Consider the following 144,179-nt stretch of genomic DNA (forward strand, 5'->3'; position numbering starts at 1 on the left):
GGGCTGGAGCCTATCCCAGCTGTCATAGGTGTCGTACATCCTAGACAGGTCAAAACAAGCACTTAATGATCTTTAAGCTAAAGATGGCTCATATTACAAGCATCTTCTTCTTTTGGCTACTTCTTTTAGGGGTCGGTACAGTAGATCATCTGACTACTTTTCGTCCTCTTCTGTCACACCGACACTCTGCATGTGGTCTTAAACTGCATCCACAAATTTTATCTGAGGTGTTCCTCTTTTTGTCCTGCCTAGCAGGAGTTTAGAGATCTACAAACCATTAACTTGAATTGTACCTCTGATGTATTGATTTCTAATCGTGTCCATTCTGGTCTTTCCTAATGAAAACCTTAACAACTTCAAATCTGCCACCTCCAGCTTGGCCTCCTGTCTTTCTGTTAGTTACATCGTGTTTAAACCCTGCATCACACAGGTCTCACTTAGGGGACCTTTCCTTTATTTCTTGTGCATTGGATGGTTGACCCCAGGTATTTAACTCATCTACCTTCATTATCTCTGCTCCTTGCATTTTCACCTTTCTGCCCATCTCTCTCTCTTTCATTCACACACATGTATTCTATCTTGTATCTTTCATTCCTCTTCTTTCCAGACTCTCTTAAACCTGGTCCTAAAAAGGGGCTGAGACCAGAACTCTGATATCACTCCTACCACAAACCTCACAACTCTGTCTCCGTCCTCATACATGTCTTTACACTTATTTCATCTCATTTCAAATTCCTCTTTCTCTTTTAATTGACATCCAATGTGTGGTGTATACGCACATTTATATTCCATGTCACACCTTCGATTTCCACCTTCAAACTTGTGATCTTGTCTGATGCTTTTCCCCTCCACAATGCTTAAACTCGTCTTCTTCTTCATTTCTCTTCCTATTTAAACCATAGCAGAACGTGAATCCCCTTTGATTGCTCTTGCCCTTACTTCCCTTCCTAACACACACAATATATCTACCTTACTTGTCTCCATCATATCAGGCAGCTCTCTCCCTTTACCAGTCATAGTCTACGTTTGAAGTCCCTCTCACCTTGCCGCTCCTGCTTTTTCTTCTCTCTTGCTGCTTCCAAGCATAACTCTCCCCTTTCCTCTTCATTTGTCTTCAGCCAAAAGTAGCAAACTTTCCACTGGCACCCTGTTTCCCAATAGCACCAGAACCAGTCATTGTTTATCTGGAAACCAATTCCAGCATGGAGATCTCATTCTTCATGATCCATGGATTTGATTTGGCCAACATTGTATGCTGGATACCCTTCCAGATGCAACCCTCTGGAAGCAATTTATCCAGGCTTGGGACAGACACTAGGAGTACACTGGCTTGGAGTTCCAACACCCCACCCCATGGCTTGGTTGGCTTATATAATAAGCGCTGATGACAATCTTCTGTGTTTGCGGACTGAATTCTCACATGTCAACACAAACTTGCAAAGAGGATAACACCTTCCAAACAGCTGAGTAAACAGCCCTGGATTAGGTGTGGAAGTGCTTCAGTGAGGACAGATACAATATGTGACTGCTCTTCATCTCATAAACAGGCACAGGAACAACTGTCACAGATTAGATAGAATAATTCCAAAAATAGTGAATAACCTCAGTTATTCTCAAACTCTATGTCACTGCAAATGCAGAGATGTATTTCCATAGTTCCTGAATAGGAACAAAATTTACATGGAAAGTAAAATATACATTTTTGCTTGTTTTCTCAGGTTCCCATGAATTGAATCCCAGCTTTACTTTTGTTGTACTGGCACAATCCTACTGCTGTACCTCACCAGGCTCTTTGTCTTTCTCCTCAGGTGTAAAGTCTGCTGTCACCATGTCTGACACTGAGGAAGTGTAAGTGCCCACCAATAATGACTCATGCAGTGGCCTCATGCTTTTTTCCTTTTTTTGAAACTCTCTCTATATCATAAAAGAGATTTCGTTTGATATTTGAAAGATGTGTTTTTTATATTTCAGGGACAATATTGAGGGTAAGTAACAACCACACAGTTTGGTTCATTCTCATCTAGCTAATAAATCATGGAGTCTCTGTATGTATGCCGGTATGTTTGTCTGTTTTTCACTTACTTTACTTAAGTGATCATCTGATCTACTTCAAACCTAGCAGGTGTGCTACCAGTGTAAGTGCACTGTTTTGTTTGAAGTCTTTCGGATGAGGTGAAATCTCATTTTAGGGCCTCGATGCTTGATTTGTGTACATTCCTCTGTTATATCCATTGGTATACTGTACACACTGAATAAATACATTTTATAGAAAACAGCAAAATATTTGAGTTACAAGATTAATAAAATATTCTACTTTTAGTTTTCACCTGTCACATAGATACTGAACTTGAAAGTGAAAATAGATTTCACAGAGACACTTGCTTTCCTTTTGTCCCAAGCTACATTGGGAATAATGTCATAAACCTTTATTATATTGCATTTTGCCATTTAAAATACAAATTAAACATTTCTCCTATGACTGATTCTTGATTAAATTCAAATTTAAATGTGATTATGAAATGACACAATGTTGTTTGTTTCTGATGTCCCATATTTTTTTTCAATAACTGAAGAAGAGGAAGGTAAAGACAACTGAATCGGCCAGACATCACGACCTTTATCCACTGTACTAATTTTTGCGCTGTTTGTTTCACCCTTAATTTGAAGTGTTTGATGTTGACACCAGCTGTGAAATTACTATATACTAACATCTGCATAGATGAAATTAGGATTCCAACAGGATTTAGGATCTGCAAAATTAACCTTCCACTTTTTATTCTAGTTATATTAGAAATATTTGGGGTGACAGTGCTACTTCATCTGAACCTTCTCTCATGTATGTACAGTGTAGAAGAAAAAAAACCTTATAATCTGGAAGTATTTGGAATATAAATACAGCATATCATTAATTTATTCATTTATTCATTCATTCATTAATCCATTTTTATTTATCTTTATTTTGTTGCTGCAGCATAACTAACATCTAACTCTCAATCAAATACTTCCAAGTTAAGGGTGACTTCTCTGGCAGAATGAAGTTTTTACTCACATGGAAGAAAAAAATGTTTTTTAGCATCAGGCTGTCTACATTTTTCTCGACATGTGACTTGTTTACATGGTCATCTGTTAATGTCAGTACCTTCGTCATTGACCTAGTTCACACAACAGCTATTTTTTGAACAGCTGATGTAGCAAACTGCTTGGATGAACATCATAATGCTTAATTATTAATCCAAATATCACAAGCAAATTGGTTGGAGCTCAAAGGGATATTTAATAATAGGATGTTATGATATCGGTTAAAAGCTTTTGGACGGGTTAGTTTTTAGCTAACTAACAAGATAGAGCTAAAAACTAGTTTAGCAATGTTATCTTAACTTAATAAACATTTCATTAAGTTAGGCTAACATTATTTTCATTGATCATAGTTTCCCTACAATACATTTGTGAAACATTTTGTAGGCAGTAAACATGTTTGTAGGGTTTATCATGCTCAGGTATATTAGCATGTGTAGACTAGCTTAAATTGTTCCTTAATAAAACTAAAGGGGTGTTATCATTAACATTGATAATGTCATAATAATCTACAATATTGGAACTATAATGTAAAACTAGTGTAAAACACCAGTTTTTCTTGTTTTTGAAAATGCCATGACAGTGTCTTTAAAAATATTTCACAAATGTCAGAATAGAAAAAATTCATTAATATCTTACATTTTGTCAATATTAGATTGCAAAACATGGTGTTCTAAACGTGAGCTCAGTTATCATCTGATAGCTTATAGGTTTTTACATTGATAACCTAAAATGATCTTTGTGAGCCAGAATGTTTGTTCTTCAGGTAGATTTATACATCAACAGTTCGATATGGCTTCTGTGTGAAAGGTCAACTGACTATTTTTCATCATCATCTGTTTCTCTCCCTCTCTTTGTTCTCCAGCAGCACTGTTCCTTGTTCGCTCAACTATCCTCTGTGTAACTAAAGTACTCTCTCACTTTTGGTTTCTAATGGCTCTGTCATGTCTATGGTCTTCATTAACGGCCTTTTCCGACATCCTCCCTCTCCCCGGTGGTTTGGTGCATGCTGTGTGCCCGTAGCCCAGGAGGAGGTAGTAGAAGTAGAAGTAGCCCCTGAGGCGGAGGCCCAGGTAGAAGCAGAAGCAGAGGTAGAGCCTGAACCAGAACCAGAGCCAGAGGTGGTGCAGCAGGTGGTTCATGAGGAGGAAGGTATGTGGCATGGGCAGTCCCTTCACCTTTTTTCTGCAGGACATCCAGCACTTTAAACCATAGGACAGTCAGTCCTGTAACCATCCACACACTGCAAATAATATCCTGCCTGACAGTCAAAAGGACAAACACTATAACTAAAGTTTTTGATTTTATATTTGGAAATATTCAGTTCAATTTTATTGATTCAACAATACAGAGCAAACCCCACCAATCAAACAACCCCTTTAAGCAACCACTTGGTGACTGTGGGAAAGAAAAACTCCCTTTTAATAAGAAGAAACCTCAAACACAGGGAGGAGGAGCGGCCATCTGCCATGACCAGATGTGGGTGATGGGAGGAAGACAGGATGAAACACATAACACATAACTAAAACGTCAAAAAAATTATTTCTGCAATACCTTTGGAATATTGTTATCTTTATAACATATCATTTCTTTCATACGGAAAAACAACTTTTGTTACCATCTTGAACAGAGTTTACTGCACACCGTTGGTTCAAAGATTTGTTTGGGCGTGCATGACTGTAGATACAATACCGACATGATCTGACAGTTTAACTCATAGAACATTTTAATGGAGTTAATTGTTCTGCTCGATTCAGGTCCAGTGGACTATTTGCACTTGTGGATTATTATGCACCAGCTAGAATTTGTGGTATGAATTCTGAAAGCTCTGTAAGTTGTTCTTAACTCATTATTTGCAAAGTAAATATGCAGTTTATTTTTACACTGTAAAGCAGAAACACCAATCATCCTAAAGGTTTTTTTTGTTTTTTTGTTTTTTGTTTTCATGCAGACATTTCAAATTCCTTCAGAACAAACTGATAATATCTCATCTCCAGATTACATATGTGCTTTTTACATACTCTGGAGCATTGATCTGTCATGATCCTGGGCCATGTTGGCCCAGCATTCTTAGTTTTTGTGTTTTGGGTTTTGTTCTTTATTTATGCCTGGGTTTCTAGGTTGCCCTGTTAAGATGTCCCTTATTTTGGTTACCCCCTGTGTGCTCCTCTGTGTATCTGTGAGCCCTCGTTTCCCCTCCTTGTGTTTCATTCCATGTCTCCCCAGCCCGCTATGCCTGTGCTTTCCCCGTGCTCTCCTGTCTCTCTCTCCTCCTGTCTGCACCTCTGTACTTCCTGTTTTACTTTGACAGTCTCCCGTCAGTGTCGCGTTTCTCTTGCCATGTCTTGTTACGATTATCTGTGTCAGCTGTGTTCCCCGTGTGTCCCCACTTCCCTCGTTAACCCTCTGTGTATTTATGTGCATGTCTCTCTCAGTTCAGTGTCGCTTCGTCAATGTCTCCTCCCCGAACCTGTGTGTCTCTCTGTGTTCCCTCGGTCTTCTGTTAGCATTCCCAGTTTAGTTCTGTTTCGTTGTAAGGCCTGCAATAAAGCAGTGATTTTGAGTTCAGTTCCTGTCTCCGTGAGTTTTGCGTTTGGGTCCTCATCTGCCTCCACACAGCGAGTTCATGACATGATCTCAGTTAAGTCAAGACAAGACTAACAAACCACACTTCACCTTTAATCAGATGATTAAAGACTCAGGTGCCTTGTTGGGTTCGATATTTTTGCAGTTGACTAATCTAGTTCCACTTTAGCTTCCATTTAGCCCTTTCCACTGGTGTTGCCTTCTCTTCATAACTGCCCTATTTGAAAATAAGTGGGTCTGAAGATACCTAGATCAAATTAATGGATGTTTTTAATGCAGAACAGGTTTTAAATCTTTAGAAAACCAGAATTAGCTTACCCAAGTTTACCCACTGTCTAGTTACTCATTGTCAAATTAGCCACAACATAGCTAGTAACAGTAGATCCTCCAAATGTGAGATGTGTTTGACTCTTTTGTTTTCTTAAATATAAACATGTGTATACATTTAAACATGTTGAATTTAACATAAAGGTTTATGCAGAGGTCATAAAGTGCAGTTTCAGTATCTTATAGTAGTTGTATTAGTTAAAATAGCTAGTAGGCTTTCATATGAAAGCCAGGAGGTTTTATACCTATGTTATACCCACACTTAAATTATTTTCACAATTATTTTATTGGTTGCCACGCTGGATCCCTTTCAATTTTTGGACCAATAGCCACACTGCCTTCACAGGAACACTGACACAGTTTTTGATACATTTGATTGGTATACAGACTTGCCTAAACTTTGCAGGGTTTAGACTGAGGTGAAAACACAAAGGGTCAGAATATGTTTTAGTTCTTGGCAGGTTCCCAGACAGTATCAGCAATTCAAGTTTAGGTGTAGTTTATTGGTGCTTTTCTGGTGCTATCCTTAGATTATAAGATTTCTTATAATCTAGGTAACATATCACTATGAGATACTGGTCACAGTCATGTACTTTACAAAATGTTATCATTCAAAAACAGAACAACAAAAGTTGCATTGGCAAACTGAAAAATCTTGAGTTAATGAATACTGTCATTTACAGTATCCATACATTTTCCACTTTAGTCTTGTTCGAGTGACATATGCTAAAGGGCCTTTTGTTGTAGATACTGCTTTTGGGAATGCACTGCAGCAAACATGTAGATTTTGCTCTCTAAAATTTCCAGTTATCATTGCATCATCATCAGTGTAAGAAGAGACAAAGTAAAACCATTTTTTTTGTCCTGGTTAAGCAATATTGCTGTGTGTTTGGAATATGAGCTGTGCATATAAATCTTGAAAGAGAGGACAAGAACATTTGCTGCTTTTACATGAATTGGTTGCCCTTTGTCATCCATGGTCTTCTGTCCACTTAGTGTCTCATTTTGTTTTTATAACCATCTCCAGTGTTTTGCATTTTGGCAAACTCGTGTCACTCTGTAGGACTAAGTCATAAAGGATGATGGGTAATTTCAGCCATGTAAAAGCAATTTGCAATTTCTTTACCTTTCTTCAATCCGTGTTTAGCTTTCTTTTTTTCTGTGTGTATATGAAGCGTGAGACCAGCAAATTGCTCTGTAGCATTTACATTGGGGTGTTATGGTGCAAAAAAATATTGTCAAGTCCTCGAATCCATTTAGAATCTTTCATTACAGAGTCACTGCAGAAGTCCCTTGCTTCGGTGTACTATTGTTGAGCTAATGAACTCTTGCTGTACTGCTTCAATTAAATAATTTTTGGTTCAGCTTCATGGCCCAGGCACAGTTGAGTAAAAATAATATGGCAACTTTCAAATTAACCATTTTCAAGCAGTTGTATCAACCTTCTGGTATTCCATAGACTGAATATGCAACTTTCTCAGTGTCTGCATAACCAAATGCAATCATTCTCAGACAGATTTACAAAGGTTTCCAAATAATAACTATTTATTTCTTTAGTGTTGAAAGCTTTTCTTAAAAATCAGTTAACATAAACATTCCATATCCAACATTTTATATGCAGTCAGAAAAATGCAGCTCCCTATCAAAATAAAACTTAAAACAACAGCTGCTTGCGACGTTAATCCAGAATGAATGCATGGCATGAAATGGGACTTATACAGTGGCTGCTGCTGCCTACAGTATGAATATAAACACCCCAATATTGTAAATGTGCTTTATAAGCTGTGCATCATAAAGAGGACAGGAACAGGCTGCCCAGTCACTAATGGTTTCTGTTCTGCTCTTGCTTTGGACGCTTGCTGCATGCAGAGGCCTATGAAGAAGAAGGTATGTAGAATTGAATTCTTCTCTGTTCTTCTCATTGAACCTGTTCTCTGTTCTCCTGTTGGCTAGGGACTTGTTTTTACACCTTTCACACATGTATAATTGTTTTTCTGATCTCTCTTGAAGAGAAAGGCAGAATTAATCAATTCGGTTTAGTCTGTGCATCAGGTGACCAATGTGACCTGGAGGAACGGGTTGAAGGATTCATTAATACTGAGTCATGGTTACGGGCTGCACCACTCATCTGTGCTTCTTCTCTTTTTTGCATGATTGTGTCCTGCCAGGGGAGGAGGGAGATCAAGATGGTAGTTTGCATTTCCTGCTGAGTCCATGTTGCTTTGCCTGATTTTTCCCTCCCCATGTTGTCCATCTCTATTTTATTTTTTTATAATAGGTTCCTGCAAGAAAATAAAATGCTAATCACACACTTCCCAATCCCAGTTATGTCTTTACCACAAAAAAAAGATTAACAGTAACAGTTACAAACACAAAGTCCCTCATTGTGACAAGTGTGTACTGATGTACTGTATGTTCAGAAAATTTAACTATAAAAGGTTTCTACGTGTTGATTTATGACACCCCATACTGATCCTGATTTGCGTTTTTCAAATCATATTGTTTTGATTTACACACTAATACACAAAAAATAACAGAAAATTAAGGTAACACACTACAGTGGCCTCGTTCCTGTGCACTGATAGGCTTACCAGCAAATGCTACATCAAATCAACATTCTTGTTTCTTTGTTTAGGCCTGTGGGATATAATATAAGCTGTGACACTCTGTGATGCTTTTAAAAATAAATATTGATGTCACATAAGCAATACAGATTTGATCATACTGTAGATAACTGCATAACTGCCATTCATTTTTTATTAGCTAAGAAAAATGTAGCTTGGCTTTATGTTAAAATAGTAATCTATGGAGCCCACAATATAATCTGTATAGGATCAGGACCACTGAGAAAAAGAAAAAAATAATTCTATATTCTGAAAAACAAAAGTCAGAATTCGTACTTTTTGGGGGGTTATAAAAACCTCAGAAATATAAGGGGACTGTAAAATATTTTACTACTAATCCTAATTCTTTCTTACATAATCTTACATAATGCATAAATGGCAAAATTGTAATTTATTTGTTATCGAATATCTCTTCATCCACAGTTTCTAGCCTTTACTCTTAGCAGCTACATATGGACTCACTGTGTAAATTTCCCACAATTTAGGCTACTTAAATCAGAAGCTAATGCACAGTAATTGGGTCACTGTTAATTGAAAGTACTGGACAATTAAAACTCACTCTTATACAAAGATCTACTGGAGGTGTGAAACAACCTGCAGCCTCAGAAATAACTCAGCTTGTCCACTTGGATCTTCTTCCCTAATTAACCAGCAGCACTTTACACACTACACTCTATCTACATTTATGTTTCTAATATTTCAATCTCTCTCCTGTCCCTGTTGTGTTTTTGTTTTTCTTTCTGTGCCAAAAACCCAGAAGAGAAGCCAAAGTTTAAGTAAGTATGCACTGTTGTTTGCATAGCTAGCATCTGTACATTTATATACTATAAACTAGAAAGGGAAAATTTCAGAAGAAATTTTATGTGTGCCTATGCCGCTGGTAATCAGTGTAGTTTGCCATTCATACAGCTACAGAGAGCAAAACTCAGCAGAGCAGCCATTCTCCACCATGAACTATGGTAAAAACAAACACCGCTCACGCTTCACAGATAACAGCTTACAGTTTTGTGTAAAGATGAAGTTACTTCGTATAGCGCCGATTTGCAGACGCTGTGCACACAGGTTCATGAGCAGAAGTCCCATTGTACCACGGCAGATCCGACAATGTTTGCATGAACACGCTTTGAAGCATTACGTTATGGACCACTTTTCACACATGGTTGGTGTACCCAAACAGCCGGCTGTAGCTTTTCAACTCACAGCCCGACACACACCCAAAAAACAGCCGAGAGAGCACAGACTACGCCCGAGAGGCGTGATTGCAGGTGCCGCTCAGGTGGGTCCACCTCCCCTGCAGCGGCACTGCAGACCACGCCCTGCCACACACATCAAACACATAAAATAAATATTTATGCACTTTTGCATTCACTTTTTGTTTTTTGTTATTTTTACACAGTGTTCTGAATTATGAACAATGGTCTACAGCCAATCTTGTGTATTATTATACAAACTTTGGTTGTGAGATTCAGATAACTATTTAATAAAAGCTAAATATTTTATATGAGAGTAAGAAAGAAAAGTATATCTTTGTGTCCACCTTTCTCTGTTAATGCCCTAGCTGCCCCCCCCCCCCCCCCCCCCCCCCCCCAGTAAAAGCTTTGCTAGATCCGCCCCTGCACTGTTACCAGCTGTCAGCTACACAAAAAAGGAGCTTGGTCTTTGTCTCTCAGAAACAACTCATAACTTCCCTTCAACTCATTCATGTCACCTAAAGTGTAAACCTGTTTCTCCATCACCAGTTTAGCTCTGATGATTCAGTAAGGACATCTCCTGATTTCATCTTCATGCTCCAGCAAACATCAGCTGATACTAGAAATTAAAAGCAAATGAATTCTAACAACAGCTGATCAAGCTTAAACGTGCTGCTGTTGTTTAGCGCAATAAATAAGAGCGAACAGCCGATCATTGATCAGTTTCATGATTGACGTTTCAACACGCGAGAGAATGACAGGGGAGGCTTCGTAACGACAGAATAAATCATAATGTTTTCTCTGAATGTGGGACGATTCCGTTTGTACAGCATGGCAACTCTATGAACTAACCCTAATGAATAAAATAAAGTCCAACGTCAGTAACTTAGTGCGCACACAGCTGTATATAAACTCCCGTGGCAGTACGATTGTAAAAGGTCAACGAAAATAAATTACACCTAAACTCGGTTTATATCTGACCCAAATAGAGTGCAGTTCATAACTTCTTACCTGAAATTCAGTTCACCTCACGCTCCTGCCTTCGGTTTCCAGCATCATCGGCCCATATAAACGAAAAATAAGTCCAGCTAAAACACATACTGTCGGCGAGCAACCGGGTGCTGACACGAGTTTCACCCGCCTCAATATAAGCCAAGCCTGGGTGCTTTTTCACGAAGGGTCGCTAGCGGCGCTAGCTAACTATGCTAGCGGCGCTAGCTAGCTAGCTGGCTATCAGCAACACATAAGAGAACTGCTGCTAAATAAACTACACCTAAACTCGGTTTATATCTGACCCAAATAGAGTGCAGGTCATAACTTCTTACCTGAAATTCAGTTCACCTCACGCTCCTGCCTTCGCTTTCCCTGATCCACGATTGACCTCCGCGTTAGCAAACACCAGTCGATCGGTGGTCGCGGCATGTCCTTTCTGTCATACACTGGTGGATAGCTGCCCACTGTTGTAGCTCCGCATTATAACACCACCAAACAACTCAGTTATTTTTTCCACATCCAGCTGTAACTCCAATTCTGTGCGAGCATTTGCGAGAGACCGGGGAGGTGAAAGGAGAGAGAGAGTCCCCTCGCTGTCCATTTGCAGCCAAGTGCGGCAGCTAGCTAGGTAGCCGGCTAGCTGTCAGGCAGGACTGAGGTCGTCAGAGCACTGTCGCTAATATGGGATGTCTTGATAAAACAAGCAGATATTTGAAGTTTACACACCTACATTCTCGCCTGAAAATATCTTAAAAGTTTATTTTGTGACCTAGAAACACTAATAAAAGACATATAAAACGAAGTGGTGGCCGCCATTGTTTAACTCGGCAGACGTGTGCTATGAATTGTGGGATATGGAGTTTTCCACCAAGCATAGAAGCCATTGTGTTTACCGTAACTATTCAATGGTTCGCGCAACCTTAAAACCTCCAATGGTTCCTGAAAGCAGCGAGGCTGTGCGCGCCATTGATATTGTCATCATTACGGTATCCAAATAAGGGTAGACAGGCTGTACCACTCCCGGCATACCACTAGAGAGAGCCAACACACCACAAATGAAGTTTGAAATTTGTTTCAATGGGACCAAAAGATGGCGCCAACACACCACAAATGAAGTCTGTTTATTTGGCGCCAAAAGATGAATTGGCCTAAATTTGCACTAAAATATTAATATTTAAAAAACTATAAAAGTCATAAACACCAAAAGTCATGACATAATAGTCCAGCTCCAGCCGCACAAAATGATCTAACATATGTAACCCTAATGTCAAAACTGTTCGGCAGAGGAGCGCGGGAAAATTTTCACTAAAATATTAATATTTAAAAAACTATAAAATTCATAAACACCAAAAGTCATAGCACACCATTCCAGATCCGGCCGCACAAAATGAGGTAACATATATGAAGCTTGTCTCAAAACTGCGGGGCGAGATTCGCTGCAAAATTTCAGGCGGAAACTGGAGAATAATAATAATAAATCCGAGGAATAGTAATATATGTGCCTCTTGGCATAGGCACACATAATAATAATAAATCCGAGGAATAGTAATATGTGTGCCTCTTGGCATAGGCACACATAATAATAAATCCGAGGAATAGTAATATGTGTGCCTCTTGGCATAGGCACACATAATAAATCCGAGGAATAGTAATATGTGTGCCTCTTGGCATAGGCACACATAATAACTAGAAAAATTTGCATTTCCTGCGAAAATGCTGTGTGGATGCCTTAACGCTGAAGCTGTCTGCTGAAAAGCTGAAAAAGATGAAAAGTTGCACGGTGGTGAAAAAGAAAATGTCACTCTGACCAGGATTCGAACCTGGCCCTCCTGGACTCAAGGCATCTACTCATCTCACTGAGCCAAACTCATTCTCACAAAGAAAAGGTGGACAGACTCACAATTATGCTGAAATTAGCAGAACCTGCTGAGAATTGTGCTGATAAGAGGTGAAAAGGCTGAAAATTTTGCAGTAGAGGTGAAACAGCAGATTTGTGCTGATAAGAGGTGAAAACGCTAAACTTTCTACTGAAAAGAGGCAGAACAACCTGGATCTGCTCAATTTCAGTCCACCAATCAGAGGTATTGCCTCTGTCTGCTTCATCAGGGTGGGTACTTTTGTGTAAAAAAAAAAAAAAAAGAAAATGTTGCTATGAGCAGGATTTGAACCTGGCCCTCCTAGTCTCAAAGAAGCTAGTCATCTCACTGAGCCAAAGTCACTCTCAAAAAGAAGAGGTGGAGAGACGGACAATTCTGCTAAAATGAGCAGAAGCTGCTGAGAATTTTGCTGATAAGAGGAGAAAAGGCTGAAAATTTTGCAGAAAAGAGGTGAATCAGCAGAATTTCGGCTGAAAAGAAGGAAAGAAAGATGCACTGAAAAGAGGTGAATCAGCAGAATTTCTGCTGAAAAGAGCTTTCTACTGAAAACACCTGAAAAAGATGGGATTTGTGCTGAAAAGGGGTGAAAAAACTCACAATTCTGCTGAAAAGGGGTGAAGAACGAGCAGTATTTCTGCAGAAAAGACAGAAAGAAGCAGAACATTGTGCTGAAAAGAGGTGAATGAGCAGAATTTCTGCTGAAAAGAGGATTTTTGCTCTGAAAACAGCAGAAAAAACTGAAAATTTTGCTGAAAGGGGGTGAAGATGCTCAAATTTGTGTTGAAAACAGTTAAAAAAAAGTTTAACTGTGAACTGAATAAATTGTTGCCATAAGTGGGATTTGAACCTGGGCCTCCCAGTCTTAGAACGGCTGCTCATCTCACCGAGCTAAAACACAGCTCAGCCCGGCGAGCAGAAATAAGTGACCACATTGATAATGTGTTCCATTCATTTCAATGGGCAAAAATATTGCAAAAAATATTCAATATCTCAAAAAGTATAGAAGTTATGAGCACCAAAAGTCATAGCAGTCGTTAGCAGGAAGAGCAGAATTTTTTAGAGTTTGAACGGTGAAAATCGGCTGAATACTGAGGGAGTAGTTAATCGGCAAAGAACGGAGCAACTAGAAGAATAACTAGAAAAATTTGCATTTCCTGCGAAAATGCTGTGTGGATGCCTTAAGCTGTCTGCTGAAAAAGATGAAAAGTTGCAAAAAATTGTGTGGAGGTGAAGAACTGAAAATTCTGCTGAAAACAGGTGAAGAAGCACAAATCTTTGCTGAATAGTGGTGAAAAGCCAAAAATTCTACTGAAAAGGGGTAAAGACGGAGAAATTTTTGCTGAAAAGTGGTGAAAAGAAATTTTGCCGTAAGCAGGATTTGAACCTGGCCCTCTTAGTCTACAGGTGGCTACTCATCTCACTGAGCTAAACTCGTTCTCGCAAAGAAGAGGTGGAGAGACTGACAATTTTGCTGAAATGAGCAGAAGCTGCTGAGAATTGTGCTGATAAGAGGTGAAAAGGCTAAAAATTCTGCAAAACAGAGGTAAATCAGCAGAATTTCTGCTCAAAAGAGGTGAATCAGCAGAATTTCTGCTGAAAAGAGGTAAAGATGCAAAAAGTTGCGCTGAAAAGAGATGAATCAGCAGAATTTCTGCTCAAAAGAGGTTTTTTCTGAAAACAGCTGAGATTTGTGCTAATAAGAGGTGAAAAGGCTGAAAATTTTGCAGAAAAGGTGAATAAGCAGAATTCTGCTGAAAAGAGGTTTTTGGTGAAAACAGCTGAAAAAGCTGGGATTTGTGCTGAAAAGTGGTAAAAAGGCTCAGAAAAGAGGCAAATCAGCAGAATTTCTGCTGAAAAGAGTCAGAACAAAATTTGAACATGGCCCGTCTTGTCTCCAGGTAGTTGCTCATCTCACTGAACCAAACTCATTCTCACAAAAACAAGAGATTGAGAAACTGACAATTTTGCTAAATGAGCAGAAGCTGCTGAGAATTGTGCTGAGAAGAAGTGAAAAGGCTGAAAATTTTGCAGAAAAGAGGTGAATCAGCAGAATTTCTGCAGAAAAGAGGCAAAGAAGCAGAATGTTGCGCTGATAAGAGGTGAATCAGCAGAATTTCTGCTGAAAAGAGGCAGAACAACCTGGTTCTGCTCTAATTCACCAATCAGAGGTACTGCTTCTGTCTGCTTCATCAGGCTGCTAAAAAGTTTGCAGAAATGTAATAAACGATGAATATGAATTAGTGGTCTGTGATAGTGTATGGAATTTGTAGTGAACAAAAAGATGTTGAACAAGGTGGGATTGAACCCACAACCTTTGAGCTGCAGAGCCGTGTCATTACTGATTGCGCCACCTGGAAAGGTCTCTGAAAAATAGAGACATGAACAGTCAGGAAATAGATCGCAGTGAGAGGCGAAAAACGCCGTTTTTTGGAGTTACAAAACATTCTGATTTTACACAAATACTATAATATGGCAGAAATACTATGTTTTAGCACAAATACTATGATTTGCTAGAAATACTATGATTTGGCACATATACTGTATTCAGCAGAGATACTATAACAAAATAGAGAGTCTACGACTTAGTAGTAATACTATAACATAATAGATATACTATGATTTTTCAGACAGTCTATGTTTTTGCACAACTAGCACAATGTGGCAGAAATACTATGATTTGGCACAAGTACTATGATTTAGTACAAATACTCTTATTGGCACAAATACCATGTTTCAGTACAAATACTATGATTTGGCAATAATACTGCGTTTCAGCACAACTACTGAGATTTGATTGAAATACTATGATTTAGAAGAAATACTATGATTTTGTACAAATACTATTATGTTTTGGTTCGAATAGTATGATTTGCAAAAAATACTATGATTTGGCACAAGTACCATGATTTAGTACAAATACTACGAATTGGCAGAAATATTGTGACTTAGTAGTAATACTTTAACATAACAGATATACTGTTATTTTGCAGACATAGTATGTTTTTGCACATATACTACGATTTTGCTCAAATACTATGAAATTGCAGTAATACTATGATTTTGAAGGAATACCATGATTAGGCAGAAATACTATGCCTTAGTAGTAATACTATGACATAACAGATATACTGTGATTTAACAGACATATGTTTTTGCACCAATTCTACAATTTCGCTCAAATACTACAAAATTAGAGTAATACTATGATTTTGAAGGAATACTATGATTAGGTAGAAATACTATGCCTTAGTAGTAATACTATAACATAGCAGTTATAATGTGATTTTGCAGACATAGTATGTTTTTGCACAAATACTACGATTTTGCTCAAATACTATGAAACTGCAGTAATACTATGATTTTGAAGGAATACTATGATTTGGTAGAAATACTACGCCTTAGTACTAATACTATAACATAGCAGTTATAATGTGATTTTGCAGACATAGTATGTTTTTGCACAAATACTACGATCTCGCTCAAATACTATGAAATTGCAGTAATACTATGATTTTGAAGGAATACTATGATTTCGTAGAAATACTATGCCTTAGTAGTAATACTATAACACAACAGATATACTATGATTTTGCAGACATGCTATGTTTTTGCACAAATACTAAAAATTGGCAGAAATACTATATTTGGGCACAAATATTATGATTTGCTATAAATACTATGATTTGGCACATATACTATAATCAGCAGATATACTATAACATAACAAAAATTCTACGACTTAGTAGTAATACTATAACATAAGAGAAATTTTAATTGGACAAAAATAACATGATTTGGCACAAATATCATGATTTGGGCAAAAAAATACCATGATTTGGCACAAATACGATGATATGGCAGAAATACTATGATTTGGGATAAATACTATGATTTGGCAGATATACTATATTCAGCAAATATACTATAACATAACACACATTCCTCCACTTAGTAGTAATACTATAACATAAAATAAATATTATGGTTTTGCCCCAAAACCATGATTTGGCACAAACACCATGATTTGGCAAAAATACTATGATTTAGCAGAAATACTATGATTGAGCAGAAGTACTAAGATGTAGTAGAAGTACTTTGATTTAGCACAAATACTATTATGGAGGAGTAATACTTTAACATGGGAGAAATATTGATACTCACACACACACACACAGAGAGCAAAGTGTACAGGGGCTGTTAAGAGTCTGGGCTTGGTATATCTAGGTCAGCTAAATTGGCTGCACCTGCTGTAATCAGCACTTACACACACAGACACAGAGAGAGGTATGGGTTTTCTTCAGTGTATTTCGCACATTAAGGATTCCCCTCGAACAAATGGCCATAATTTCCTAACCGTAGGGGCTAGAACGGTCATTCTGACACCGTTTTGTTCAGAAGAGATGGGGGAATCTGCAGATCTTCATAATTCAGAGATAAAATATAAATTATTGAAGATATATGACTTGTAACACACTGTAACTGAGTAGAGGCAAAGCAAAACTGCCTTGACTTGCCCTCAAACAACGTTTTGTAACTCTAAATCTATATGGAGCATCAAAATCATTTTTTCACCGTAAGAAACAGCAGGCTTTGGTGAACAGTCATGGGAATTTTCAGGTCTCTGTGGAAATCCATCAAAACGATATGACGAGAGAAAAAAGTGCCTAATTTCCAGAGTTTGAAATCTGAAGAGATCGGAGCAAGGCACCAATTTCCTACCCTCAAACAAATGTAATTGATGGCCAAACGGTAATAGGTGAGAAAAAAATTCTTGAATTGTGAGCATCAGGGGTGTCTGAAGATATATTGGCACAAGCGTCATGTCTCAACTTTGTTTCGTTAAAGAGATATGACGATTCGAAAATGCCTCTCATTAGAGAATTCCAGCGCTGATTTTAAACAAACTCTCCATTGACTCTCTATGGAGAGTTTTGAGACTTTGTGTTGCTCTGAGGAGATTTGCCAAAATTCTGTAACGCCCACAAGAATGATAGTGACATTTTCTGAAAGCCAGCAAAAATACCTACGTTTTGATGTATAATTTGTGGGGATTGAGTGGAAATTGAGCAAGTTGCAAGAAGTTGTTCAGACATGAAGAGAAAATTCAGAACAGACCAGCCCTCACTCTGAGTTAATTGCATAGCAACCATAACAACGCATGTATTTTCTGAAAAATCACAATTTTGCAACTGAAAACTTAAAGAGGTATAAAATTAAAACGGTAGAAGATCTGAAAAAGCTGAATCACTCAGGAATAGCCCAATAATCTGAGAACATTTTAAAGTTTGAATGGAGTTTCTAGGTGAAAGTATGACAAAGTAGTTAAGTTTCAAAAACAAGCAAGTTTTAGCAGAATTGTGGAAGTTTCCCATTCATTTCAATGGGACAAATTAAAGGAAAAAAGTGTAATATTTTAAAAAGTATAATAGTAATAAACACCAAAAGTCATAGCAGTCATTAGCAGAAAGAGCAGAACAGTTTAGAGTTTGAACGTAGAAAATCGGCTGAAAACTGACAGAGTAGTTAAACGGCGAAGAACGGAGCAACTAGAAGAATAATAAAGTATAAAGATAAAGAATAAAGAGAAACAGGAACTCAATAGTGTGGAAGCCCTTTGAGGGCATCCACACAATAAAGATAAAGAATAAAGAGAAACAGGAAAACAATAGTGTGGATGCCTTGAGGCATCCACACAATAAATCCGAGGAATAGTAATATGTGTGCCTCTTGGCATAGGCACACATAATAATAATAATAAATCCGACGAATAGTAATATGTGTGCCTCTTGGCATAGGCACACATAATTACCTTATTTGTTTATATTTCTCATACTTTATTTTACAGGCCCACTGCTCCGAAGATCCCAGATGGCGAGAAAGTGGATTTTGATGTAAGCTGACTTGTTAAAATGGTCAAATGAAGCCAGAAAAGGATTATACATAAAGCTGCAGTTGTAGCTCTCCCTCCAGACGCCCACAGCTTAAAGTTTATGACATGCAGTCTAAAGAAAATATTATTATTACTACTACTAAGGCACCACACACTAGTAGCTACTAAGACCATATAAAGAACTAAAGTCCTATAAGAGCTTGTCTCACTTCAAAACTAAAAACCAGACCTAAACGCATTTGATCATTGTACAAAAAGAAAAATCCATTTTAAAGACCCAGGTTTGTTTTTTCTAAAGTAAAAGTCAGCTTAATAGCACAAGTAGAGTTTTATTTTTTAATATAAACAAAAATTATAATTACTCAGCTTTGAGTCCATATTTTTTCCCATGGGCCATGCTCCACCTGCAGTGACTCTATGTCTGACCAATGGGCCATCCCCCACAATTTGAGAACTAGTGATAAAGGCTAAATGGACTGGTTCTTATATTGCGCTTTTCTACTCTATTTAACTGGTCAAAGCGCTTTATACAACATGTCTCATTCACTTATTCACACCCATTCACTCACTGTTTTTCTTTTTTTTTCTATCTAACGTCAGCGTCATGCTCATTATCTGATGAATGCATCAGATGCAGACTGGAGCAGCCAGCAATCGGCCAACAACCTTCCAATTATTACACAGTGTAATCTGTCTTGTATATAATTTGCACTTATAAGGGTCTGTTGCTACTAACTTACGGTCCTCTAATAGTGTTGGGCTAGCAATCAGCTGTGTCATGTATGATCACAGCTAGTACATGTTTATGAAGGCAGCCTCATGCTGTTCTTGTCTTACAGGATATCCAAAAGAAACGTCAAAACAAAGATCTAGTAGAGCTGCAGTCACTGATCGATGCTCACTTTGAGTGCAGGCAGAAGGAAGAAGAGGAACTCATTGCTCTCAAGGAGAGAATTGTGAGACTGCATCCCAACTATTTATTACAGAATGAACCCAGAATATGTAATGGTATTTTCTCTGTCCGTCCGGAATAAGCCTTGCAGGACCGTCAAGTATGTTGAATTGTGTTTTCAGGAGAAGCGTCGTGCTGAGCGAGCTGAGCAGCAGAGGATTCGCGCTGAGCAAGATAAAGAGCGGCAGGCCAGGCGCGAGGTACGCATTACAAACTGTCTCTTTTTGATCTGGTGTGAATCAGAACAAAATACAAATCTCTTTTAACAGTTCAGTCACTCTTTCAAGTAATTAATGATTCCAGTAGTTTGGTTCATTTTCAGCAGCAGGCAAGGATGCAAATGAAAAAAAGTTGGATGGATTAGAAAAATCAGTCTTAGAGCAGTGACACACTGATTGCTACTTATTTAGATTTTCAAATATGCTGCATATTTCACTGCAGCAGGAATTTCATTCAGGAATTTCAAAAATCATTTGGACAAACTCAGTATAAACAGAAAAGCTGGTTTTTCCCCTTTTGCTCTGAAATAATCAAATTTTAAAATTCATTCTGCAGGCTGAGCGGATGAGAAAGGAGGAGGCCGACGCTCAGAGAAAGGCTGATGATGATGCCAAGAAGAAGATAGCACTGACAAACATGGGATCGGGCTTAAGCAGCCACTTGCAGAGGGTACCGTGTGTTTCACTTATTAAGTTTCAGATCTTTGCTTCAGCTTCACACAAAGCAGGCAGGTAAATAATTGTGCAGACTTACAGTTTTAACTGTGTGTGATGTTTCTCTAGATTGAACAGAGGAGAGGCAAGAAGCAGACTGAAAGAGAAAAGAAGAAGAAGGTTCTTGCAGAGAGATGCAAACCCCTGAAAATCGATAATCTCAGCGATGACAAGCTGAGGTAACCCACAGGGGAACAAATGAAGGAAACCCACAGATGATATTTGGTTTGGTTTTCACTGTTCTTTTAAAATGTATGAACAACAGATAGATTAGAACAGCAGCTGACTCAGCATCATGAAGAATGATTACCATGAAATATTTCACAGATTACAACTAACTGAGCTCTTTATATACGATATAACAAGTGCACATTTTGAGTAAAGATTTATATTTAAAAATTAAGGCAAATTTCTCACAATTCTCATGTTTTCTTGACTTTCAGAGAAGCTTCATAAAATATAGTATCGTATCTTTACAATCATACATACAATGCAATCAGGCACTGTTAAAAGCAATAACTTGGCAAAAAAAAAAATCTTAGAATTCTCCCAGAAACTATAAAAACTCAACCCAAAACATCTGTAAATGGTCAATGAACATGGTTCTAAAAATAATCACTGCCTTGCTGTGACACACACAAAGTCAAGCTCAGCCAAAACTCCATCAGATTACCTGATCACAGTGCCCACCCACAGCAGCTGATAGCCTTCTGGACATCCAAATCTCATACAGGCAGGGCTCTAGACTAACTTTTTGCCACGGTTGCACTGGTGCGCCTAACTTTTTTTCTTAGGCGTACCAGCACAAAAGTTAGGCGCACCCAAATTTTTCAACCGCATCACTTAACACTGCAGTTTTACATGTGCACGTTTTTGGGCGGAAAATTGCTGTCCATACAGACAATATTGATTTGTAAATGATTAACTAACATTCTTGTCAACAAAAAGTTCTTTTTTTGGAGCACAGCTCTACAAGAAAGATAAGTTACTGAAAAAGTGCTTGTGCTTAAAGTGCTTTGGCACTCTTTGGCAATATTGTAAACAATGTTAAACTTAATCATCATCTCAGCCTTCTCTGACAACCTGTTTGCTGCTGCCTGCTGCTGAAAGGCAGTGGGGAGAGGGGACACTTGGGCAGTGCATTTATCGCGGCACATAATGTGTTTTCTGGATACATTGTGCTTTTTCAGCATTTAAAGATTCATGGGTCCGTGTCAGAGCACTGGCTATGAATTTCAGACGGATCAGGCCTTAACTTAACAAAAAAGTTATTAATAGTTCTTTTCGTCTTTTCTTATTACCCACACCTTCTGTCGGGCCTAGGCTACTCACTAGGGCTGGGTATCGTCACTGATTTCTATAATCCATTCAATTCCGATTCACAAGGTCCCGATTTGATTCGATTCAATTTTGCCTCAGATAGTCAGAAATATTATAATTCTGATCATTTATCAGTACTGATACATGTGAGACTTCATCACAATTGTGAGCATCACAGCAGATGCCTTTGTGTCAAAGTAACTAAGAATAAAACACAGAAAAACATGAAGGCGATTTTCCTGGTTTGGCTTTTTATAGCAGATAACTTTAAAAATATTCAACAATATTCAGCAATTTTGCATAATTTAAGTTTAAATTTCTTCAGTATTGAACAGCAGAAATTAGGCTTTCTTGTCCAAGATAATTTGAGTTAAAAAAAAAAAAAAAAGACAGCAGCCGAGATAATTTGAGTTGTAAACAACGGTAGACTGGTAGAGCTGTGCATGAAGTGTGATTTTATCGTGGTGGAAGCAAAACAGCAAAAGTCAGAGGGAATTAATGACAACATTTATGAAATGTGAAGCTTAGTTTGGATCTTCTTTTGCTGCTGGTTCAGTGAATTTTGGTTGGAGAGAGACAAAACGTGCAGCTCAGAGTCTAGCACAAAAAAGACGTAAACACAAAGCACGGACCCGCCGACGCTTCAGAATCAGTGAGCTGTCGGCTTTCAGCCCCAAAATACATTTATATTTAAAAGTCGATTCAGGATTTAATGAATCGATATCGCTTTACTCAAGCTACTCACCTCTCTCTATCTGCCTGCACTTTCAAACGTACACACGAAGGACTACAGGAATATCTGGACCACGGCCTATCAGAGAGGTCCCACCCCTGACTATCTCTGATTGGTTTATACCACGATAGGGGCATAATGTGTGTCTGTTGTTGACCACAGAGAGACTTTCAGAGTTGCGGAGACTTTTTTTTTACTCGAACAGTTGGTCGCACGGTGCGACCTAAGATTTTTTTTAGTCACACCATTGAAAAATTTAGTAGCATTTGCAACCAAATTGCTCGCACTCTAGAGCCCTGCATACAGGGCAGACTAGGCTTCTCTGGTCTGCCCACAGTTGTTCAGCACTGCAAGCAACTTTGCAACCCACCTCCATCCCACTTCCCCGTTTCCTGATGTGTCTTTTCATGTCATCGATCCCTGCTCTGTTCAGTTGAGTCTTCCTGCTGTTCTCGCAGCCTCTTACTGAGGATGGAGTATTATATAAAATGCTGCATCCTCTCAAACTTATTCTGTTTGAATGTTTAAAATGCTTGAAAAAAACAAACCAAAGAAGATGGATTCAAATTTTTTTTAAATTCAGAATAGTTTTGTTTTTTTTACCATTATGTCAAAAATAGAGCAGCTCGTGGTGAATTTTCACGTGACACTTCTTTAGTATTGACAACAAAGCTAAGTGAAAAATTCTTACTCTGTTTGGTAAAGATAAAAATTGCTTGTTTTATTGCTTTAGCCATAAGACTGAATCCTTGGTTTGTGTTTGGTAGGGAAAAGGCCAAAGAGCTGTGGGAATGGCTGCACAACCTTGAGGCAATAAAATACGACCACTGTGAGAAGCTTAAGAGGCAGAGATATGAGGTTGGTAAAGAAATATATGTACTGGTTGCCAGATGTCCTGGTTTGTCTTTTTCACCTGAAGGTAGGGTCAGATATTTTCACATCAGATTAATACCTCTTTTGAGATCATTCTCATCATTTCCTGTCTGGTGTCACTTGTGTTACCACAACAACAACAACAAGTAGCACTTCAGTGTTCAAACATACACGTTTTCTAAGGATCTAATGATGATGTCTTTCAGGTTGTTTCTCTCAGGAACCGTATTGATGAATTGCAGAAACAGTAAGTTATGAACATAAACAAACCACAACAGGCAGCAAAACTAAATACTACTAAATTCCCTCATCTTAGGAGAGTGACTGATTCATACAAGGACAGAAATCTGTTTTTGTAGTAATGTTGCACTGATTTGACCTTTTTCTGACTCAATCTACAGGGAGTGCAGAATTATTAGGCAAGTTGTATTTTTGAGGAATAATTTTATTATTGAACAACAACCATGTTCTCAATGAACCCAAAAGACACATTAATATCAAAGCTGAATGTTTTTGGAAGTAGTTTTTAGTTTGTTTTTAGTTTTAGCTATTTTAGGGGGATATCTGTGTGTGCAGGTGACTATTACTGTGCATAATTATTGGGCAACTTAACAAAAAACAAATATATACCCATGTCAATTATTTATTTTTACCAGTGAAACCAATATAACATCTCCACATTCACAAATATACATTTCTGACATTCAAAAACAAAACAAAAATAAATCAGCGACCAATATAGCCACCTTTCTTTGCAAGGACACTCAAAAGCCTGCCATCCATGGATTCTGTCAGTGTTTTGATCTGTTCACCATCAACATTGCGTGCAGCAGCAACCACAGCCTCCCAGACACTGTTCAGAGAGGTGTACTGTTTTCCCTCCTTGTAAATCTCACATTTGATGATGGACCACAGGTTCTCAATGGGGTTCAGATCAGGTGAACAAGGAGGCCATGTCATTAGTTTTTCTTCTTTTATACCCTTTCTTGCCAGCCACGCTGTGGAGTACTTGGACGCGTGTGATGGAGCATTGTCCTGCATGAAAATCATGTTTTTCTTGAAGGATGCAGACTTCTTCCTGTACCACTGCTTGAAGAAGGTGTCTTCCAGAAACTGGCAGTAGGACTGGGAGTTGAGCTTGACTCCATCCTCAACCCGAAAAGGCCCCACAAGCTCATCTTTGATGATACCAGCCCAAACCAGTACTCCACCTTCACCTTGCTGGCGTCTGAGTCGGACTGGAGCTCTCTGCCCTTTACCAATCCAGCCACGGGCCCATCCATCTGGCCCATAAAGACTCACTCTCAATTCATCAGTCCATAAAACCTTAGAAAAATCAGTCTTGAGATATTTCTTGGCCCAGTCTTGACGTTTCAGCTTGTGTGTCTTGTTCAGTGGTGGTCGTCTTTCAGCCTTTCTTACCTTGGCCATGTCTCTGAGTATTGCACACCTTGTGCTTTTGGGCACTCCAGTGATGTTGCAGCTCTAAAAATATGGCCAAACTGGTGGCAAGTGGCATCTTGGCAGCTGCACGCTTGACTTTTCTCAGTTCAAGGGCAGTTATTTTGCACCTTGATTTTTCCACACGCTTCTTGCGACCCTGTTGACTATTTTGAATGAAATGCTTGATTGTTCGATGATCACGCTTCAGAAGCTTTGCAATTTTAAGACTGCTGCATCCCTCTGCAAGATATCTCACTATTTTTGACTTTTCTGAGCCTGTCAAGTCCTTCTTTTGACCCATTTTGCCAAAGGAAAGGAAGTTGCCTAATAATTATGCACACCTGAAATAGGGTGTTGATGTCATTAGACCACACCCCTTCTCATTACAGAGATGCACATCACCTAATATGCTTAATTGGTAGTGGGCTTTCGAGCCTATACAGCTTGGAGTAAGACAACATGCATGAAGAGGATGATGTGGACAAAATACTCATTTGCCTAATAATTCTGCACTCCCTGTATTAAAAACACAAAGTAGTTAATTTCATTTTATGCTAAAGAAAGCAAGTAAATTATTTTGCCCTCTCATACACTCATGGAGCTTTTTTGATAGACAAAAGAATAAGTTTATGCCTGTGCACCATGTGTTTGCAGATTTAACTAGTATAGCAAGCCAGCCCTTTTCTCTATATTTTGCTTTATTATGCTTTGTCCTTCTTCCTTTTGCAGCATCATTTGGTTGTGTCTGTAGATTTAAAGTCTCCAGCATCTGTAAGGGCATTTATAGCATTTATACTTCATCCCATAGACTTCTGGTTACTTTTTGAACGTAGTCATAAAACATGTTTTAGCAACAGAGGGCGCTGTTGACTTAAAAGCTCTTCAGTCCTGTTAAGCATGTTTAATTCATGGGCAGAAACAGCACACCAAAGACTCCACTCTGGAACATGAAGTTGTAGATCCCGTCAAACTGTTTGAATTACAAAGAAATGACATTTTTTTGTCTTTTTTTCTAACCCTCTGCATATTATAAATTCAATTTAATGCAAGACGACTGTTGTTCATGGTGTGTTCTTGAACTTGAAATTTCAATTCAATTAAGTTTCACAAAATTTTTCAGTCACAAAAAGAGTCACCTCAAGGCAATTTATTTATAAGGTAAAGACAATAATACCTTTTATTTTTAGAATATACTCTTACCTCTTCACACTAAAAGAAAGGGGAAAAACATGGAGTACATTTAAAGGTTATCATGAAATGGTTTTACTTGTCTGAAACATTTAAGAGCAAATGGGGCTGTGTGTAGCCCTTGAACAAACCTCTGTTTATAAAATAGTCTTTGTTTAGGTATTCATACAGTAACTTCACATTAGCCTGATGTGTGTGATATTCATAAAGGCCTACTGAGCAGATCTGATTCTTGGGGATTTTTTTGTACTTTGCACCTTGCAGCAGCAAGAAGGGAGCCGCCTCACGCCGCAGGAAGTGAGCAGCCCTTCGGTGCCAGTCAGCCTGAGCAGGAGGCATCTTCAGTCAGCCACAGCAGTAGCTCCAGTCACCCGCCCGATGACATCCACAGCAACAACAAGAAAGCTAGTGCCTGTGTTTACTTAAGTGAGATAGTTTCACAAGGATTTTAGCTCAAGTAATGAAATAAACTATAAAAAATATGCTTTGTTTGTATAAAGAACATGTGGCACTTTAAACAATCATCTGTGTGAATGCATTCATTTCTCCCCTCAGTTTGTTTGTTAGAATAGAGAAAAGAAAGAAAAGAATAGATTCACCTTGTGCAAGTTCAGCATGAAAAAAATAATAATAAGAGAACCAGGATAGATCATCACTTCACTTAACCTTTTAAAAAACCTTTTATAATTTTCATATCATATTACTGTTTTTTAGCTTTAGCAAAACTGTTGTTTTTACAAGCAGACTTTAAAGGAAGCTTCAGAGACACTGCAGTTATCAACATTTTTGTGCTATCAACAGATGAAATGAGTGATGACTGTGTGTAAAATAAGGAGAGTCACTCATAGAAACACAAAAATAGAATTCAGCTCTACAGAAGATTGTCTTTGACCTTTTGGTTTACCTAACAGTGATGTTTTTAAAACATGAAGATGATTTTAGAGTGAAAGCAAAAGTATCCACACAAGTTACACCACCTGCTCAGCACAAGTGGAGACCAAAACTAGAGGTAAAAGAGAGCTTTAGGCTCTTTTTGTCAGTTGGACTCCGAATGAATAATACTCATGCTCTTTGACTGTTGCATTGACTTAAAAGGTGACCGTATATCAATGGTGTGTCCCCAAAAATCCAGATGTTGGCAGCTGTCTCTTATTGAAAATGAAGAGTAAAATATAAGGGAAGGTGAAAGCTATGGGGTGATCATATTTAAGAAAAGGAATCAGAATATAAATATGTCTTTATTTACATTTCAGTAATACATACGGTATTATATGAACAGTCAACTGCAGGTGCACCAAATGGTCCTCAGTTATCATCAGCATGTATAAATATCCAACTGTCGCCTCTTTTATAGCCGTGCTCTGATTTATCAGCCACTCTGCAGTTTTCAGTTCATCCAGGAGGCTAAAAACTGATGAAGCTAGACTCAAACTTAATTTGTCATCCACCAGAAAAGTCTTCAACCACAGGAATAAATACTTTATCTATTTTAGTGAGACGCTACCTTACGAAAAAAAAACATGTCTTCTATAAGTCCCTAATCTGAAGACTTAAAAAAAAAAACAGGAATATTATAGTGTTGTTTGTTTTTTTCTTCATGCCACCTGTGCTCTCCTCCTCCTCCTGGAGGTAGATGTTTTTTGATGAAAATGAGTCCCTACACCGTCAGCTTTAGACAGGTTCTCAAATGTTGCTGGACTCGGCAGACAGATTGGAGATAGCAGTGCCGGTGTGAGGTGATCCAGGGCCTTGGGGGACCACGCTATCCCCAGGGGGGGCTGCAGTCTGATCTGTGCTGATCCTCTCTACAATGCTGGACAAACAGTCCAAACTGGAAATGACTGATGTTTTACTGCTGCTGCTGCTGCAATCTTTAGAGAAGAAACAGGAGAAATCAGTTTTGGTTTAGTTGCTTACTTAATATTTTTGTTTCATAACCATGTAGCCCAGCTAGAAAAAAACAGAGCAGTAGAAAGTAATTTTTCGGTGTATGATGTAAACAATTTAGTCATTTCTTTCTTTCTTTTTTTGTTTAAAGGAAGATGTGAACAAATGAGATTATCTGTTGTCGTATAACTTGGCCAATCAGCAATGAGCTCCCAGCGACCCATGCTGTTGACCTTGATCACATGACTTTCTGTAGTTGCCATTTCATTCCTGTTCATACAATGCCATGTGCCCGAGAAACTAACGTTACCAAAGTCGAATTGCTAGGAGTTGCAAGCGAGTCTGCTGCTGCAGCACCCTGTCATTGGTGAGTAAGAAAAGTGGGGAAAACCTAATTTGTTAAGGAGAAAAGGGCAGACGTGTCGGGACGGAAAGTCCGCTAGCCGCTAAGCTAACAGCTAGAGCTCACGCTAGCAGAATTGAATGTGTTTATGTGCGTGAAATGGCTAGCGACTGCGACCGTATTACGTTTAAGAAAAAAGGGAAAGAAACAACAACAAAAAAGAAACGGTCCTAACCAATTTTATTTGTAACAATTTATTTCAGTTGTAAGCAGATTCTTATATTTTCAGTTGTGTTCTTTGAGTTGTTTATAATATGCAAGTCTGGTGAGCTACTGTGAGTTGCCGACTGCAGCTACAGTGTTAACTCTAGAAGCTGTGTTTTTGTGAACATTGTCAACCCTTCAGGTTGATAAAATTATAGCTCACCTAAGAGGATATGATGCTTCAGTGATATATTTTGTTGCACAACAGAGCTAGTTGAATTAAGATAAAAAGTTACACTGATACTTATTGTTCATTCTGAATGTTCTAAGTAAGTGTGGCTGTTTTACAATGTGTATGTAACTATATGGACCTGTGACCTGTTTATAGGTCAGGTTTTTTTGTTATCTGGTAAAAGGATGACTCGACAGATGGAACCAGTCTGAAGCAAGCCTCCTTCAAGGAGCAGCGATTCCACAGTTCCAGTTAACTGGATGGTGAGCCAACCCAAAAGTGAATAGGATTTGCTGAGGTTTTATTGAAGCCAAAGCTTCCTTCCCATTGAAGCTTCAGATACCTGCAGGACTAGGAACTTTCTTCTTCATCGGAGTGTGGTAGGACAAACGTTAAACAAACTGAACGGGCCCCAACGATCCATCAGTTACCAGACAGCTTTCTCTGAGTCAAATGTATCAGTGAATAATGTATGCGTGCACTTTTATTTAGTTTGTTATTTTGGGGGGAAATATTTTGTATTTTATTTTATTGCTTTCCTTACATTTGTTTGCAGCTGCTGTGTGTCAAATATAACAAATTTGTGAACAGTCTACTCTGGTGTGGTCCCTCTTTATTGATGTTTATACCTTGGGCTCCTGCCGATCCTAGATTTTCTGATACTGGCTAGTGGGAATTTGGTCATTCTTGATAATAAATCGTAAGTTGGGTTACAACCAGCTTAAAAAAACCTAGGCACTATAAGAGTTACTGCTGCTGATAGTAGCCGGCACTAAGAGAAGTACTGATTGTATCAAAAGAGTAAATGGTCAAACATTAAGGAATGTAAAGCAACTCCTGCATAATTCTCCTTTGAACAACATGATGGTGCAGCAAATCAGTATAGGGTCCAAAATACCCTGTGTTCATTTTTCATGCTACTGTTCAAGCTTAATAATTATTCATAATTCACATTTTTATCATACTACCATAAATGTTTTAGCAGCTGACACAGCACACTATACATTAAAAGAAAAAAAAATTTAAAAAAGGAGAGTATTGGTTTTGTCATCTGTCAAGATAGCAAGAACTTGCTATAGAACAATGTGATGTTGGCTGCCATCAATAACTACACCAAAACTCAGGTAAAATGTCAGCTTTTGGTGAACGTTTTCATAAAGTTTTAAAGAGAGTTTATAAAACTACACTTGTGATGTCATTACACAGGAGATTTAGTAGAAAAGAGTGAAGACTGACTGATGGGTTAGCTCACTGGATTGAACTGGACTCAGTATATCAAAATGGTAATGGGTTTAAATCTGCCCTAAAACCATTTACTGTGTGTCTCCTTCCAGTTTTCCTGTCTTCTCTCCATTGTCCTTTCTTTTTAAAGGCCAACAAACCCCCATAAAAATGTATTTAAAAAGAGTAAAAGATGATTTTACTTTAAAACAGAGAAGAAAAAAAGAGAGGCCATTTTAAACAATGAATATGTTTTATTAAATATTCAAATGTTATTACTCTCGAAGACTGTAAAGGATTTGTCAAATTAAAAAGAGAGCAAACACACAGTTGGAAAATAGCAAACTGATAGCAGTTTTATAAGAAGACAATACTGACAAACTCACCCTCTGCTGTCTGGCTGCAGTACGAAGCGTCACTGTTTTCACTTCTGGCTGAACTCGGAGAGATAAAATCCACCTGAAAACAAGGATCAGACCATGTCAGAATCAACCACAAACTTTTACAAAACTGATGGTTTTCTTGATATTTCAGCCTGACTAATTAATGCTGTCTCTGATTGTTTTATTTTATTACAGTAATCAAATCTGAGTCCTGTTTATAGCTAAATTTAGGCACTAAACTGAATTTTGAAACGGCTCATATACAGTAAACATGTAAGATATAGTACAAGAAATGCATTTGAAACAGCCGTCAAATGCGTATTTAAAACTGTGACAAATTAATAACTGCAAAACATTTCAGATGCATTTGAGTCCATTTTGCAGATTCCATTAAAAAAATTCTTCACTGTCGCCAACAATAAATATCCTCAACAGATTCTTTACATTTCACTAGGCAGCACATAAAGTGCTCAGCTGTTCACAGACTCACCAAGCCATCAGAGCAGTTGGAGTGGGGGCTGGAGGTTCCTGAGTCACTCCCATAGTGTTCGAGCTGCGGGTAGAAGCTATCATCCTGGCCGTTCCTGAGCAGCGCCTGTAGTGACTCAATGTAGCTGATTGCATTGCGGAGGATCTCCACCTTGGGCAGTCTCTGGTTTGGATTGGATGCTGTGCAGCGTTTCAGTGTCTCGAATGCATCGTTGACTTTACTGAGTCGTCGCCTCTCACGCATGGTCGCCGCTTTCCTCCGGTCTGCATGGGTTGTCTTCCTCTTGCAGGCCTTGCAGGCCCACAGCAGGCAGTGACCTGCCTGGTGGAGGCCCCCAGGGGCCCTCACATGTTGGTCCTCCTCTTCTGTGACGGGGACGTGGTGCTGAAGATGGTCCTCTGACTTCAAAAAACTGGCATGCATCAACCGGGTGTCAAGGTCATCAAAAAAGTTCAGGTCACTGGTGCTGAAGCAGGGGTCGTAGAGGTCATCTGCTGAAGAGAGAACGAAGGGAAAGTCTGACAGATCCATCGGACTCCCTCCGAAAAATCAAAGGTGAGGCGGATGAAAAGGTTTCTTAAAAACTCCTTGTGATAACTGGAAAAAAACAATAAAAGTCTCCTTAATTAAAAGGCCTTAACATAAAAAAGAAGCTGCTCCCTGTCAGTCAGCTGGCGTTTCAAAAGCAAATTAAAATTGACTCTGTGGAGCTGAGAGTGTGTTTAAAGGGATAGTCTGTGGAACATCACCTCCCTTGGCTTAGTTTGTTTTTATAAATGAGGCAGTGTGGAGGCGCGGCATGTTGTGTAAGGGACCAATGGTGTGAGTGGTGTGTCTGTTTGAGAGTGTGTCTGAATGAGTGTGTAATGTGAGGTCACTGAGGTGAAACTCAGCAACAATAAGGAAGCAATAAAAAAAGCAATCGTGTCCATCTTTACAAATCATTCAGTCTGTTCTGAATACATGTTATGGTCCTAGTTAAGTGATTAAACACACGTGTGAATGGCCATTCAATAGCATCATTACACCTCTTCCTAAGATCCTTAGTTTGTTTCTGATACTGTCTTAAATCAAAGGTCCAGATCATCAAATGAGACAGGTCACTCTGAAGGAGAAATCAGTTCAATTGCTGCTCTAACGGTAATGACACTCTTTGAGAATGAATGTTATGCAGTGCAGTTTAAAGATAAGCCAGTTATATTAATAAAAGTTAGATGTGAAGTATTGTTAACTCCAAATGTTGTTGTTTTTTTTTGCTATATCATACTGTGTATGATATATTTTTATTATATATTTTTTGTATCACATTTGATACATTGGATGTTTTCTGGCAACTTTTTGTTAACAACAATGTTAATTTTAGACAAAAAAAGAGTTTTGCCCATAACATTTTGAAATTATGGCAAGTTTTGATCATGTTGATGAGATAGAGGTCTCAGAAACTCATGTATCAAATACGATACAAAGGGCATTATATGGTTAAAATTACCAATGCGAAATATATCCAAAGGAAAGCTTAATTATTATTAATTTGCAACTTTGCAGTTATCTGACAATTTATGAAAGCTTGACACCGACCCTACTTCTGCTTTAAGATCCCAATGATTTTCCAATCACACCTGTGTAAAGGTGTGATAATATGCTCTTTTTCATTCTCAAACACATTTGTTTAAAGGTGAAGATCCATGCCACGGTAAATCAGAGAGAATTCCTTTCAGAAACAGTGCCATAACATTCAGCTTAATGTTAAAAAACAATAACCTACACAGGACATTTCAAAAGATTTTCTGCAATAAACAAGCACAATAGAAGAGATAGAATAGAGTTGTAATGAAGTTACACTAGACAAGCACAGTGATTTACTGTGGTGTCCTAACGGTCCTGCTAAGCAGGTCAACGTGTCACACAGCCGTCAGGGCCAGATCTAAGAAAGAAACGGCTCCTTCTCCTCCCTCTGTGTGTGTGTGTGTGTGTGTGTGTGTGTGTGTGTGTGTGTGTGTGTGTGTATGTATGTGTGTGTGTGTGTGTGTGTGTGTGTGTGTGTGTGAGACTGGGAGATTTTATTAAAGGCAAAAACAATAAGGACATTTTAATTAGTGATTATTTTTAAAAGTAGACCTAATCATACCATTTTTCTTGCCTTCAGGGATCCAGACCTCACTTCACAGACTCCTTGCAGCTTAGTGGGAGAGCGTTAATTTTAGCAGCTCATGAAATCGAAGACAAGTGCCCTTCTAGCTGAGGTGAGCGCTGGTATCATTTTGGAATATACCCTCTTGCTCTCATATCCCCCCAGTTCAAGCGTAACCTTATGGCAATGCAAATGTCACTCTTGAAAGTGACAATGTTCATGTCATTGCAACTGGCAAAAAAAATATAAGAGGAAGGAGGAATTATGTAAATATACATTTGCATTGAGTACAAATGGAGTTTTGGAGGGGTTTTTTTTTTTTTACACAGAACGTGAGAGGTGCTAAGTTAACGGGTGACATTGCCCGTAGACATGAATGTTAATAGTAATTGTCAGTCTCTATTTATTGGCCCAGTAATGGACTTGTGAGCTGTCCTGAGTGTACCCTGCCTCAGAGTACACCTAGTATACCTAGTATTTAAGAAAATAAAGAGGGGCACACAGAAGCTGAATGTTCACAAAATCATGTCCAAACAACACAAGGTCAATATTCATATGTTATACGGACAGGAATACTGAGCCACCAAGAGGAATTGGTTGGCTGTGAAATCTCATGTCATTGAGCTTGGTGCTTGGTTACACTGATCTTAATGCCTGAGGAGGTTTGGAACTCTCAGCAGAGCGTTGGCAACTAGATAGATAGATAGATAGATAGATAGATAGATAGACAGACAGATATTTTCATCGTGATGAAGGAACATTGTGTCTCACAGTGTGGCTCAGTAATGTATTTTCATGGCTGTTACAATATATGAGACTCTGGATTACGATGACTTAAGTAGGCTCAGTGTTGCTTGATACTCATCTAATCTCATCATGACATGTTTTTACTATAACATAACAAAATATCACCAGACATTTCCTTTTATTTAACTCAGCCCTCTGGCTTTACTTTTAAACGGGGTATCTAGTTCTGTCTCCTCCATCAGCACAGGCTCAATTTGATGCTGCAGTGTGCTATTAAGCAATACAAACTGCTGCCACTGCTACAATTCTGCCTTATAGTCTGATATTAAAGCTTATGACTAAGGCTGCAATCTGATGCTATGCAGCTGGAACTGTGCCTGAAAGATGCAACATCTAAGCAAGCCGCTAAAAAGATGCCTGGTCAGAGCCAACCAGAAACCAGATAGTACCGAGCTTTGAAGATGGGAGAGTCTGAATATTTGGCAGCTGTGTGACCATGTAAAGCCATGGACTAAAAAATAAACAAACAAAAATTTACATTGCTAGATAACTTCTCACAGACTCATTATACTCATTATACTCATTATACAGACTCATTATACTTAGACTGGCTATTCGTGCACAAATACATGCAAGTATACAAACAGTTAAGGCGATTCACTCACTTTGCATTGAATTTCTGTTTGTATCATCGGATAATAGAAATTTTTATTGAACAAGCCCTTTGTGTAGTCAGATAGAAACAAAGTGACTCATCTTTGACTATGTGATACTCATCTGATATTTTGGTGTTTCTGTGTTTCTGTGCTGATTTGCGGTGAATGTATCTGCTTTTTTGCAGAACTCCTCCCAAATTTCTCAAAATCCCCATCACGCATATATGAGTTTGATGCCTGGGAAAAATACTCCTCATTACTTCGTCCAGTCTTACACCATCAGCTATACACTTCTTCTAATACTGGATGTGTGGGAGGCATGCCGATGTGAACATGTAATATTACATGAAATATAATTAACTAACTACACCACCACTACCAACTCTACGGTGTTAATTATTCATTTGATGCAGAAGAGCCTGGTATCAAAATGTAGACCTTCCTTATGCTTGTTTTGATCAGCGAGTTAATGATCGTGATGCTCCGGGTTGGCGTTAAAAAAAATCATGCTGAACAAAAATGTGAATTTTGGCTTTAGATTGTGATGCTTGAGTGGAAATTGATTTGAATGCAGGTTTTATCTTTATTATGAAGATTTCAAAATGTTGGGGGGGAAAAGTGATTTTCTTTTTTTTCATGTAACATTTACAAACACATAGTTGTGTTCAGTGAAATACTGCTGTTGGAGTTGATTTCCAGTTTTTTAATTTATTTTGTGTTACAAAATGTGTTGACTAAATGCATACTTATAAAACTACAAAACAAAACTAGGAAAACTAAACTATGTTTTCTTTACTTCTGTAAAGTGTGACATTGTCAGCAGTGCATGTAGTTGTTTAGTCCAGTAGCCATGAAAATTTAAAAAAAAGAAAGAAAAGGAAAAACACTGCGTAAATCAGCACACCGTCCTAACATTTTTGTTTGTTGTTGCTGTTGTTTTTCCTTCCGAATGAAAAACAAACAAATGTTAAATCTTCACTTGTCGTCAGCGTCGCCATCAAAGCGCAAACGAGGAAACCATGAGACCTCAATCTGATGGGACAAGTTGGGACACGCACAACGGCCTGCCAAACCCGGATGTGGATTCCAGATGGAGCTCTGAGGGAAACCCACAGATACACACAGCAGTTTTACAACTCCTGTTAACAGTTACAGCAAAGTGATTGTCGTCTGGCTTATGAGAGGTTTCCCTCTTTCTGTCTTTATTTTCAGTGGAGGGGAGACGCAACAGCTTGAGATTCCTGAAGGTCACGTAGACCTTCAAAGAAAGCAGTTGTCACCAAACAGATGATGAAATCATCCGTACATCAGCATAGTTAGGGGAAACTGAGTCACGTCAAGCATATGGCAGGCAAAGCTGAAGAGCTATCACACTTTCACTTTTATGCACTTGCACAAACAAGTTTTAACACACTTTTTGCCAATAAAGCAAAATGTGACAAATGGCTATGTAAGTGAACATAGTGAATCAAAGACTTGCTTCTACCAGATTATCAATCTGTGCTGCTAAAATATATTTTCATGTTCACATGTGGTTCACAGAGAATCCTTAGAGCCAGAAGGGCCTGGTTTGTATTCAGTTAGGGGCCTAATTGTGTGGAGTTTAAGTGTTCTCCCCCTGTTTGTATTAGTTTTCTCCGGGTACTTCAGCTTCCTGCACCTTTCAAAGACATGCATGGGGGTAGGTTAATTAGTGGTTCTAAACTGACTGTAATGGGAGTGTGGATGGTTTTCTGTCTATCTGTGTTAGTTTTGTGACAGACCTGTCCTGGGTGTATCCTGCTTCTTGCCCTGAGACAGCTGATAAAGGCATCAGCCCCTGTGTGAACTAAGCAGCAGAAAATGGATGGACTGACATCACATTGCACCCTTTTCCTGTTCTCTGATGCAAACAGAGTTGGACGATACTGGATGGAAATATACATTACTTTGCAAAAAACTCAAACATTTGTGGTACATTTGTACAGAAACTCGACTTTATGACAGCAGGCTTTTTATCCTGCCCTAACCTTCATTTTTTTTAATTTGGTCTTATAAATTTCTATTTAACTGACTGGAGTCCGGCATTTACAATTGGTAATGCTCATTTCTATGATCCCACACTGTCACGGCTGGGGCGGCAGTCGTGTGGAGGTGAGAAAGGAGGATCCAAATGCAGACAGCGGCGGAGGCGGACGTGGGTTTTATTTAAGTGCACAATAACCAAGGTGTGGGCAGAACTGAACATAAACTTAAACTGGGAAAACTAATACAAAAGAAGGACATGGAGCGAGGAGCAGAGAGACACGGAGAAACACGGAATAACATTAAATACACGGAAGATTCACAGGGAAACACAGACAACACGACGAGGAGCACAGGCAGACACACAGTATAAATACACACATCAGGTAATCAGGAAATGGCACACAGGAGGGGACACAGCTGGAATTAATGGACATAATGAGACACAGACCTACAAAGTAAAGCAGGAAACACACGGACTATTTACAACACAAATGCGGGGACCCGAACAGAGCACAGAGGGAAGACACAGGTAGGGATAATAAACACGACGACCAAACCCAAAGAACTAATACAAAATCAGGATAAACTAGAAAATGATAATAATAAACTTAAAGCGCTGACCCAGGACCATGACACACAACCTTCAGCAGTCAAAGGAGATATCAGTGCGAGTTCAGGTTATCATTTCTGGAAGTTGCAAAAATCAATCAAAAAGAGAGTATCAACAATTAACAGACTAGGACATATTTGGAAAAGAAAACAAAATTCTTTCATAATTAAATTCAGCTCAATTCAATTTTCTTTATGTCACATCAATTTACAACAACAGTCGCCTTTATATTGTAAGGTAAAGACCCTACAACAATACAGAGAAACCCCACCAGTCTGACAATCCCCTATGAGCAAGCACTTGGCAACAGTGCAAAGGAAAAAACTCCCTTTTCTCCTGTTTGGGGTGAGGGGAGAAAGACAAAGACAAGACAAAAGACACACTGCGGGAGAAAGGATTGATTAGTAATGATTAAATGTGACAGTTATAAAACTGTATAACTGTATAAATACACTATCTGTGTATAAATACACAGATAGTGAAAAGAGTGAAGAAGAAATTCTCAGTGCATCATGGGAAGCCTCCAGCAGCCTTGGCCTATTGCAGCATGACCCAGGAATGATTCAGGGTTACCTGATCCAGCCCTAACTATAAGCTTCATCAAAAAGGAAAGTTTTAAATCTAATCTTAAAGTTGAGAGGGTGTGTGTCTGAATCCAGACTGGGAGCTGGTTCCATAATAGAGATTTCTGATAGATGAAGATCTCTCTACTATGCATTCCATTCTACTGCGTAAGCCTGCAGAGAGTAGAGTGCTCTGTTAGGATAATAAGGTTCTTTAAGATATGATGGGGCCGGATTATTTAAGATTTTGTATGTGAGAAAAAGCCTTTCAAATTCAATTCTACAGGGAGCCAATGAAGGGAAGATAATATGGGAGAAATATGCTCTTTCTTTCTAGTCCCTGTCAGTACTCTCACTGCAGCATTCTCGATCAACTGAAGGCTTTTCATGAATTTTTTAGAGCGACCTCATAATATTGATTTAGCCTAGACGTAATAAATGCATGAACTAGTTTGGATGCTCACATGATTCTTTCCATGATTAAATAAACCCTTCACAACATCAGCCATGTGGAGAACCCTCTCCAAGAGGTAGATACTGTAAGCCATCAAGCTACAGAAAGGCTCAGCGCATTTTTTCAGTTCCTTGAATTAAAGGTCAGTCTGTGGTTCAGTTTTGTTTTTTCCTCTACATGTTCTGTTGTGGCTTACATAGCTAAAATTGTGAAAAATCTATTACTTTGCAAACACATTTTTAATATATTTGTAAATATTTTAGTTGTACAGGTTTACACACTTTTGACAAAATATATCTGTTCAGAAGTCTTCATGATTCATAGCTCTGATAACGATTATCCAATGTGCCTCAAGCACATTGGATAATCGTTTTCTTGAAGAAGCCATAAAAGTCTCTAGAAGGAAGCTGCTGATTGCTACACTGATGTGACGGAGGAGCGGAGGTGGAGTTTGACAGGTGCATGGCTTCACTCTCGGGACAAGCTGAGTGAAGGTACTACTGTGATTATGAATTACTATTTCCTGTTGAGTGCTGAGGTGGCCTACCTCTGAGACTGGCGTGACTAAATGCTCTAATACGCTGTGAGTAACACACTGAGAAGCACCGCAGATTAGTTAAACATGTTCACTCTATGTCTTAAGGATGTCTTCACCTAAAGGCATCCTTAAGACAGCCTCATGGTGGTGTTAGGAGAATCCTAGAAATACATTTAGCGGGATACAAAGAAGGTTTAAAATCATAACCAGTAATGTCATGTGCAAATTTCTATTGCACTATTGCAAAACAGTTACACTCAGGGGACGGACTTGTCTGTGTGCCGTTGTGAGCACATCACTATATAAAATAGAGTCTGGCGTGTCACAGTCTTGTAAACTCAGTTCTCAGAAATGTTCTATTTGCTCATAAATACCATATCAATGCGTTACTCTTCTTGTAAACATAGGCCCTCCCACAGGCACCATAAATACTGTAGATGTTGTGTCATAATTGCTATAAGCATTCTGAGTGGGGTGCATACAGTAAGTGACCATTGCAGGGACAGTGGGTGACACTGGCTGAAGGTTAACATGCAGCAGCAGCTACAGCTTCCTCTTGTCTGATCTTCAGCTCCACTTATTCATGTTCGACTTCTCACTGAATCTGTGAGGAAACAGAATGATGTTTTTAAACATTTAACGCACAACAAAGTTTTTGAACAAGTTTTTTAAGCACGTAATTTTTCCAGAAAGTCTGCATGGTATTCCCCTGCGTTGTGAAACACACTGAGTTATGATTCACCACTATTAAGAGGAAATGAGAGAAATGTGCATGTTTAACCAGTTGTTGGGAAGATTTTAGCAAGTCGAGGCTGACTTTTAATAGCAAGACAACTCAGGTTATCTGTGCAGGTATTTTATCTTTGGTAATAAATAGTAAAGTTATAGTTAAACTTTAGTTAATTGTTGTTTTACAGAACTATGTCACTGTTCAGGAGCAATGAAATGATAATGAATTGTGCTTACTTTCATAGTTGGATTGTAAATCAACCCATTAATATTATTTAGATAATGAACATGTTGCAAAATGTGGTCAAGTTTCCTAATTACTGCTTAGTTTTATTTTCACTATCACTAGCTGGTTAGGAAAGGACTGTGGTTTGGGTTAAGGCGCTAACGCTGAGTAGTGAGTGATGAGGGTTGCACTGTTGCTGTAACATGTGCATTACTGACACTAAAGGACGCTTTGTGCATATCTATGGAAGACCTGTAGCTTTAACAACACAGCAATATTTCATGCTATGGAATTGATAAAGTTTAAAGTTTAAATGCTCAGCAATTAAACTTTTGTGACAATATCATAGTAACATTTAGTAATCATTTACAAATACATAACAGGCCCTGTGGTGGACATAATGTTATGTGTGCAGATGTCAACGGTGTAGTGTTATTGTCCCTTATAAGCTGACATAAAACATAAGGCACCAACAGATTTGTAAAATAGTGATATCTTACTGAAAAGAAGAAATCATTCACACAATCTGTAACTCATCCACTCGTCATGTGCTTTAGTCACGAGAACACATCAGCTCTTCCTCTTCTGTCTTCGTTTATCTCAGAGGTTAAAGGTCAAAGCAGTTCAACCTGCTCTCCCTATCTGTTGTTCCCATTGTGACAAAGCCTTCCAGCCACTTCCTGAAGAGGGGACAAATGTCCAGCCACCACCAGCCCCCCCACCCCCTCTCGGGCCCCAAACATCACTGGTATCTGGCCTTGTGATCAGCAGCTCTGTCGTGGGGATGTTGGAGGTAAGCAACCCCACGGCTGGATGTAAACCACAGCAAAGCTGCTGCTCTGTGCAAAGGCACAGATTTAAAAGAAGCACTAAATGTTGATAGCCCTGATGTATTTCATGAGCTTTTGGCCTCAAACAGCATCTCAAAGTCGAAATCTGTTCTTTTATTTACAGTTTAAAAGAAAAGAAAGAAATAAAAGAAAATCAACACCCTTTCATTATACACAAAGAGTCAGCTGTCATACACTACCTTCCAGATCTTTTTTGTTTGTTTGATGTTTTTTTTTTTTTTTTTTGTCCAACTACTTCTCAAAATCCCTGAAATATTTACTAATTTTTACAAATCAGCACATTTAATAAATGTGCTAATATGTACTATATGACACAAAATGGTAAGTCAAATTTTTTAACAACATAATTTGTTAGATGCTTGCACTTTGTACTTCATCAAAACCATTATAGTTATTATTATGCAACATGGAAAAAAAGGGTTATAAGTTTGTTTCATGTTATGTGCAATTTGCCCCTCCTGATATTATTTGGTGAAGAATTTATGTTACCAAGAACTTAACGCAGCTCTGTCAGAGCTGATGCTCCATGTGTCACAATCTTTTGAGCATGGATACAGAAACACTTGCAGAACACAAGGAATTCTCAGTGAGATTCCCTTTAGTCACTGTATACGATAAAGCGCATCAGATTACTGTAATGCCCAGTACGTGCTCGTGTTCAGGATTCAGCGTGTGCACTGGAAAACAGCACAACAGAGAAACATGAGGAAAGTCCAGCAGAGCGTTAGTGCAAACATGAGAACATAATGAGGGAGTTGCCTAAAACAATTTAGAAGAAAATACAGGAGTTTTAAAAAGTTTTTCAATGTGTTCCGATTCCAACTAGACTTGAAGGGACCACAAGTCTTACATGGGGTTTTTATGTTTTTGAAAGTAGCAGCACGTGTTACACATAAGTATTTCATCTGAAGCGGCTACAGCTTACATTTTAGTTAGTAAATTACATATATATATATATATGCCCTTCTGTCTGATCAGCTGAATATCCCAAATTAATCAGTAGAACATAGAAAAATCTCAGTGATAATAGAAGCAAGCGGAATGGATTAGAAACTGCAGTTAATAGGATGCACACTGTACATGTACTACACCATGCCTGATGTTATTCTCACTAACCTGTTTTTGCTGCTGTTAGTGATGGACACTATGATTTTGTGTACACACACACACACACACACACACACACACACACACACACACACTCTCGTTGGGTATTCATATGGACATCTAATTGATATAATGTTTACTATAACCCTAACCATCAAAAATGAATGCCTAACCTTTACCCTTACCCAAAACCTAACCATAACCTAATTATAGCCCTGACACTAAAACCACATTTTGAGTCTCAAAAATGCCTTCAAAGTTGTGGGGACCAGGATTTTGGTCTGTTGGTCCCCACAAGTATAGTAAACTTCCAATTTATGGTCCCCACAAAGGTATGAATACACGCCCACATACACACATTTGGAGAGAGAGATCACATTTCTATCAATGGGGACTCTTCTCCTCACTGTAACCTAAAACCAAGTCTCCACCCAAAAATGTTTTACATTACGGGGACTTTCTATTAGTGCACATGAAACAAGAGGCAAATCACGAGATCACCGTACTTTAAGTAAAATAAGTATACACAGCCGCAGACACACACTAATGCTATGTATGTTTCTGCAGCTGCTTTGAGCTTGTCAAGCTGACAGCCACTGTACGCCTGATCGCACATTTTTCACTGACTGGGGCTCTGCTGAGCACCTCGGTGCAGAGCTGGGAACAGGTTTAGGAATATGATGAGCGCTCATAGGTATCTCTGTGGCCATGTGGATGACACATAATCTACTGTGTTCGTGTTTACTATTTTCTGTATGCTCTTCGTACATAATTACTATTTTTTAAAATAGTTCAATCTTTTTGTAGCTGAGAAAACTCAACATTTAAAGGCAGTAAATAACAGTAAATGATGAATTTGGCAATTTAACAATTTAGAGTAAGCTGTAAATATACTTTTTGCTTTTGTTCATTTACTTCAAGGTTTCTTGTGCTAACAGACGTTAAAGTAATGCACATATAGGCTAAGCACTGCATCCAAAGGAAACTCTTAGCAAACAAACAGTGATTCTCTTTTTTTCCTCCTTATTCGTGAACAATTGGGATACGACTCACTGTTAACCCTAGAGGATTTAAAGTTTAAAGGAAACACAACTGCACAGTAAGAAATAAAGATATTGTTAAGAAAGTGATAGCAGCCACTCAGTGAGTATTTGTTATAATTTATTTGTTATAAGCTGAAGGCCAGACAAGTGCTTTTCTTTATCATCTCTACAGATGAACTGCTGGCTGGTGTGTTGCTGAGAATAAAAACAGAACGGGACTTCATCCAGAAATCTGGCAATAGCAAGCTGAACACTACCTCTGAAACCAAGTTAAGTTCAGATACTTTCCAGAAAGCATACTCAGTCAGCTCTATTTAGTGCTGCAGATACCAGCTCGGCACTGCTTATCAGTTACATGTTTGGTGATGTCAGTGAGTATTTTCAGCTGCCATCCAGCCAGCTGGACGTCAGCAGTCGTCAGCAGCTGCGTCACTGCAGGCCTCATCAGATGATCACTATGTGCCCTTCTCAGACCCTTACACGAAGTGTGGCTCGCTAAAATCAGGTCAGTTATGACTGTGGACCGATTCATTTGGTGATGTCTCATTATCCTCTGTTATCCCAAATCATATTTTCTCTCGCGCACAGCATTCATTCACAGATCACCATCTCTCTTAATAGAGCCACCCTGGACCTGTTGAAGTTACATTTGTTGGCCTTGGGCCACTACAGGGCAGGACAAGAATAAAATCAGCTCATCTGGTTAGAAAATAATCAGAGCAACGTTTTTTTAAAGGACATCTTTAATGAAAATGAAAATGTACATTTGTATGATACAAATCCTCTTTAACTTGAACATCCAGGTGAGTCTGCGGGAAACACGTTAAAAATTTAGTCCACAAAACACATCTCCTAACATTTTCACCACTTTCACTATGTAATCGGAGTAAAATCAAACGAAAGTCTGGGATTCAGTTAAGTAGGTTTCTTCTTCAAATGGGCCGAAAGCATCTCTTACTGTTTTTTGTCCATTTCACTGGAACAGCTGCGCCCTATCAAACTCCAATAAATAAATAAAGTGCTCCACGTACAGCTGGATTTAGATCAGTTAATACACCTCACTAATGTTGATTGAATACATTTCACATCACTGAATATACATTTTATTGTTGTCTTTCTAAAAGTCAAATATCTAAACAGTTCATATTGCAAATTATTATGACGCTAGCGATTTAAATTATTTACAAAAAAGAAGGCACAGCATGAGAAATTATGGGTAAAATATGAATCTGATAATGGTGATAGATTGCACTGAACTGAGGACATGTTCTTATTTCCCGATTATCCACATTCCCACTTCTTTAAACGCCACTACTTCCAGTTATCACAAGCACGCTCAGACAGGACAAGCTCAGAAAAGACCTTTCCCCTCACTGAACACGTTCTTCTCTCTAGGCTGGTGGGGAGGTGGCAGTACAGACACAAAAGCAGAAAGTTTCACCCTGCACAGCATAATTTTAAAGGTACTAGTTTCTCGTTACATTAGCACATTTGTGTATCTGTGAAATAACCAAACACTTACATTAAAAGGACATAAGTGTTTTGGTTTTAAGAACTGACTCCTGGGCAGGCCTGGGAGCAACTGCCAGTACTGCTGCATTAAACAATCCTGTAAAAATAGAAAAAAAAGAACCTTTCTGATGTACTTCTACTACAAGTGATGGCCAAGTTTGAATGCCATAGAAAATACGATTCGATATTTAAAATATTAAAAACTGTAATGCAAACCATATAATAAGTCACACAATTATCAGCATCCTCACATAGTTAATACAGGAAACTATGTGTCTTGGTGAGGAAATGTGGGCTCTTACTTTCAGTAGTGATCTGTTGCACAACTTTTAGAAACGTTGGGGGAAAAAGTCTAGAAATGATTAGGAAATCATCACAATAGTGTAAGTGAAAAATCCTCTGGCAAATGAGAGAAACATTATTTAAATGAGTCACAAGGCAAATATTTACTGGTTTTAGTTTCTCAGTGGATCATTTGCTAAGATTTCTTGTTAGGTATTAGAATTGCTGGACAATCAAAAGTGATGACAATACCTTGAGCTCTAAGGTTGTGACAGTTTTTTTTTGTTTTGTTTTGTTTTTTAAATAATATTCTCATATTGCATAGACTGAGTATATAATTAATGATGGAAATCCTCACATTTAAAAACATTAGCCCTAGAAATAATTGACTTGGGCACTGATAAACAGCAGAAAATGAATGGATGAATGAATCGATGGAATAGGCTTTTAAATTTCTAAATGCCTTAGTCCACATATGACATGCACTTATCTGAAATTACACACAAAAGCATCATTTTAACTAAAGCTACTACCAACCACAGGCTAGGAAAAAGATTATATCCTTGATTTACTTTTTAATAGGTAGTATTTATTGGCCAGCAGAGCTCAATTCACTGCAACAAAAGAAAGAAGCAAATCAAGAAAACATCTTCGTCAGTCTCATAACGCATGCAATGGAAACAACACAACACAACTAAACACAGCAAAAAACCTATTTTTTATTCAGAAAAAGGCTGTCCTCCTTCACTTACACCGAAAGCAGATTAGAAAGTGATTTTTAACGGAAAGTTTAAACAAGATGAATGATTATAGTAATATGAGTCAATGCTCATAACATTTCTTTTAATTCAACTTGATAATTTAACGAATAGTGAAAAAGAAAAAAATGTTTTGAGATTGAAGGTGCTTCCTTCCTTCCGCTTTGCAGCTACCGGCTAAGGAAGGAGACCTGCTTGTCTGTCCTGCAGTTACCACCTCCCTGCCAGCAGAGGGAGCAAAACGACTTCTGTGATCATTTATTACACAATCTCCATAAATCATGCTAAACCTGCTAATCATAGCTCAATATCCATCTTGGCCAACATCCTAAAATAGCACAGCTGACATTTCTTCTTCTGTATCTTGTGAGTTTAAATCATGTAGCTCTGAACACACAGTGTATGTGTTTGTATTTGCATGTGAGTGTGGGGATGCACTATGTTTAGGACCACTGGCATGAGCAGTCAGTGGGCTCCTGGATAGTGTAGCTGACCCAGGTTGAGTTGCTGCTGCAGTAAAGCTGCACAGAGCGCCTCTGCAGCCCAGTCTCTCTGCAGCACTTGCAGAAGCGAGCGTACGTATTGATGTTGTAGTTGTAGATGCTGGCGGAAGGACACTTTCCATCACACGACACGATGTTCACCTGAAAATAGAAAGGCAGATGTCTTTCATGTAGAAGGAGCAGACAGAAGGCCATCAAATAAATGCACAAGTAAACTTTGGGAAGGAGAGGCAGCCATGTTAAGCTTAAACATGAGCAATATCAAAAACTATAAACACCAAATACTGAAAATTGAAATAACTCCTGTTGATGGCTTCAAAAAATTTAGTGTTAACTGTTCAGATGGTGCACATCAAATAATCTCCTGGAGAAATCATGACCACCACAGCTTCCAGAATACTTTCAGCTAGCCAATGACATTGCTGCACTTGCATGAACAAAAACTCTACACACACTGCAAGAAATGGAAGGTTAAAATAGGATGCTAATAACAAGCTGCAACCACTGAAAGTCAGATGTAAGGGTTTACCGGTCTGTTGCTGCGGCAGTCATTCTTCCTGATGGTCATCCTCACTGTCACCTTCTGACATGACTTTCCGTCTTCTTTGCCTGTTCACACAACAAGCCAGAAGGAATTCATTGGAATGAAGGTAAAAAATACTCATAAGATAATAAGGATCTAAACAAACAAACAGGAACAGGGAGGATGAGGACAGAGGAAGGAAGGCGATCAAGAGCCCTGAGAAGCTCAGAAGCTGTTGATCATGCAGAAGTAGTTTAGCCATACATAACATGAAAGGAATAAAACCGAGGATGTGTGTATAAGAACTTTGCAGCTAAAAGCATAAATGAGAAAACTTTCCAGTCAGGGAGAAATGATCAATGAGACTCAGCATAAACATTCAAAACTGCTGGAAGGATAAAATCTGTCATGCATTTATTCTCAACATAAATTAGCTTCGACTACAAACAAAATAAGCTGATGTTTAAATAAATATAACAAAGACAGAAACACAAACAAAACATGAAATCTGCCATCAACACACATAGCATTAAATTAAGATGTTATGGGTGCCATTTAGTTTTCTCATAATGAATCTCAGGACACTTTCTCTGCCGCTTTGACTGTCGCCTGTGTTATTAAGCTGCTGTGTCATTGATCTGGACTAAATGTATGTTAGTTTGTTTGAAGCTACTCTCTGTAGACTTACATCGTTAACTCAATTAAACTCATTTTATTGTTTATTTTAAGATTTTATTGTAAAACCAAATATTTTGTACCCCTAATCCTTCCACCCTAAAATGAATTACTGCTTCCTTGTTTGCACGGATGATACTACTAAAAGGATGAAATGCCACACACAGAAGATTCAGTTTCCCACACAGCTCCCTTGGAGGGCTGCAGCTATAGTGCAGCATCATGCAAATCTTCTACAGCAGTTCAATGAAAAAAGACCCCCAGCACTCCCAGCACCATCCCACTTCACTATCTAGTGACACATGCAGATGTCTAAGCCCGACTACTGGGCCACTACCAACAGTACATTGTTGGCAATCAACAATGCACTGCCCAAACAGTGCTAAATGGGGAAAAAGTTTATTTGTTGTGTACATGTACACATGGGATCAAGGGAAAAGGAGGAGGGGGGTGTTCTGTCCTCTCAAGTGTGATGTCCTTTTTCATGTAAACCAATTAGACTATATAATTATATTTCTAAAGCCAAGTGAGGTAGAAAGCAAGGAGGAAGCTACATCAATGATGTTTTTTTTCCACATGGACCTGGAGTGAGACAACAGTTGAGATGACTTTTCTGCAGAGGGGAGTAGGTGTCAGTCAGACTTTGGGGTTTCCTGTGTGTGTTCTGTTTTTTGTTTTTTTTTAGAGGGAGTACATTGTTGAATATCAACAATGGCACTGGCAAGCCTTGTTGTTTGGTACCTCTTTCACAGTTTGTGTTAACTGTGGGACTCAGGGGGCTAACAGGGAAAGGGAAGAGAGGGTATCCAGTACCTGGTGGGATTGGTACACGATGGTGAGCTGCAGCACATAAACCATAAACCCACTTGCATGTCTTCAGTTGCTTTTCAGTGACAAGAGCTTTAGTCATTTGGCATTTTAGAGGAAGTCTGTCATTACTTGTACTGATGACACAGAGTCCACTGAAAAGCACACTGACAGTTTTCTGATGTAAATAAAGAGAAGACAAATGTAACGGAAAACAGCAGCTGGGATCCACACGTGAGCCAATTCAGACAATGTGACTGAGGATTTTAGACTGAAACGAGCAAACTGAAGGGCAAACATGTTGAAAACATGTTGAGCGGCAGATGAAGGCACTCTTCAGTGTCAGCTGCAGCCTACAGCTCTACGCTAACTACACAACTGCTGCTGTAATGCTCTCATTAGATACTCACACGTCTTGCAGCATCCATCCATGTAGCTTACAACAGTTCCACCGATCTGAGTGAAGACGAGAGTCACAACGTTAACACAAACACAGAAAATTAATTTTATCTCCACAGTTTATCAAAGTTCAGAATCTGTGCTTGACATTCTTAAGCTAAACTTTTGTGTAACTACTGAACATGCCGTTGATTCATTAATCAAACTTTTTAAGTCAGCTACCATTATTCTGTAGAAATATGACATCTTGCAGTAGTTTTAATTACTTTGAGGCTGCTTAAACTTAAATTTAATATGGATCAGCCTGGCTGTCTGTTTGAGAATCACTTTTTTGCATCATTATCACACAACAAAATGTTTTTGATGAAAAAAAAGATCTCTACAGAACATGTGTGTATTAAGACTGCAAGATTTCCCTTCCAAAGGATACGTTAACACATTATAACCTGTGTGTGTGTGTGTGTGTTGCATGCTGCATGCTGACCTTCATACACTCTGTTTCATTGAAGGGAGGGCAGCTGAAGGAGTAGGAGATGAGTGTGGGCCCAGCCACAGTGTCTGTGCAGTCAAACTTCATGCAGTTTGATACCCAGGATCTTCCCGGCTGAAAAACACTGACGACATCAGCAACCGAACTACAATGACCAACTTAATTTGACTTACAGCAACATGGGAAAGAGATTGGTGACGTATGATCAGCCTTCTTACTTTGTGTGAGTCCGCCTGAGATCATTTTTAAATCAAAGCTGGATAAAGTTAGGACTAAGACCAAGTCAATGTGCTGTTAAGTCGGACTATAATTGTCAAATCACCATCGACTAATTAAACTAACAGTAATCAATTTCAAAGATAAGAAAAAATATACAGTAATAAGTATTGTGTTGCTGAGGTTAAACAAAAAACTACATAATATGCTAGCTAGCTAATATGCCAGCTTGCTAACTTCGTCTCAGTTCCCACCAGCAGACCAAAGTGTTACACAAGTACACATCAAGACTGAAGAATAATGTAAAGGACTGTTTATATAATATTGTGGCATGTTGGGAGCGGCTAGTTATCTCCCATCATGCCTCGGGTTGTGTTTCCAATTTAAGACGATTAAACTGTGTATTTGCATTTGTTATGGCTACGTAACTCGTATGACTGTTCCTGTTCACTGATAGATGTTTTGATAGAAAGACATGTTACACCATCAGTGAGTTCATGTGCGAGCACAGTGTAGCATGGGGAACTGTTCAATAAAGAGCTCCCCTTTCCTGTTTGGGGTGGAATAACAGACTCAACCTCTGTGTGGGTCCTTTGTTGTTAAGATTCCTCAGTTCGCCACAATATAGTGTGTATGTTAAAATAGTTTGTTATTTGGATGCAAAATGTTGCTGAACATCTTTTCCTACCTTATAGAGACCTGTTGTTCCATTATCATGCTCATAGATGCAGGAAATATTCTTACAGACTCCGCAGCACGTCGACTGGTCTTTGGGAGGCACGTAGATTTGATTCTGAAAAACAAACATGATTACTTTCTTTTTCATTTAAAATACTGTGACAGTGAGTTTTAATGAGTTAACAATCATAACCACTTATCCAAAGATTAACTGTGACAGTTCAAACAAAATTAAAAGCTTCTAGATTCGTGCTCCGCTCTCAGGGGAGAAACATGCAAGTCATTTATGCATTCTGCTGTGGTATCTGTGACAATGCACCGATCTGCTGAGTTTAATGTTGCTCTGTGTTTAGTACGTCACACACCAGCGAGAAAGCATTCATAACATAAATGACGCTAACAGGTTTTTGTTTTGTTTTTTTAAATAGTTTTTTTCTCCTGCTTCAGCAACAAGTTCTGTTTGTGTGCAGCAGTTTATTAGTTGAACTTTGGTCAAGTGAGATGACACAGCTGAAATGTGTAGGTTGCCAGTCCAACATAGGGCCAATACAGTGAGGCAGACAACCAAACATACCTGAGTAAAGATACCAAGAGAGGAAGACCCCCACTCAAGCAGGAACCTTCCCCCTGCTTGTCTGGGGGCAACAGTGTTAATCAATGTGCTTTTAAGTCAAAACTACTAAAAAATCACAACTTTAGAGTGGGCTCAGATGTCTACTTTTGTTCACTCCTTTAAGAGAACCATCAAATACTTATCTAGATCACAGTCCATCACTATTTACAGGTTATTTTAATGTGTGAAGTACAGACAGAAAGTGATACGTTTCCTTGTCATAGGCAAGTACACAGACTAATGAGAATTAAAATCCAAATGCAATCTTGACTCTGAGCTGAATTTTGGTGAAGACCCATTAGGCAATAATTGTATGTTCGATTAAAACTTTCTGATAGAGAACACTCCCGCTAAAAATCCCATCAAAATATTTTCAACAATTTGACAGGTTATGCAACCAATTCATATGGAATAACAGACATCCTAGAATAAAGCTTAAAAAGCTACAGCAACCAGTGGAGTCGGGTGGCCTGGGGGTCCCAAATTTACTGTTTTACCATTATGCTTTTAGTCTGAGACACATGGTTCATTGGGCTCTCTCTCCAGAACGAGCCCCCCCATGGTTTAGTCTTGAGAGTACCTTTTGCTCACCACTCCCTCCGATGCACATTTTAACCACCAAGCTCTCACCAGATATACAAACCCACCCCATTCTTTCGTTCCTGCAGACGGTCTGGAAGAAGGTGGCCTTGCCATTAAATTTTTACTCCCACCTTCATACTGAGGCTTCCATATGGCTCAATCCCAAACCCTGCATTAATAAGTCTCCATTTTTTTGGAGACTGTGGGTCCAGAGAGGAATACTTGTTCTTGGAGACCTGTATCAGGGGAGAATTCTCAAGTCCTTCAATGACCTTAAAGCAGTTTCAGTTGCCACAGAGTCAGTTTATGAGGTATTTGCAGCATTTATTGCTCAAAACCTTTGGTTCTTCCTCTACACCTCCTCCAACTATTGACTATCTCAGCTACATCAAAAAAACCTTTGAGGGAGGTCGGGAAGTCTCTAAATATTACTCAATGCTTGTTAAGGGCACGAGTAAAGGGCTACCCGCCCTACGGTTAGCTTGGGAAGCTAACCGTAGGGCGGTTTAGGTCAAGAATGGATCAAGAATGGACTACAATTTTGCAGAATAGTAAAAAGATGTCCAGGGAACTTAGAACTAGACTAATCCAATTCAAATTATTATACCAAATTTACTGGTCACCACACAGACTTTACAGGGCGAACCTCATACAGTCCCCCAAATGCTGGAGATGTCAGACTGGGGTGGGCACATTGACCCATATGATTTGGAGCTATCCTATCAAATCAACTATATGATGGAATATTCCTTTTTAGCCAAGACTATTCGTTTTGGGGGACTCATCACTCCTTAAACATGCTCTGCCAAAGGCTGCTGAGCGGGTACAGACTGCATTAATGATGGGGCGTAAACTCATTATCTCCCAGTGGAAGGCCCCTTCCACCCCACCTGTCTCTGTATGGCATATTCAACTGAGTAGACTCGCTGCACTAGAACAACTCTCATACAGGCATCTAAATAAAGTGGAGAGCTTCCACCTGAAGTGGGGTCCATATCTGTTCAGAATAAAAGGATCAGACTAGAACTTAGTCTAGTTCTAGTCTAACAGACATTGGGATTCTGACGAAGCACTCTCAGAGATGACAGAGTGTGGCATGCAGCATGACCCACGTAGTCAAAGGCTTTTGTGGCTTTTTTTTGTTTTGGGGTTTTTTGTTTGTTTGTTTGTTGTTTATCTCTTGTTTTGTTTGTCCCCCCCTCATTTTGGTTTTGTATTCTCTACTGTTCTGCTGTTATGCTGATGTTATTTTTATGTGATGTGATCTGTATCTACAGTGGACTGTAGTGTTCTAAAAATTCAATAAAATATTAATCACAAAAAAAAAACAACTTTCTGGTAGAATTGTAAACTCGTTTTTCTTTTGAACAATCTCAAAACTAGCTCTTCTCATATTTAACACATTTTTAATGAGAAAATAAAGAGAAGCAGGATCAACAATGAGTATGGAACCTTAACCTAAAGTCAGTGAGATCAAGATCTTCAATAATCCTCGGGATTAATAAAGTATTCTGATTCTGATTCTGATTAAAAGGTCAGTGCTGGTGTGTCGCAGTCTTACTGGTTGGCATTGGTTAGAGCAGTTGACGCTGAAAGTGCGGAGCACGTGGAAGCCGCTTGCTGGGTCGAGGTTGCGGCTGCACTGCCGGCTGTGACACAAACCGTCGTCTCCACGCTCCACCAGAGTCTGACCGGGCCTCAACACTCCTCGCTCTCCAAACACACACACAGCCTCACGCACTAAACACACAGAGATCAGAGGTCAGAGGGTCCAAAGTTGCAGGCTGCACTTACTAAAGTCAAGTGGTAAAAACATCTATTTTAAACTGATCAAACATTAGACAAACAGAATAAAAACAACATGTCCTAATGTGCACTCTGGCTCAGTTCAGAGCAGGTTTGGTAAGATTAAACTTAAAATGAATTCCTTGTCAGAACATACCACACTTGTATCTTTTGCAGGCACACTGGTTCTGTGGATCAGCTAGAAAGGCCCGGTCCAGCTGGGCAGCCTCCCCCTGCAGAACACACACAGAGAACCAGGGTTACAGATTTGTATTAATGCACACAGAATATACAAAGAGTACATTGCACAAGGAACCCAAGACACAAACATTTGCAAAAAATATTAAAACACACAGAGCCAGCAGACAGACACAAGGATATATGACCCATAAAGTCAGGTTTTATGAGCAATAATCTGGAGGTACAGTGTATTCAACAGGTTATTTATTAGCTACTACAAAGTCAGGACTTACCAGGCCACATTTTGGGGAGGCGATCTTTTCACAGGAACACTCTGAAGACAGAAAATACAAATAACTATTATTAAGTTGTTTAGCTGAGATGACACCACACAACACCAGAAACTCTGCTTTGTCATAAAACAAATTTAATGTCATTTTAAATTGTGGTTCTAAAAAGATGTGACAAGCCTAGCACTGATCTGAAATAGAGGCCTTGGAGTAATTTTATTGTTCCTATCATGGAATGGTTTTTCCCTCATACCGCATGTTTGGTTGGGACAGCAGTGACCAGGATTGGACACAGAAACCACTGACATCCCGACAGGACAAGTGAGCTGAGGACACCTGTAGGGCTCACACACTGTGCAAACACATACACAGAAAGAAAAACATGCATGTCATTTATGCATTCTAGCTGTCTAATAGTTGGATAATTTTAACATGAAGTGGATCAGCGCATTTTTATTCTTGGACTCCACTGCAGTGACTTTACATGAGTCATGGTTCAGAACAACACATGGCCTACTACACATGGCCTCGCTACCAGAGATGGGCAGTAATTTGTTAAAGCAACGCGTTACTGTAATCCAATTACTTTTTTCAAGTAACGAGTAAAGTAACGGTTTACTATTGCAAAAAGAAGTACTTGGATTGCTGTTACTTTCCTGTAAACACGCTGTGTTACTGTGTTACTAAACCGTGATTTCATTTGTGAGAGTGTCTCATGACAATGACGTACGAGTGTGCAACGTCTGTGGCAGCAACAGACGTGTGTAGATCAACAATGAATAATATATGGAGTGCGAGAGAGAGTATGACCATTAAAGCTTGGAAGCACTGACATTGCTTTGAATTTGATTCCGTAAAAAGTGACAAAAAACATTAGCGTCCGCTCTACACCCTGTGTTTGAAGAAAACGTCTTTCTACAGCGAAAAATTAAACTTTAAATCTAAGCAAACACCGAGCACGCTGCCACAGGAATGTGAAATTTACAGAGAAACCCCTGGATCCCCCCACCGACATGACTGTTGAGGCACCGGGCAAACCTCCACCGATGGAATATGCTGAAAAAATAGAATTGGGCTGAATAATATTGCTTCATTAAGTATTCATGTTTTTTAAAAGTAACTAATTACTTTTGAAACTAAGTAATCAGTAAAGTAATGGGATTACTTTCTTAGAGAAGTAATCAGTAATTAGTGACTAATTACTATTTTCAAGTAACGACCAACACTGCTCGCTACACACCAGCTTTTTTCTGAGTGGCCCCTCCTAAACAGAACGTTTGAACAGGAACATGGGCTTGCATATCAGAGATATTCACTCTCACTGACATCATACAGAACCAAGGGTAGAAAAAAACTGTCCAAAACCCAGAGTCTGCAGCCTGAGCTTTTGGCTCTCAGGGATTACTTATGCACACACTGGCCTTATTATTTGAATCTCTAAGCAAGTCTAATGTGTACAGCCACCTTTGTAACAGTAGACGTATGAGAGAAAATTAGGAAAGTATAATAATTCCCTTCTAAGTAACAAAGAATTTAATTTTACAATTTTAAAATGATCCAACTATCAAAAAGCTTAAGTTTAAGAACCAAGAGTAAAAGCTGAGAACCCAGATCTTTGTCACAGTTATATGTCACAGATATTTACAAAAAACACAAGTGACGCATTAAATCAGCCGACCTTAGACCTTTTCACTTTTTTACTTCAACTATTAGCTAAAGCTACAGATGTGAGTGTGTGAGTGAAAGCGCTTGTGCTCTGACCACAGTGGTAGGTGGGGCAGCAGCGATCCGTGGTGTTGCTGTCGACAGTCAGAATCTCACCATCCTGGCAGAGGGGAGGCGTCTCCACACAGGGAGCACACACTGCATGAAAACATACTTTTGTAACCGCACCGACAACTTTAAATAATTCTCTAATGTTGTGCCACAGAACAGAGAAGTTAATGTGATCAGTTTTTTTGAACTGACTGCAGATGTCGGCGAGACAGCAGCTGCCTTCAGCTCTGCTGGCGATCAGAATCTGGTCGTCTCTGCAGGTGGGAATGTCTGACTCACAGAGCACTGGATCACATTCTGCAACACAACAAAGATTTGCTTTCTCTTTTTTTTATACTTTTGATAGTTTAACTTGTCAAGATTACAAGAAATAAGACAAATGTCCGCCTCTGTGTGCCTACAGGTTGCAAGATTGGTGATAATCTTGCATGTGCTCTAGAGGGGCAACAATGACACAGCCCCGAAACAGGAATGGTTTTACAGGTGAAGGACACTGACCTTTTTCCCTCATCATCTTTTCTGATAGTTTTTTCACTAGTTTTGCATTTGGCTTGGGTCAGTGTCACTGCAGGTAGCATGAGATGAGGTGATACCTAGACCCTACAGATCACATCATCATTTTAATTTTCAGGTGTTTTTGAATTCAGGTCTCTGCAGGCTGATCACACTACCCAGTCCATATGCATATAGATATCCCACATATTTTTTCCGTTGAGATCTTACATGTTTTTAAAGTGTTTCTTTAATTTTCTTGAGCAATGTAGATATGCTTTATACAAGAGGTAACCTAACCTAATTATGATACAAGCATGAAATTGTCTAATCTAAGGCTCTGTAAGAAAGCTGTGGGTTTTTGTTTGTTTTTTTTATTCGTCTTTGAAAACTGCTCTGCAGTTTTGAATGTGCAATGTTGCCTCTGTAAACTATGACTTTAAGGCATTACAGTAAATATATTATATAAAATAATTGCTCGTGTGCAGTACTTACACAGCACTTAAACTACAGTGTGATAGTTTTAAAAATGTGTCATCATCTGTCAATGATCACAGTGTACATAATAAGTGGTCAACTGGAAACTCACCACAAACATAGTCTGGACAGCAGGAGTCCTGTCTGTAGTATGACACCAGCTTCTCCCCATATTTGCACTCAGGAGGGAGCTGGTCACACAGGCTCTGGTTACATACTGCAAAGTTAGAAATCCCATTGTCTCATTAGATAGCTCATTCTTTTTTCTGTTTATTATGTCATAAATCAAAACAGTCTCAGATCTGAAGAGTAACACTTATTGATTTGGAGGCTATCTTGCATGTTTCAGACAAAAGCACTTAAACTCACCACAGACTTTTTGTGGGCAACAGCTGGTGTCATCGGCCAGGCTGATGATCACCTCCCCTGCTCGACGGCACACAGGCGCCACCATGCTGGAGCAGTTGTATTCCACAGGAATGATGGTATCATTGTCGCAGTGATACATGCAGCAGGCATCCTTCGAGGCTTTCCAAACCTCGCCATGTGAACGAGGAACACCACCGCTGTCGGTGCAGGCTGCAGACAAACATACACTCTATTTTAGCTACACATGACTACAATGAATCTTTTAAAGCTTAAACAGAATGTGGTTCAGCTGACTGATGCTGATTTAAATTGGAAACTCGGAAACTTTCCCAAACTAAGAAATAACTGTATAAGAATGACCTTTCACACAGATTTCAATGTAGGGCTATATTTATAGAGTATTTATAAAGTGGTGCTTTTGTTATAACTTGCCAATCATTAGTTTCTAAAGATAATGAAATGGGTCTGAGAATAGATGACAAGACAAAAGACAAAATTTCAAGTTATGTAAGTTTCAAAGTGCATAGAGTTTTGCTTTGTGCTCTGTTGGTAAACTGGGCTCTTACCGCATTTGTCAGGTGGGATGCAGAGTGCCGAGTATGGCCGGTGAAGGAGCGTTCCCTCAGGGCACACGCAGCCCTCAGTCAGGCCAGAACACTGATCTGGATCAGAATCAAAGTCGTGGTTGGGGCAGGACTGAGACGTGCAGGCTGGCAGACAGGCCTGATACCTCAGAGTGTCGGGACACACAAAGGCTGCAGGAGGAGACGCAGACATGTCAGTGCCATCAGTGCATTATTTAGCACTTTCTCTAAAAACAGATCAATGGGATTAACTGGAGACCAAAATCAAAGCAGAGTTGCTCGAATGGAAGCAAATATAACAGAGGTTGTGACAGCTGGATATTAAGAAAAAGAAGAAGAAGAACTTTATTGTCATTGTAGTTATACAACGAAATTTGTTTGGTAGCTCACAGAGGCCAGCGGCAATAAAACAAGAAGCAGCATAGTAACATAATAACTGTAGTATGCTGATTTCGGATTTCAAGCAGTTCAGCTCGTCCATAGTGTAATTGTTGCGTTAGTGCCTGACAGAGTAAACTAAATACACTTAAAAAAAACAAAAACGCTGCTGTATGTCTGGGAGCTCCGAGCCGCTGCGTCTGAACTGAAGTGTTTGCTTGCTACACAACAAGGTTTAATCTGACAACAATCTTACGGCAGTAATTTGGACTCCTCCACTCAATGCAGATATTGAATTTGTGACAGGAAGCCACATAAGCAGCCAGAGCCACACACTGGTTGTTCACATACTCCAAATCTCGTACCCAAACCTCACAAAACGTGGTGGGTGGGACCTAAAAACAAAGAAAGAGCAATTACTTGAAACTAGTAATATTGTTACATTAGTATATTTGAATACCTCAATTGTGTAATTATATTTGCAACATTCTGCAGTCATTTAAAACAATCTTTATGCTCTTTTGTCATCTTCTACTCAGAAATAACAGAAAGCTGATCTAATTCAGATTCCCTGTAACTAAATACATCTGAAAATGAATGAATGTATGGATTTACATACAAAAGCATGGCAGGGGGTAAAGGCCTGGTTCTGCAGCATGAAGAAGCAGCTGGAGCAGTCACTGGTAGAGCAGTTGAGCTCACGGCGGCGGCTGTGGCTGATGTAACTTGTGGTGTTGGGAACCTGCCAGCTGTCGATGAACACAGCTGGATCTTCACTTTCACCCACTGTGGTCCCATTTGCCAAAATCAGGTCGTTTGATGGGTCTCCATCACAGAAGCCTAAAATATGCATTTGCATCATAAACATCACCTCAGTCATGACATATCATGACGTTTGTGTCCGCAAATGTGAAATAATGTTTTGGTGGTGTGCCGAGAAAAACAGGGTCACTATGCCACAGGTTTTAAACCTACCAGAATGATATCTTTACTGTGTAATGTTAAAAAGAAAGAAAAATGAACGTGTTTTCTTACCACAAAGGCCCATGGTGGGCAGCTTGTTGCTGGAACTGTCAGTGTCGATGACCATCATCCCTGTACTGTGGTACCACTGTAACTTAAGACCGGCCGGGCTGCGGATCAGGTACATGTTGCCTGTGTCGTAAATCTCAAAGCCGTACTTTTTGAATCGCGGTTTAGCATACCGTGAATTGACATACAGCTGAAAGAAAGCATCAAGAGCTAAATGTCATCACGTAGATTTTTATCAGTGTTTTAGCTTTAATCAGAAGAGTGTCTCCTACCCTCCTCTGCAGCCTGTTGATAATGATGTGGTTGGATTTATGGGTGATGTTGAGTGCCACCAGACACAAGTTGGTAAAATTCCAGAAGAGCTTTAAAAAGCAAAAGAAACTCAGATGACAAAACAGAAACTTTTGTCCAATTCACTGTCAGAGCAACTGGCATGTGTGACATTTACTCACTGGTGACTGTGAGTCAGCTGGACACTCCTGAACCAGAACACTGACAGTTTCATTGGGCAGCTGGGTCACTATAAAAGAGGCAGCCTTGTAGATGGCAACGCTGTTCCCATCAAACGTGATCACGTTCAGATCAGGGAACATTGTGCATCGACCTGGCACAGTAGGGATACCAAAGAGCACAGTTAAAGATAACAATCTGCCAAAGCCAGATATTTATGGGAGACATTTAAGAATTATCATCATTCAGTCAGAGCAAAATTTAAAAGTGTGAAGCAGATTTTCTTGTAAAAAGAAAATTTCATGTGCTTCCTTCATTTATGCGTTTTCTCACATGGACAGTCCCACTTAGGGCAGCACTTGTCTCCATTTACAAGGATAGCAAAGCCAAGCAGGCCACAGTTCGGAGGGTCGGCAGTGTAAGGGCAGCTCTGGGATTTGTTGAACAGGACGAGCTGGTTGTTGACACATATGTACTTGGTGCAATCATCAACGACCTCTGCATATGGAGGCTGATGCAAAAAAAAACAAACAATAAAAATCAAAATGAAGGTTATTTGTTGTTTGTAATTAGGAAAGTAAAACCTTTTTTTTTTTGGCATTGCAGTAACCAGTGAGCACCACTCAAGATTCACATTCTATTTTTAAAATACAATTGTATTTAGTTGCAAGATATTCTCGGAAACGTCAGCAAATAGATCATAATTGCATAACAAACCAGATTTAAGTGCACCTTAAATTTGGAATATTTAATCAGATATCTAAGCTTAATCTTTAGATGTGTTCTGTGTCTGAAATAAGCATGCAGTGCTACACCAGGAAAAACACAAAAAAGGAACAATTCTACAGTCCTAGATATTCAGTCAGGACCACTAGTCAAAAAAGGACTGAAATTTCCCTCTGCAGGAAATATTATATTTGTCAGCTTTGCTTTGGCCTGGCAATTCCCTTCCACACAAAAACATGAAGTAAATCGGGAAAGAGAGTAGCAAAAAGAAATCCAGTGCAGAACGGAGCATACAAAAAATACAATTCAGACAGAGAGACAATTCAGAGAGAAGCTAGGATGAAGGAAGCCAAAGTGGCTTGCAGATGTCCAGCAACTACAGGTGGGCAAAAGAAACAAAGCATGCCATCTGTGTAAAAGAAGAAGCAGATGCAAGCACTGAGATCAGCTGATCTGCTATTACTGCCTGAAGTAATTCAAAAATAAACGGAAATGAAGCTGAATAATAAGTGAGCCCACCGTGCACATCCTTGTAGGTAATAAAGTAATAGATGTTGTTCCCTCTGTTGTGTGACTGGTTGTTTCAACTGGTGTGGGAGGAGAAGCCAGCGCTGGAGATGTTGTTTCACTTGGACTTGTCCGATCAACTTTGTCCAGCACAGTCGTTTGGACTTTAATGGCTGATGGACGGGAGGTTGTAGCAGAAGTGGGAATACTGAGTTTTTGGGTGGAGCTCACCACATCGGGCACTGGTGTCACCGGTTGGGATGCAGATGGTGACACATTAGTCTCTGTAGTTGTTGAAGTTTCCTCAGATGTGGTTGACTCTCTGTGGACTGAAGTTGGTATAGCTGTAGATGTTGTGAGTGTAGTTAAAGTAGGAAGAGGCAGTGGAGCAGTTATGGTGGTCGAGTGGGGTTCTGCTGTGGTTGTGTCAGGAGGTTTGGTTGTTTTTGCTGTGGTAACCGGCTCTGCTGATGTTGTGATGGTTGTAGTTGTCACTTCTGATGTGGTTGTTGTGTCAGAGCTTGGTGTGACAGTTGGTGGGCTGACAGTGGTTGATCTGGTGGTTAGTGCTGCTGGCCTTGTTGCTACTGTTACCCTTGCGGTGAATGGCCTGATGGTTGCACGCTCAGTCGACGTGGTTCTGGGAGTAATTCTTGTTGTCACAGGAAGTCTGGGTGTTGTCCTGAGGGTGGTCATCTGTGTGATAATGGTAGTTGTTGGAGCGGATGTAGGTCTTGAAGTGGAAACCAGCCGGGTGGTGACTTTGTCCAGGATAGTTGTTGTCCTAGGAGGTGCTGTGGAAGTAGTAGTGCCGAGTGGTGATGAAGATGGATGGGATGTGGTTGCAGATGTTGTTGACACCTGGACTCTGCCTGTTAGTGGATGCATTGTCTCTGTAATCAGTTGAATGATGACAGGTCTTTGTGTTGTGGTAGCAACAGTAGGTGGTGCACTTGCAATTGCTGTGGTAAGCTTTGTCTCGGGGGAAGAATGCATAGGTAGAGGCAGGGGTGTAGCCAGTTTTTTGGTTGTGGTGGCTATGAATTGTGCAGTTGATATTTCAGGAAGTGTCCTGGTTTGGGCAGTGGAAGGTGTCGATGCTGATGTTGCAGATGCTACAGTCGGCTCAGTTGTTAGTGGAATGTGAGGAACTGCGGTAGTTGCAGTGGAAGCGACCACATGGACAACAGTTTCAGATTTGACCTCTGGTGTCGTCTCCACTGTGGCTCTATAGACTGGGGTGGAGGAGGTCTGCCAATGAGAGGGGCGCCAAGGTTCTGAAGTACTAATAGTAGTAGGTGGACTGGTGGAGCTATCAGTTATGGGGGATTTTGACAGAGGAGTAGTTTCTATCAGGCTTGTCGTGATTATAGGAACTGTGGACACAGTGGATATTTTTGGTATTTCTGGAGGTCTTGAGGTTGCAGTGGCACTTGTGATGGTGGTTCTGTCTGTAACCGGGACAGCCGCAGACCAGGAAGTTCTCTCAGTATAGACTGTAGATTTGGACAAAGGAGCAGTTGTGGTTTCAGCCTGTATTGTGCCAGATGCAGGGGAGTCAGTTACAGATACTTTCTTTGTGATTGTTCTCCAGTCTGTAGTAGCCGAGGTAGAGGGAGATGGTACGTGTGTGCTTGGTGCAAAATGAGTGAGGGTTGTTGTTGTTAATTCAGGAGCCGTTGTTGTGGGCGTTGTCAGGTCTGTAAAGGTGGTGTGCAACATCCTCTCTGTGGTTACAGATGGTGTTATGATGTGTGGTGTTGTTCTAGTAGTAGTAAAAGGTGCAGATGGTGTGACTAATTCCGTCATCTTCGTTGAAATGATTTCTGGCAAAGCTGTAGTTCCTGTTACAACAGAAGGAGAGGCTGGAAGACCTGCAGCTGTTGTGAAGGCTGTGCTTGGTGAGCCAGATGTGATGGATGTTGTAACTATAGTTCCTTCCACTGTTGAAGATTTTGATCTGGTGTCAGTGTGTGCAGAGGTAGTTGTACTGGGAACTATAGTTTTTTCTGTAATTACAGAAGTTTCCAGGACCAGAGCAGAACTGGGGCTGGAAGCTGTGACGATCAGAGCAATCCCTGTGGAATGTGTTGTGGCCTCTGTGGTCTGCACAACTATAGGAGTGCTGCTTGTGGTTGTCCCCTCTAGAGAGGTTGTGGTCAGAGCTGCAGTGGTGGTTGCTGGCTCAGTAGTCACAGGAGTGGTGGTGAATAGTGGCTGCAGGGAATCGGTGGACTTGGTGGAAGAAGTGAGCCAGAACAGGGGTGTGGTGGTAAAAGAGGTGCTACTTGTCCTAGAGGTGCTGGGACCAAAGGGACTGACAGCAGAGCTCAACGATCCACTTATCCATTCTGTTGTACTCATAATAGTAGTGGGCGGAGCCACTGTCACTTTGACAGTTGACAGTGGTTCCACTACCTCTGGTCTCACAGCAGTGGGCACTGCCGGAGGCGATGGGGGTTCTATTGTACTGGAAGGTTCAGGACTTGCAGAAGGAGAGATAATGGCAGGTGGTGTTTCCGAGGAGCTGGTGTGCAGACTCGCCTCTGGAACAGTGGAGGTGATTTTGGTTGTGGAAGCAGTGTGTGGAGGAGCAGCAGAGGCAGCAGTAGTGGAGGCGGTGGTATTGAGGGTACTGGTGGAGGCAGTAGTACTTGCAGTGGTTGGCTGTGCAGCAGATGGTGTAACGGGCTGCACAGCGACTGGAAACTTGATACCTGTTCAGCCAATAAAAGGTTTGTTAGAGAAACAACAAGCTCAGAAAAGAGATACAGGTCATGAAGTGGACTGAAAGAGTGCAGATAACTTTTATCTTTTTAGCAGGAATATCAATGATTAGGTTAAATTTGAGACAGCTGTAAATTCGTTTTCCTAAATCTGCAAGAAGGACGGCAAAACTGTGCATCTTGGTGTATTACTAAAACCATAGCAATATTAACTATTAACTTGCTTAACACAGAGAATTTAATAAGCTATATTACCTATTGTAAATATCAATGTAATTCACATTTTTCATTTTTGTTATATTACTATATTATTGTGTTGATTTTACCTATTGCTTTTCTATAGGTCGCCTATTAAACAACACCTATTAACACATTGCAGAAAAGTATATTAATTTTTATAATACAGACACTAAGGTAAGATTTAAAAATGAGAGAACCTCTTAACCCTTCACAAAGTTTTATGACTAAAGTTGAAACTTTTCAATGACATCCGAACAATGTTCACATACACCTTATATGCCATATATGCTTTATTAGCAAAAATTATCAAGTATCAGTATCAGTGCTTGCTAATATTTTAAAAAACTACCAACTAACTAGTATGTTTAGCCTTTATTAATACTGTTTATCATAATGTGTTACACAGATACTCACAGTCTTCAATGTACACACACCGACGAGTGACCTCATCCAGGACCATGTGTGGGGGGCAGACAGGAAGGCAACCCTCCACTCTGAACAGAAAACAATTGACAGCTGAAACTACAAACTCTGCATCGGTACTCAGAGGCCAAAGCAGTAAGAGCCTTTTGCATGTTGTTTATAAAGGAGTTTGCAGAGACATAAAAAATAAAAAGAAGGAAAACTAATTGAGGATTTTATTTCTAAAAGAGCAACACTGTCATAATTTTTTTTTAAACGATATCATGATCAGCATCAGGAAAGGTAGTGTGTATCTGGACGCTATAACTCACTGTATTTCAGAAGCATCTCTGAAATAAACTTTAAAAAATACTTCAAAAAATTGTCATTAATATTTAAGTCTCCAAAAGTTGAATCTGTTCATCTGGACGTAGCGTTTTGTGGGAGAAACGTTTCGTCACTCATCCAAGTGACTTCTTCAGTCTCAGCTGACTGCAGGTTTCCCCAAACCTTATAAACAGTACATTTGCATAATGACTGAAACCAGCCCACTGAAGGAACAATGGGCTGTGAGGTCAGTTCCTTAATCATAATTATGCAAATTCCCATGACCACTGATCAACAATCACTGACCAAAACCCACTGATCAAAGAACACTGATCAATGACCATGAGTACCATTTACAGAGAGTTGGGGAATGGCTGCAATCACAGCGTTGTAAGATGGCGAAAGATGTGCCCTTAGGCCCCCTCCTCGATTCAGAGATGGTCTTTCCCTTTTCACATAAATGGCCTCCTTGACTCCGCGCTCAAACCAGCGTTCTTCCCTGTCCAAGATGTGTACATCCTCATCATTGAAAGAGTGTCCACTGGCCTGTAGGTGTAAATAAACTGCAGAGTCCTGGCCTGATGAGGTAGCTCTTCTGTGTTGTGCCATCCGCTTCGCTAGAGGTTGTTTGGTTTCCCCGATGTATAAATCCTGGCAATCCTCCTGGCACTTAACAGCGTACACTATGTTACTCTGTTTGTGTCGGGGGACCCGATCCTTGGGGTGGACCAGTTTTTGAGGCAGCGTGTTTTGGGGTTTAAAAGCCACAGAAACCCGGTGTTTAGAAAAAATGCGTCTCAACTGTTCCGATACTCCTGACACATATGGGATCACTACAGGTTTTCGCCTGGGCAGCGGTTGTCCTTCTCTCCTGGATCGGCTGGAGCTTTCTTTAGGTGCCTTCCCAGCTTTGACAAAAGTCCAGCTGGGATAACCACATTTACTCAGGGCCTTCTTGATGTGCTGTCCTTCTGCCTCCCTGGCCGCTGTGTCAGTGGGGATGGTGTTCGCTCTGTGTTGTAGCGTCCTGATGACACCCAGTTTGTGCTCCAGTGGATGATGAGAGTCATGTGGCTTTTAAACCCCAAAACACGCTGCGCCAAAAACTGGTCCACCCCAAGGATTGGGTCCCCCGACACAAACAGAGTAACATAGTGTACGCTGTTAAGTGCCAGGAGGATTGCCAGGATTTACACATCGGGGAAACCAAACAACCTCTAGCGAAGCGGATGGCACAACACAGAAGAGCTACCTCATCGGGCCAGGACTCTGCAGTTTATTTACACCTACAGGCCAGTGGACACTCTTTCAATGATGAGGATGTACACATCCTGGACAGGGAAGAACGCTGGTTTGAGCGCGGAGTCAAGGAGGCCATTTACGTGAAAAGGGAAAGACCATCTCTGAATCGAGGAGGGGGCCTAAGGGTACATCTTTCGCCATCTTACAACGCTGTGATTGCAGCCATTCCCCAACTCTCTGTAAATGGTACTCATGGCCATTGATCAGTGTTCTTTGATCAGTGGGTTTTGGTCAGTGATTGTTGATCAATGGTCATGGGAATTTGCATAATTATGATTAAGGAACTGACCTCACAGCCCATTGTTCCTTCAGTGGGCTGGTTTCAGTCATTATGCAAATGTACTGTTTATAAGGTTTGGGGAAACCTGCAGTCAGCTGAGACTGAAGAAGTCACTTGGATGAGTGATGAAACGTTTCTCCCACAAAACGCTACGTCCAGATGAACAGATTCAACTTTTGGAGATTTACTTTCCTGGATGATTGAGAATGCATCAAGACATTAATATTTAAGGATCATAAATTGTATGACAGAGCAATAATCCCACATTTCTCTCAAGTATAGTAATGATGGATAGCTCCCATAAGCGGTTTTTGTTGTTGTTGTTATTACAAGATCTTTTATTGTGATTACAAGATCCCAGTTTCATAATTATGTGATTCCCCCCCAAGTTCTCATTGACTCTGAATTGAAAACTGAAATTCGTAAAGTTTCTGTCAGTTCAAACATCAGCTCAGCATTTTCACTAAATATGTTACCAATAGTCAGGTTGATTATCATCATACTAGAGTAAAAATAGGATGGCAGTTTGGAAAATCAATGCAATTACAAGTAGTTGCGGCAATCAACCAACCAGTGGTTGAGTGTGCAACTCTCTGGCCAACCATTTTTGATTGGAAAGAGATTACACAGAAGAAACTGCACAGTTAACCCAGAGGAAGACAAGCTGCATCCAAACAAGTGAGGTCCAACTCAGACTGACTGCAGTCACTGCTGGATGGGTTGGAGAAAGTTTGCAGGTAAACAGACAGATTGCCATCACACTGCAATCAATCTGAATAAGTCTCCACTGATGAGCACAACTCGTTTCCAGTGTGTCTCTTTGCAGTAGGGAACTTGATTCAATTGGTAGCCAACTGATTGTCCTATTGTTATATTCCTATGTAAAAGCAAGGATCCCAAGTGCCGATGTCATTTTGAGGTTAAATTGCTGTGCTGCAGGAACTACATTACCATTCGCGAAAGTGTTTTTGGATTTCTGTGTCAAATCTATGAGGTTTGGTTGGGCTCTGAATGAAAACAGTTAATACGCCAACAAATTTGTGATTTCTGCAAATTTATCACAGCTAATCAGCATATTATCACAAACAGATTGATCTCATTCAATCACAAACTGATACTAGAATGATTCTATCTTATTGCTGTTTTGATGCAACAAAGTCACTTTGAGGATGCACATGCTTGAAGACCTGGTCCCAGTCTTTGAAGTCTTTAATGTCTGCGTAGAACTGACTTTTCAAGCTGATAATTCTGGCTGTAATGTTCAGAGTAAAGGGGAAGATCTCACTGTGGGATGGTGATGCAGGCTTCAGCGAACGGGTCGCTGCATGTCTTGAAACAGGGGCTGACGCAGGCGTCGTACCTCCACTGACAGCGAGGGGCTGGTGGGGTGTCTGGGTTTGGGCCTGATCAAAAACACACAATACTTATTAAATGTTTAGTAAGCTTAGTAAGCATTATGGTAATATGTGGCAGTTTAATCACCCCTAAAGTTACAATGTACACATAGCTGAGAAACAATTGAAACAATGATTTACCAGGATCACGAGTATCATTCATTCATGCGAATATCATTCATTCTGTAAATTTACATTGTGAAACAAAAATAATGCTCATTTTAAATATACAGAAACATGTACAGCATATATATATCATTCCCTATATGCCTATTTGTTGTCAATACAAATAATGGCAGTAAGAAACATTATGAAACAAGACAAAATAAACAAAATAGTTCTATATAGCATCATTATTATTTTGACCTTCAGATCAATCTGTTAACCTTGAAAAAAGGCAGAGGTCAGATTGTATGTAAGTCATGGTTCAAGTAAGTCTTTCACGTCAAAAAAATTAGGTTAGAAAAAGTTGTGCTTATGAGGTCTTAAGCAGCCGTGGTTTCCAGTGTGAACAGCAGCCCTGTCATCATGACCACATTAATTTTTCTGTTATAATCATAAATAAAAAATTCAGCAACACTGATGATTACTGAGTGTTATATGATGTGCTGCTGACCTGACATTTTGAACAGCGTGGCCTTGCGGAAGCTGTCCAAGTGTCTGTATTTGATTAGGTAGAGGCGAGGTACAGCAGCGTATAAGAAGAAGCCGGGTTTTGCATGGGACTCGAGTGAGTCATAGCCTGGGATCCAGGTGTTCCTGCGGAGGATGAAGGTAGCTCTTTCCCAGAATGCCTCACTCTCCTGCCACTTGGCCAAAGTCAACTGGCCATTGGGGCTTGCAGACAGGAAGTAGTTTGGCCTGTCAGCTGCCTCAAAGGAAACTCGCGATGTGTCTGAGTAAAAGAAAAATAAATAATTCATAAGTATAAAGGAAAGCTCGCAAAGCAGAAGAGCTACTGTGATTATGTTTTTTAAAACACAAATAAGACAAATTGCTTGAATTTACCAGTTCTACTTATGCACAATCACACTCTGGTGTTAAAAAAACCTGAGTAAGTTGGGGTGGAGTATTCTTAAAAAACTGAAAAATTAATTAATAGCCCACTGAAAATAAACTGCTTTACTCGTTTATAAAACTTATCACTTTATTAAACTTCAAAAGAGAATTAGCAGAAAAATATTTCCGTATGTTTATTGGTTTAAAGTGTTTGACGCTTAAAATGGATTCCAGGTAAAAAGTGAAACAAGGTACATCAAGCAGAAAAGTGAGCATTGATAGAGTCATGTTTTTGAGTGGCAGGTCATTTCAAATGTAACATTTCTTTCAGCTCCGCAAATATCAGCAAACACCAAAAAATGGGTGCTTGCTAAAGGTATTGTATTTATGATAAGAAAAGCACGACCGGACAGGAAGAAGGGCTTTTTTTTTTAAATCAGATATTGGATCTGTATATGATGTGAAGGTGTGTTTTCGTTATATACTGGGAAACATCTTGCCAAACAAGCTGAAGTACACTAACTTTGTGTTATTGAAAGGTTTCATGAAAGTACTCTGTTGCACTATGTTGGACTGGTGCACAGTAGCTGTGGTGTTCTCGGGCAGTGTTAGGTTACATCAAGAGATCAAATTAAACTTAAGCTGATGATGCTTAGATTCATTCACTGATTTCAACCTTTATTTCAACTGTTTGCTCTCTAGTATAAATACAGTATAAACAGCAAACTGCCACTGTAAGAAACAGCTTTTATATATTATTATTAACACTGAGTTACATACTGTTGAACTCAGTTGTGTAAATCGACAAAGATCAGTCAAAATCCTGCTCCTCACATACAAGGTCATAAAATGGGGAATAATCAGTCCCCATTTTATCTTAATGACCTTATAGTACCATATCACCCCATAAGAGCACTTTGTTTTTGCACTGCAGGTTTACTTGCAGTGTTTACTTCATTCCAAACACTGTCAAACACAAAGGAAACAGTGGAAGATGAGAAAGCCAGCTAGCCTGTTTTCAGTCGCTGCAGAGAGAGATTCTTAGTGAAACTCTGATTTTCTCATTAATGTGAGGTGACGGGATGGAGGAAGATCATCCAGAAAATAAAATGTCAAACACATGTCTGCTGTGTAGGAATCGTGCTTTCATCAGGAAAATAAGTTCAAGCTCAATCTTTAAATTCAAACACTAGAAGGCACCACAAGGCAGTTTTCAAAGAACTAATAAGCTAACATTAATTATGAAGTAAATACGAGCGGTCCACAACCTTTTTTGCGCTATGGACCAGTTTATGTCCGACAATATTTTCATGGACCAGCCTTTAAGGTGTCACAGATAAATACAACAAAATAAAACCAGTACCGGTACAAAAAAAAAAAAGATTTATTCATAACACATGGGAAAAGGCCCAGGGAAACCGAGTTAACGATGAAAACGATTAAAAAAATAATGATAAAAACCAATAAAAACCCTGGAAACCATACATTTCACACCCGAGCCTCAACTCTCGCGGGCCGGTACCAAACGACTAACAGCCCCGCGGGTTGGTCCCGCTGCTCTAAACAAACTTTAAACAGCTGCTCTCAGTCCAGTGGAGTTTTTTAACACGTTTTGGTTTTCTGAACTTTTATGTTCACTATTATTAATAATAAATTTAAAAGGTGTGAGGCAGATAGCATCTGCTCAGCAATGGCCAACCAAACAATGTTTGCAATAGCAACAGCGAGTAACAGCTAAATGAAGAGAGAACATTGGGTTAACAATTATTTGCTAAAACTTTACAATGTGATAATATATCGCCGCTGTATTTTCAGCTTGATTGCTAAGCTTTGTGTTTTGGAATTGATAGCTGAATATATACATAGAGTCTACCACACTTTCGGGAATAGATATTAAAGTTTGCATTCCTACATCTTTTTCCTTCTTCTTGTATTTTTTCTTCCAAGAAAAAAAAAATCTTTGTCCAGTCACCAGAAGGTAAAGAGTCAGAGTTGAGAAACCAGACATTACAGATTTGGCCAAAGAAACTCATATTTTTTTAGCTGTGAATTTAACATCAGAGCTCCCCTGTTTAAACAGCTTCCTACTGGCTTTCGACCAGCATATCTGCGTCTCTTTCATTCAGGAGCCCGCTGTATTCTGCTGACAGGAAAATATACCACTGTGGTATCTACACAAAGATCAAACTTTCCCAAACCCACTACAGAAGATCTCTTTCATGCACTGATACCACCAAAACCTACACTAGTAAACCAGATACAGACTTTTTTCTACATTGAAAAGAAATGAGTGTAAAATAAAACTATAAAGCCTCTGAACTAACCAGTTTCCCACACTCACTAAATTTACAAACACAAGAAACTTCCTTCCTCTTGGAAGTTATAATTATTGTCTACAGTTTTAATTAAAATGCTGGCATCATCATTTGAAATAGAAGAAAAATAATTCTACACAAGATGTGGTTTGTGTTCTTCTTTTAAGAAATCAACTAAATCAGTTTTTTTGAGCAGTTATTATTTTGCCTGCAATGAAATGAATCTCTCTCTGTATATAAAGTCAAACTTTTTCATTTTAAACAAATTCATTCACCATGTGGTCGAGCTCTGCTGAGGCCAGGTGTCATCATGAACAGCGAGATGATGTCAGGGGTGTCGCTGATGTTGCCACTTTGCACGAAAACAAAGCCGCTGGATTTGCTGGCTGCCAACAGTGTCGTCCGATCCCCGAAGGTAAAGAGCCTGAAGGGACCTTTACCCAGAACTGCAGACAGGCATCAACACTTTATTGTAGGATTTTAGCTCTTTGAATTCATAATTCCTCCAACAGCCTAAAAACTGCTGCTCTGTCACAGCATGATACTTAACTGTGAATGGTTATTTCATTAAAGATAATCAATGTTGCACTGCATGTAATGCTTTCATTTTAATAATACATTTGTACTTCTTTGTATAAAGTGCAGGGCATATCATTTATATACAGAAATCTCTCTCTCTCTCTCTCTCTCTCTCTGTCTACATATATAATTATATATATATATATATTGTAGCGGGCCAGGGCTGTTTGGGGTTTTGTTATTTACAGTTATGTTCTGTTGTCATGTTACCATAGTGACAGGTGACGCCCTCTCTCCGCGACGGTGTGTCCTTCCGGGGGGGTTGGGGGGTGAGAGGGCGCCCTGTGTGTTGTTGTTGCTGTGCTGTTGCCGCGCTGAGCAGTTGGCTAGCGGCAGTGTTCTCCAGTAAAAGCAAGACCGAACGAAACCTCTGTCTCCTCCTTGTCTGAGCTCGCCACATTGGTGTCAGAAGTGGGATAGCTCACCCTCGCCGGAATGGAGAGAGACACTCAGAGGCTGGAGCAAGCCGTCGAGGAGAGCATTCGCTGCTTGGGAAGTGGGCGATTGAAGAGAGAGCAAGCGAGCGGCCATGTAAGTCCCCCGACGGCGCGAGCGCACCACGGCAGCGGCCCGTCGCGACCGACGCTGGGACAGTGCTTCATGGGCTGCCTCTGTCGACCGACACGCCGGGCCCCCAACAGCGAGCAGTGATGCCTGCAACGCCAGCTAAGGTACCGAAATACAATGGGCTAACCCCGCTAGAGCCCTACCTCTCACAAGTACGGCTAGCCGCGAGGCATAATGGCTGGAGCGACGAAAAGGCTGCTACACACCTAGCGCTAGCATTGGAAGGAGATGCACTGCAGGTACTCCTTGACCTAGCCCCGTCAGAGCAGCATGAGCTCCAGGCCCTCACCATAGCTCTCGAGAGGCGATTTGGGCAGCAGCACTCCACTGATCAGAGCAGGGAGCAGCTGACCAACCGGAGCCGTAGGCCGGGGAAGAGCCTGGGCACCTTTGCAGCGGATGTGTTGCTGTATGCTCGTCGTGGCTACCCAGAGTTCCCAGCAGCAGCCCGTGAGGAGCTTAGCCTGCATGCTTTCCTGCGAGGACTTTTCCCAGAGTGACTACGCCAACACGTCTGCCTGGCCATGCCTCAGACTCTCTGTGAGGCGCTCCTTGAGGCTGAAAGGGCCGAGCTTGTGCTCACCTCACGACCTGACCAGCAGTTGCGCCCCACAAACTACCCTCAAATCAGAGCTGCAGACTGCGACAGTGAGGGGGAGGTCGCGGGGATATACCAGCCGCAGCCCTCGGTGCCCTGGAGGCGTCCCATCGACCGACCGACCGCTGCTACCGGTGCGATGAGCCTGGTCACGTGGCGCGCGACTGCCTGGCGCCCGCCCCAAAGGCCAGAACTATGTGGCGTCAGGGGGATGAGAGGGGGAGTGGTACAGCGAGGGGACCACCGCTCCAGCTTCCTGCCCCCCTCCAAGAAAGATGCACGGTGGCGGGCCTAGTCGGACACCTCAAGGGACTCTACCTGAGCTGCTGTGTTGAGGACCAGCCCTGCCAGGCCCTGGTGGACATGGGGTCCACCATTTCCCTAATACGACCTGGTGTGTTTCCTGGAACATCCGGGCCGCTTGTGATGGGTTGGTCGCCCATCAACACCCAGCTGATGACAGTGACGGGGGAGAGAACTGACATGCGGGTGAAGAAACCGTTGCGGATCCGAGTGAAGGATTTGGAGCTGGTGCACGACTTCTGACTTGCTGACATCCAAGATCAGTGCATCATCGGCCTTGATCTGCTGACCCGCTGGGGGGCCTGCGTTGACACTGCGAAGCTGGCTATCACTCTTGGTACAGAGACTCTGGCCCTCCAGTGCGGTCAAAAGCAGGGAACCAGAGACTGCAGGCAGACGCGGCTGGTTCAGCACACCATCGACACCGGCTCTGCTCAACCCATCTGTCTGCGCCCACGCCAGCTGCCCCTCTCGAAACGGCAGGGAGAGCGGGCCCAGGAGGCACAGGGCGTGGCTACTGCTCGGGCCACAGCCGGCGGAGGGGGATGGCTCTCGTTGACCATGCAGCAGCTGAAGCAGGAGCAGGAGGCTGATGCAACGTTGGTTCAGGTGGGGGCCTGGCTGGAGGTAGCACGACGCCCAGGCTGGACAGGGGTGTCAGGGCAGGGGCCCGAAGTGAAGGCCTACTGCTCCAGGAGCCTGAGGGAGCGGCCGCGAGTGGTTCGTGAATACACCCGCCAGGCCCAGGTCAGCGCCGCAGTACGACAGAAAAGAGCCTGCGACACCAGGTGCCGAAGGGGAGCGTTCGTGCCTGGCGACAAGGTTTGGGTATACTGCCCGGTTCGCAAGAGAGGGGTGTCCCCCAGGCTGTGCGGTCACTGGCAAGGGCCGGCGGAAGTCGTGGGGCGGCTGACAGAAGTGGTGTACCAGATCCGCATGCCGGGCCCAGGGTGCGTGGCGGTGTTGCACCTGGACAGGCTCTCACCGTACCGCCCACCCGCTCCAGCAGCCGCCGGGGCAGGGGATGCTGGTGGCACCCCAGGTTCTCATCCGAGTGACTCTTCCCCTGCTGGTCGAGATCGGCCTGCGCGTCGAAGGAAGACACATGGACATTTGCAGGACTTTGTGTTGGGTAATGGGGTTGTCGGGGACGACTGACCCCTTAGGTGGGGGCTATGTAGCGGGCCAGGGCTGTTTGGGGTTTTGTTATTTACAGTTATGTTCTGTTGTCATGTTACCACAGTGACAGGTGACGCCCTCTCTCTCTCCGCGATGGTGTGTCCTTCCGGGGCGGGGGGGGTGAGAGGGCGCCCTGTGTGTTGTTGTTGCTGTGCTGTTGCCGCGCTGAGCAGTTGGCTAGCGGCAGTGTTCTCCAGTAAAAGCTCCTTGTCTGAGCTCGCCACAATATATATATATATATATATGTATATATAAAAAAAAATAAAAATCTCTGCTCGCCCCTGTGGGCGGTTAATCCTTCAAGCTCGGGTCCTCTACCAGAGGCCTGGGAGCTTGAGGGTCCTGCGCAGTATCTTAGCTGTTCCTAGGACTGCGCTCTTCTGGACAGAGATCTCCAGTGATGTTCCCGGGATCTGTGACTCCCATGCTAGGCGATATATATATATATATATATGTATATGTGTGTGTGTATATATATATATATATATATATATATATATATATATATATATGTGTGTGTGTGTGTGTGTGTGTGTGTATGTGTACATATATATATATATATATATATGTATGTGTACATATTACATATATATGGCTCGGGTAAAGTTTGTAGCATGCGTGCTTGTTGTTTTTGTCTGCTTCCACTTCTCTTTTCACTAGGATGATGTCGGCGTAAATGTGCAGTCATATTCGTTGTGTTCCCACTAGTGCTGTCAGCGTTAATCTCGTTAAAATGACTTTAACGCCATAACGCCGCAAATCTCCGTTAACGAGTTACCGCGGATCGCCCTGCGTGGGGCTGGACGGCGTCAACACGTTAACAAGCTAACTGCGCTAATGCACTAGTTCCCACCAACTGAGCATTGCGTCCATCCGACATACTGTTTTACTTTTGTCCATGACGCGCTTACCACCAGGGTCATGCTTCACATGAAAACCAAGATAATTCCAAAGGCCAGATCTGAATGAGGGTGGGGGAGGTTCAGTTTCGGGTAGCGTTGAGGCAGTTGCCATGTTGCAACGAGCTTAGCTTCTGTCTTGCTAGCTTGTGCTGCGCTCAGTGGATCTGCACTCGACAGTGTAGCCTAGGCGGAGTAGTCGAACGCAGATCCACTGAGCGCTCAACACAGACAGCATCGTCAGAAGAAAAGTTGATAAAATAAATAAAAATTTTTGCATTGTTCGATACATATGCGTACTGAACCGAAAGCACTGTATCGAACGGTTCAATATCGATACGAGTATTGTTGCACCCCTAACATATATATATATATATGTATATATGTGTGTATATATATATATATGTGTGTATATATATGTGTGTATATATATATGTATATATATACATATATATACATATATATATATGTGTGTGTGCGCGCATGTGTGGAGAGATTGTTATACCTTTGTTGTAGAATTCACAATCGTAGGCTGCAGAAAAACAAAGAGACTCTTATTAATAACAGGATGAGTACTACTACTATCAATAATGATATAAATACTATGAAAGTAGTACTGAAAGGTACTTTATAAGCACGTAGATATTAAGCAAGTAGATATTAATTTTTATTAGAGCCTAACCAGTATAGGATTTCAAGATCAATATCAATATATGGTCATTTAAAATGCCCCGCAACATAGTTTAAACTTCCATCAAGTTCTTCCCTTTTATAGTTTCCATCTTGACATTTACATAAATTCTCTAATTCTACTGTAGATAAGAATTTATATATAATTAATTATGACAACTATTGATAATAATTTGCTTTTCAACAACCGCTTTTCAACCGATAGCAGTTTAACTGATAACGATGTAACTACAATTAGAACATAATTTTTTAAAGTTTTTATGTTCTTTTCCAAATAAGCTATTGAAGCTCAGTTATTCCTCTGTAATTAATTAAACATATGTGTAGTGTTCAAAAAGGAATGCTTTGACAAATAAAATCTGCAAATGTTTTTGCTCCCTGTGGTCTGACTGACTCACGGCATAGGGAAGGAGAACGCCAGTCCACAGGTACACCCTGGTGGCAGCAACGCTGGGCGTACGCTGCCACGCTGGTGCAGAAACACTCGCAGTCGCCTCCTCGGCTGCAGGCACATGTGTCTGCTAGACAGTTCATGTAAAACCAGGTGACATCCACCTAAAGGGAAATATAAGAAATATTTTTTACAGATTTATTGCAAATAGATTAATTAATAGCAACTAGAATTTCACCCCTTAATTAAAAAATAAAAAGTTTGTAGTACTTGTAAAAAGCTCAGGGTAGAGCCGTTTTGTTACTCACCACTGGGTGGCAGGCTTGGAAGATCTCACTGAGCAGAACAGCACATTGTCGTTTTGCAAAAGGTTCTCTGAGTGGACTGAGAGTGCAGGGGTGTCTGATATCTGGACTGTTTACACACTGAAGACGCACACATACACAGGGAGATAAAAGGAAACATTTATGTCAAATGAGAAAGATCAATTTCACTATAAATGAATCACTATTTCAGTTTCAAATAAACTGAAGTTGTGATGAAAAGGCTTGCAAGTTATTGTCCAAGTGAAAAGGTAATTTCATAGTTAATCACCTTCATTAGATCATCAGAGCATGATGGACATACAGGCAGTGTTGGGGAGTAACGGAATACATGTACCGCCGTTACGTATTCAGAATACAAAATATGAGTAACTGTATTCCGTTACAGTTACCGTTTAAAAAGGTGGTATTCAGAATACAGTTACTTTGTTGAAATAAATGGATTACACGGCGGTACTTCCCTGTTTCATATTGTCGCGGGTCAGGACTGTTTGGGTTTGTTTGACAGCTACGTTCTGTTGTTCCAGGCGGCAGCGTTACGGTTGCCATGGTTACAGGGTGACGCGCTCTCTCTCTGCGTGTTTCCTGGGTGAGAGAGCGCTTTTTTGTTGTTGTTGTTGTTGTGCTAAGCTAAAAGGCAGAATGCTACAGGCATAGCTCTAAAGCATGTAGCCTGATGGGCAGTGTAGTCCGTGCTGCAGGGAGAATGGACTGCCATACCCGTTATGTGTCTGTGAGCGAGGGAGGGAGAGAAAGGAAAAGTCCGAGCTGTCACGGAGCAAAAACGGGAGCTGGAAGCATGTAAATATAATAATAACCACAGCAGCCAAGAAGAGTGCCTGAGGAGCCCATTTGTAAGTAAGCTATTAAGACTCAACTGTACACTGTGTTCGTGTTTTCCTCCGGAAAAAATAAGTTCCGTTGGAGAAGCCTTTCAACGCCTCTCTCTGTCTCCCGCAAGCAAACTTGACCCAGACAACAAAGTAAAGCTAGTTTTCGGCTACCAGCCCGACAGGGAACCGGACGTATTAGCCAGAGGTCCCTTTACTACGTTTCGGAGCCGCGGACCTTCAGTAACAGTAATAAATCACAGCAATAGGACATTCATGTAGTTGTAAACAGCATGATAGTATATTAAGTATTCCAAAGTATTCAGAATACGTTACTCTCATTGAGTAACGTAACGGAATACGTTACAGAATACATTTTGGGGCATGTATTCAGTATTCTGTAGTGGAATACATTTTAAAAGTAACCTTCCCAACACTGCATACAGGTGATGTTTTGCTCACCTCTGTTGCAGTCCAGCTGTTTCCAAACTCCTGTGGTGTTGGGGAGTCGATGTTGTCAGGCGTTCGCATCTCATTCACTGTCTTCAAGTCAAAGTTCCCACACAGTCCACTCAGCTTCCCCTGAACACATCACATCACCTCGTTTTAGCCTGTTAGCTCATATATTGTTAATACCCTCATGATATTACATTTTACTTCATATCATAGCCTCTTAAAATTTGTGACTGACAGTAACACAGAACTGCCTGTGTGATGCTGCTCTGGGAGTGGTGTGTTCAACAGTCCGATTGAAAAAAAAAAATCTGTTTAGGCTCTTCAGTGCTCCTGTTTCAGGAGATGATTCGCTGTATGTTCCTTTGTGAAAGGAAAGGACATGCCACGATTCATAACAATGTACCGTCTGACCTTTCACAAAAATAATCAGCTAAACTACAAGTGATTCCCATCATGGCTGCAGATAACTCAGAGGTCACTCAATTAGAAACCAGAAAAATCCCAAAATATCAAACTGGTATAACATCAGTTTATTAGGAATCATATGTGGAGTCACTTTATATTGAAGATCAGCTGAAGATCTGCAAAAAAAAAACAAAACAAAACACTGAACCAGCATCTTACCTGCCAGCGAGGTCCAACCTGGACATGCACCGTAGTCTTTCGGTCCCAGAGGACTGTGACGTCTTCCTCTGGGAAATGAATCACTGTGAAGTATCCAGCTGGCCAGATGAACATCATCTGCTTCCTGTCAATCACACTGGATGGATTCTGCATAAACAAGTGACTGTAGTTAGATGGCAGCTATCCACAGAAAAATCCTTAAATCTTATTCAGAAGAAACAAAGATGACACACAAAGACACTGTGCAGCACATCTCTCTGTGCCAGGGGTAGAAATTGCTTTAAAAGTGACTCTTACTGGCTTCCCAGTGTCATCATCAAAAGCGACAAAGGATCTTCCAACGTTGATCAGCAGGGACTTCCTGCAGATGATTCCACTTTCAAAACAGTCGACGTTCTCAGCTGTGACACTGAGCATCACATCAGCACTGCTCTGTGGAGGTGAGAAAACACAGCTGCTGTAATAGTAAATGTCTTTATAGCTGAGAAATCTCAGTGTAACAATAGGCTTAGTGTTTATTATTACAGAGTAAAGCAGGTTTGTGTGTGTGTGTGTGTGTGTTGGGGGGGGGGGGTTCCACTCTTATGGACCAAAAAATATATCACATGCTCATGCTAGGACTATAGTGCCCATAATAATCTTTTTGTCACATACCTTTACAAGATAAACTTTACATGCTCCAACGTAGTCGAATAACAGCCCATCGAATGTCCTGTAGTGGCGATCACCGTAAGCCGTGCACAACGATGGACATGGCTGAAACACACACTGGAACGTCCCATGCTGGCAAACACTACAAAGACAGCAATGCCTCAGTGATTCGGTATCAACTTGTTGCCACTTAGTTAGAGGACATTTTTTTCACATCTAATGGCCTCCTTTTGTTGAGAGCCTCAGGTTTACAGAGGGCAGAAAAGTGACCGATGAATTGTCAAAGGCTGAACTGCAGTTCATTGCGCTATTAGGCTGTCATCTACATCTTCTTCCCTGGCTGAGGTTTGAAGAAGAAATGGAAGGATGGGAGAATGACTGAGATCACTGGGAGAGTGTTTCCTTTCACCAGTGATGAACAGTCTGAAGCAGAGAATCAAAGAGTCATACAAGAGCCCGCTCTGTTTTCAAGGCCTTTTTCTGTGCTGTGATAGCAGAGAATTATAGATATCAGGTGGCCACTTTCGAAGCTCTGACAACCTCGGGATTCTGAGCTTTCAGGCTAAATCTGACTTTGAAAAATTGTCGATGGTACTAGAAATTGTTTGCTTGATTGTCATATTAATTTTGACAGCTATTGTTGGCAAGTCCAAGACCAAATTTGTAAAGCGTGACACAATGAATGATTGCCTGAAGAGAGAAAGGAAATGTGATATGTAAAGATAACATGAAAGGAAGATTTTCAATTTTAATGAACAAAGTTTTCTAAAAACACTGAATCTGTGGAAACATACCACTGGTAGCAGGGCGAAGAGACTCTGTCGCCAGGGTAATACTCTTTTCCTTTCCACAGACAGGGGCATGCGGCGGGCTCAAAGCACTCATCTCCATGTTTCAGCAGCCTGTGGGAAACACCCCAACTGTTAAAGGACAAACACTTTTAAAGCTCTGTATTCACTGAGTTTATGTAGAATTGAGACCAATGGATTCTGTATGCTGGGGCTGAAAAGTAAAGCCAGTGTTAAAGCGCCTTAAATCAGCATTTTTTTCTAATAGCCAGCAGGGATCAAAAGGACACTTGGATGTCTAGCACTTTACTCATCACTCTGCTCACTGCTGCACTCCTAAAAGACATGTACAGAGGCAAGACCTCCCTGTTTTGTACTTCATTGTGCATAGATCCATAAAATAAGAAGAGCTATATTTCAAAGTGTGATATAGTTACTTAGAACTGAGAACTATGCAGCATAGAGCAGATGTTAGCACAGGAAAACAGTTTGAAACACATATCTTTATGTTATAAACATGCTCATTAGAGTCAACAAGGAGACTAAATGTGGGTATGCTTCATTGTGTGATTAGCAAGTCATTCTTAGTCACACCTGCCCCTTGATAATCTTATTCTTATTCAAAACACCAAGACAGACTATAAAGATGTTGAGATTTTACAACAAGACTAGTGTGAATCTATATCCTTTTTAATACAAAGTCTCCATAAAAACTGTAACACATGACATCTTGAAAGCATCTTGAATTACTGTGGCGCAGAGCTTTGGACTTGCCTTCATCACCACTGCCACTGAAAATGTATCTGAAATGTTTACATGTGAAGCAGTTTATTTAAATGTGAGACCATCTTTCCAAAAGCTTAAAATGTACTAAAACTGGGTCATGCAAAAAGTACAATGATCACAAACACAGCATCAAATCTACAACAGAATGGCTGAAAAGAGTCAAAGTCATAAATGTACATAAATTAATACCTGCAAAGCCCAATAAACTGAAGTGACATTATTTTATTTTTTTAAGTGGTTTTAAAAAAAAAAGTGCATATATCTGATCTTTTATGTATACTTTTGACCCTTTGTGGATTAGAAAAAAATTCCAAAGTAAATTCAAACTTCTGTACCCAGGTCTTGCTTTTTAAAGAAGTATGCTGTGATGTATTGTGCCCTGAAAATCAAACAGATAATCATTAGAAGCCTAAAATTACCATGATATTTACGGATAGGAAAGGTGCTTGCCAAGACTAAGCTGGGTTTAAGGACCCAGAGTGAAAGCTGAGTGAATACCGAACTGAGTAGGCAGACCCTTAACTTTAACAGGTAAAAAGCAGATGAGGAGTGAGGCTGCAGCCTCCCTTTCTACCTGTTCATCTTTCTAAAGTAGAATCATTGTGGCGATCGCTCACTTGTGTTGGTTTTTTTTTTTTTGCTTTTTGCGGTCAGCGTTGTATTCTACTATGAGAAAGATCTTAGTGTGTGTCCTCATTAAGGATTTGTGTTGGTGTGTAGCCTCAGGTTTATGTTGCTAAATGGTGATTATGAAACAGTTTCTTTCAGCTGTTTACAGAGTAACATGAAAGTAATCTAACAAGTAGTGTAACAAATTGCTTTTTCCCAGGAGTAATTAAGTAACATACTGCAAGTAATGCAGTAATATAATAACAATAATAATGATAATAATAATAATAATAATAATAATAATAATGGATTGCATTTATATTCATTATGCGTTTATATTCATATTCATTATGCGTAATAATTACTTTTTTGAGTAATGACTGATCACAAGAAAGAGGGAAAATACCTCAACAAACATGCACAAACATTTGACCCACAGCATGCAGTTAATCTCCATGAATTTAATTTCTTTGTAACAATTGTGGTGACTCTCAAAAGGGAGCCAGTTAGAACCCATGACAATCGATAAGGAATCAAACCAATCAAAGTGATATCGATAATGGAATTGGAATCACTACATCCCTATTGACATTCATGTCCATGATGAATGCCATCATATTATAGCAATGTATGCTGTAATGTCACCAAAACGCCTAGAATTAAATCATTATAGTTACAAGAGAAACATAATCTGACTGTAAACAGTGGCAATATAATCCAACAAAAAAGGAAGCTGAAAAAAAATTATTTGTAATAAGAGTGCTTTGCCACAAAACTGGCACCTATGAGAGTGTGTTGTGTTATACATTCACCCCAATCAGAACAAATATATCTTGAAGACTGTTGCAAAATGCTACAGTTCATTTTGTAGAAAAAGAAATGTCATTCAACAAGAAAAACAAACCAACAATCACCACTTGAGGAACCTAACCGGTGTAAGACTATGCATTTTTAAATCCCATTAACATGATTTTATGTTCATTTTAAATTGACGGACAAATAATTATCCAATAATTACGCCAAATGACAGCCGACACATATCCGTTTACTTACTAACGTTCCCTGACCCTAACCAAACACCCACTTAGCCAGACGTTAATAAAAAATAAGGACTGCTTACTACGTATTGTGACCAAATGAACATGATGTACAAGCAGCTCTGCCCCTACCAGAGAGTATGATTTAATTTGTAAAACACTCATTGAGGAGGGTTATCACTCCTGAAATCTAAATAAGCAAATCATTTCCAAATGATCATGTTGCATTAAATTTAAATATCCCTGTATCCATACAAAATTAACAAGTTTTTACATCTCTATGTGTGGAGTGATCACTAAGTGGTTTTGATTGGGTGTCTCACCCACTATTTTCACACTAGGTATGTGTATATATGTGTGTGCGGGTGCACTAGTATGTTTATATAAGTATATATATCTGTAAAATTGTATATCTTTTGATGTATTACTGGGTTAAATATATATAACAAATTGTAATGAAGAATTTATGATGGATAGGGCATAAACAGGAAGAAAAGTGTAGACTATTAGTTACTAAATAGTGGAAAAGGGGTGGGATTAAAGAAGCTAGTGCTTCCTTATACTCCTTTTTAAACATTGTTATTAACTGGTAATTAAACTGGTTATTAACATCTGGCTCTCTTCCACATCATGTCTTTTATCCTGTCTTCCTCCTCTCACCCCAACCGGTCGTGGCAGATGGCCGCCCCTCCCTGAGCCTGGTTCTGCCGGAGGTTTCTTCCGGTTAAAAGGGAGTTTTTCCTTCCCAATGTCGCAAAAGAGCTTGCTCAGAGGGGGTCATATGATTGTTGGGTTTTTCTCTGTATGTATTATTGCAGGGAACACCTTACAATATAAAGCGCCTTGAAGCAGCTGTTGTTAATAAGTTATTTATAACTTATATTTATATTTAAGTTATTTATAATTATTATTGCTTTGTTTTCCTTTTGTTTTGTTTTGTTTGCTTGTCTCTTTTTCTGTGTTGTTGTTCTTATACTATTTTAACATGTTCAAAATAAAGATTCAATTCAATTCAAAATTCTGCATCTAATAATCCATTCTCATTGAAAGCAGTGTTTTTTAACTATTGGAGAACAGTGACCTAAAGGCATGCTATCAAGTTATAGCATCGTCATTTTGCCAAGAGAATAACAGAGGTAGAGCCAAAGCAGGTCTGCTTCCAGAGCAGAGAGATGCCAGGAACCCAGAACAAATTACAGGGGTGTGCGACTGTGGACTGTAACGCTCATGTTAGCTACATGAGAAAACCAGACAATTAGGATTCTCAGAGATAGAGAAAGAAACAGTCTTTGTCTGCAACCATCCATTTGCTTTCGTCTCTGCAAGACGAAGCTGATAAGTATCTTGTAATATCCAGGGTTGGGCTATATCAACTGGCGAGGCTGCCATGACATACTGAATGGTCCCGCCACAAACCTCAGGTTCATCTGAGTAGAGTTACACCACAGATAAAACGGTGTTAACAGCTTCCTTTATCTGGCAGCCAAACTGCTGTATCAATTTCTCTGATCAAAGATATGAAAATCATTTATTCTTCTGACCTACGAGCACATTATGAATAAATTCTCATAAACACAGCCCTCATTTTGAATTTCATTCTTTCGCACAATGTAAAATGGACTGAGGAATAAGTAGTTGAAAAACATGACGACAGATGAGTCAAACAGCGTAATGGCTTGACTGCAGTCTGCCTTGCATCGAGTGTACTGCCAAGTGTTGCACACCAAGTAGAGACAACAGGCTGAAAATTATCCCTGATGGTATGCAGCCTTTGGCCTAGATTATTAGTGACATTTGCAATCGTAAATTACATTCACAAGATTAGCAGGTAAATTGATCAGTTTATTTGGGGCAGAAAATAATTTAAGCAAAGAGAGTGATGTTGTTCTTTTCTTCAGGTTTAAATTATGCTGGCATTGCTTTCAGACTCCTTCAGCTGCAAGACCTCTGTTTGCATAGAGTACTGTGGGAAAACTTTGTCTCTGACTAAGCACATTATCCATGAGCTTGTGTTTTTTAATCATGACATGTAGTTAGTACATAATGGCTCCCATTTCTGTCCAGGGCAATAAAACAGGAAGTGCTTTAGATCAGGCCTACCTTCTGATATGTGTCTTCAGAAAGCTACGATGTCAAGTGATGGCTGAAATATGTAAAAACAAAGTAAAGTTTGTATCTAATAAGACTAAAAATAACTAAATCTTTTACTGAAGACAACTGTTTGATCACCCGCAAAGTAGCCATCAATTATCACACACAGATCACAACATTATGCTGACATGATGAACATTTCACAGTTAATAAAATGCATAAAATAATTTCTGCTACAAATTGCTTCATTTTTTCAGTACTGGAGCGTCTTAGTGCAAACTCTGGGACGAGGAGGATGTACTTAATGACGATTATGTATATGACTACATTTTTACATTTTGCAAGCAAATAATAATATTTTTTTGAACCAGATGTTCCCTACTTATCCTAGACACTAGCTCAGGGGTCTGCAACCTTTTACACCCAAAGAGCCATTTGGACCTGGTTTCCACGCAAAAGAAAATACTGGGAGCCGCAAATACTTTTTGACATCTAAAATGAAGATAACACTGTATATATTGTTTTTTATCTTTATGCTTTGTGTGAACAACTAAGGTGTGTTGCTTATGAAATCCATGAAGTGCTACAGAGAAAATTAAATTATATTTATGTAATCAACACATTTTGAACTCTTAAAGAAATATAACAAAAGGAAAGACACCCAGCTGAACTAAAATGATCCATGTAGCAAACAAAAACTGTTATCAGCCGCCACCCTTATATCGCCTTTGGGCTGTTGGAGCCTTGACCTGACTCTTAAAAAATAATTGGAAAAAAGCACTATGCTGCTGAAAAATGAAAAATAGATATTTGCAAAATTCTGCCTAAATATGTATTTTACCTGGTTAATGCGTGCGGCGGGGCGTGGTTTGCAGCGCCGCTGCAGGGGAGGCGGACGCACGTGAGCGACACCCGCAATCACGCCTCGCTCCCTTAACGTCTGTGCTATCTGTGCTGTTGTGTTGTTGGTGGTGTATGTCGGGCTGTGAGCTGAAAAGCTACAGCCGGCTGTATGCGTATAGCAACCGTGTGTGAAAAGTGCTCAATAAAGAGATGCTCAAAAGCATGCTCATGGAAACATCGTTGGGTCTGCCGTGATTTGTTTACAATGGGACTTCTGCTCCTGAACCTCTGCGCACAGAGTCCGCAAATCGGGGCTATACAAGTCAGTTTACGCAGGACTGTAAGCTGTCATCTGTCAGGCGTGAGCGGTGTTTGTCTTTAACATAGTTCACGGTGGAGAACAGCTGCTGACATAATGTGGATCCGAAGATCCATAATTGGCCTACCTGGGGTTGAAAGTCTCGATAAATGCACGGCGTTTCGGCGGATATACCGGCTTCCGCGAGTGTGACTCTTATGTTGAGCGATGAAAAAATAATAGAATATAATTTTATTTTTATATTTCAATATCACAATAATCTTCCAATTTAGAACTACGAGTTAAAAAGAACTAACATAAATAAAATACACTTCAGCTAAATACTTCTAATTTATTTGCCCAAACCATGCCGAGCCGCACTATAAGGACTAAAGAGCCGCATGCGGCTCCGGAGCCGCAGGTTGCCGACCCCTGCACTAGCTCTTTCAAAAGGCAGCAGACCTGACAAGGTATATCATCTTTATCACCTAAACTTGTTTTTGCTTACAACACACTGAATCATCTCATGAGTCTAAACTAAAACAAAACCTGTAACCAAAACCAAATTCCAGCACGCTGCATGTTTCTGTTTTGCACCTGAAAGTCCAGGTTCATATGAGTTCAGCTGGACTAATTGACACAGAAGGAATGAATGAATGGTCTACATTTTGATCATAAACAAAGTGTGCCATTGTAAATGCAGACACAATGGATTAATCTGTCTGCACCTCAGCTAATCATTTCCCATTAGAGGTTTTAAAGTCCCGCTTCAGATGAATACCTTGCAGTTGACTCTGAGTTTAGAAAGGGTTTTTGTATTTTGATAGTCATTTAAGTGTAGAGTTAATATAAGAAGAAGAAGAAGCTGCTTATCATTTGTTGACTACTTTAGTAAACACAACTAAAGCTGTGGGGATATGGTCAATGTTTTTGAAATCAGAAATGTTATAAAGGTTATTATGTCAATGTCCAAGATGTAAATATGAAGAATTATTTGGGTTTGGGTTTGAAGAATTAATTAAAAGTAAAAGTAAAAGTAAATTAAGCTACATCTCAAGTCTGGGGGTTAGGGTTAGGGAAGATATATTTTTATTTGTCCTCAAATGTATCATTTATATAGAAAATAAGCTGCAATAAATTTGGTATATACCAGTTTCAACTGTTTTAGATTTTTAAATACTCTCTATATAAAGATTTGTGATTTTTTTTTTATTGCATGCAACATTTTATTTTTTTTAAAGTATTTATATAAACCTCATCGTGCTGTAAGCTCAGACAGTTGTAAAAGCATAGTAAATACCAACATCATCCTTTAAAATACTCAAGAACTAAGTTGTTTGAAAATGATGCAAAGAAATGCCAATGCATCTCAGCCCTTCCAGGTCAGAGACAAGAGAATCTAAAAAGGTAGATAAACTAACTGCTGAGAAATGCTAACAAAGATTAGTCAATAAACAGACAGGGGTCAGTTTTGAACTGAATCCTGATGTTTTCTGCAACACAGCTCCTGTTTTGATGCTTTCACTGGGCAAAAACACTATTCATCAAGATTCATTCTTTACACTATTGGTATTAGTATTGCTGTCCAAATGCATAGTGAATTTGAATATTTATATAATATACAGTGTATTTACTGAATCCCACAGTGTCTCATAAAAAGGTTCTGCACAAAAATTCCCAGATGCTCAATATTCACAATTGAAATAAAAGGTACAACTATTTCTCCTCCTATTCAATTCCGTCCTACCAAAGATGTCTTTATTTCACCAGGGAACTTAGCCTTGAGATATTGTTCAATTAGCAGAAATAAAGAGGTCTGGAAACAAAGCCCACATTATGCTTCTGTCTGCTAGCAGTCTGCTAATAGCTAGTAGCAGACTGGTATTTCTGACAAGACACCTGTCTTGATTCTCTCTAGCTCTTGACGAAGGCGGTCGCACTTTTTTTCCTCCTCCTCTCCTCTCCCTTAGCTTCCCTGCTTAGCCTCTTGTGTCCTTGTCTAGTCTCGTGTTTTTTGTATTACTTTTCCCTGGAACACTCTCTCACAGTCTGTTCTCTAAAACTTAAAAGAGGAATTATGGATTTGATCAACTGGTCTCTGAATGCAATTGACACCCCTTCTCAACGAGAAGTATGGGCTCGGGTGAGCCTGAGTGCTGAAGATATCTACCTATTCGGAACCATGATAACAGGGTTCTTGCTGATCGGAGCTGGCTTGGCCCTGGCTTATTGAAGAATTAAGGAAGCGGAACCAGCTGTTCAAACCCCCATAAGGCTGCCCGCTGGGATTGAAACGATGGGACGAGGCGTGAGTTTTCAAAATGGGCTCATTGAGTGCAGCACAGATAAGATCTTAGAGAACCGCACAGCTGCCGTGAATACTCAGAACAAGACCTCTGAGTACAAACTGGATTACATCTGGAGGGGCTCACTCGGAATAACACCTCTGAGCGCAAATTGGATCACATCTTGGGAAGCGCACTGCGGTCGTGAGTTCTCAGAACCTGCTCTTTGAGCACAAGAATGACAGCATCACGGAACATAAGTTTGGATAACATCGTAGAAAGCTCACGGCTCTCCAACGGGAGATTGAGAGACCAGTGTTGGACTGTTAGAACAGCTTTGAAATTCATATGAGTTGTTCGCACTAAAGTTAAAACCACCATTACTTCATGCGGAGACCCCCTTCGGCGCCAGCTGCGGTCTCAAGGCTGGAGCTGAACAACAACACCCTGATAACGACTGTGTTGAGACTGTTCTTCCCATTCTATGCAAGGCCACCTGGGTTGGCTGGAAGACTGTTTACTTAGCCTGGCAAGGCGAAGGACACTGTCTCAGCTGAACTCTGGACACATACACACACACACGCACACAGACATATATATATACACATGCAGATATACAATCATCCCCCTTCCCCCCTCCAAACGCCTTCGACGCTTATTCCCCTCCGATGCTGATGGTGGATCAAGGAGACCAGCGCATAGGCTGCAGGCCCGGATGTACTGTCTACATTGGCTGTCTCTCACCCTTTACCCATCCCTGTTGCTTGTCATGTGTTTCTTTGGTGTATTAAGAGTTTTTTCATGTGCTATGTGCAGAGGTGTTTTTTTTCTGTTCTCAAACTGATCTCCCTGTTGGAGCTCAGTCTGGGGGGAGTTATTTTTTCTCCTTATCTTTCCTCATGTGGTGCATTTTCCATGTTATACCTCTCTGACCTGTCTTCCCCATGTGATGTTTTTGTGTAATGTATGTATGGTCAGAGGGTAAGATGGCGCCGCCATTGCGTGCAATAGGTCGGCAGCCTTAACATGAAATTTCCCCTTGTGGGACTAATAAAGGTATATGAAATCAAATCCGTAACGTAGCTGCTAATAAGCTGCTATCATTCATTCTGGACTGCCCGGTGATGAAGTGTGAAAGACTAGAAAGACTACCCAAGTACTGTAGACCATCATGCATTGCCCTGAAAGAAAAATGACAGGTGGACGAAAGGCATGAAAGCAGCATTTCTCAACGTGAACAGCCACAAAGTATGTTTTAAATATGAATTAGGAAAAAAATAGTATATTTTGTGTTTATTACAGAAATGCATACATATATAAGAGCAATGACATTAACATTAACAGTACAGAGAAAATCACCCTGTAGACTTTTGCCAGTTAGCTCGTAACCCTAACCCTTGACAACTTTCTATAAATATCAATACTGAATGAATTATCTTGAATGCCTGCTAATGCAAACACAATTCTAGCTAGCTAAGACAAAATTTAATGTTTGCTAACATTAATGTTATCAAAATACAATATTAAGGTAGTTAAGTTTTTGCTTTTTAAACTTATTTAGAATTTTTTGGGGAGGGTGTGGTGAGTCATGTTAACATCACTGATTTGTGAACTCCATGAATCTTTAAAATAAGAATCATAATAAAGGTTTCTTCTGTAAAAACAACCCTTGATTAGCAGAAAAACAAACAGGCTTCTATGTAGCAGAATATGACTCCAGACTGATCTCATACAAATCAGTTATCTCCCAGTGAACCTTAAAATTGTCTCACTATCACTACCCTCATTAATACAGCTGTCATCAAGAAGCAGAAGGGCTGAATGAAATTTCTTTGTGCCATATTTACCACAAAACTCAAGTTTCAGTGACTTTTTAAACACCTGAGCTATAAGTGGACGACAGATTTAGAAGTTGTGATGTTGTTGACACCCAAAAGGTCAGTTTGCTCCATGTGATGAACAGGGACATCTGAATCACACCAGTGAGGTCAGCAGAGGTGACTCAAGGTTCAGATGACCATTTTTGCCCCTCTCTGACCTTTTCACCGTATCACTACATTTCAGTAGGTTTGCTGAGATAGTGCTCTGAGTAACAGGCAGAAAACCCAGACTTGTGCTATTTATAGAACGGAGCTAAAGTAACCAAGGGGAGCTTCGATGCAAGGCCAAATTCCAGGAAGTTGGTTCAACAAACTCTGAGTCTAACCACAAACTCCGAGCTGATTTATACAGAGCCCCTCTGATGACATGGTCCAAAAAATAAATAAATTGTGGCAACAAAATACTACTTCGTGCCCTCGAAATAGTATAACGTGCCCACAAAATACTTATTTGTGGCCACGAAATACTATAGATTTTATTGTCAACCAACTGCAAGGGCCTGGGAAGGATCACGGTTATCGCTCAAGTGTTTCGTGCCCACAAATTAGCATTTCGTGCGCACGTTATACCTATTTCGTGCCCTCGAAATAGTATTTCGTGGGCACAAATAAGTATTTCGTGGGCACTTTATACCCATTTCGTGCCCACGAAGTAGTATTTTGTGGCCACAATTTATTTATTTTTTGGACCATGTCATCAGAGGGGCTCCGTAGATTTACTCTGAGATCAGCAACTCTCAGTTTCCTGTTTTAGAAAGTAGGATGATCAAAGTTCAATCAACTCTGAGAATGTTCACCCTGAATTGAATATGTTCGTAGAGAAAGAAAGCAATCCTCAACAGAGCTTCAATACTAAGATTCACCATGGCAATGATTAACTAAAGAACAGATCCACCTTTTTATCCAGTGAACCAAGGCATATGCATTCAGGTCAAGTATAATGTCATAATTTTACATTTCAATTTTAAATCTAATCTCTAACCTGACAGGAAAAAGGGTGGGTAGACACTGAGGGTTAAAATATGGAAAAACAAATAAGACACAGTAATGATGGATATTAGTTAACTAGATAGCAATATACTCTGGGATGGATCTGCCCTTTTTTTGAATAAAAAAATTACTTTTGTGAGAACTTTTGATCGTTTGCTTTTTTTTAAATTAGTGTAATTGTTCAGTAAAACTTAAGGCTTTTATTATTTCTGCCATTTATGCTTCAAAATGAGATTTACAGAAACACTTTGCTTTAATTTTCACCAGTTTAACCACTAATAATTTAAGCTAATGGCAGTCTTCACTGATATACATTAGGGTTATTCTAATATTATTCAGATATGTTTTAATGTTAATGTTACCGTTAGCACTCACTGTAACTCGGTAAAAACAAGTCTTGAATGTAAACATTCTATTTACATTAATCATATAATTCATCTTACAAGAAAAATCTCTTGTTTTAGCATTTTTTTGACTATATAAATACACATAGCACAGTACAGTAGTACTTTAGATTATTTAAAAACATAGACAAACAAGATGCTTAACGGTCAAACATTAGCTATTTGATATATTTTGGGGTCATGTGTGTTTAGTGAGTTGTTTGAATGGGTGACAGAAATGAATTGAGACAGGTCAGTTTGGAGCCTGATCTTCGATGCTGATGTGATATGTACAGTATGTATTTATTTAAAGTGTATTTTTCAGCATTGTCTTGCTGATGGTCTTTTGTAGTACATGTTAGTCCAGAACTATATAGCATTTACCGTTAATAGTGCCTTCACAGATTTACAAGTGACTCGAGCCAATGTTTACAAAAGTATCCCTCTATACAAGAATGTTTGTGTCTGATCTGTATATTGGCAACAAACCAGATGGTCTCATATTTCAGTGGTGTCTATGTTTTGCAAATGTAAGACTTTCATTGGTCAGACAGTTTTCCAAACCACCTTAAGCGATAGGTTTTATTTTTTTTCTCAAATTAAAGCTAGGGCAAAATTCTCTGACAATGTCAGAAAGCCTAACAAGGTCAGTTTTATTTGTTAATGGAAATGTTTCATAAATAGATGATTTGAGGTTCACAGATAGAATCTTTGATTGTCTTTTAAGAGTTACCATTTTAGCGGTACACTGTTTCATTGTTTCTTTTAATACTTATTCAACTATTCTGCTTTTACATGAAAAACAAAGATTGTATATTTTTGACAGTTCTAAAAACGAAAAATATAATCCTTCTGTTTGCAGGTGTAGTGCTCTCATCAATCAACTATATAATGTATGCAAATGTGTCGTAAGATAGGACATCCTTGAACTAACCCTTGCCTGTGCGTAATGTAATCAGGATGACTCCTGGTTGATGTCACAGAATGAAACCACTTAACCCCCCTTTCAGGCTGACAGCCAGAGAGGATTAAAGGGATCAGATGACTGTATTCTACCCATAATTTCTGTTCACCTCATCTGTTGGAATCACGTCTTTTGTCTGCCACAGAAAATCTGCACTTTTTCTTAGGTCACATCAACAGACTCTTCCACAAAGCTTATATCTTTAAATCTATAAATGTAAAAAATTCCTCAAAAAAAATTTATTTCGAAGTGTCTGAGCAATTGTAGCAATTCAAGAAGTAGTCTCTTGAAATTAATGTTCAGAACTGATGGATTAATTATTTTGGTCTGATACATTTTACTGGTCTGAGCAGCAGATAAAGCAAGGCCGTTTTTAAACAAAAAAAAAAAAAAGAATTAAAAACCAGGAAACTTCATGGTAAATGGCCTGTATTTGTATAGCGCTTTACTAGTCCCTAAGGACCCCAAAGCGCTTTACACATCCAGTCATTCACCCATTCACGCACACATTCACACACTGGTGATGGCAAGCTATGTTGTAGCCACAGCCACCCTGGGGCGCACTGACAGAGGCGAGGCTGCCGGACACTGGCGCCACCGGGCCCTCTGACCATGTATATTAGAAGCCAGCAGGGAATTAGCAAGTTCACCAGAAGATGAGTCAGGTTAACAGAACAACTAGGCTAAGTTTTTCTCAAACTGTCTACGCAAAATGAACAGCTACGTCTGCTTATTACTTTATGTTGGGAAACAAATGGTTACAATGAAGTGCTGACTACATGTATTGAAGAAGCAGCATCATCAGGTATGGGAAGGAGGGGGCTGGAACACTACTTCAGGCTTCTCTGACATTTTAAGAAAGTTTAATCAACCTGCAGCCAGTTTCTCTGTGACATCAGCTTCAGTCAGGTACACTAACAGCGTAAGATTTCATTAAGTGACACACTCATTTCTTGACCTTTACTGCTCAAGAAAAACATCTTGTTCCTTAAGTCAACCTGATACCAAACAGTTAACTAGGATAATTACAGTCTGCTATGTGTGAACTTTTCAAGATTCTGTACCACTTAAGCAGGAGTTTAGAACCCTTTGTTTTACCTCATTGTTTTACCCTGATATGAAACATAAATGTTCAATTGTTACATTCAGTTTCCATCTTTAGTCTGACCTTATTTCCACTCTGCACTGTGACTAAAGACCAATGCGTGCACAAGAATCTCAGGGATATTACGAGTGGACAAGAGTGAATAATCAGTTTGATTTCTATTTTGAATTCTGTTTTTTACTAGTTTGTTGCTGCAGATCACACATCATAGAGAGTCAGCTAAATGAAAGCAAATAAAATTTTCCAGCTACCTTTTCTATTTTTTATATTCAATTCTCTATTTTTCTCCTTTTCCCTTTTTAAATATCGATTCCATAACAACAAGAATAGCTTTTATTTAAAATTGTGAAATGCAGAATTACAATCAAATTAAAATTAAATGGATTTTAAAAGTGCAGTACTGTCCAATCAAAAGGAGTTTTTTTTACATTATAAAGCAGCCATTACCTTCTTGTATGACTATTCAGCAATGGACAGAATACATTTGTACTAGCTGTCACTCACCCAGGCGGGCAGACACATCCAGCCAGACAGGGCTCGTGTGATGAGCAGGTGAGGTTGAGCAGGTAAGACTCACAGGTGCGCTCACAGGACACGCCCCTTCCCGGCAGGAGGCCATCCTCCCCTTCTGAACAGTTCTGGTAGATCTGACCTTCTGGACACAATCTGTCTGTAAGTAAAAATGACATCACAGATTTTTGGTAGATTTTTAGTGTCAGTTTTAAACTGACAGTGAAAAAGAGTGAATAATGAGTTTGATGTGTTTATGTTGTTCAGCATTCATGCTAAACAATGTTTTAGCTCATGCATTATTAATCTTCACTATCAAAAGAGGCACTTTCTCACATTTTCTTAGGACTGTAATTTCTCACAGTCCTATAGATAAAATCTTTCAGTGTGACACTCATTATGAAAGTTGATATGACACAAACATATATACTGACTATTTTTCTTCTGGCTACTTCCTTTAGGGGGTATCACAGTCAATCACCTGCCTCCATCTCATCATATCCCTAGTATCTTCCTTTGTCACACCCACCCTCTGCATGTGCTCCTTCACTACATCTGTGAATCTTCTCTATAATTCCTCTGCACACGTCCAAACCATCTCAGCCCTGCCTCTCTAACTTTGTCTCCAAACTGTTCAATCTGAGCTGTCCCTCTAATGTATTCATGACTAATCCTGTCCATCTTGGTCTCACCCACTGAAAAACTCAACATCTTCAGCTCTGCTACGTCCAGCTCAGCCTCCGATCTTTTTGTCAGTCCCACTATCTCCAAACCGTACATTATAGCAGGTCTCACTACCATGTTGTAAACTTTCCCTTGTTGTAAACATATACCATGTTGTAAACTTTCACTCTTTCTGCGATCCTTCTGTCACAAATCAGTCTGACACTCATCTAGACCCACTCCACCACACTCAAACATTCTTTACCTTTCTAGTGTCTGTTGCTTGGGATCGTTCATCCCAGATATTCAAACTCATCCAACTTCACTATTGCTTCTTCTTGCATGTTCACCTTTCCTCCTGTGTCCCTTCACAAATATATTCTTATAGTCTTCCTTCTACTAACTTTCATTCCTTTTCTTCACAGAGCATACATCCACCTCTCCAGACTCTTTCAACTGCTTCTTACTCTCACTACAGATCAACATATTAGCTGCAAATATCATCCACAGACACTTCTATCTGACCTCCATCACAATCTGTAATCCCACCCCCACCATAAACCCACCACTGCACACCTCACGCTGTCTCACTGTCCTTCTAAATGTCCTGCACTATCCTCACATACTTCTTCTTCTCTTGGCCATAAGAGAGATCCACAAAGACACAGTACAACTTCTTCTGACCTTCTCTAGTGGTAAGACTACACACCTTCGGAGCGGGAGTCACAAGTTCAATTCCCACCCGGTATCCAGTAAGGGTCCTGGCTAGACCCCTCATGCTAAAAACAAAGCCCTGGAATGGCGCGGCTATGTCTGCAGCCTGTCCACAGCTCGGACACAAGAGTTTCACTACATGTTGTACTCTGTATAATTGTGTATGTGACAAATAAAGGTTGTTTGACTCTATACTCTCCAATAACAAAGCAAACATCACATCTGCAGTGATTTTTCCTGGCATGAAGCCATACTTCCTCTCACTGATCATCATAAGGTTAATCCGCTTTGACCCTCTGTAGTTACTACAGATGTGCACATCACTCTTCTTCTTTAAAAGTGGTACCAGTACACTGTATCTCCATTGCCCAGGCATCCTCAGACTCTCCAAGACTGTATTAAACAATCTGGTTAAAAAGTCCACTGCATTCTTTCCTAGACATCTTCATTATTCCACAGACATGTCACATTGGCCAATTGTCTTTTCACTCTCCATCATCTCCATACCTACCCTCACTTCCTCCTTACTAATCCTTTGCACTTCCTGATTCATTAACTTTCCTCCATCTGTTCTCTCTCTCATTTTCTACATTCATAAACTCAAACTACTTCCTCCATCTTCTTAACATGCTCTCTTCACTTGTTAGTACATTTCCATATCTATCCTGAATCACTCTAACCTGCTGCACATACTTTCCAACTCAGTCTCCCTCCCTACCTAATCAATGCAAGTCATTTTGTCCTTCCTTGTTTTCCCGCCTCATGTACAACTTACCCTAACTAACCCTTCCTTTACCTCCTCTCTCTTTGCTGTTCACCCAGCCTCCCAAACTTACTTCTTCACTTTCTTCATCTCCCTGACTATCCCACTTTTCTTTGCTAACCTTTTCCTTTTATCACTGTCTTGTACTTCCTCATTCAACCACCAAGTCTCCTTGTTCTCTTTCCTTTGTCCAAAGGCCAAATGCCTTCTTGGTAGTTTCCGACTTCAGCTATACCCTTCCAGTCATCTATAACTCTTCCCTACCATCCAGATCTTGTCTCAACATCTTTCTGAACTTTGAGCTCTAAACTCCTCTTCAACTTCCACCATTCAATCCATGTTTCTGCCTTAAGATTAAAAAAAGATCAGATTAACACAATCAAATGGACTCACCAGTGCCTGTTTGTGTTTGGGACACCAGTCTACCATTCAGACAGAGCCTGCAGGAGGGCACAGAGAGACATTACTCACCTTAATGATGGCAACTGCAGAAAATGCATGGAAGTTTCACATATTTAAAATTAAATACAGGTTTGGTACTTTGGTGATAATGCCAATATACTGCAATGGATGTAGTTTCTTTTATTTGTCCTCTTACAGTAACTTCGTTCATTTTTGGTAATATCCCTAATATGAGTTTCACCAAATTAGAAATTGAAAGAACAAATTTATGGTGATACAGTCTTTCTCAGGGTGGAAGTTATATTAGCCGTCTTCCACACATTGTATTGTTTCACCAAAAAGGTTGCTGATTACAGTTGGTCCCTATACTATTTAGACAAACAGCCTGTGTTACATTACTTGACAGAAGTCTTCTGATGTTGGATCTCTGGACAGAACTTGCCAGAAATCCAACATCATTTCCAACAGGAAAAAGTTCATTTAAAAAACTGGCTCGGATTTTTTTTTTTTTTTGTGGAACTCTAAAACTTAATATTTTTAATATGCAGAGAAGAACATAATAAGCTTTTAGCCTAACTTAAAGTAACAATTTGAATTAAACAAAGCAACTTTTTCGTATTTTGCAATTTTTTTAATTTTCTGGAGTCTTTTGTTCATTCAAACATTCGACTTGAAATACTTGATTGAAAAGAACATCTCTAGAAAAATATAAACTTTTCTTACACAGATTTTCCTTCTATGTGGTCGTGACTGACAGGAGGTGGAGCTTTATATCACTATGGAGCCTTTTTATTGAGAAAAAATTAGGAAACTGCTAACTAAACTGCCTCAGTAATGTCACAGTTCATTGTTACAGAATTTATTTACAAAAACATAAATAAAAAGGAGTTAAGTCTAGACTGAAGGCAGAAATGAAGGGGAGGAGCTTACTGAACACCTGCTGAAGTCATGATCACATCTCCTGGTTCATAATCTGCTCCGAGGAAACTGCAGGGGCACTCGCTCCTGGAAAAAAGAAACAACCTGACTTGAACTTGTGACAGACCTAAATGGACCGACTTTGGTTAGAAATTAGCACACAGAAACAACATAAACTTTTTTACACTTTTGAAAACAAAGAACAAAAGTTTTGCATTTGGTAAATAATATAGTAAGTCTGTAATATCGCCAGCCAGTGATGTAGTGGCACCTTTGTTCTATAGTCATAAATATCCAGCTCAATTGGAGACTTTTCTGCAACATTATAAGACAGAAAATACTTTATAACCTAACAATATCAAAGTTTTGATCAAATAAATCTATTGCGTATATGTTTTTTAGCAGTGTATTATGTATGTACATATGTGATGTGGGCCCTGGTCACCCACTTTACATTAGTATTATGTAACTTGAAAAATTAAAAACATATAGGAAGATAAAAACATTCAACCCAGTCTTTGCTGGTCAGATATTATAAACAACTAGAAAATGCATTTTCTGAAGAACCTGCAGTGTGGATGCTGATAGCTGAATGTTTTGAGCTGAAATGAAATAATTGCTGAATGTTAAGTTAAAAATGTTGAATGAGCTGAAAAATAAAGGATTTTTCACCTGAATACAAAAGTGCAGAAGAGTTGAAAGCTGACATTCACACAGAAGAAATTTAAAAATAGCTGATCATGTTATGTTAAAATGGAGATGAGAAAAAGCTGAGTAATGACAAAAGAAAATTTAGAGTCAAAAAACATCTGAATGAATATTAAAAGTTTATATTCTTTTAATCATTGAATGACTGAAACGTGATCCCTCTACTTGGGCCAAGACAGTTTAAAACGTTTACATCTCTGAGTTTTGGAAGGCACACTGTTGGAAAGACGGCAATGATGGCTACGTTTTGAGGGTAAAACGATGGCTGTAGACCAAATGCTGTGGACACAGCAGCAGTTTAAAGACAAGATTTTAAGATAAATTCCCCACACACCCCCTCCTCCCCCCTCCTCCCACTCTAGCAGTTGAGCTGTCTCACTCTAACCTCCAACATTCCGTCCCATACACACCCATTATAAACTCTGAAATGGGTGAAAAAAAGCATGAAACTTAAACTGGGGCTGAAGAAAAAGTATAATAGATATTGAAAAGATAAATACAAGTTGAATAGTTCAATGTCTTGGCTTCATTTTAAAGTTTGAATGTCAACCTATGTGGAAGTAGTTAGAGTTGAAACAAGAGTAAGTTGAATGAGCATTTGAAGATTCTCCCATTGAAATACGTTATAAATTTTTGTTGAATAAAGTTGAATAATTTAAAGAATATAGAAGTTAAAAATGAGAAAAATACAAGCACACATGTCCAAAAGAAGAAGAATCTAACGGTGGTTGAATGGTTTTTCTAAGTTAAACTGTGTTGAAGGAGATAGATGCCGAAAAACGTACGGAATATGAAAAGTAGAAGAACAATACTGTGGATGCTTAATAAGCATCCACACTAATAAAGATGCTGCAAATAATAAAGATGTCAGCATTGTAATGTCGAGTCCATTTTGCTAGGGTACCCCCCCCCCCCCCCCTTCAAATAAATATACATACACTGCTTAATTTTTTTCCTTACCAATATTAATTACAGAGAAGTGGAGGGGGGCAAGATAGACCAGTCTTATTTGAAAAAGTACAGTATTATATAATTTATATAATATACATTGTGGTAATTTATGTTTAGCTAAGGCTAAAAGCCTTTGTAACATATAGGTCAGTGACACACATCAGCTTCTGTACTACAAATTCTTTCTCACTGGTTATCAGATATCTGTCGTCCCCAGCCTGAGTGGGAATGAAAGGGGGGGTTTCACAGTGAATTCCTTGATGTAACTCTATCACAGCACAGCGCTGCACTAGGATGTAAAACCCTGGGACATTTAAGAGGAATTAAGCTGCATGTCTTCTGGGGCAGAGCAAGCTAAAAAGGAGAGCACAATTACCGAGGTCCTCTGGGTCTACAACGTCTGCAGCAAAGATACCAGGTTTTCTACTTAAAAGCTGACCTAAACTTCATAGCAGATACAAATATCACTTTGAGTGGATTGATTTGGTGGAGTCACTCCAGCTTCACCACCCTCCACATCAGCAGAGCAGGTAGTACTGAAGCTGCTCTGGGTATTAAGTGCCACCTGCTTCATCATATAAATATTTCAACATTTTTTGCCTTTACATACTTCTACCTGCGAATATCACTTCCTCATCCTTACCTGTGCACACAGGTGTGTGTTCGGTGATTGTAGAAGGAGCCCTGAGGACAGACGCAACCTTCTTCACACTCCTCCCCACAGTGCTGCGGGACAGAGAGGGAGGAGCAACGGCGCTGGCAGGAGGACACACAGGTGCCGTACTGCATGTTGGCAGGACAGGTGACAGCTGCAGGGCAAGACAGAGTTCAGCAAAGACTCAGACTCAGAGTCAGTTTGGCCTTTTAATAGAAATTAACTTGATGATGACATCACTGTATTTTTCATCAAGTTATCAAATTTAACAACAAAGGGTAGAGCTACTGATTGGAGCAGAATGATGGTTTGTGTATGTCTTTTTTCCCCTCCAAGGGAAAAAAGAACATACACAAACTTTGCATAAGTCTGTTAATTCATCATTTTAAACTTTAGTTTGTCCAGTCATCTCTAAAGTGTGTGACATGCAAGAGAGCCAATAAAAGCAAGCTGAATGGACAGTGCAGTATCATTTAAGGTCTGTGACATCAGTTCATCCACTGAGTAAGGTTGACGAAATAGACATCCTGATATCTGTTGTCATCCATAAAACCAGTGAGGCACATGTCATTAGTGTGCTCCAGTATTTAAACAAAGAATGATGTTTGTTGTGGATCTCATTAAAATGCACTCACGTCTCTAACTTAATGACTCACACTGGAATAAAAATAGGATGACAAACTCCTGTGTTTGCCCCGTGATTACCCTAAACCTGTTGGTGACCACTTTGAGTGTAGTTTCACCTTTCAAGACATCCCATACCTTCTTTGGGAAGATTTTTGGTAGGAAAATGTTCCAAAATTACTCCTAAGCTAGCACTTATACTGTTTGATCTAAACTGATTTTTTTTCATGTCATTCTCTAAAAGATTAAACTTCCATGAACAGTCCTACCAATAACTCATATGATATACTGACATATATATTGAAATATCAAAATGTCCTCCGAGCTGAAATTTGAAAATCATCTGTGACCATGAATGGTGAGTTGGGAGAAATATTTGGATTTGATATTAGACATGAAAACAAAAAATATGTCAGAAATAATTCCTAATTTTGACATCTCTGTAGCAGCAGGTACATTCTTGGACAAAATATGCTTGTGACTCACCACAGTCAAATATATGTGATCGAAAGTCAATGATGATGGAGAATCGACGGCAGTGGCGAGCATAGTGGGCCAGCGATGAGCAGAGGCAAGGCGTCCCACACTTACAGGTGTCTGAGCGACACTGCTGATGGAAGGGTGTTGGACTGAGGTACTCATGACAGGCAGCAAACAGATCCTGATTCAGCACATCACACATTTCTGAAGCATAGGTCACTGTTAAAAATAGTTTAGAAATAACTCAAGTAAACAAGTCTGGCTCTCTCTGATGTCATGAATCAAATACAAACCCCAAATAAAATATTTTTAAAGTTGTTCATTTATGTCATAATCATTGTGAATTCACTGGATAATACAGATAAATATGTGTCTAAAAATGTAAGAATAAAAGTAAAAACTAAACTGATTTACACCTTAAACAGAGCTGGGGATACAGAGTGTAGACATTTTTACTGTGATATCAACATCAAAATGTCCAAAAGTTTTATAATAATATGTTTTATGTTATAAAGCACCACGTACGCAGTTTAACATAATAAATGTGATACGACTGAGTAAATATGTTATTTTTCTCTACCGAAACAGAAAAAAGGAGGAAGAGAAACTGACCAGCCTGCTGGTGTGTATCACAGGGATCAAGCTGAGACATACTCAGGCTGGACAAACAAGCAGACGAAACCTTCCAGGCATTTCCAAAGAGCTGAGGAGTGCTTTCTATCATACCTGATGGAGATCTGAACCAAAACCAAAGCAAGGAATCAGTACGACAGCACACAGATAGAAAAAAAAGTGATTTTTATAAAGTGAGTCCAGTGCTATCGTGTGAATGAAGAGTTGCCTTTTGATTTTTGTGGTTACAAGTGTTGCTGTGTTCACAAAATAAATATATCATGCTAACAGCTAGTGCCACTGCAGCAACATTAATAATCTTTATCAGAATCAGAATAATTATTAATCCCAGAGGAAATTATGTGGTCACAGTTGCTCAAAGACAGTAAGAACAGTAACCAACTAAATTAAATTAAATATTACAATATATTACAAAGTTATAAAATATAACAAAATAGCTATAATTATAAATATTCCAGAATGTTACACAAAATTAAATATGTGTAGTTGACACTGAGGTGCCCCTGTTATTATACTGACTTTGTAATTTTCTCTGTAGAGGATGTGACATCAAGAGTGTGCACTGTGACATCCACATCGACCCCGTGGATTGAAACAGGGGTCACTGAGCATGTCAGGAGATTATATATTATTGTACTCAGTCCTAAAAATCTTACAAACATGGTGTCTTACTGACTTACTGACTCTGGATGGCATTACATTGACTTTCAGTAACACTGTGAGGAATCCTGGAGTTGTTTTTGACCAGGATATGTGCATATTAACCAAATATGTAGGGCTGCCTTCTTGCATTTATGATATTTCTTAAATTAGAATCATCCCGTCTCAGTAATGCTGAAAAACTAGTTTATGCATTTATTACATCTAGGCTGCACTACTGCAATTCATTATCAGGTTGTCCTAAAAACTCCCTGAAAGCTTTCAGTTAATCCAACATGCTGCAGTGGGAGTACTGACAGGGTCTACAAACAGAGAGCATGTTTCAGCCATACTGACTTCTCTTCATTGGTTCCCTGTTAAACCCACAATCACATTTAAAAATCTTGCTCCTCACATACAAGGTCTTGAATAATCAGGACCCATCTTACCTTAAAGACCCAATTGCACTGTATCTTCCCAACAGAGCACTTTGCTCTGAGACTGCTGGTTTACTTGTGGTTCCTCGGGTATTTAAAAGTAGAATGGGAGGAAGAGCCTTGAGCTTTCAGGCCTCTCTTCTGTGGCGCCCAGTTTGAATTCAGAAGACAGACACTATCTCTACTTTCAAGATTAGGCTTTAAACGTTCCTTTTTGATAAAGCATATAGTTAGTGCTGGATCACGTAACCCTGAACCCTCCCTTAATTACACTGCAATAGGGGGCTTCCCATGATATAGGTTCTCCTTCATTCACTCGCTATGTTTATACACCACTTTAGGGCTCCCTCCCCTCACCCCAGCAGGTTGTAGCAGATGGCTGCCCCTCCCTGAGCCTGGTTCTGGTGGAGGTTTCTTTCTGTTCAAAGGGACTTTTTCCTTGCCACTATTCTCAAGTGCTTGCTTATAGAGGGTTCTTTGATTGTTGGAGATTTTTGTTCTTTCTTTCTTTTGTCAGGTGTTTCCCTTAAAGTCCTTTGAAACTGTTGGTGTGATTTGAAGTTGCATACATAAAACTGAATTTAAATGCATTTATTTGAAGTGAACTGCATTTTTTAAACTTTTAAAGAAAATATGAGCACTATTAACTACAGATTTTACTTGTACTTCTTTGATCCTTCTCTGCAATATGCTGGACCTGGAACTGATACGAGTATAATAGCAAGCTAGAAGCGATTGACATGGCAGTCCCACCTCTGCTCAAGCCACTATTAATCAGATGGGTTTCACCCAATTCTCTTTGAAGTAGAATAGCTGCCTGCAGTTCTTTCTGACTTACTCCTCTTCTTTTTTTGCCACTAACTATGCAACTAAGTGTCTGAAACGACTGCAGCTACAAAGCAAAGCAAAAACAAACAAAAGGTTAAAATTGTGCAAGTCATCACTTTAACTGCAGTCTTTTAGTAGTGCTTCAGGAAAAGCAACTTCTTAGCAGCATACGGCCACTTCAGTCAGTAACGGTGATGTATATCCATTTACAGCTGTTAGACAACATCCGCCCTTTATAGTCAGCCATTACGATACAGTACAGTGGAGTTCCTATTCCGCTAACAGTAAATTCCTTGTTGAAGTGGCGTGTCCAGTTGGGCGCTCATCTAGTCCCCCTAAAAGAGCTGATCATAGAGCCGGGCTTTTGATGCTGAGCCGCCGACCAGTGTGCATTACAGAGAGAGTAAGTGTGAGAGGGAGAGCACTTCACCATCACCTCCCTCTCTGCCTCTGAAACAAGAGCATGCACTCTCTCTGTATTATTGAAGGAGGGGTTAACCAAGAGCGCAAGAGGGGTCAAAGGTCAGCCAGCACACACTTACAGGAAGTCGTCTTGAATGTTGCCATTGAAGGTGCCGCACAGCCCCACGGTGTCATCCTTCCACAGCTCATCCGCCTGCAGGTAAAGGCGAAACTCCTTCCAGCTGTACTGCAGACGCAGGCCGAACGCCGTCCTCACCTGGACAAACATCGATGATAGTTCCTGGATGTGGAAGAGGTCTGCAGGAGATATATAGAACATTATTTAGCTCAAAGCTGGTGGTTTGCAAAGCTTGTTCTTTTAGTTTATAATTTTTTCCCAAACTATGGATCAATCTGTCAGTCTACAAATCTTCTTCTTCCTTGCTTTGTTCCTGGTGCACTTTTACATCACTTTGCAAATTATCACTATAGACCAGGCATCAGCAGCACTTGTGCACCAATACTAATTAATTAATTAATGGTAGTCACAACCTCTGTAGAGGAATCTTTAATAAATAAAACATCATTGAGTAAGAGTGACGATGAAATTTACATCACTCATATCCAAACACATATTTTAGTGGAATCCAGCACTCATTTTAGGTAGGTGCCAGTATAGACTGTACAACAGTCTATAACCCAAAAGTATATCATTCATAATAAAACGGCCACTTTAGTTTAAGCTATTTGTGGGATTTTATTTGGAACTTTCCTTTTCTTCTTTATGTTTATAAGTACAGCTGTACTTAAAATGACAGGAATGGAAAATACTTTGTCACAATCTGTAACAGAACATAAAGAGCAATAGCTATTAGTGTTTTTATTCATTCGGGTTCAAAATATCAGATCACTCTCAGACGCTGTCAGATAAAGCACACAAAAGCCTGTTGACTTGATCTCGAAAACACTGGCGTGTAAAATGAGTAATGCTCAGAGGAAAGACATTTTGTGCAACACAATGTAGAAGCTAACCCAGTAAAGTATTGGGAAATTTTTTTATTCAATAGCACAGCTGTCATTCAATCTGTCCCTGCCATAACCCACAGAGTGCTGAATACAGTCGGGCCCTGGATGAGAACAATGCTGGAAGGTGATAAAAGATGAGGAGGTTACCATCAGAATAGGGCAGGGAGATGCGGTACTGTCCAGCAATGAAGACCTCTCCAATGTGACTCAGAGTAATTTCTGTTCTTGGATCTTCATCAATTACCAGGTTAACTGACTGTATGCAGGCCCCATCCAGTTTCTGCAAATGAGACGAGATGGTCTGATAAAGCGTTCAGACTTTTTCCCAAACAATTACGCACAATGAAATGATGGGAAGAAACAGACTCAAATAAAGCAATCTTCATGGAAAAATGCGGGAAATATAATGAAGAGAGAGGGCTTTAGTCTGTTAGCCAGGTTGCTGGTCTGTTGCACCAGTAGCCCCTACAGAGTGTACTATGCATAAACCACCCCACAATGATGTTAGATGGACAATTTCCACCATTACTGGTAGTTTAATCTGTAGAAACAAATCTCTGCATATGGACATGCAAATTCTGAAGAAAGGGATATTGGTAATCACTATGTTTTTTGTTGATCAATCAGACTTTATCATTTTTGCATATTTGCTTTGGTTGCATACAGAAAGGAAAATGGAAATGCAAGAGACCTGCTTTTGTTCTTATTATTTACCATTTACCAGTATGCATATTTCCTTATATTTTCTATGAAAGGTTACATATGTAGCAGGCTACTGCATACTTATATGACAAAAATATTAAGGCTCAACTTTAGTAATAGATCCAGAGTTTAAAGGCTTATCAGATAATAAAAAGTGGCTAATAATAGAATCAGGTGATAGTAGTAGAGAACAGTATATATGGTATATATGGAAATAAATAACCACAGACACATGGAATATGTTCTGCAACTCACTGACAGGGCTTTAAGGAGGCTGGAGCAAATGGTTTGGTATGTGAGTTTGATACTGGAGACTATGTTCCCTGTTCTGCCTTGTTCCATCACTCAACACTGGTGCCAATAAACCTACAATAATGGAAACAAGGCTGTAAATACAGCACTGACATAATATAATGACCTTCTAAGTTGATGAAGGTCAACTGGTGGTTTCTTTCAGCCCCGCTGCAACTTTTGCCCTCCTTTATTCGTCAACAGTTCAAAATATTCTCCTACACAACACTGTGAGAACAGTAGCAGTGAATCAGACCAGCAAAAACACACACATGAAGCCAAGTTAGCTTAAAGAATTTCAATCAATCCATCTTTCAAACATACAGGTGACTATGCAGTCCATTTTTAATATCAAACTGTTTCTTATAGCTATAATGAAGTCATTTTAGTTTTATGTGACAGGACAATTCAAGTGTTTTAGGAAGTTTCAATGGACAATTATGCAAAACAATCACATAAATACCAGGCATAACTGGTGACACTGGTTATAGCAGTTGATATCTAACAATACCCACTGACAGATATTCCACTCCTTTATTATATTTATTATAATGTATCAGCAGATTGTACAGTTTGACTATAAAACTTAATGGGGCTATAAAGTATAAATGCTCAAGGCCATCACTAATTCACAAAATCACCCAAGTTACTCTGGCTCACTTTTATTTCTAAAGTAAGGAAGTCTGAGTGAGGCTGACAATAAACAACCTGCTGCTATGAATCATCTCTTTCATGAATGGCAAAGCCCCGTAGCCAAAAGGTTTTATCATCCCTCCTACTCTTCCCATCATTCACCTCCTGTTTTTGCATAACCTTCTCTCTGTCCAAGCCCCCTGCCCTTCCAGTGCCCATTTCACTACAAAGCTGTCCGCAGCTCTGTCAGTCAGGCTAGATAAGGTAATCCTGTTTAGTTGGCTGTTAGAGGTCTCGGGCCTTGGCTCTGATAAGTGGGACATCTCATATCTCTCCTCCATCTCCCACCACCTGTCTGCTCAGCAGCTCAAAGTCTGCTGGGAAACTGAAGGCTTACAGATGAGGGGGAAAGAGACGAAGCGCTCGGTCTTTTGTAGATTTTTCTTCATGATCAGTATTGGCCAGAGCAGTTGTAGCAAGGCTCTAAAACAAAAATGACCTGGACTGATGGGAGTATTAAGCACTTACACTATGATATGATCTACATGAAAGACAAATTGCATGTATTTGTAAGCCGAGCAAGTGAATAGTTCTGATTGCAGTAGGTAAAGTGGGGGAGTTGTGCAGTCTCTCAAATACGTAGGAAGATGTAACAATCATGTCAGAACAAGTAAGCAGAAGATGTGTAACTCACAGCTCCACAGGCGGTGTTCTGGATGGTGACTGTAAACTTCGCTGAATTGCGACTCTTGGCGAGGACATACTGGCATGTTGCAGGAAAAGTATAGATCCGTCCATCGAAAGACTGAAAGTACATGTCGCCTGTCACCGAGCACTCGCCTGCAGAGAGAGTGGAACATTTACTGTGTGTCCATGTGTGGACTTCAAACAAAAGTTAATACAAATGTATCCCGTTCCATAGCACTACTATAGCAATAAATAAACAGTTCTGTGCCCTTTTTGCATGTTAATCAATTAACAGTTTATGTTTTTCTCTCTCTGTAAATATCACACCTTCTCTGTTTTTGGTCCAGAGCTATTATTGTGAGTTTTCTCCAGCCTTGCTTTGCTCCATATCTAATATAACTGCTTTGCACTTGGTTCTTACAAGCAAACTTAGTTTTTCTATGCACACAAACCACAAACTTTATTTCCTCCGTAAGTATAAAGATTTTTTTCTTCCATTCTCCCTCAGCATTCTTCTGCATATTTCTTTAATTTGTGTCTCTTAAAATTGACAAGTTAAACCTTTATTAACTTCTGCTACCATTCTGAAAATGTCAATAATTATTGTTCCTTTTGATTCCATGAGTCCATGCTTTTTTTCCATTTCTAACAAGGCAAAATCTGTCCTTCTATTAGAACTTTTGCCTTGTTAGTCATCTTTCTTTTTCAAAAATAAGCATATATTCCAACTTTCTTTTCACTGTCCAACAGGGGCAGGTGTTTTATAGTACCTTACAAAGAAACCCTTCTCTTCCCTGAGTACACTGTCTATTCTCTCTTCTCAAAAATAGTTTTTACTTCAATCTGCACACATTACTTAACAATGAACCATCAAAGCCAGAAGTGTTTTGTAAATGCACTGAAGTGACTAAAATCACTCACTAATTACTAAAATTATCCATTTAAAATTTATTTCTTTAGACTTTTGTACTTGGTTTAAGTCACTTTGGCATGTATGACAGCCTCAAGTCTGTTTGGAAATGATTCTCCAACCTAACTCTCACAGTCCCCATCAAACACTTTCATGGCATCATTGTATAGACTGAAAGTATGTAAGTCTGAAATCAAATTCACTCAATCTTGTTGAATCTTGTTGAAAAGTTTACTAGTCAAGTATATCAATAAACATTTCCCACAGGGGAAAGGGACAAACCTGGGCAGTTGTAGTCAGTGCAGTTCCACACTCCACCCACGCATGTACTGAAACAGAAAGCAGAGACGTCCACAGGTGGCTCTGGGAACATGAAAGGCTGAGCTAATCAGCAGGGTCACTGAAAGAAATCGGACTCACTGCACCCAGGTGGTCAGATCTGAGAAGATTAAAAGGACTGTATGGGGAGTGTAGGATAATATCTTGTCTTTAATACACAATACCGAAATTTTTTATTACACAAGGAAAATCAAACCTGTCACGTTATGAAGTGTTGCCAGAGATGTTATTTAAAAACTGTAAAAATAAAACAAGACTCACTGTTCCCTAGCTTTTTATGGGATGAAGAGTATTTAAACAGACAAACCAAAGACGTTTAAGTCTCTTTATCCAGATGTTTATGATGGCATACAAGGTAACAGAGGTGTTACCGCTGCTCACCAGGTGTTGCATTCCTCATGCAGCGTCTGACCAGATGGATAAAACATACCGTGGTACTCACAGGGACAGTCAGAAGGCATTACACAGCCTCCATCCTCATATATTAGACCTGGGGACAGAGATTAGAGATTCAGACTTCAGATCTTCTGGGGCTGAAAAAAATCACAAGACTGATAAGACAGAAAATCCAAATAATGTGTTAAAAGTAAAGTATAAGGTAATAACAGAATTTTTTATTCGTATGAGATTTATCTTAAGGTCATAACACAAGACAAACTATAACAAAATGAACTATTTTGAATAGGAACATAAGAAGCAGAATGTCAACAGACACACCATCGGGACAGTAGCATCCATCCAGGCAGGCAAGCTTACTGTCAATACACGTTCGCTCCAGGTTGCAGGACTCTGGACAGCAGCTGATACATTCCCTGTGCTGCAGTCCTAGAGAACACTGCTTCACTGGTCACAGAAACAAAACACAACACATACGTCAAAGCTTTAAGTTTTCTTCTGTAAACCCCAATTACTCTTGCTGCCAAGGCCACTGAATTACAGGTTATAAACTGAAATTTGAACCTGACATTTCTGCAAAACATTAACAAATTTGCTCAATTGCCACCTTTTCTAGCTAGCTGGTGTTCTGCTACATTAGCCTATTAATAACCTGCCCTCCAGTTAACTTCCACACTTAAATATTCTTAGTTATTTTACATTAGATAGCCCTTTATAACTATTTTACTAGTATAAATTATTTTAACCCAGCATCTGTGCCATTACCTGTAAATTATTCCACATTCATATGTTGTTTTATGTACTATGTTCAAAGGTAAATCCCTTTTTTATAAATCTTTATAAATCATGTTTTTGGACTTGACTTTAATTTTTTTTAACCTTGTAAATATATAATTTATCAGCTGAATAAGAAAATAAAACAATTTCAACTACAAGTAAAACTAAATGTGTAATTTCCCTTCTGCTTGTCTTGGCACACATTTTAAAACACCTGGAAAAACGTACCACACTGAGGAATGTGCTGCCTCCACTCATGCAGTGGGTGCTCAGCATGGGCGCATGCCCGGGCGTACTCGGTGAACACCTGGCATACCACATCACCATTGGGATCCGACCTTCAACAGGGTAAAAAACAGAAAGGAACTCTTTGAGAAAAGCCAGGAGAAATCTAGCTACAGAGCCAGTTACGCTGAAATGAGACTGCTCAGCTCAAATAAATAACTACTCACCAGCTACTCTAACCAGTTTCCAACTAGCATACAAAATTAATAAATAAAGCTATATAGTTTTATATTTATAGTTGGGAAATTGTTTTGTAGTGTGGCTGCGTCAGTCATGACAGTGATGACTTCAGACAAAGTGAATCATGTCATAAAGTAAATTCTAATCTGAACACAGTAAACAGTTTATTCTTTAGTTGTAGGAACAGATTGCCATGGCTAATGTTACTCTCAGTGGGGGATACGTTCAGGATCATGGATGTGAGCCATGAAAGACACAACTGAGTGTCTTTTAGAGTGGGATCATTTTGAACGAGTAAGTAACCAAAGTGCTCACAATCTGAGGACATGGATTAAAATGCAAAAACTAAAATGTGGGTACATAAGGATATGTTCAAAAAAAGAGATCTCCAACCACCTGTGCAGGGTGTTACTAATTTTTACATAATGTTACGTATGTGTATGTGAAAGATCCCATTAATAAAACTGATTCAGACTGAGCTTCTTCAGGCCGGATGGCAATTTCAGGGCTGAAAAAATGAACGCCATGCTAACTAAGCCAGTAAGGTAGTACCACGCACTGGTCCAAATATAAATTAAAAGCTAAATGATCAGAAAATTAAATAATTCATTAGGCAACAAAATTTTAGGGTGTTTTGATTAGCTTCAGAATTAGTATCAGAATCATTCACTCTGCTGTCATGAACAATATCAGCAGTAACTAAATAAATGCTTCTTCTAACTTTAAAGTAGAAGAAACATTCCACACATTTCGCAAGGATAAACTATGGATACTAATGGTCCATACCATATGATTTTGACAACACTCAGATTTTTCCTCAAAATGAAACCCTTCCAACAACCAGGTCTTAAATCGGTTGCTCTTACATGCAGAGGTCATTGGAGCAGCTGGTCATGTAGGACAGCGGACTGACAAAGTCATGGCAGCTTTGAAACGGTGGATCCAGCAACACTGCACACACCTCCTCCACCTTCTGTCACCACAAAACACACAAAAACACTTTTTTACTCATCTAGTAAGTATTTTTCTCAGTTACATTTCACTCGTATCAGATTTGCTGTTTAATTTGACACCTTACCAGCAAAACATGAGATTCGACTGTAGCACAAGGTGAAGGGAAGCCAGAAGGCACCATGGGACATCTTTCCTCATGTGGATGTGTCTCTACCCAGCTATTCCCAAACATTTCAATTTCATGAGTCAGCACGCCTAAGAAACAGATATAATGTCTGTTTGATGATTCAGTAGTTTTGCCTCCTTTACACTTCTTCACATCTGGAGTTCAGTTGAGTGTTTTAAAAGAAAATCAGTGAGGCGTGTCTTTTCTACTTCATGGTTCAAGGATCACTATCAGTTTTAACCTTGACCTTTCACTTTTTAGCTGAATGTTAAACTTATAACCACTGCTTACCAGTCATGGCTCAGCAGAGATGGCAAAAGTACATAGATTCATCACTTAAATAGAAGTACAGATACTTAATCTTTCAATAATCTGTTGTATGGATATAACTTCTTTACTCAAGCAAAAATTAAAAAGTACAGATTCTGAAATGTACTCAAAGTATTAAAAAAAGAACTAGCTCCTTTTCTATTTTTTGCGAAGTTAACTGAAAATCGTGTCATCTTAATACTGTAATAAAAAGGAATACAGACTTCATCTCTTATAATTCTAATAAACGTACTCAACTCGTATTTTATGTGTTATGAAGAACAAAAGCAGATAAAAAACAATGAGATTTTAAAAAAATCTATCTCTATTTGCTGTTGCCTGCATTGTAAAGGGAGACTTTGCCTCCTCGCCTAAAGAGAAAAATTAGTATCCTCAAGGGTTAAAGTGGAATTCAACTGGTGTGAGAAACCCTAAGATCAGTTATACCTGCTGCTCTTTATAGATTTACACAACTGAAAGAGACATAAGCAGATGCTACATGAGCAATGAGACTCAAAATGATCTCACCATAGCTCGTCTTCAGGTCATCGTGGACATCGGCATTAAAGTTACCACATAAGCCACAAGTTCTGCCCACAAACTCTGGACTGAGCTTGATGTAGACAGAGCCGCTTCGTCCCTCCCATGCCAGCGTGAAGCCGTGCTGCTGCGTTACCAGCACATACTGTGAGATCTGCTCCAGCTGCAGGTCGTGGATGTGACGAGGCAGCTGCAAACTAAACACAAACAGGGCGATTCCAATATCATATAAACACCACCTTACCTGAAGAGATGTAAAATAAAACATACAGAGAGAAAGCAGCTGACCTTTGGCCTTTGAAGGTCACATTGGTGGCATGTAGTCTGACTTCCCCCTCCCATGGCAGGAAGAGGCTGACAGATCTTTGGCAAGTGTAGGGGTCTAAAGTACAGGCCGGGTCGTTGTGGACCTACAAACAGAGAGGTGGAACTTTAATTTAAAACAGGTGTGGGTTCATTACGGATCAGCACAGAAATAAAAATTGTGTCATTGAAAATGTCACAATTTTCATGTTATTCTTGGCCTGTCACAGAATTCTTATAATGCACATTTAATTTTTTTTTAAAAAACAGTCTAGTTCCTTTTTAGAAACTGTGCAGGGAATGAAAATCAAGCCAAGTTATATATTCTTAGCTTGTTATAAAACAGTAGTAAGACTGCCCTCAAGTCAGATTTACACCAACATTATATAACATGAATTTAAGCTACAAATCCAACAAATCAGCCTTCATTGCTAGCACTTGATGTAGTATTTTTTTAATAAATGATGAGCATGACAAAAATTCAGGTTTGTTTGTTACAATTCAATTCAATTCAATTCAATTTTATTTATATAGCGCCAAATCACAACAAAAGTTGCCTCAAGGCGACCATTAAAAACAATGAAAGAACTGCTTATAAATACTGTCTGTCTGTATCCATGATATAATTCATGATTCCTTAAGCAGTTATCCTGAAACTGCAGAGCTGAAGAATCCTGAATGAAAACTATGGGGGAATTCTAAGACAGCAAAGTTGGAGGTCGACATAGAACTTACAGGGAAAATTTTTGGACCAAAGTGTGCAAATCCAATGCTGAAAATAGTCCCTAACAAATGTATTGTTTGCACTTTTTTTTTAAACTGAGTCCAGCTATTTTAAAAAATTACATAGAAATCGCATTTTATTTACATTCATTTAGAACCAATGGACTAAATAGTTCTAAAAAGCAAAAGTATTTAAAAAGCTGAAACGTGATCCTAAAAGTAACAGACACACACACACCTCAGACTGACACTTTGTAACATTTTTGAGCGTGTCATTTTATCTGCTACAAAGGAAAATGTCATCTCCTCTCCTGCTAACATGCTTTGTTAGGATTGCTGCACTGTGTTTTCATATGTTATCATTACTGAACTTCATTATTTAATTAATCCGAGCTACATTTGGATCTTCTAATGTCCCCTGTTTAGTTGGTTTTCCCCTACACAGATAAGGTATCTGTTGCCTGTTCAGGGGAACAAAGTCCCAGTCTGTTGCAGATACTTTCAAGGCATAGTGGGTAATTGCAGTATTTAATGGTAATTGACTCTAATAACCAGATAGCTTTCACTAATCTTCAGAGTAAATCTTTTCCTCAGGCTGAGTCTGAAAAAAAAAAAAAAGTGTTTTGGGGCAGGAGGCCACAGAGTCCAAACTTTCCCCAAAATGGAGGCAGGTGTTGAACCGAAAACTACTGGGCAGCTGCTCATCTGGATGTTTTATTTCACCCCAGCCCAGGTTCATGTGGACGACTCACCTGGACAATGATGCTGGCCTGGGTGGTTTCCTCACAGTCCCTCAATAAAGTATAGGTGCACCGGCCTGGGAGGTAGTAGTAGAGGCCGTCAAAGGTCTCAAAGTTGTACTGACCCCACGTCCTACACGTCATCTCCCTCTCAAAGCCAGAATTTGGAACTAGGAAAATAAACATGAAAATTTTTCTTTTCATTTCACTTAGTTAGCCATTAAGCGACAGAAATGCTACAAAACACCCTAACAAAGCTTTTCAATTTAGCACCTTTTAGTTTTTATTAGTGTTGTATTTTTGTCCACTCGATAAATGTACAGTACTATGCAAAAGTCTTGAGTCACCCCTTTTCTTTTTTATACTTTGCTAGGAAAATGGGAGATAGGTGAAGCAATGTAGTGAAAGATGCATAAACATACATGGACATAAAATATATAAGGCAAAAACTGGCATTTTGCTATGTTCTCTGTCAAGATAACACCACACTGCCTCAATACTATTGAGGTGCAGACATTTGGGAGGCCAATCCATGACTGACACTGTTACATTGTATGTTTTGGGGGGGGTTTTTATCCAGGCTTTCACTCCAATGTCTTTTATGGCATGCAGAAAAAAATTGGCTGTTCACAATCAGTGAATCAGAATCAATAGCTTCCTGATAGTATTGGATGGCGGAGCAAAATCTGACAGTAATTTTCTGCATTCATAATTCCATTAATTTTGACAAGATTCCCAAACCCCAAACCATTACAGAGCTTCCATTATACTTTACAGATTCCTGTAGACACTCGACGTTTGCACCTCTCACCTGATCTCCTACATGCATATTGATAATGAGCTGAACCAAAATGTCAAATCTGGACTCATCACTCCATCAGACATGTTACCACAATTTTTCACTCCAGTTCGTGTGTGATTTGGCATACCTCATCCTTTGATACATTTTTCCTTCCTTAAGATCGGCTTCTGACAGCCAACCTACCACTGAGAACATTTCTGATGAGGCTTAAACAGTAGGTGGACATCTGGACATCTGGACAACAGAGACCTGAGGGAGGCCTGAGAGGTCCTATGTCAGGTCTCTGCTGAATTTTTCCTTTCTTAGGGACATTACATTCAGTTACTGTTCGTCTATTGTAGACAATATTCTTGTCTACCACTCCTTTTATCCTCCATTTGCCCAGTTTCCGCAAACTTTAAACTTTAAGAAGACACTGCACAGCAATCCAAAATACACAGAGTTTCTGACTCAAAACTCTCTCTGAACTGAGTGAATATGTACTATAAATTATTTTTAAAAAGATGTAAACAGAAACTAACAGAGTACATATGAGTATTTGTTTAGAAGACAAAATGACTTGATTTGTTTTGGGGGTTTTTGTATATGCTGAACTTAAAAGAAACAGATCAATAACTTAAATTTCTGGTATAGGATAGCTCAGAGCATCTCAAACATCTTCCCTGAACTGCTCTATAAATTTCATTAAATGACCTCTAATGCTGTAATAATAGGCCTATAGTGAAGTATGCGCACTATTATGATACTGTATTGAACTAACAAGCTGGTTGATCATTGCATGTGTGTGAATGTTAGATAGAAAGCACTTAAAGCATAGAAAAAAAGTACTTGTATGAATGGATGTGAATGGGTGAATGTGGTAGGCTGTAAAGTGCTTTGGGTGCCAAAGTATAATCATCTCTGGATCTCTTTCACGACATCTGTTTTGTCTGGTCTCCCTTCCCTCACCCCCAACCGATCGAGGCAGATAGCCGCCCCTCCCTGAGCCTGGTTCTGCCGGACGTTTCTTCCTATTAAAACAGAGTTTTTTCTTACTACTGTCACCTAAGTGCTTGTTCATAGGGGTTTGCCTGATTGTTTGAGTTTTTCTGTATGTTTTGAAGGGCTTTACTTTACAATATGAAGCACTTTGAGGTGACTGTTGTTGTGATTTGGCTTTATAGAAATAAAACTGAATTGAATTGAAGTAGAGTAGAAATCCACTATATAAGAGCCAGTCCACTTACCAATTTTAAAAAAGGAGCGAACGAGGAGTGTTGTCAGGGTTTACCTGTCTGACATCTGTGTCCAGTAGCCTGATACAAGCTGCAGTCACATGACTCTGACTGAACACATTGTCCTCCGTTCAGGCAAGGAAATGCACAGGGCTCCCCTGAGAGAAAACAAAAGGACAAGCGAACAATTACACTGTTTCTCATCAGACTGGAAACCTGAAAGAACGACTCCGTGAATAATTTTCATTATTTCTAATTTAATCAGGAACAGAAATATAGAAATATTGTTTTTCTTTCTCATAATAGCTATGTGTACCACTGGTTAACTTTGTTCATAAACCCATCCTAATAACCACTAAAATTGAGTTTAAGTGTTTGTTTGCAAGGTACATATTTAAGGAAGTCACCATCTGCCTCTCTGCATTCACATTGAGTTCTGTGGCTCAAACAAATGTTCCAGTCACTGAAGAAACCACCAACCCCCAAATGATAGTTTTTCATCCTCCAGTAAAACCATCTGCTTAATGGCATTCCATGCTGTCTGCCTAGTGGGCCATGTCCCACATTAACATAGGTAAAAGCCATAAAGGAATAAGCCATGGGAGGGGGTCCAATTAGTCAAGCTGCTTTCCTCATGTTCATTCTGTGAGGCACAAGTACTCATTTGGCTCATTTGTTGCTCCAAATTTACAAAACATTACTAGGTTTCGATTACAAGCTGTAGCTGTGGAGGTAGAGGAGGTCATCTACTGAATGGAAGATTTGTGGCTCAATCCCTGGCTGCTCCAGCCTGCATGGCAAATATCACTGGGCAAGATACTAAACCCCAAGTTCCTCTCCGATGCATATATATATATATATACATATATACATATATATATATATATATATATATATATATATATATATATACACACACACACACACACATATATATGTATATATACAGCCATATATACATATATATATAAATGATGAAGGAAAGTGTAGAATCTTTTGGGGTTGTTTTCACTATTTCTTTACCACAAATATGACCAAGAACATGGCATGTGCACTGAATTTGACCAGGTTTCTCTTTTTTAATAGACTTCTGAAATGTTTTTAGAACCACATTTGAGGAAAATGGTATAAAGAGAAATTGTTATGCTGAAGTTCACTCTCAAACATTTGTACATTCATCCTTCAATCATTAATAAGAACTTTGTGAACCTACCTGGAATCCTACGAAACGATGACCTCAGGGCTTCCTTCACCTGCCTGGTCAGCAGTGAAGTATTAACTGGATGCTGCTCTGTTGAAATGGCTCCATTGTTGGTTTTTCCAAGTAACACTGAACCAGATTGATTTGATGTTACTGAGCTGGTCAGAAATTGTTCATATGGCGCTGAATTTGACCCTGACTGATTATTAGGCGGTAAGCTGTATGATAAGTATTGTGAAGTATTTAAGGTGAGCATGGTCTGATTATCTGGAGTGTTTAGCGATTGATTTAACAATTCTGAGACAGCTTTCAATTGGCTTTGTGTTGTTTTGCTAGATTTTGTACCCATGCCTTTTAATTGATCAGATATGATCCTAGTGGGTGCATTAACAAAAGATGAATTCTTGACTGGTGTGGTGCTGCTTGGTGATTGGCTAGAACTTGTTGTGCTGGTTAGCCAGATTAACTGGTTAGCCAGTGCCTTTTTTGATGATTTTTTAGCTAATGATGTCCTGCTTGTTGATTGGCTGGTTGGTGTTGACCTGCCTGATGACTGACTAGGTGCTATCACTGTAGTCATTGATGGTTCATTTTGTGACTTGAGTTCTTTTGTTACAGTTGTTGACTGGCTGTATAATGTTGTGCTTCCTGGCAATTTGTTGGATTTTATCGCAGAGGATGAAGATTTTTTATATATTGGTGTGGTTGTTAGTGGTTGGCTGGTTTGAGCTATACTGCCTTGAGATGAGCTAGCTGATGCTGATTGGGATGGTGATCGATTAGCTGGTTCCAGTCTGTTTTGTGATTGGTTAAATAGTGCTTTCTCAGCTGGAGATAGACTGGCTGTTGCTGTGCTGCCTGATAATTGTTTAGTGTGTTCTGTTCTACCTTGTGATGGGCTCGTTGATGCTGGCACGCTTGGTGTTTGAGTGGCTAGTATTGGGCTGGCATGTGACTGATAAGAAGGTGTTTTCCTGGTTAGAGACTGACTGGATGCAGCTGTGCTGCTTGATGAGTGGCTGTTTTGTTCCGTGCTGCCTTGTAACAGGCTAGTTGATGCTGTGCTGATTGGTGATTGACTTGTTTGTGCCAGGCTGGCCTGTGACGGCATAGCTGTTGGTGATGCGTTTGATGATTGACTGGCTGGTACTAGACTTTTGTGATTTTGTGATTGGTCAGATAATGTTTTCCCAGTTGGTGATTGAGAACCCAATTGGTAACTGGATGGTGCTGTGCTACCAGGCGATTGGCCGTTTTGTGCCATGCTGCTTGGTGAATGTCTATTTTGTTCTGTTGTGCTTTGTAATAGACTAGTCGATGCTGAGCTGGTTGGTGATTGGCTGCCTGGTGGTGAGCTGGTTTGTGAATTTTTAGATGGCACTGACATTGTTGGTGACTGATTGGATGAATCTGTATTGATTGCAGAATTGTTTGTTTGTGCTGTGCTGCCCTGTGATAGGACAGCTGATGCTGAGTTTGATAACTGACTGGTGGGTACTGTACTTGTTCTTGATTGGTTAGATAGTGTTTTCTCAGCTGGTGATTGACCAGATGATACTGAGCTGTTTTCTGTTCTGCTTTGGAGTGATTGAGAAGGTGATGTTGATGCCGTTGGGAATTGGCTGACTGTTAGAGGGCTGGTTTGTGAGTGTTTGGATGGTGCTGTGTTCCCTGGTGATTGGCTGGAGGACATTGTTCTTGGTGGTGTTTTACTAGATGGTGCCGTGACTCCAGACGATTGGCCAGAGCCCATGGTCCATGAGATGTTTGGTATCCTTTCTGCAGATGATGTAAGGTTTGACCCAGCAGCCATGTTGACCAGTGGTTTACTGGAGGCAGATATGTTGGTTTCTAATGTAGCGATTGTCATCTGGAGGTGCTTAAAGGAGAAAAATTGTATCAGCAAGTATTTCATGTAACAGTTACTGTGCAATAACAAAGTCATACAGCTTGAACCTGATCCGAAGTAGCAATCTTTCAAATCCTCTTACAACTAAATATGTTACCTCTGATCATTTTCATATTGGAACTCAGTAATGTTTGGCAAAGAAATAAAGAGAGCAATTTCAGCAAACTAAAATAAAGTCCTTGTAATGCTTTGCTGAATTAATTCTGCAAGTTTAATATCAAGCTAATTTGGAAAACGAGTACAGCTCTCAGGTGACGGATTAATAAAGATTTGATTAAAATGTAAGATACCTAAAACTTTTACAACTTAGTGTTTTGTTGAAGCAAAAATTCCTCCCGGAATTAGGCTGGATGTTGCCAAATTAGAATCATGAGTGGCAAGGGTGGAATTGAGGTGGTGCTGGGAAAGGAAGAGGCTTTAAAGAAAAGACCTGTCATCCAGCCTTCATTAACGACTGCTCTGTGACTTCCAACACAGTTTTCCCTTCCAGCTCAACAACCCAATCGACTCCCTTTTGGTTGTGTCTGTTTCCTCTTTTGGATGACCTCTGTTGTCTAACAGTGAATTTGTCCCTATCAACCTGTTTCATTTCACTATATTGACCTGTGGAAATTAGAAGGTTGGTAAAGTGTTCCCAAAAGAGTAAAACATTAGGGAAAAACACTTAATATCTGGAATATTTTGGCATGGTGATTTCCATATTAAGATAACTGTATATTTTACAAAAAAATACACCTTAACAGCAGGTTTGGTTTTAAAGCATTCTCATTACAGTGGCATTCCGAAATTATCAGTCCACCCTTGCTTCCACACTTTTACGTGACTGGATACCTGAGCTCTGAAACCCAGCCTTTCATCTCAAAGAGCAGGAACAAAGCAGATGGCAAGGGTGATGTGTAAGAGGGGTATAAGGGGTACCTGACTATGAATTATTAATCAGTGATCAGTATCAGAAAAACAAAGAGGGAGTACTTCACGTATGTAAAAGCACTATGTCAATCTGCATATCACAATGCACTGATTAAACTAAAATTAGAGCAGTTAAAGCCCCTGTGGGATCATAACTCTGGCATGAGATAGATCAGCTCTCCATACCTGTGACCTGCAACCTGTGCTACTAATTGCTTTGCTCCTTTATGGGCTCCTATAGTTTGGACCGGATTCTCATGAACCAAAGGAAGAACAAAAGAGCGACCACATTCAGGCAGATAGCGGCTCTGACAGAGGAAGAGCAAGACAACAGAGCAGCTACTTTATATTCCTGCTGTGACTCCTTCACATGTCGAGGAAGCAGGGAATAATGCACACTGTTTATATATTTTCATATATATCTCCACACTGAGTGACAGCCTGAACTTAACAGATTGGGACATTTCTGTGTGTTTGTGCAGCCTGAAATGCATTTTTAAACCGTCCATCAATACAGACATCAAATTTTGGGAATAACAACATTCTTGGATTAAAAACAAGTGAATCTTTATAATTAAAAATTAAAAAGTCATATATTAAGATTCTACAATAAAACTAGAAATATGTTGCATTTCACATATATTCAACTAACTTATACTTAAGCAAACAACTGAGTCTTTTAGCAAAATTAAAAGAGAAGAACATGAACACTGTGTATAAATTATGGGAAGAAGTACTCCCATATGATGATGATGATGGTGATGTGAGCGATGCTGATTTTTTTGTCCATCTGGCTGTGTGTTTGCCACCCGAAGCAGCTCCATCAGCATCAACGATCAATGCAGCTGCCTACCTGCCCTCCCTGGGAAGCGGTGTCCCATTTCTGATGCTTTATCCCACTGCTCCCGCTGCTGGGACAGAGAGAACAAGGAGAGGTTTGTTCCCACTGCAGGTTTCACCCCCACTGACACCACAAACCCACCACCAACCAGGAATCACGCAGACCACCAAACAACCTGGTGATTGACCAGACTGTTATGTTTTTCAATTAATCGATTAAAGCATCATGAAATGGACAAGTTTCGATGAGCTAAAGCAGATGTTGTTTTTTAAAAATCATAGTTTTTTTTTTTTTAATGTATGGCCTAATGCCTCAAAGCCAGCATATACTATACTACATTTACTGTATAATACTCACAAATGAGAAGAGACAGAAAAATGCTGTAGGTTAATGCTTTGTCCACTTTCTGATTCACTAACCAGTCATTTAAGTAATTTTAAAAAACCCACAATTTTTAACATAACAACTTATAGTTAATACATAAAACTATATGTGGGCTTTAATGCAAATATCATCACCAAAATAAATCCTTTATATATAATATGTAAATTATGAATATTTGACAAATAAACATTATGTAAATTACTAACTAAATGCAAGGAAACAATTTTTAAAAATGACTCACTTATTAAATTCATCCCAGTTAGAAATGTTCACTCTTTCCAAACCCCAGGAAAGGTGCGCTGAAATTAGAAAGACAATAGGCTGTCATCTTTTTTTTTTTTTTAAAGAGACCAACTTTAATAACTAACTAAAAAACTAAGTAAATAAATAAACGTTTAAACTACAGGATGTACACTGAGCTGCCGCATAAAGCACCTGTGGTATCTAAACTTTTCCTATACTAACAGGCTGTGACCGTGTTAGGACTTTGCGTCTGTCTCTTTCACTCAGAAATCACACTTCCCCTTCCCGCGGCATCGGGGATCGCGTGCGTGCTTCCAGGCGCATGTGACTCACCTTGATAAATGAGGATAAAACACCAAGATAATAAATGAAAAAGCCTTCTCCGTCTTAAATAGGGATCCATTCGTGTTTCGCGGATCCGCACTCAGTCGGGTTTGGACAGCATCACCTGGTGAAAACCCTCCTGCTGGACTCCCGACTCTCCCTGTGCTGCTCCATCCAGCTCATCCCCGAGCGGCCCTTGGCGCGCCTCAAAAACCGCTGCACCTGCTCATTAACATAAATTATGCACAGGTGGGCGCGCGCGGGATGGCAGGGGCTCAGCCAGAGGGCTTTGATGACGCGAAACTGCTGTCTGTAAGTAAAACCACTCAGCAGCCACCAACCTAACTAGCAAAACTATAAACTACACGAATGCTTGTTTTTTTTTTTTTTGTAAAACATGCTGAGCTCTGTTTAAAACTGAGAAGGAGAGGATGGCAACCACGAAAACAACGCCCCCTTGTGGTTCACATGGCAGCAGGCGCCAGGGAGGGAAAATCCGTATGGTTATTTCGACAAAAAAAAAAAATACCAGCACTAAATGGATTACACATATCCGCTGATTCAAGGAGGGAGGAGGAATTAGAGATAGAGGTGGGCGGACTGATACAAATATCGATAACATCTAAACCAATGCTGGTATTTTATTGATACTAACAAGACTGATATTTTGTTTTTATCCTCCAAGTTCCTTTTTTGTGTCGCAATTTAGTATTTATGTTTCTGTTTGGTGTTTTTGTTTTTGTTTGTTTGAAACAAAATCTACCTCAGATATGCGCTATGAAAAATGTTTAAACCTTTTTATGTTGACTGTCACATCTGTTTATGTATATATATATATATATACATACATATACATACACACACACACATATATATATACACATACATACATCTCCTCTGTGCTAACCTATAGCACATTTAAACCATGGACGTTGACCCAAACTGCTTCAGAAACAAACACATTTGCATTTCAAACAGCTGGAATGTGTGTTGTATTGTGTTAACTAATTTTTATGTAAAAATCAAAGTAAAAGCCACAATGATTTAGTGGTTATTAAAATGTGTTCTGCAAATTGTTGATGATTTATCTAATAAACCATGACACACAGCTGCACACATTAGCCACCTGTCGTGGCTAATGGAAAGTATGGACTCAAGCGCAGAGCTCTGGATGCAAAGCAGGCAGTGCGTTTATTTACAGTGCTCAAATACATTCTCAAACAAAGAAGTGCAATTGTCCAAAAGTGTCTTTCTCCCAGTTCCCGAAAGTGGTGCAGGTGAGTCTCTCCAGTGAAAATCCGTGTGTGCTTCCTCCGTGTGTGTTTCTCCTCCCGAGTGATTAAACCAACGAGCCCTTTTCTCCACTCCTCCGCTCCGTACTTCTCCACCTGAGAGACGAGCAGTAACACAACAGCTGATGAGAAGGCTAGCCTGGCTATGCTAAGTCACAAGATCGCGAGCACACTTATCTACCGAGCTTCGCTAACAATCCAGCGTCGACTGCCGTCTGGACACACCATTAAATACCTCCACTTCGCGAGGAATGATTAGCGACAGCTGGGTGAAATATTACACACAGGTGTGTTGGCAGCCGAGCGGAGACACTTCCGGGTCAGGGGTCGGCCATTCTTACTCTCCCAGAGGCGCAGCATAGCGAGACCCGGAGAGTAGGAAGAGGGGGGAGGGAAGGAGAGGGAGACACACACACACATATATACACAAGCAGGTCGTCCGGGAGGACCGTCAGACACCACCTTCATAGGGTAAAAGTATCGGTATTGATATCGGCTGCAATTCCATAATTTCCATAATTTAATTGTACATGTACAATGCAGTAAAGGGCTATTCTATTCTATTGTATTCTAGTCAATACAATATTGCCAATATACCAAAATCTGCAGTATCTCACAGCACTAGTGGGAGTAACAATGAATATGGTGAATCACTGGTGTTGAGAGTGAGGTAGGGATTAACATGTTCGTACTTCTTCCTACTCCATTTCAAACTTTATGTTTGAGTTTATGATTTATGTCATTTGGAGATTATTTGTTTTGTTTGTGCACATGTATGTATGTGTACTTGGATATGCAAGTATGTGTGTATATGTAAATGTGGTTTGTTTTATATGTTATATAAACACCCAGCACGCCCCTGCGGGCGGTTTATCCTTCAGGCTCGCATCCTCTACCAGAGGCCTGGGAGCTTGAGGGTCCTGCACAGTATCTTAGCTGTTCCCAGGACTGCGCTCTTCTGGACAGAGATCTCTGATGTTGTTCCCGGGATCTGCTGGAGCCACTCGCCTAGCTTGGGAGTCACCGCACCTAGTGCTCCGATTACCACGGGGACCACCGTTACCTTCACCCTCCACATCCTCTCGAGCTCTTCTCTGAGCCCTTGGTATTTCCCCAGTTTCTCGTGTTCCTTCTTCCTGATAATGCTGTCATTCGGAACCGCTACATCGATCACTACGGCCATCTTCTTCTGTTTGTCTACCACCACTATGTCCGGTTGGTTAGCCACCACCATTTTGTCCGTCTGTATCTGGAAGTCCCACAGGATCTTAGCTCGATCATTCTCCATCACCCTTGGGGAAATCTCCCATTTTGACCTCGGGACTTCCAGGTTATACTCGGCACAGATGTTCCTGTACACTATGCCGGCCACTTGGTTATGGCGTTCCATGTATGCCTTGCCTGCTAGCCTCTTGCACCCTGCGGTTATGTGCTGGATTGTCTCTGGGGCATCTTTACACAGCCTGCACCTGGGGTCTTGCCTGGTGTGATAGACCCCAGCCTCTACGGATCTTGTACTCAGAGCTTGTTCTTGTGCTGCCATGATTAGTGCCTCTGTGCTGTCTTTCAGTCCAGCTTTGTCCAGCCACTGGTAGGATTTCTGGATATCAGCCACCTCCTCTATCTGCCGGTGGTACATACCGTGCAGGGGCCTGTCCTTCCATGATGGTTCCTCGTCTCCCTCCGCTTTCTTGGGTTTCTGCTGCCTGAGGTATTCACTGAGCACGCGGTCAGTTGGGGCCATCTTCCCAATGTATTCTTGGATGTTCGTTGTCTCATCCTGGACTGTGGTGCTGACACTCACCAGTCCCCGGCCCCCTTCCTTCCGCTTAGTGTACAGCCTCAGGGTGCTGGACTTGGGGTGAAACCCTCCATGCATGGTAAGGAGCTTTCTTGTCTTTATGTCAGTGGCTTCTATCTCCTCCTTTGGCCAGCCTATTACCCCAGCAGGGTACCTGATCACGGGCAGGGCGTAGGTGTTGATGGCCCGGATCTTGTTCTTACCGTTCAGCTGACTCCTCAGGACTTGCCTGACCCTCTGCAGGTACTTGGTGGTTGCAGCTTTTCTAGCGGCCTCTTCATGGTTCCCATTCGCCTGCGGGATCCCCAAGTACTTGTAGCTGTCCTCTATGTCTGAAATGTTGCCTTCTGGTAGTTCAATCCCCTCAGTTCTGACTACCTTCCCTCTCTTTGTTACCATCCGACTACACTTCTCCAGTCCGAACGACATTCCAATGTCATTGCTGTATAGCCTGGTAGTGTGGATCAGTGAATCGATGTCTCGTTCACTCTTGGCATACAGCTTGATGTCATCCATGTACAGGAGGTGACTGACAACTGCTCCGTTCTGTAGTCGGTATCCGTAGCCAGTCTTGTCAATTATCTCACTGAGGGGGTTCAGGCCTATGCAGAACAGCAGTGGGGACAGCGCCTTGGTAGATCCCGCACTTGATGGTGACTTGTGCTATGGGCTTGGAGTTGGCCTCCAGTGTTGTACGCCACATCCCCATTGAGTTCCTGATGAAGGCTCTTAGGGTCCTGTTGATCTTGTACAATTCTAGGCATTCCAGTATCCAGCTGTGGGGCATTGAGTCATAGGCCTTCTTGTAATCAATCCAGGCAGTGCACAGGTTGGTCAGTCTGGTCTTGCAGTCTCAGCTGACTGTTCTGTCTACCAGTAGCTGGTGTTTTGCGCCTCTGGTATTCTTGCCAATCCCTTTCTGTGCCCCGCTCATGTATTGACCCATGTGCCTGTTCATCTTAGCCGATATGATGCCTGACAGGAGCTTCCATGTAGTACTGAGGCAGGTTATTGGTCGGTAGTTGGATGGGACCAGTCCCTTCTTGGGGTCCTTGGGGATCAGGACCGTCCGACCTTCGGTTAGTCATTCCGGGTGTCTCTCGTTAACTAGCAGCTGGTTCATTTGTGCTGCCAGACGCTCGTGGAGTGCAGTCAGCTTCTTCAGCCAGTAGGCGTGAACCATGTCAGGCCCTGGTGCTGTCCAACTCTTCATACTGGAGACCCTTTCTTGGATATCTGCCACTGTGATGGTTACTGGACCCTGTTCAGGGAGGTCGCTATGGTCTGCCCTCAGATCCACTAGCCACTGAGCATTGCCGTTATGGGTTGCGTCCTTCTCCCATATGCTCTTCCAGTATTGCTCCGTCTCCAGCCTTGGTGGTGCTGTTCTCTTATTGTTCCCTTGCCACTGAGCGTACACCTTTGCTGGTTCTGTGGAGAACAGCTGGTTTATTCTCCTGCCTTCTATCTCTCTGGTGTACCTCCTCAAGCGGCTGGCCAAGGCTGTGAGTATTTGCTTGGCAGTTTCCAAGGCCTCAGGTGCGACAAAGAAGGTGCATAAGAAATATATATACATATATATATATACATATATATATATGAAGAAACACTTCAGATCCAGTATTTTTCTTCTTGTTGATTATGATGTTGTTTCTACCTTTTTATCATTTACAAAAAGTGCCAAAGGTAATACAGTTTGTATTTTTGTACAAGCAGGGTGATGCCCAAAGATCTAAACTGGACAAGTGGAGGATAGAAGAAGGAGTGGCAGACCTTAAAAACCATGTACTGCAGATGAACAGCAACTGAATGTAATAGGGGAGACAGAATCCAGCAAAGACCTGACACAGAACCTGAGTGATGCATCTGGCTTTTCAGTTGATCCAACTACCTTTTAGAAATGGTGTCAGTCAAAGGGTGATACATCCATCCATCCATCCTCTTCCACTTACTTTGTCAGAGTTGAGGGGGGCTGGAGTCTATCCCAGCTGTCTTACAATGAGAGGCAGGGTACACACTGGCCAGTTCAGTGATAAATCCAAATATGACATTTTTGGTTTGAATCATTTTATGTACAAAGGAGGTCACGAAAGAGCAGTGAGTCTCTATAGCCATCTGTAAAACATGTACATGTTGAAGGCTTTGTCGTGGTTTGAGCGCAGCAGCCAGAGGTGTTGGGGGTCTTATTAAAATTGATGGAATTATAAATGCAGAAAAGTACAGTCAGATTTTGATCCACCATGTATTACCAAGTGGAAAGTGTCTGATCATAAACAGTTTTATCTTTCAGAATGACGATGATCCCCAAAACATTGCCAATGTGGTAAAAGCATACACGAATAGAAAAATACACAATGGCTTCATAGACAGGCCAGAATGTCAACATGACTAAAGCATGTATATGCTTATATAGTGCTTTCTACTCTCCCGGAGTAGCACTGTATACAATATGCCTCATTCACACAAGCACTTCTTAACTCAAGTGCAAACTGACCTACATTCATACTTCGATGATCACATCCGAGGGCAACTTGGGGTTAGTATCTTGCCCAAGGATATTTGGCATGTAGACTGGGGAAGCTAAGGATTGAACCACCAACCTTCCAATCAGTAACTGATCTGCTCTACCACCTGAGCCACAGCCACCCCAATCCTGTGCCTGTTCTTCTGTTTATTTGTTTCTTTTTTGCTTTACACTGTATTTCCATATATTATTGCATTCTTCAGTAAATCACTGCACCTAGACTTTTGCACAGTACTCTAAAACAATCAACTGAATGTGATGTGTCAATATATATGAAGGTTTTACAGTGTACATGTTTTTTTGTGGTACATATAATAACTCTCGTATCACAGATTAACTCAGTCAGGTTGGTTACCATAGAGGAACTGGGAATTTTATCCCTGACAGGAACAGTTGACATGCATGCATTGAAACGGGTTACTTCTCCAAACAAAAGATATCAGACAGACTTGTCCACAGTCTGAGTTTGAAGCCAAATGCAATAAACAACATAAAATCAGACCCACCAAGGTTAACAGTAAATGGGCAATGTTGACAATAATTAATTGGAAGCCTTAAATCATAGTCCACTCAAGAAAAATAAACCACTGGAGAAAAGAAATGTACAAATATATGCGCATATCCAGAATCCAGGAAATGACATATAATAACATAAAATTAGATCTGTGACCATGTCTTGAATTTGCATCACATTTGCAAGAAATCCACTTAGCTGTTTTTTAAAGAAGAAAAGTCACCTATTTTTTTCTCTACTGCCACCTGCTGGTAAGAAGGCAAACTTTGCAAACTAGATAAATGGATAAGTAATATGCTTATTCATTAATATGTAATATGCAATGCTGCATTGTAATGAAAGTAGTATCTGGGTTCAGTTACGGTTTAAAACATTTAAATGAGCAACATTTGCCTGGAAAGTGTGCTTTGTGAAGCAAAACCCTCTCTCATTAGGAACAGGATGACGTAGGTGGGAACGAGGCTCACGAGGTTCTGGAAGGTCTGCAGTAGAAGACGAGATATAAACATCAGCGCACACTGTTTAGTATTTGATTTCAATTCTTTAAAGTAACTAATTGTAGGCATGTAAAAAGAGGGCGAGAGAGATTTTCATTACAAATCTGAGTCGCCAAGTTGATGTTGTTGAATGGTCGTTTGTCTGAGCAGGATGCATGCCCCGAAAACATAGTAAATAAAATAAAAAGAGAACATTTATGAGGCTTGAGAGGTTTGATTAAAAAAAGAAAATTGACTCAGACATTTAAGACATAAAAATACTTTCCTTGTATAGTTGTTTGACTGTGAGCTCTGTTAGTGGTTTTACCCTGCCTTCACACAGACCCAAGTCCACATTCTGTACAAACCACACTCACCAGACAGGAGACCAAGAGGTGACTGATGACAATGGCTCCCACCGCCCACCAGTGCTGCTTCTTACAGTCATCAAAGAAAACAACGCCCCAGAACATGTGAAGCAGGATGATGGCCATCGTTATGAAGGCTGAAAGAGAAGTGCAATTTTAACAAATTATGTTCTACATATAAAAAATATAATATAGTTACACTTTTAATGGTGATTAGTTTTAATGCAACATTTCCCAGAATGCCTTTCAATATCACCACACAATAGAACAATACATTTAGGCTGTATTGTTTCAGGTAGAAGTCCAAAACCCTTTAATACATACAGTTTGTTTGTGGCAGCTGGCTCAAAAGTGAAAAAACAAAAAACACACACACACAAATAATAATTTATACTCCAAAGTAGAATAACAATCTCCCTGTGTGGACTCAGGTTCCAGCAGTGGAAGTAGTTCATCTTTGGTTGAACACCTGACCCTTGAACATCCAGCGGGAAACAAAAGCCTCAGGAGTGAGACTTTTGATATTGTTGAGGTGACCCCGGTGTCACCGGCTGCACAGGCTCATATTTGCATTTGAAAGTTGCCTTTTCAGCAGAGGAAACGCTTCCTGAATCTGTCTGTCTGTTGTCCGACTTTTTAAAAAAAGGCCTTTGACTGACCAAAGCCCTCTGAGACCCTGGTGAGCTTTGTGTAGCACAGCATGGAGGTGTCTACTTTCATAAATGGAAACATGACCTGAGGAGCGCAGGAGTGGCAGAATGGAGGAATGTTTTAGGGTGAAACGTGGTGATTTAAAGGTGATTTATCCTTTTTCTTTTGTGATTAGTCCTTTTAATGACACGAACATACCCACTTTAACACCTCCTCATCTTTACAAACAAGCAAACTGAAGCATCTGAAGTAAACAAGGCTTTTTGCTTCATCCATCTCACATTCACTCGCTCACACACGCACAGACACGCACTATATCGGAAACCTGGCGCCTGCTTTGTCCCCTGTAGACTTCTCATTAAAGGTCCAATGAAATGACCTATTGTTTCAGTATAAACTTAAAAGAAAATCCCAGCTGTCTGGTCTTTCTTATTACTTTTAGATTATTTTTGACCAAACAAGGCTAGTTAAACACTCCATTCCCCTCTGATGTTATTATACATGTTAATGTTAATTACTGCGTATGATGTTTTCAAGTGGTATTTCCCACCAGATTCTCCTGCGAAACAGGACCAAAGTTTGAAATATTTAAATGAGTGTATATATAAGTAGTCTAAACCAGCGCTCCCCAACCCCCAGGCCACGGACCGGTCCGTGAGTCGTTTGGTACCGGGCCGCAAGAGTTGAGGCTTGGGTGTGAAATTTATGGTTTTCTGGGTTTTTATAGTTGACTTGGTTTGCCTGGGTCTTTTCCTGTGTGTTATGAATAAATCTTCTTTTTGATACCGATACTGGTTTTATTTTGTTGTATTTATCCATGGTCCATGAAAATATTGTCAGACATAAACCGGTCCGTGGCTCATAAAAGGTTGGGGACCGCTGGTTTAAACAACTGCACAAGTTTAGTTTCAGACAATTTTTTTCTGCTCTTGGCTCTGTGTAATGTCAGAGCTCCGGCTGTGATCACAAAAGCCTCATTGGTTCAAACTGTCTGTTTAATACGAGTAGCCAATCAGGGAAAAAAAGCTGGGTTAAAGGAAGGGGGAGGAGCCAAAATCCTTGTTTCAGACAGTAGATAAAGTAAGGAAATTGGAATCATGTAAAGGTGCTCTAGTAGAGTGAAAGAAAAGAAACAAAGAGGTGAAATTTGTCATAAAATATCCCATTTCAGCAGAGATCCCTGGTGTGAACATGTGCTTGGTTTTTGGAGTTGGCAGTGACGGTAAACTGAAAATCTTTAGTTTTTACTCAGCCAATTTCAAATATATTTTACACAGTCATTAGTGAATAATCATGGGCAATTAAAAAACACCTGTTAAAAAAAAACAACAATAGCTTAATTAATCAATTGATATAAAGAATGACAGGAATATCATTATGTGTGCCTATGCCAAGAGGCACACATATTACTATTCCTCAGATTTATTATTCTTATTATTATGTGTGCCTATGCCAAGAGGCACACATATTACTATTCGTCGGATTTATTATTATTATTATGTGTGCCTATGCCAAGAGGCACACATATTACTATTCCTCGGATTTATTATTATTTATTATTATGTGTGCCTATGCCAAGAGGCACACATATTACTATTCGTCGGATTTATTATTATTATTATTATTATTATTATTATTATTATTATGTGTGCCTATGACAAGAGGCACACATATTACTATTCGTCGGATTTATTATGTGTGCCTATGCCAAGAGGCACACATATTACTATTCCTCGGATTTATTATTATTATTATTATTATTATGTGTGCCTATGCCAAGAGGCACACATATTACTATTCCTCGGATTTATTATTATTATTATTATGTGTGCCTATGCCAAGAGGCACACATATTACTATTCCTCGGATTTATTATTCTTATTATGTGTGCCTATGCCAAGAGGCACACATATTACTATTCCTCGGATTTATTATGTGTGCCTATGACAAGAGGCACACATATTACTATTCGTCGGATTTATTATTATTATTATTATTATTATTATTATTATTCTCCAGTTTCCGCCTGAAATTTTGCAGCGAATCTCGCCCCGCAGTTTTGAGACAATCTTCATATATGTTACCTCATTTTGTGCGGCCGGATCTGGAATGGTGTGCTATGACTTTTGGTCTTTATGAATTTTATAGTTTTTAAAATATTAATATTTTAGTGAAAATTTTCCCGCGCTCCTCTGCCGAACAGTTTTGACATTAGGGTTACATATGTTAGATCATTTTGTGCGGCTGGAGCTGGACTATTATGTCATGACTTTTGGTGTTCATGACTTTTATAGTTTTTTAAATATTAATATTTTAGTGCAAATTTAGGCCAATTCACCTTTTGGCGCCAAATAAACAGACTTCATTTGTGGTGTGTTGGCTCTCTCTAGTGGTATGCCGGGAGTGGTACAGCCTGTCTACCCTTATTTGGATTACCGTAATGATGACAATTTCAACGGTGCGCACAGCGTCGCTGCTTTCAGGAGCCATTGGAATTTTTAAGGTTGCGCAAATCATTCAAAAGTTACGGTAATGCTTGGTGGAAAACTCAATATCCCACAATTCATAGCACGCCTCTACAGAGTGAACAATGGCGGCCACCACTTCGTTTTATATGTCTTTTATTCGTGTTTCTAGGTCACAAAATAAGCTTTTAAGATATTTTCAGGCGAGAATGTAGGTGTGTAAACTTCAAATATCTGCTTGTTTTATCAAGACATCCCATATTTAGCGACAGTGCTCTGACTACGTCGGTCCTGCCTGACAGCTAGCCGGCTACCTAGCTAGCTGCCGCACTTGGCTGCAAATGGATAGCGAGGGGACTCTCTCTGTCGTTTCACCTCCCTGGTCTCTCGCAAATGCTCGCATAGAATCGGAGTTACAGCTGGATGTGGAAAAAATAACTGAGTTGTTTGGTGGTGGAGCTACAACAGAGGGCAGCTACCCACCGGTGTGTGACAGAAAGGACATGCCGCCAACGAGACATATGAGGCCGGGCAGGCGATTGCTAACGCGGTGGTCAATCATGGATCAGGGAAAGCGAGGGCAGGAGCGTGAGGTGAACTGAATTTCAGGTAAGAAGTTATGACCTGCACTCTATTTGGGTCAGATATAAACCGAGTTTAGGTGTAGTTTATTTAGCAGCAGTTCTCTTATGTGTTGCTGATAGCCGGCTAGCTAGCTAGCGCCGCTAGCATAGTTAGCTCGCGCCGCTAGCAACCCTTCGTGAAAAAGCACCCAGGCTTGGCTTATATTGAGGCGGGTGAAACTCGTGTCAGCACCCGGTCGCTCTCTATTTGGGTCAGATATAAACCAAGTTTAGGTGTAGTTTATTTTCGTTGTGCTGACTTTTTACAATCGTACTGCGTGCTAGCTAGCACGACGGGAGTTTATATACAGCTGTGTGCGCGCTAAGTTACTGACGTTGGACTTTATTTTATTCATAATGGTTAGTTCGTAGAGTTGCCGTACAAACGGAATCGTGCCACATTCAGAGAAAATATTACGATTTATTCTGTCGTTACGAAGCCTCCCCTGTCATTCTCTCGCCTGTTGAAACTTCAGTCATGAAACTGATCAATGATCGGCTTTTCTCTCTTGTTTGTTTATCGCGCTAAACAACAGCAGCACGTTTAAGCTTGATCAGCTGTTGTTAGAATCATGGATCAGGGAAAGCGAAGGCAGGAGCGTGAGGTGAACTGAATTTCAGGTAAGAAGTTATGACCTGCACTCTATTTGGGTCAGATATAAACCGAGTTTAGGTGTAGTTTATTTAGCAGCAGTTCTCTTATGTGTTGCTGATAGCCGGCTAGCTAGCTAGCGCCGCTAGCATAGTTAGCTCGCGCCGCTAGCAACCCTTCGTGAAAAAGCACCCAGGCTTGGCTTATATTGAGGCGGGTGAAACTCGTGTCAGCACCCGGTCGCTCTCTATTTGGGTCAGATATAAACCGAGTTTAGGTGTAGTTTATTTAGCAGCAGTTCTCTTATGTGTTGCTGATAGCCGGCTAGCTAGCTAGCGCCGCTAGCATAGTTAGCTCGCGCCGCTAGCAACCCTTCGTGAAAAAGCACCCAGGCTTGGCTTATATTGAGGCGGGTGAAACTCGTGTCAGCACCCGGTCGCTCTCTATTTGGGTCAGATATAAACCGAGTTTAGGTGTAATTTATTTTCGTTGACCTTTTACAATCGTAATGCCACGGGAGTTTATATACAGCTGTGTGCGCACTAAGTTACTGACGTTGGACTTTATTTTATTCATTAGGGTTAGTTCCTAGAGTTGCCGTGCCGTACAAACGGAATCGTCCCACATTCAGAGAAAACATTATGATTTATTCTGTCGTTAAGCCTCCCCTGTCATTCTCTCGCGTGTTGAAACGTCAATCATGAAACTGATCAATGATCGGCTGTTCGCTCTTATTTATCGCGCTAAACAACAGCAGCACGTTTAAGCTTGATCAGCTGTTGTTAGAATTCTTTTGATTTTAATTTCTAGTATCAGCTGATGTTTGCTGGAGCATGAAGATGAAATCAGGAGATGTCCTTACTGAATCATCAGAGCTGAACTGGTGATGGAGAAACAGGTTTACACTTTAGGTGACATGAATGAGTTGAAGGGAAGTTATGAGTTGTTTCTGAGAGACAAAGACCAAGCTCCTTTTTTGTGTAGCTGACAGCTGGTAACTGTGCAGGGGCGGATCTAGCAAAGCTTTTAGGGGGGGGGGGGGGGAAGCTAGGGCATTAACAGAGAAAGGTGGACACAAAGATATACTTTTCTTTCTTAGGCTACGTCCACACGTACCCGGGTATTTTTGAAAACGCAGATTTTTCTATGCGTTTGCACCTCTCGTCCACACGTAAACGGTGTTTTCGGTCACTGAAAACGGAGATTTCTAAAAACGCCTGCCAGGGTGGATATTTTCGAAAACTCCGTTTTTGCATTTACGTGTGGACGAGGAAAACGGAGAAAACGCAGCGTCATAGGTGTGCGCCTTTTTTGACGTCACACTGTGCGCCACGTTATTGTTTCGGTGAAATTAATTTCTACAATACTGTTACCGTTAATCGTACTCTCTGCAGTGTTTAAATGCTTACATATATACACACACAGTTACTGTCCCTCCACACATACGACTCGGTTCTGCTTCTATGCCCCATCTTTGTTTACTATTTCCCACCGAGGCTCCTAGACTTCTGATTGGCCAACATTTCTACACGGTTAGGAATATATCGCCACCTGCTGCTTTGGCATGTTCCTAGCAGCGTTTTCCTTCATTTCTGCGTTTACGTGTGGACGGGATTATTTTTAAAAACGAAAACGGAAAATCTCTGTTTTCAAAAATACCCGTGTACGTGTGGACGTAGCCTTACTCTCATATAAAATATTTAGCTTTTATTAAATAGTTATCTGAATCTCACAACCAAAGTTTGTATAATAATACACAGGATTGGCTGTAGACCATTGTTCATAATTCAGAACACTGTGTAAAAATAACAAAAAACAAAAAGTGAATGCATGTGTGAAAAGTGGTCTATAATGTAATGCTTCAAAGTGTGTTCATGCAAACATTGTCGGGTCTGCCGTGGTACAATGGGACTTCTGCTCATGAACCTGTGTGCACAGCGTCTGCAAATCGGCGCTGTACGAAGTAACTTCATCTTTACACAAAACTGTAAGCTGTCATCTGTGAAGCGTGAGCGGTGTTTGTTTTTACCATAGTTCATGGTGGAGAATGGCTGCTCTTCTGAGTTTTGCTCTCTGTAGCCGTATGAATGGCAAACTACAGTGATTAGCAGCGGCATAGGCACACATAAAATTTCTTCTGAAATTTTCGCTTTCTAGTTATTATTATTCTTCAGTTTCCGCCTGAAATTTTGCAGCGAATCTCGCCCCGCAGTTTTCAGACAAGCTTCATATATGTTACCTCATTTTGTGCGGCTGGATCTGGAATGGTGTGCTATGACTTTTGGTGTTTATGACTATTATAGTTTTTGAAATATTAATATTTTAGTGAAAATTTTCCCGCGCTCCTCTGCCAAACAGTTTTGACAATAGGGTTACATATGTTAGATCATTTTGTGCGGCTGGAGCTGGACTACTATGGTACGACTTTTGGTGTTCATGACTTTTATAGTTTTTTAAATATTAATATTTTAGTGCAAATTTAGAAAGATTCTACTTTTGGCGCCATAGAAACAGACTTCATTTGTGGTGTCTTGGCTCTCTCTAGTGGTATACCCGGAGTAGTACAGGCGAAAAGATCTATCCTTGGCCCAAAACTCCATATCCCACAATTCATAGCACGCCTCTACAGAGGCCTCTACCGAGTCAAACAATGGCGGCCACCACTTCGTTTTCTATGTCTTTTATTCGTGTTTCTAGGTCACAAACTAAACTTTTAAGACATTTTCAGGCGAGAATATAGGTGTGTAAACTTCAAATATCTGCTCGTTTTATCAAGACATCCCATATTAGCAAGAGTTGTCTTATGTGTTGCTGATAGCCAGCCGGCTAGCATAGCGCCGCTAGCATAGCGCCGCTAGCATAGCTAGCTAGCGCTGCTAGCGACCCTCAAAGCACCCAGGCTGGGCTTATAGTGACGCGGCTAAAATTTGTTGCAACACCCGATCGCTCGCCAAGTCTGTGTTTTAGCTGGACTCATTTTTCGCTTATATGGGCCGATGATGGTGGTCGATGTGGAAAAAATAACTGAGTTGTTTGGTGGTGGAGCTAGCCGGAGCTACAACAGAGGGCAGCTATCCACCGGTGTGTGACAGAAAGGACATCCCGCGAACCACACATAGGAGGTGGGGCAGGCCACCGCCGATCGACCGGTGGTTGCTAACCTGGAGGTCAATCGTGGATCAGGGAAAGCGAAGGTGGTTGCTAACCTGGAGGTCAATCGTGGATCAGGGAAAGCGAAGGCAGGAGCTGAGGGGTGAACTGAATTTCAGGTAAGAAGTTATGAACTGCACTCTATTTGGGTCAGATATAAACAGAGTTTAGGTGTAGTTTATTTTCGTTGTGCTGACCTTTTACAATCGTACTGCATGCTAGCTAGCACGACAGCTGTGTGCGCGGTAAGTTACTGATGTTGAACTTTATTATATTCATAAGGGTTGGTTCGTCAGAGTTGCCGTACAAACGGAATCGTCCCACATTCAGAGAAAACATTACGATTTATTCTGTCGTTACGAAGCCTCCCCTGTCATTCTCTCGCCAGTTGCAACTTCACTCATGAAACTGATCAACGATCGGCTTTTCGCTCTTGTTTATCGCGCTAAAGAACAGCAGCACGTTTAAGCTTGATCAGCTGTTGTTAGAATTCATTTGATTTTAATTTCTAGCAGCTCCTTCAGTGGGAGACTGCGGCACCCACGGTGTGGGATGGAGAGATTTCGCAGGTCTTTCCTCCCCACTGCTGTCAGACTCCACAACAAAGACTTTAACTGATCAAACACACACATGTGCAATAACACTAAGTGCAATAATCTTCCTGGCATCGTTGTATTTTTTACTCAGTTGTATATAGCATTTGTATTCTATTTTTATCTTATTGTATATTTTATTCTATTTTATTCTACTGTATATAGTATTTTATTTTATTCTATTCTGTACAGTTGTGTACTGTATTTATTCTTATTTTATTTTATTCTAATTTTTGCTTCATAACTTTTGCACTGTCCACTTCCTGCTGTGACAAAACAAATTTCCCACATGTGGGACTAATAAAGGTTATCTTATCTTATCTTAGTATCAGCTGATGTTTGCTGGGGCACAGCTGTAGAAGCGGCTGGTCCAAACCAGGAGATGTCCTTACTGAATCATCAGAGCTGAACTGGTGATGGAGAAACAGGTTTACCCTTTAGGTGACATGAATGAGTTGAAGGGAAGTTATGAACTGTTTCTGACAGACAAATATACACCAAGCTCCTGTTTTTGTGTAGCTGACAGCTGGTAACTGTGCAGGGGCGGATCTAGCAAAGCTTTTGCCAGGGGGCCAGGTAGGGCATTAACAGGGAAAGGGGGACACAAAGATATACTTTTCTTTCTTACTCTCATATAAAATATTTAGCTTTTTATTAAATAGTTATCTGCATCTTACAACCACAGTTTGTATAATAATACACAAGATTGGCTGTAGACCATTCTTAATCATTCAGAACACTGTGTAAAAATAACAAAAAACAAAAAGTGAATGCATGTGTGAAAAGTGGTCCATAATGTAATGCTTCAAAGCGTGTTCATGCAAACATTGTCGGGTCTGCCGTGGTACAATGGGACTTCTGCTCATGAACCTGTGTGCACAGCGTCTGCAAATCGGCGCTGTACAAAGTAACTTCATCTTTACACAAAACTGTAAGCTGTCATCTGTGAAGCGTGAGCGGTGTTTGTTTTTACCATAGTTCATGGTGGAGAATGGCTGCTCTTCTGAGTTTTGCTCTCTGTAGCTGTATGAATGGCAAACTACAGTGATTAGCAGCGGCATAGGCACACATAAAATTTCTTCTGAAATTTTCGCTTTCTAGTTATTATTATGTGTGCCTATGACAAGAGGCACACATATTACTATTCGTCGGATTTATTATTATTATTATTATTCTTCAGTTTCCGCCTGAAATTTTGCAGCGAAACTCGCCCCGCAGTTTTGAGACAAGCTTCATATATGTTACCTCATTTTGTGCGGCTGGATCAGGAATGGTGTGCTATGACTTTTGGTGTTTATAACTATTATAGTTTTTTAAATATTAATATTTTAGTGAAAATTTTCCCGCGCTTCTCTGCCAAACAGTTTTGAAAATAGGGTTACATATGTTACATCATTTTGTGCGGCTGGAGCTGGACCAGTATGGTATACACTTTTGGTGTTTATGACTTTTATAGTTTTTGAAATATTTAGATTTTAGTGCAAATTTAGGCCAATTTCCATAGAAACAGACTTTATTTGTGGTGGGTTGGCTCTCTCTAGTGGTATACCGGGAGTAGTACGGCTGAAAATCTGTATGCTTGTTACAAAACTCCATATCCCATAATTCATAGCACCCCTCTGCCGAGTTAAACAATGGCGGACACCACTTCGTTTTATATGTCTTTTATTCGTGTTTCTAGGTCACAAAATACACTTTTAAGATATTTTCAGGCGAGAATGTAGGTGTGTAAACTTCAAATATCTGCTCGTTTTATCAAGACATCCCATATTAGCGACAATTCTCTTAAGTGTTGCTGATAGCCGGCTAGCTAGCTAAGCCGCTAGCTTAGCTAGCTAGCGCCCCTTCGTGAAAAACCACCCAGGCTTGGCTGATAGTGAGGTGGCTAAAATTTGTTTAATCGCCTGATCGCTCGGCAAGGGTCTGTGTCTTAGCTGGACTTATTTTTCGTTTATATGGGCCGATGATGCTGGTCGATGTGGAAAAAATAACTGAGTTGTTTGGTGGTGGAGCTACAACAGAGGGCAGCTATCCACCGGTGTGTGACAGAAAGGACATGCCGCGAACGAGACATACAAGGCGGTGAGGCTACCGCCGATCGTCCGGTGTTTGCTAACGCGGAGGTCAATCGTGGATCAGGGAAAGCGAAGGCAGGAGCGTGAGGTGAACTGAATTTCAGGTAAGAAGTTATGACCTGCACTCTATTTGGGTCAGATATAAACCGAGTTTAGGTGTAGTTTATTTAGCAACAGTTCTCTTACGTGTTGCTGATCAGCCGGCTGGCTAGCTAGCTAGCGCCGCTAGCTTAGCTAGCTAGCGCGGCTAGCGACCCTTCGTGAAAAACCACCCAGGCTTGGCTGATAGTGAGGTGGCTAAAATTTGTTTAATCGCCCGATCGCTCGGCAAGGGTCTGTGTCTTAGCTGGACTTATTTTTCGTTTATATGGGCCGATGATGCTGGTCGATGTGGAAAAAATAACTGAGTTGTTTGGTGGTGGAGCTACAACAGAGGGCAGCTATCCACCGGTGTGTGACAGAAAGGACATGCCGCGAACGAGACATACAAGGCGGTGAGGCTACCGCCGATCGTCCGGTGTTTGCTAACGCGGAGGTCAATCGTGGATCAGGGAAAGCGAAGGCAGGAGCGTGAGGTGAACTGAATTTCAGGTAAGAAGTTATGACCTGCACTCTATTTGGGTCAGATATAAACCGAGTTTAGGTGTAGTTTATTTAGCAACAGTTCTCTTACGTGTTGCTGATAGCCGGCTGGCTAGCTAGCTAGCGCCGCTAGCTTAGCTAGCTAGCGCGGCTAGCGACCCTTCGTGAAAAACCACCCAGGCTTGGCTGATAGTGAGGTGGCTAAAATTTGTTTAATCGCCCGATCGCTCGGCAAGGGTCTGTGTCTTAGCTGGACTTATTTTTCGTTTATATGGGCCGATGATGCTGGTCGATGTGGAAAAAATAACTGAGTTGTTTGGTGGTGGAGCTACAACAGAGGGCAGCTATCCACCGGTGTGTGACAGAAAGGACATGCCGCGAACGAGACATACAAGGCGGTGAGGCTACCGCCGATCGTCCGGTGTTTGCTAACGCGGAGGTCAATCGTGGATCAGGGAAAGCGAAGGCAGGAGCGTGAGGTGAACTGAATTTCAGGTAAGAAGTTATGACCTGCACTCTATTTGGGTCAGATATAAACCGAGTTTAGGTGTAGTTTATTTAGCAACAGTTCTCTTACGTGTTGCTGATAGCCGGCTGGCTAGCTAGCTAGCGCCGCTAGCTTAGCTAGCTAGCGCGGCTAGCGACCCTTCGTGAAAAACCACCCAGGCTTGGCTGATAGTGAGGTGGCTAAAATTTGTTTAATCGCCCGATCGCTCGGCAAGGGTCTGTGTCTTAGCTGGACTTATTTTTCGTTTATATGGGCCGATGATGCTGGTCGATGTGGAAAAAATAACTGAGTTGTTTGGTGGTGGAGCTATAACAGAGGGCAGCTATCCACCGGTGTGTGACAGAAAGGACATGCCGCGAACGAGACATACAAGGCGGTGAGGCTACCGCCGATCGTCCGGTGTTTGCTAACGCGGAGGTCAATCGTGGATCAGGGAAAGCGAAGGCAGGAGCGTGAGGTGAACTGAATTTCAGGTAAGAAGTTATGACCTGCACTCTATTTGGGTCAGATATAAACCGAGTTTAGGTGTAGTTTATTTAGCAACAGTTCTCTTACGTGTTGCTGATAGCCGGCTGGCTAGCTAGCTAGCGCCGCTAGCTTAGCTAGCTAGCGCGGCTAGCGACCCTTCGTGAAAAACCACCCAGGCTTGGCTGATAGTGAGGTGGCTAAAATTTGTTTAATCGCCCGATCGCTCGGCAAGGGTCTGTGTCTTAGCTGGACTTATTTTTCGTTTATATGGGCCGATGATGCTGGTCGATGTGGAAAAAATAACTGAGTTGTTTGGTGGTGGAGCTACAACAGAGGGCAGCTATCCACCGGTGTGTGACAGAAAGGACATGCCGCGAACGAGACATACAAGGCGGTGAGGCTACCGCCGATCGTCCGGTGTTTGCTAACGCGGAGGTCAATCGTGGATCAGGGAAAGCGAAGGCAGGAGCGTGAGGTGAACTGAATTTCAGGTAAGAAGTTATGACCTGCACTCTATTTGGGTCAGATATAAACCGAGTTTAGGTGTAGTTTATTTAGCAACAGTTCTCTTACGTGTTGCTGATAGCCGGCTGGCTAGCTAGCTAGCGCCGCTAGCTTAGCTAGCTAGCGCGGCTAGCGACCCTTCGTGAAAAACCACCCAGGCTTGGCTGATAGTGAGGTGGCTAAAATTTGTTTAATCGCCCGATCGCTCGGCAAGGGTCTGTGTCTTAGCTGGACTTATTTTCGTTTATATGGGCCGATGATGCTGGTCGATGTGGAAAAAATAACTGAGTTGTTTGGTGGTGGAGCTACAACAGAGGGCAGCTATCCACCGGTGTGTGACAGAAAGGACATGCCGCGAACGAGACATACAAGGCGGTGAGGCTACCGCCGATCGTCCGGTGTTTGCTAACGCGGAGGTCAATCGTGGATCAGGGAAAGCGAAGGCAGGAGCGTGAGGTGAACTGAAGTTCACCTCACGCGATGGATGAAGTTTCATCCATCGCCTGTTGAAACTTCAGTCATGAAACTGATCAATGATCGGCGTTTCTCTCTTGTTTGTTTATCGCGCAAAACAACAGCAGCACGTATAAGCTTGATCAGCTGTTGTTAGAATTCATTTGCTTTTAATTTCTGGTATCAGCTGATGTTTGCTGGAGCCACAGCTGTAAAAACGGCAGATGTCCTTACTGAATCATCAGAGCTGAACTGGTGATGGAGAAACAGGTTTACTCTTTAGGTGACATGAATAAGTTGAAGGGAAGTTATGAACTATTTTTGAGAGACAAATACAGGTGTAGAGTGCAGAATTATTAGGCAAGTTGTATTTTGAGGAATAATTTTATTATTGAACAACAACCATGTTCTCAATGAACCCAAAAAACTCATTAATATCAAAGCTGAAAGTTTTTGGAAGTAGGTTTTAGTTTTAGCTATTTTAGGGGGATATCTGTGTGTGCAGGTGACTATTACTGTGCATAATTATTAGGCAACTTAACAAAAAACAAATATATACCCATTTCAATTATTTATTTTTACCAGTGAAACCAATATAACATCTCCACATTCACAAATATACATTTCTGACATTCAAAAACAAAAACAAAACAAATCAGCGACCAATATAGCCACCTTTCTTTGCAAGGACACTCAAAAGCCTGCCATCCATGGATCCTGTCAGTGTTTTGATCTGTTCACCATCAACATTGCATGCAGCAGCAACCACAGCCTCCCAGACACTGTTCAGAGAGGTGTACTGTTTTCCCTCCTTGTAAATCTCACATTTGATGATGGACCACAGGTTCTCAATGGGGTTCAGATCAGGTGAACAAGGAGGCCATGTCATTAGTTTTTCTTCTTTTATACCCTTTCTTGCCAGCCACGCTGTGGAGTACTTGGACGTGTGTGATGGAGCATTGTCCTCCATGAAAATCATGTTTTTCTTGAAGGATGCAGACTTCTTCCTGTACCACTGCTTGAAGAAGGTGTCTTCCAGAAACTGGCAGTAGGACTGGGAGTTGAGCTTGACTCCATCCTCAACCCGAAAAGGCCCCACAAGCTCATCTTTGATGATACCAGCCCAAACCAGTACTCCACCTCCAACTTGCTGGCGTCTGAGTCGGACTGGAGCTCTCTGCCCTTTACCAATCCAGCCACGGGCCCATCCATCTGGCCCATCAAGACTCACTCTCATTTCATCAGTCCATAAAACCTTAGAAAATCAGTCTTGAGATATTTCTTGGCCCAGTCTTGACGTTTCAGCTTGTGTGTCTTGTTCAGTGGTGGTGGTCTTTCAGCCTTTCTTACCTTGGCCATGTCTCTGAGTATTGCACACCTTGTGCTTTTGGGCACTCCAGTGATGTTGCAGCTCTGAAATATGGCCAAACTGGTGGCAAGTGGCATCTTGGCAGCTGCACGCTTGACTTTTCTCAGTTCATGGGCAGTTATTTTGCGCCTTGGTTTTTCCACATGCTTCTTGCGACCCTGTTGACTATTTTGAATGAAACGCTTGATTGTTCGATGATCACGCTTCAGAAGCTTTGCAATTTTAAGACTGCTGCATCCCTCTGCAAGATATCTCACTATTTTTGACTTTTCTGAGCCTGTCAAGTCCTTCTTTTGACCCATTTTGCCAAAGGAAAGGAAGTTGCCTAATAATTATGCACACCTGATATAGGGTGTTGATGTCATTAGACCACACCCCTTCTCATTACAGAGATGCACATGACCTAATATGCTTAATTGGTAGTAGGCTTTCGAGCCTATACAGCTTGGAGTAAGACAACATGCATGAAGAGGATGATGTGGACAAAATACTCATTTGCCTAATAATTCTGCACTCCCTGTAAACAGCAAGCTCCTTTTTTGTGTAGCTGACAGCTGGTAACTGTGCAGGGGCGGATCTAGCAAAGCTTTTGCCAGGGGCCAGGTAGGGCATTAACAGAGAAAGGTGGACATAAAGATATACTTTCTTTCTTACTCTCATATAAAATATTTAGCTTTTATTAAACACTTATCTGAATCTTACAACCAAAGTTTGTATAATAATACACAAGATTGGCTGTAGACCATTGTTCATCATTTAGAACATTGTGTAAAAATAACAAAAAACAAAAAGTGAATGCGAAAGTGCATAAATATTTATTTTATGTGTTTGATGTGTGTGTCGGGGCGTGGTCTGCAGTGCCGCTGCAGGGGAGGTGGACCCACGGGTGTAAAGTCTGTGCTCTCTTGGCTGTTTTTTGGGTGTGTGTGGGCTATGAGTTGAAAAGCTACAGCTGCCTGTGTGGGGTACACCAACCATGTGTGAAAAGTGGTCCATAACGTAATGCTTCAAAGCATGTTCATGCAAACATTGTCGGGGTCTGCCGTGATACAATGGGACTTCTGCTCATGAACCTGTGTGCACAGCGTCTGCAAATCGGCGCTGTACAAAGTAACTTCATCTTTACACAAAACTGTAAGCTGTCATCTGTGAAGCGTGAGCGGTGTTGTTTTTACCATAGTTCATGGTGGAGAATGGCTGCCCTTCTGAGTTTTGCTCTCTGTAGCCGTATGAATGGCAAACTACAGTGATTAGCAGCGGCATAGGCACACATAAAATTTCTTCTGAAATTTTCGCGTTCTAGTTATTATGTGTGCCTATGCCAAGAGGCACACATATTACTATTCGTCGGATTTATTATTCTTATTATTATTATTATTATTCTCCATCTTCCGCCTAAATTTCGGCACGTATCACGCCCCGCAGTTTTGAGAAAAGCTTCATATATGTTACCTCATTTTGTGCGGCTGGATCTGGAATGGTGTGCTATGACTTTTGGTGTTTATGACTATTATAGTTTTTTAAATATTAATATTTTAGTGAAAATTTTCCCGCGCTCCTCTGCCAAACAGTTTTGACAATAGGGGTACATATGTTACATCATTTGTGCGGCTGGAGCTGGGCTAGTATGGTGTGACTTTTGGTGTTTATAACTTTTATAGTTTTTGAATATTTAGATTTTAGTGCAAATTTAGGCGAATTTCTAGGCTCCTGAGAAAGATTCTGCTTTTGGCACCATAGAAACAGACTTCATTTGTGGTGTTGGCTCTCTCTAGTGGTATACCGGGAGAAGTACGGCCTAAAGGGTGCCATGCTTGGTGAAACTACATATCCCACAATTCATAGCATGCCTCTACCGAGTCAAACAATGGCGGACACCACTTCGTTTATATGTCTTTTATTCATGTTTCTAGGTCACAAAATACACTTTTAAGATATTTCAGGCGAGAATGTAGGTGTGTAAACTTCAAATATCTGCTCGTTTTATCAAGACATCCCATATTAGCGACAATTCTCTTAAGTGTTGCTGATAGCCGGCTAGCTAGCTAGCGCCGCTAGCTTAGCTAGCTAGCGCCCCTTCGTGAAAAACCACCCAGGCTTGGCTGATAGTGAGGTGGCTAAAATTTGTTTAATCGCCCGATCGCTCGGCAAGGGTCTGTGTCTTAGCTGGACTTATTTTTCGTTTATATGGGCCGATGATGCTGGTCGATGTGGAAAAATAACTGAGTTGTTTGGTGGTGGAGCTACAACAGAGGGCAGCTATCCACCGGTGTGTGACAGAAAGGACATGCCGCGAACGAGACATACAAGGCGGTGAGGCTACCGCCGATCGTCCGGTGTTTGCTAACGCGGAGGTCAATCGTGGATCAGGGAAAGCGAAGGCAGGAGCGTGAGGTGAACTGAATTTCAGGTAAGAAGTTATGACCTGCACTCTATTGGGTCAGATATAAACCGAGTTTAGGTGTAGTTTATTTAGCAACAGTTCTCTTACGTGTTGCTGATAGCCGGCTGGCTAGCTAGCTAGCTAGCGCCGCTAGCTTAGCTAGCTAGCGCGGCTAGCGACCCTTCGGGAAAAACCACCCAGGCTTGGCTGATAGTGAGGTGGCTAAAATTTGTTTAATCGCCCGATCGCTCGGCAAGGGTCTGTGTCTTAGCTGGACTTATTTTTCGTTTATATGGCCGATGATGCTGGTCGATGTGGAAAAAATAACTGAGTTGTTTGGTGGTGGAGCTACAACAGAGGGCAGCTATCCACCGGTGTGTGACAGAAAGGACATGCCGCGAACGAGACATACAAGCCGGTGAGGCTACCGCCGATCGACCGGTGTTTGCTAACGCGGAGGTCAATCGTGGATCAGGGAAAGCGAAGGCAGGAGCGTGAGGTGAACTGAATTTCAGGTAAGAAGTTATGACCTGCACTCTATTTGGGTCAGATATAAACCGAGTTTAGGTGTAGTTTATTTAGCAGCAGTTCTCTTATGTGTTGCTGATAGCCGGCTAGCTAGCTAGCTAGCGCCGCTAGCATAGTTAGCTCGCGCCGCTAGCGACCCTTCGTGAAAAAGCACCCAGGCTTGGCTTATATTGAGGCGGGTGAAACTCGTGTCAGCACCCGGTCGCTCGCCGACAGTATGTGTTTTAGCTGGACTTATTTTTCGTTTATATGGACCGATGATTTATTTATTTATTCATTTTAGTAACGGTATAAACAGTGAAAGGTGGTGGATGGCCAGATGTAAACTTCAAATATCTGCTCGTGTTACCAAGACATCCCATATTAGCTCTGATGTTTTCGGTGCCTGCAAAGAGCTAGACAGGTAGCTAGCTAACCCGAGCTGGCTGTCTTTTTGACTCAGGGTCATAGCTGGACTTATTTTTCGTTTTTATGAGCCGATGAGGGTTTTTTTTAGTAACGGTACAAACAGTGAAAGGCGGTGGATTGTCCAGATGCTGGTCGATGTGGAAAAATAACTGAATTGTTTGGTAGTCGCTGACGCGGAGCTACAACCGAGGGCAGCTATCCACCGTGTGTGTCAGAAAGAACATGCGGGGAACGAGGCGGCGAGGTGACCGCCGATCGACCGGTGGTAGATCGTGGATCAGGGAAACAGAAGGCAGGAGAAGCAGGCGGCTGC

General features: G+C 40.4%; 3 protein-coding genes and 3 long non-coding RNA genes across 15 annotated transcripts in view; 4 read left to right on the top strand and 2 right to left on the bottom strand.

Moving 5' to 3' along the window:
- The window catches only part of LOC100705731 (troponin T, fast skeletal muscle isoforms-like), a 28,620-nt gene extending 2,314 nt beyond the window's left edge, over window positions 1–26,306 (top strand). The window contains exons 2-16 of one of the 6 annotated variants that reach the window (XM_003459917.5): window positions 1,809–1,848; window positions 1,972–1,985; window positions 2,574–2,582; window positions 4,099–4,227; window positions 7,858–7,875; window positions 8,157–8,177; window positions 9,370–9,388; window positions 18,518–18,563; window positions 19,402–19,518; window positions 19,637–19,714; window positions 20,070–20,183; window positions 20,297–20,406; window positions 23,048–23,138; window positions 23,360–23,400; window positions 26,049–26,306. In XM_003459917.5, coding sequence (XP_003459965.1) covers window positions 1,829–1,848; window positions 1,972–1,985; window positions 2,574–2,582; window positions 4,099–4,227; window positions 7,858–7,875; window positions 8,157–8,177; window positions 9,370–9,388; window positions 18,518–18,563; window positions 19,402–19,518; window positions 19,637–19,714; window positions 20,070–20,183; window positions 20,297–20,406; window positions 23,048–23,138; window positions 23,360–23,400; window positions 26,049–26,085 — 864 coding nt within the window. In that variant the 5' untranslated portion in view covers window positions 1,809–1,828 and the 3' untranslated portion in view covers window positions 26,086–26,306. The remainder of the gene's footprint in view (window positions 1–1,808; window positions 1,849–1,971; window positions 1,986–2,573; window positions 2,583–4,098; window positions 4,228–7,857; window positions 7,876–8,156; window positions 8,178–9,369; window positions 9,389–18,517; window positions 18,564–19,401; window positions 19,519–19,636; window positions 19,715–20,069; window positions 20,184–20,296; window positions 20,407–23,047; window positions 23,139–23,359; window positions 23,401–26,048) is intronic. The other 5 variants (XM_005465724.4, XM_005465723.4, XM_005465726.4 and 2 more) reach the window with 5 other exon arrangements.
- Window positions 26,307–27,009: 703 nt separating this feature from the next.
- On the bottom strand, window positions 27,010–31,290 carry myod2 (myogenic factor MyoD2). Its single transcript, NM_001279721.1, is given in 3 exon segments — window positions 27,010–27,655; window positions 30,058–30,130; window positions 30,545–31,290. Coding segments are annotated over 3 exon segments (792 nt in total). The 5' UTR covers window positions 31,076–31,290; the 3' UTR covers window positions 27,010–27,467.
- On the top strand, window positions 27,649–29,043 carry LOC112842578 (uncharacterized). Its single transcript, XR_003214409.1, has 2 exons — window positions 27,649–28,038; window positions 28,607–29,043. It is a non-coding gene; the product is annotated as an uncharacterized LOC112842578 (long non-coding RNA).
- On the top strand, window positions 30,978–35,060 carry LOC102083303 (uncharacterized). Its single transcript, XR_268376.4, has 3 exons — window positions 30,978–31,099; window positions 32,691–32,787; window positions 34,264–35,060. It is a non-coding gene; the product is annotated as an uncharacterized LOC102083303 (long non-coding RNA).
- Window positions 35,061–43,130: 8,070 nt separating this feature from the next.
- Window positions 43,131–119,732, bottom strand: otog (otogelin). 4 transcript variants are annotated; one of them, XM_019355615.2, is made up of 56 exons: window positions 119,549–119,732; window positions 119,214–119,271; window positions 118,601–118,655; window positions 114,942–116,808; window positions 113,785–113,886; window positions 111,725–111,882; window positions 110,235–110,356; window positions 109,935–110,143; window positions 109,056–109,186; window positions 108,844–108,950; window positions 107,741–107,850; window positions 107,057–107,182; window positions 106,721–106,829; window positions 106,283–106,329; window positions 105,098–105,243; window positions 102,925–103,057; window positions 101,892–102,069; window positions 99,425–99,549; window positions 98,819–99,031; window positions 97,697–97,862; window positions 95,407–95,481; window positions 94,468–94,514; window positions 91,929–92,094; window positions 78,160–78,267; window positions 77,369–77,507; window positions 77,012–77,146; window positions 76,715–76,861; window positions 76,097–76,216; window positions 74,790–74,906; window positions 74,489–74,645; window positions 73,906–73,932; window positions 69,551–69,721; window positions 66,578–66,856; window positions 65,853–65,970; window positions 62,671–62,750; window positions 59,303–62,007; window positions 58,391–58,568; window positions 58,060–58,211; window positions 57,880–57,969; window positions 57,611–57,797; window positions 57,195–57,415; window positions 56,832–56,970; window positions 56,180–56,368; window positions 55,614–55,823; window positions 55,357–55,461; window positions 54,468–54,572; window positions 54,261–54,362; window positions 52,753–52,851; window positions 52,503–52,543; window positions 52,187–52,262; window positions 51,806–51,984; window positions 49,060–49,164; window positions 48,150–48,269; window positions 47,677–47,722; window positions 45,791–45,870; window positions 43,131–45,402 (listed from the first exon to the last, which is right to left on the bottom strand). In XM_019355615.2, the coding sequence occupies exons 1-56, from the start codon at window positions 119,616–119,618 to the stop codon at window positions 45,202–45,204; spliced, it is 11,448 nt and encodes a 3,815-aa protein (XP_019211160.1). In that variant the 5' UTR covers window positions 119,619–119,732; the 3' UTR covers window positions 43,131–45,201. The 4 variants fall into 4 exon arrangements, with proteins under 4 accessions (XP_019211160.1, XP_013122974.1, XP_019211162.1 ...); XM_013267520.3 differs by having other exon boundaries at window positions 118,601–118,658; XM_019355617.2 differs by lacking the exon at window positions 119,214–119,271.
- LOC109200146 (uncharacterized) lies at window positions 75,608–79,843 on the top strand. 2 transcript variants are annotated; one of them, XR_002060362.2, is made up of 3 exons: window positions 75,608–75,658; window positions 77,023–77,154; window positions 78,219–79,843. It is a non-coding gene; the product is annotated as an uncharacterized LOC109200146 (long non-coding RNA). The 2 variants fall into 2 exon arrangements; XR_003214473.1 differs by lacking the exon at window positions 75,608–75,658 and adding an exon at window positions 75,829–75,883.
- Window positions 119,733–144,179: the final 24,447 nt, after the last annotated feature.

This window comes from Oreochromis niloticus, linkage group LG1, assembly GCF_001858045.2.
Source record: "Oreochromis niloticus isolate F11D_XX linkage group LG1, O_niloticus_UMD_NMBU, whole genome shotgun sequence".
In the NCBI taxonomy this organism is placed as follows: Eukaryota; Metazoa; Chordata; class Actinopteri; order Cichliformes; family Cichlidae; genus Oreochromis; species Oreochromis niloticus.

Coding starts and splice junctions, on each gene's coding strand:
- otog (XM_013267520.3), bottom strand. CDS start 119,618: ATGGATCCCTATTTAAGACGGAGAAGGCTTTTTCATTTATTATCTTGG. Junction 103,058..105,097: donor AGAACACCGCCTGTGGAGCT/GTGAGTTACACA, acceptor TCTCATTTGCAG/AAACTGGATGGGGCCTGCAT. Junction 57,970..58,059: donor CAGCTGACTCACAGTCACCA/GTGAGTAAATGT, acceptor TGCTTTTTAAAG/CTCTTCTGGAATTTTACCAA.